Source organism: Vicugna pacos, chromosome 14 (assembly GCF_048564905.1).
Source record: "Vicugna pacos chromosome 14, VicPac4, whole genome shotgun sequence".
Lineage (NCBI taxonomy): Eukaryota > Metazoa > Chordata > Mammalia > Artiodactyla > Camelidae > Vicugna > Vicugna pacos.
The window spans coordinates 1,131,144-1,241,851 of record NC_133000.1 but is presented as its reverse complement, the minus strand read 5'-3'; the positions used below and the strand labels follow the sequence as shown (position 1 = coordinate 1,241,851).

The following is a 110,708-nucleotide window of genomic DNA, read 5'->3' as shown; positions in this document are numbered from 1 at the left end:
AACCTCACTAGTTTGTATTCTTAAAATCTAGTGTAATTAGGAGAACCTTGATCACAAGATAAGGGTCTCTTGAGATAGATGGGCTATGGGTAAATGTTTAAAATGGTACTAGAAATTAATTGGCATTAATTGTAAAATGGCATATTTTAAACATGGCAAAGAAAAATTATTTTTTAATATGCTTCTCAAATAAGACTACTGCAGATATTTAAACCATGGTCCACTCGGGATAAAGAGCTGATTCCAAGGTGGGGCAGGGGAGGTTCAAGATGAGCCTGGAACATCAGAGGTGAGGGGACGGCGATCTTGGAAGATGAGGGCCAGCCAGGAGTGGGGTGGGCGGGGCGTCCTGGCCAGGTCTGGGACAGCTCGAGCATCACAGTGACAGTGCAGGGAGGGATCGCAGCCTGCTGAATGAAGTGAGAGAGTTCATGAGCTTCCTCCGCAAATTGATTGATTGACTGACTATCTGACTGACTGATTGATGGATGGATGGAGTAAGAGGAACCTCTCCTTACCATTGTGAAGGGATAAGGCCTTGTAACATGTGAATGTGAATATGCTAACTTGGAAGGCTCTCTTGTAATTTAATGGTTGAGATTGACAAGTGGTGGTAAAAGCTTTTGTCCAGTTATTTTTTAAAAATCGCCAATTAGATAAAAAATTGTTCTAACTCATTATTTTATAAATAATTTTTATTTATCTTATTATAAAAACCAAACCAAGAGAAAAAATAGACAATGCTAAAAAAGTAAAAGTACAGGCCTGCCGCCCGCACCCTTTCTCTGTTAGCCACAGAAATGCCATCTGACTCTCTTTGCCTGTCTGCCTGGCTGATGTTGTGGGTGAAGATCAGGATATAAAAAGCAAGAAGTTAGGGGGTTTTCTGGTGTCTTCAGTCTCACCGTAACCGTTCCAGTCCCTCGCCTGGCACGGCTCTTGCTGCCCGCCGAGCCCTGTACCCCACCTCTGTGGGGCTGCTTCCCCTGTGCGCCACTCCCCCAGCCCGTGCACTCGCCGCCCCTCCTGACCATGGTGCTTTTTCCTTTCTTGTCCTGGTGAAATTCTGGGTGTCAGATCCCTGTCCACAGACCGGGTTTGTCTCTGCCAAACTTACATCAGAGCTGGAGCCATGCCTCAGTCATGTCTACATCCCAGCCTGGCAGGGTCAATCCCACATCCTGCAGATGCTTGTTGAATAAAAGGAGGAGGAGAAGGAGGTCAGATGGTTTGTGAGACCTGCCAGGTTGCAGGTGACGAAAAGCAAAGGGTCCTGCTGTCACAGGACCTAGAGTCTAAAGTGAAGATGACATTTTAAATATTCAATGCAAATTGAGACGAAAAAATGGAGCACTGCTGGGGAACGAAAGAGTAGCCTTTCTTAAGCCAGAGTGTTCAGGAGGGTGAGGGAGCAGCTTTCAGTTCTTCAGAGTCAAGAGATGTCCTACCGCAAAAAAAGTCTGAAAATGAATCATTCATTTTTTTGTCATTATCATGTAATGGCTGCAAAACAACCTGGTCCCATTTGAAAAGAATCTGGATCACCTTTGTATGAAATAAGCAATCTGGACTGGACGGTGTGTCTTCTCGGGAGGCGGGAACACCGACTCGGGAGCACTGCCCTTCCCAATGCCCAGGTCCTAAGGTGAGAACGCCACTTAACAAAGGGGCTCCACGTAACCAAGAGGAAGGGCACTAGTGCGGCCGGAGAGGTTTGTCTCAAGAGCTGACCCTGCACTTCCCTTAGAAACCATGCCAGCAAGAAGAGCATGGAGTGAAATAGTTAAAGGAGTTGAGAGAAAAAAGCCCACCAACCTAGAACTCTGTATCTGTCAATATTCCAACTCAAAAGCAAAGCAAACAAAAACTCAGGACTTTCTCAGAGGAATAAAAATTGAGGCAATTTGTCACTAGGATACCTGTTGCACAAAAAAAAATGTTACATTCTTCAGGAAGAAGGAAAATTATAAGCTCAGAAACTTGGCTCTACACGAACAAAAGGGGGGCTTCAGAGAAGGAATAAATGAAGGTAAAAGATAAAGTATTTTGTTTTTCCTGTTGGGGGGCAGGTAATTAGGCTTGCTTATTTATTTTTAGAGGCGGTGATGGGGATTGAACCCAGGACCCTGTGCATGTTAAGCATGTGCTCTACCGCTGGGCTACACCCTCCCCCCGTTTTTCCTTTTCTTAACTGATCTAACAGATAACAGTGTGTTCAGAATAAGCATAGCAACAACGTATTGGGCATCATAGCTTGTGGGCAAGTGAGGCGAAGGGCGGCCGCGCTGTGAGGAGAGGAGGGAGGGGTGCGGAATGCCCTGCTTTAACGGGCCTGCGCTGCTCCGCAGGTGCATCCCCCGTGTCGCTGGGAAGGACGAGAGTTGGCTGTAAACGTGCACTGCAAACTCCAGGGCGCCCACCAAAGAAATACGTGGCCGGCGAGGCTGCTTCCAAGGCTTCCCGCGGCAGGGTCCCGAGGCGCCGACTGCCCCGCCGCTGACTCCGCAGCCTCACCGTCTGTCCCCCTCCGTGCTTGGCCGTCCCAGCCATCCCGTTCTTCCCGCAGCCCCCAAGAGCTCACTCCGGCCTCAGGACGCTGGCGCCTGCTGCGTGCGCGCTGTGCTGTTGCGACCCGGGTCCTCCCTGGCCTCGCTCCTCCCGGCGGCTCCGCTCTCTGCTCGGTTACGCTGTCCGAGCGAGCGTCGGGGACCAGCCTCCATCCTTGCTCTGTTTTGTTTCTCTCCACGGGACCTGCTCTCCCGGAGTGCGTGTGTATGTATTTTTAATTTGGCTATTGTCTCCATCCTCCTAGAATTTCAGTCCTGCAAGAACAGAGAATTTCTCTATTCACCGCTGTGTTTTGGTACCTGATACAACACGTGACACGTGGTGGCTGCTCAGTAAATATTTTTGAATCATGAAGAGGTAAGAAGGAGCTATGGGCCAGTCGTGAGCGCATAGGAAGGACTTCCCAGACAGCGCGGCCCGCCCAGGAAGCGTCCTCCTTTCGAGACAGACGCACCCCTGCTGCAGGGCACCGGAGCCGGCTGCGATCGGCCCCTTGCTTTGGTTTTCTGTTCACCGAGCAGCCTTCAGACGATCTGGGTCCACACCGTCTGCTCACAGGAGAGGGGCTCTGGTCAGGCCAGACTCCCGGCCACGCGGCGACCCTGACGTGCCCCCCCCCCCCACGCAGCCGCCCTGAGACCGCTCTGCAGGAGGTCAGACAGGGGGGAGACGGTCAGCGGGCAGCTGGGACCGAGGAGGAACCACCAGCGCTCTCCCCACTGCCGTCTCTGCTTCTGCGTAGCGAGTCCGTCCTCCAAGGCGCGAGCGCCCGAGGAGGCCCGCGCCGCCCCCGGGAAGCCTGACTCGCCTGCGGACGTGCTCACCGCGCTCCAGCCCCCCTGACCCCCCGGGTGGGGTGGAGGGTGCGGGGTCCAGGCCCCCGCAGGCTGGAGGGCGGCCGGCGAGGCCGTTTACGGGGGGGTTCCGGGGGGGGAGGCTGCTACTCCCAGAAGAGTTTAAAGGGTAGAAGCTTCCTCCCCACAGGGAGAGGCTGGCGGCTCAGGCCAGCCCGGGGTCTCCGGGGCCAGCAGGGCGGACTGCCTCATCGCCAGAGGACCGGGGTCACAGCGACAGGTAGGTTTCAGGGGAACTTTCAAGAAGCTGGCCGCCGGGGGAAGAGGATGCTCCAGGGACTATGTCCTTAACGCTTTGTCAGCAACAGCTTTGACGGTGAGCAGTGAACTAGCAGCTCTGCGAAAGACTGCACTTTGATCTGCACGCTTTATTTTCTCCTCCTGTTACGAGAGCAGCTTAGCCTTCCATCGGGGGCGGAGGGGAGCCAGCAGGGGGGCGTGGGAAGCAGAGAGGAGCCAGCCAGGCCCTCTCTCTAGTCCGGGGCGGGCCTCTCTCGGCCCGCAGGCGTCCCACAGCCCGCCGTCCCTCTCCTCCGCCAGGTGAGCTGGGGACGACGAGCGCCCGGAACCCTCGTCTTAGCGACGCGGGCGGCGTTTCTCCAGCTGGCGTTTCTGCCGGCTTGGTACCAAAGAAAAGCAGGACCCGGACAGGCACGCGCACAGGGGGATCCGCGGAGCCGAGCTCGCGTCAATCTGCGACAGGGTTTCCACCCCAAAGCAGGGCTCCGGGCCTCGGAGAGCTGTGTCCTCTGTCCGCCACCGTGGCAGGTGTGTGCCGCTACCCTGTAACGGGTACGTGCATTTTAAGGAAATTTCCCTGATCTTCCCTGGGAAGTACCAGGCAAACAGCAGAATCAGTTTGATGCCAATAAGGACACACAGAAGCAGACGAGGCAGCTCGGGGCGAACGAGGAGTCAAGGTGTGCTTAGCGGAAACGGCACGTCCTCAAGAGCTGGGGGCAGACTGACACCAGTGTCCCCCCAGTGCCGCGGGACAGCTGCGACCGGAAGATGAGACGCAGGGAGAAAACCGCGCTGAGGAAAATAAGGAGACTTGCCTGTCACCTGCCGCAGCGCCGCGGCTCCTTGACGGCGCAAGAAGGCAACGCAGACGGTCCGCTAGATGGCGCTCCTGCCTTTCCAAACGGTTCTCTCCTGGGGCCCCCACTCCTGATCCTTAGCGGAGGCCGCGCGAACGCCCAGCAAAGTACGGAAGATTTCCAAAGTGACTTCCCGACTGACGGGCACGGGAGAGACGGTGGACTGACACGCCTGAGCTGCGTCCCGCCAGCTCTTAGAGGGGCGAGCACGGTGCTACCACAGCTCCCATCAGGTGCGGTTTGCGCTTGGCTACGTTCTGCGAGAACTCTGGACGCCGGTGACGGGCTGTAACGGGGTGGGGAGGCTGTAATGGGGGAGCTGTAACGGGGTTGGGGGGCTGTAACGGGGTGGGGGGCTGTAACGGGGGGGCTGTAACGGGGTGGGCTCCTCCTTCAGCACAAGCACCGTCAGATCCCTGTGCTCACCGGCTCCGCCCAGCACTGCTGGTGTGGTCTTCTGTGCGTGAGAGCTTTCCCTCCAAGAAGATGGAACGGGAGAAAACATTTTGCTTATAACATTTATATTACCTGGATTTACGTAAGACTTAGACATTCAATTCTGGGAGACAATGGTATTAATTAATAACTCCTTTATTTTGCAGAACGTCAGACATGCTCTCCCTAGTGATAGAATTTTACGACCCAGAGAGAATTAAAGGAATTTTCATTGCAGCATCATTTCAAATAAAAATTCTGAAGTGACTTGAGTGCCGAGCACAATGAAAGTGGATAAAGAAATGGTGCCAGAGGTTGTACAAGGGGCTCCAGGCGGCAGTTAACACGAGGATGCTCACATTAAGTCTCATGACCCCGCCGGTTGTGAGCCATTGTCTCCCTGCGCCAGCCCGTCCCTCCCTCACGCTCTGCTTGGTGACGCTGGGACGGGCGTGCCCTCCGCTGCTGTCCTGCCAACGTCCCAACAGCCACAGCCTGCACCCTGGCAGCACTTGGTACCACCGCCCGCTGGGCTCACAGTGGAAGCAAAACAGACCTAATCTTTCCTTTAAAAGTTCACAGTCTAGGGAAACGATCTTTGATTTAAAGATCGTACGTAGGAGAGGTACCTGAGCGTATGAGACAGGGACTTCACGTGGACAGGCCGACTACGAGACAGTTCCAAACGCTGAGCCCTCACGCACATACGCACACAGATAAACACACACCCAAACACGCGCACACGCAAGAGCTCGGCACGTGCGCCTCTCCCGTCTGGAACGGCACGTCCACTCCGCCGCCTCCGCCGGAAAAGTCGGTTCGCAATGCAAAGCGATCACAGAGAGATCACAGCAGTGGAGACGGCAGCGCTGTGTACCCGCTCTTTTCTGGCGGGGAGCCGGTCAGTGTTTCCAGGGGCAGCAGCCAAGCCCAGACTTCCCTGCAGCCTAAGTGCCGTCAGTAACACTCACCTGGGCTGATGAGTGAACTAGTGGTCAGGAAGCTTTCTGGGGACAGATCCCAGATGTGCACACACAGATCCCACCCAACCAGAAACTCGCAGTCGTCAGGGTCAGGGCTCTATCTGTGATCCCACTGTGACAGCTGCATCTCCGGACTCCCTTTTTGGCTGCATTTTATTAGTCAACAAACAGATCATCAGTCAACTACACAGCAAAGAAAAAGAAAGGCCGGCTCAGCCCAGTCCACTGATGGATGTTCAAATTAGTGGGAGAAACTTTACAGAGAAGCAGGCTCTCCGCATAGCCTCAGAGTACCTCCTCCAAATACTCACCCAGTACTGTGATGCTGGGAACAGATGTCCACAAATTCCTTGACATTCCTCCCTCCCGGAGGTAGAATTTAATTCACAGAGGAGAACTGAAGATGAGACAGAGCAACCGAGCTGCTCGTGGCGCTGAAGGAGCCTCCAGTCCTCGAACTTAGAGCAGAGGCTGGCTGAGGGCAGGGTGTGCTGGGAGTGAGTGAAGGAGGATGAAGACGCGGGAGGACTGCAGGCGGGGTGTCTGTGGGGCAGAGCAGGCCGGTGGCTGGCGGGGCACCGCAGGCCCAGGACTCACCGGAGACAGTGAGAAGGCAGCGGACGCAGGGATGGGGGGCCTCCAACCCACTCCTTCTCTCTTCTGATTCAGCACTGAAGGTCAAAGGCTGCCACTTTCCCCCACTCTCTTGATCCTAAAGCAAGATGCGGCCCTTCTGAAGTTCTCAGACGATATTTTTTCTTGTTCATAGAAATAGGGAAACACAATTTTATGTTTGTGTGTGTGTGTGTGTGTGTGTGTGTGTGTGTTTCAGCCTACCCCCCACAAGTTTAAAAGCCAGTGGTCAGATTCATTGCCACTGCTGAGAAAGCCAAGAGGAAGGCATGTCTTGCATTTTTTTTCATTGAAGTATATAGTTAGTTTACAATGTTGTGTTAATTTCTGGTGTACAGCATAGTATTTCAGTCACACATAAACATGCGTATCTTCCTTTTCATATTCTTTTCATTATAGTTACGACAAGATATTGAGTATAGTTCCCTGTGCTCTACAGTAGGACGTTGTTGTTTATCTATTTTGTATATAGTAGTTAGTATCTGCAAATCTCAAACTCCCAATTTATCCCTTCCCACCCCACTTTCCCCTTTGGTGACCGTAAGTTTGTTTTCTATGTCTGTGAGTCTTTTTCTGTTTTGTAAATAAGCTCATTTGTCTCTGTTTTAGATTCCACATATCAGTGATGTCTTGCATTTTTAATGATGACAATAATTACCACCTATCACTGGGCAGCAGGCATCATCCTCGTCTCAAAAATGGTCCTAAAAGTATGACATGTTTTTGTAGAACTGTGAGAAATAACCAAAGCTGCTAATATTTTGCTTCCAGTTTTCCCACATACACTTTTTGTTAAAAAAATAAAATGTAGTTTTACATAATACGGTAAATATTCTGTTTAAATGTATTGTGATTACTGCTCAAGATGGTTTTAACTTTCTCATCTCATATCTGTTCATCTGTTTCCAGTACTATTTTGTTCCTTTTTCCTTCTTCTTTTCTATCTTCTGTTAGACTAAAGTATTCTCTATTTTCTTCACTGCTACTTTGTTAAAAAGTTAGAGATGATATTTCTATTCTTTCAGTAAATACCCTTGTTCCAATGTATGTACCTAAATATCAATTTGTCTAACAATGTCTAAAGTTAATTCAGTATCTCCCTCCAGCTCGTGAGTAAAAGAACCTTAACATCTAGTTATCTCCAAGCACCCTCCACTCCCTCATCTGGTTATTTTGACCAGAATTTTTTCCTTTTACTCTTTTAAACACACGAGAAAGTTGTTCTAGGTTTTTCCATTAATTGCAATTACATTTACAAAGATATCTTACCAATTTCTGTGTTCACTACTGTTTATTCTTTGCAAACACCTTCCTTCTTTGTGATGGCTATTCTATGTGCTCAAATACAACTCCTAATAGTTCTTTCAGTGGGACTCTGTAGGTGGTAAACTTTCTTAGACTTCACGTCTGAAAATGTCTTTGCTTTGCCTTCACTCTTTTTAAAATTGTGGCAAAATAGATATAACATTTTCCCCTTTTAAGTGTACAGGTCAGTGGCGTTAAGTACATGCACATTGCTGTCCGGCTGTCACCACTATCACCTCCAGAACTTTTTCATCTTCTCCACCTGAAGCGCTGTATCTATTAAACAGTAATTCCCCTCCTGGCAGCCCCTGGGAACCACCATCTACTTTCTCTACAAATCTGACTGCTCTATGTACCTCATGTAAGTGGAATTATATGGTACAGTTGACCCTTGAATGACACGTTTGAACTGCACAGATCCACAAATATATGTACCTTTTTTGCTAGTAAATACTACAGCATTATACAGTCCATGGTTGGTTGAATCTTTGGATGCAGAGGACCCTCAGATACGGAGGGCTGCCTGTAACTTATATGTGGATTAACCCTTTCACTTCTCAAGGGTCAACTGTTTTTGTCTTTTTGTGACTGGCTTATTTTACTTAGCATAATAGCTTTAAGATTCATCCACGTTGTAGCATGTGACAGGATTGCCTTCCTTCTTAAGGCCGAATAATATTCCACTGTATGTATGGAGCACATTTTGCTTATCCATCATTTGACAATGGACACTTGGGTTCCTCCCACCTTTTGACAATTGTGAATAATACTGCAGTGAACATGGGTTTACAAATACCTGTGTGAGCTCCTGCTTTCCTTTCTTTTGGGAATATACAGGAAATAGAACTGCTGGATCACATGACAATTCTATGGTTAATTTTGGGAGGGGATTGCCATACGTTTCCTACAGCAGCTACACAGTTTTATATTCCTAACAGCAACACACAAGGGTTCCAAATGTCTCCATATCCTCAACGCTTGTTATTTTCTGCTTTTCTTTTTGTTGTTTTGTAGTAGCCATCCTAATGGGTGTGATGTACTTTCTCATTGTACTTTTGATTTGCAGTCCCCTGATGATTAGAGATGTTGAGCATCTTTTCATGTGCTTATTGGTTATTTGTATCTTTTTGGACAAATATCTATTTAAATCCTTCTCCCATTTTTAAATGGAGTTGTTTGGGTTCTGTTGTTTTTGAGTTGTAGAGGTTCTTTATATATATATTCTGCATAGCAATCCCCTATCAAATATATGATTTGCAAACATTTCTCCCGTTCCATTGGCTGCCTGTTCACTCTGCCTTTGCTCTTAAGTGATCACTTCTCTGGCTGTAAAACTTAGGGACACTAGGTATTTTCCCTCAGCACTGAGAACACTACTTCATCGTCCCCTGGAGTCTGTTATCACTGGTAGGAAGTCAGCTGTCAGTCTAATTAGCATTCCTTTGGTAATATGACTTCTAGCTCTGGAATCTTAAAAGAGTTTTATTTTAAATGTTGAATAGCTTCACTACTCTGTGCCTATGTTTTCCAGACATGTCTTTCTTCAACTCTGGAACATTCTCAGATTTAATCTCTTCAGAACTTGTTTCTTTGACACTGCTTTCATTCTCTACTTCTGGAACACTTATCATAGATGTGTGTTGAAGTCTGCCAATGTATCTTCCATGTTTTTCATATTGCAAAAAAATGTTCTTTGAGTAGTGTTCTGGATGAATTTCTCAGCAGTATCTCCCGGCTTGCTAAGTCCCTCTTCTCCAGTGTCCAGATTAGAATTTATCTTGTCTGTTGAGCTTTTAATCTGACAATATTTTAATATTCTGAAGATTTCTAAAATCTTATTTTTTAAATCCACCTATTCTTTCTCTATTTTTGTTTATTATTTTGTTTCAATTTTTTTTGTTGTTCCTTTTAGATGGAAGTTATTCTTTCACTCACCTCTTTGGGCATGCCATATACTGTTTGTAAGACTGCTTCATAAGGTTGTTTTATTTTGAGTGCATTGGAGTTCTTATAATTGATTTTTAAACTGTGTCTCTTCGGGGGGATAATTAGGTTTATTTATTTATATTCTTTAACTGTAAGTACTGGGGATCGAACCCAAGACCTTCCGCATGCTAAGCATGCAGTCTACCACTGAGCTACACCCTCCCTCTTATTGTTGATTTTTAACTGCGTCCTTTTTTCCTTGGTAGTAGATTTGTTTGGAAATTGTGGCTGTGCGCCTGCGCGCCCTCCGCTCATTTCCGCCGCCTGTCCCCGCCCCTTCCGGAGCCCGGCCCCCGCCCACTTGGAGGCCCCGCCCTGCAGGCCCGCCCCCATCGCGCGCAGGCCCCGTCCCCGACGGCGGCCAGTGCGGACACAATGCGGGGCGGGGGCGGGGCCAGGCGCGAGGCGGCGCGGGGAGGGGTCTCGGCGGGGGCGGGGCGCGGAGCCGGGCGGAGCCGGGCGGAGCTACCGGGAGCGCCGGAGTAGCCGCCGCCGCCCCCGCCGACGGGGGCCTGGCGCGCCCCGCCAGCCCGGGCCGCTGGGTGCCGCGGCCGCCGGCGGAACATGGCGCCCTGCACGTTGTGGCGCTGCTGCCAGCGCAGCGTGGGCTGGGTGCCTGTGCTGTTCATCACCTTCGTGGTCGTGTGGTCCTACTACGCGTACGTGGTGGAGCTGTGCGTGTGTGAGTACCGGCGGGCCTGGGCGCGGGCGGCCCTCGGTCGGCGGGGCCCGCGGGGCCGTGTCCCCGCTCCCCGGCCCGGCCGTGCGGACCCCTCCGGGACCCGTCCGTTTCCCGTCGGCGCCCGGCAGCTTGGACGGAATGTGCCTTCCGGTTGGACGCGGCCGGGCCGCCCGTCCTCCCGCCCCGGGTCCCGAGGCGGTTCCTCTCGGCGGACGGCCCTCCCGCCCGGCTCGGCCTCCCCGAGGACGCGGCCCCGGGTGCCCGGGTGCCCGGGTGTCCGAAGGGCCGGCGGCGCGCCTGAGGGAGGAGACCCTCAGGGCGCGACGGGCAAGCCGCGGCCCCCCACCCCCGCCGCACGCCGGGAGGTGTGGAATCGGGACCCCCACCCCGGCGTGGCCCGCGTTTGTCCGGCTCCCCGGCACGTACTTGGTTAAAACCGACTTCTGCCCGCGGAAGAGAAGGCTCTGACTCAGGCTTGGGGGAAGGTTTTAAATGAAAATGCTTACCTTTCAGAAAATTACTTTTTACCTGTAGGATGTTTAATTTTAAGGAGAACTATCCCTGCAGGTAGGCCCGGAATAAGTTAGTTGTGGAATATATTTCCAAATAATAACGGAGTTGCTCTGTTGAGTATTACTGTTCAGTTTCCTCCTTTTGGGTACCAAAATGTTTGCCACAAGTGATGTTTGAATCTATTAAAATTGACTAGATTTAGGTACTTCTTAAAGCTACTTCCGGAAAGTGATAATGATCGTAGGATTCTCATCAGCTCGTGATGGTACTTTTATTTTATTTACTCTTGAGTGAGCATTTATTCCGAAAGCTGTATGCGTCTTACTTAATACCGTCAGGAAGTTATTCTCTCTCAGTTCTAATTCCCTAGTGGTTTTGGAGTAAAGCTTTTCAGGGAACATTGAAAATATGCGTTAATGTTGAAATTGCACATTTAACCCATAGAGGGTTGTCAAAAATGTCCAAAGGTGTCGTCAGGAAGGGCAGTTGAACTCAGATTGAGCAGTGCTGTGTGCTCCTGGCAATGGAGAACGTTTCCTTCCTTAATCCTCAGTGTCTGAGCGCAGGTATCTCTAGGGATGGGGGTAATGAGGCTGAGCGACTCGCTCCACACAGTTGTTGAGTGACTACAAGAATGTGACCCTCAGCTTTCCACTCTGCACGTAATTTATAGTGAGCCAGGAGGCTCAGTAGAACTGAATTGTTTGGTCCATAATGGGGAGTTGGGCGGGGCAAAGTGGTTGAGGTTTTTGGAGATCAGTTAGGCTTTAGGCCCTTCCTTTGGAGGTCACACCCCAGGATTTCATTAAAGTAAAACATTCTGCAACAATTAAGGCCCAATGCTTGGCATAGTTTTAAAACACTCAGCGGTGAAAGGTCTTACATAGGGCCTGCATTTAATACTTAAGAGTTATCAGAGTTGAGGAAGAATTTGGGAGGACTGAGGTGTCGCTAGACTATATAGTTGAGCATGAAACTCGTTCAGTCTCGTATTGAAACTATCCTTTAAACTACTTATGTGTAGTTTATGTTTTCATAAGCACAGACCCTCCTGCTGAGATATATCAGTGTGTAACTTTATAGGAGTTTTAAGTTGAGTGAAGTGTGAGTTTTACTTAAAGTGCTGTTTCAATAATTTTTATAGAGTTTTCTTAGTTTCCGGTGTTTTTTTTTAAATCAAACTCAATGGGAGAGAATGATAATTGTATCTTTACATGTCTTAATTTATGTGTTAATCCTCATAATAATCTCCACAACGTTGAGTGATTTGTGCAGGGTCTCACAACTAGTAAATGATGTAACTAGAATTGGAACTGAAACGGCTTGGCTTCACAGCCCATGCTTTTCTTTTTAACTACCATGGAAGACTAGTCTGCTTGGTTACCCACAACTGGACACTCAGGGCAGATTCCAGTCTTGTCTGTAATTATTTATCTAAGGTAATTTTCTCCGGAAGGGTAGCAGCGGAAGGCTCCTAAGTATCTCAGACAACAGAAATGCATGACTCACTGTAGGACATTTGAAAAAAGTTTATGAGAAGCCTTTTGTTCCATCCCAGCCTCCATGACTTACTTTTGTAATTCCATACACATAAACACACATATATACACACATGCAGAAATGTATCAGTAACTCCCATTGCTGGTAGGAGTGATGCTGACAAAATTGAGTTGGTAAAAGAGGTAATGCATCTGAGACGGCCATCCCACAGGGGTGATAAGCAGAGAAGTAATGATGGAGTAATTAATAATATTGGTCCTTGATTTTAAATTAAAGTGAAAATTTTCGATTTTCCCTCAAGGCTGATGTTTAAACATATGAGTTTAGTTATGGATGGATTGACCCACTTTTCCGGTCAAGTTGGTTTTGAGGAAAGTGCTAATACAGGTTCCCAGGATTTTATCAGGTCATTTGAAGCTGTTAGTAGTAGACGTGTACCTCTTATTTGGCATGTAGAGGATCTTAGAGCTTAAAGAGATTTTAGAGATGATTAATTCAGTCCCTTTATTTTACTTCTGAGAAAATTACTGCTTGGAAGAGCTATATGGTTTTTTCAAGGATGGTTATACCTTCTATGTGCTTTTCAGAGAGAATATGTAGGGTAGAACTATAACATATCTAAGAATTCATTGTGTCTCCTTCATAATTTCTCCAGATTTAGAAAGAGACAAGATAAATAGCTTAAACATCAGTGTTGAGCGCACTGTCTTGACACAGTTGATTGCAGTGTCTTTTATTGATTTCAAAAGAATCAGCTTTTGATTTCACTTATTTTTTTCCATTATTTTTCTGTTTTCTATTTCATTGGTTTCTTGTCTGATATTATTTCCTCTCTTCTTTTACTTTGGGTTTGATTTGTTCTTTTTCTAGTTTCTTAATGTGGAAACAGAAATTGATTTGAGCCCTTTCTTAGGTGTTTACTCCTGTGTATTTACCCCTAAATATGTTTTATTCACATCTCATGAATTTTGATATGTTGTATTTTCATTTTCATTCAATTTAAATTATTTTTTAATTTCATTTTTCATTTCACCTTTGACCCATGGGCTATTTTAGAAGTATGCTGCTTAGTTTGCAGTTACTTGGGGATTTTTCAGATCTCTTTTTGTTCCTGATTTCACATGTAATTCCATGTGGTCAGAGAACATACCTTGTATGACTTGCCCTTTAAAATGTATTCAGGCTTGTTTTATGGCCCAGAATGTGGTCTGTCTTGGAAGTGTTCCATGTTCATTTGAAAAAAAAATGTATTCTGTATGCAGCAGTGTATTTTGCTGTTTGTTGTTGGGTATTCTGTTATGTCTTAATGCTCCATAAATGTCAGTTAAGGCAAGTTGGTTTATAGTGTTCAAGTCGTCTGTGTTCTTGCTGATTTTCTATTTGTTCTATCAAGTACTGAGAGTTATAGCAATAATTGTGGATTTGTCTGTTTCTCCTTGTGGTTCTGTCAGTTTTTGCTTCATGTATCTTGCAGCTCTGTAATTGGCACATAAAATCTCTAGGACTATTGTCCTTTCCGTGAATTGACCCTTTATCATTATGAAGTGACTTTCTTATCCCTGGTGATACTATTTGCTTTGAAATCTACTTTGGCATATGGTAGCATGTCCACTGATCTTTCTTTTGATTAGTAATAGCATGGTATTGCTTTAACCTGTTTAGTCTTTATATTTAAAATGTGTTCTTTGTAAGCAGCATATAGTTGGGCTTGCTTTTTTAATCCACTCTGAAAATGTCTGCCCCTTTTCCTTTCTTTTGTTTTTAATTGAGATGTAATTGACGTAGAACATACTTGTTTCAGGTGTACAGCATAATGATTCAATGTATGTTTATATTGCAAAATGATCACCACAAGAAGTCTAGTTAACATCCATCACCACACATAGTTACAAATTTTTTTCCTTGTTACGGGAACTTTTAAAATTTACTGTTAGTAAGTTTCAAATATGATAGTCATCATGCTGTACAATCTCTGCCTTTTAATTGGTATGTTTTGACCATTTGCATTTAATGTGATAATTGATGTGGGTAAGTTTAAGTCTTATCATTTGCTTTTTAAAAAAATCTGTCCTGTCTATTGTTTTTTCCCCTTTTCGTCCTCGCCTTCTTTGACTTCATCAATTTTTGAAAGATTTTACATTTTAAATTATTTTTTATGATTGTTTTCTCCTTTGTTAGCTTATTAGCTATAACTGTTATTTTAGTGATTGCTTTAAGGTTTATAACATAACATTTAATTTATCATAATCTACCTTCCGTTGATATACCAGTTCACATATAGTACCCTATTAAAGGATTCTTCCATTTCTTCTATGCAAGCCTTTATGCTATTGTTGTCATGCATTTTTTATGTTATAAAACTCACACTATGTTGCCATTATTTTGTTTAAACAGTTTGTCTATTTTAAATATTTAAATAATAAGAAAACGAATCTTATATATTTACCTATCTGCTTACCATTTCTGGTATGCTTCTTTCTTTTTTATAGATCTGTATTTCTTGCTGGTGTCATTTTCTTCTGCCTGAGGGTTTCCTTTAACATTTATTGTAATGCAGGTCAAGTGGTGATGAATTATTTCAGCTTTTGTATGTCTGTAAAAGTTTTTATTTTGCCTATTTTTTTTAAAGCAACTTTGTCGAGATAATTTACATATCACAAGATTTATTTGTTTGAGATGAACACTGCAGTGATTTTCAGTGAACTTACCAAGTTACACAATCATCATGACCATCCATTTTTAGAACATTTTTTGTCACCCTAGTCAGATCCCTAATGCCCATTTGTGGTTAGTTCCCGTTCGCATCCCCAGTCCAAGGCAGCGGCTAATGTACGTTCTGTCTCTGTGTGCCTCTTCTGGGCGTCTCACACAAAGGGAGACATACAGGAAGTGGTCTTTTGTGTCTGGTGCATGTATTTGAGGTTCATCTGTGTTGTAGTGTGTAGCACTGTTTCTCCCCTTATTATCTGCTTCACATTCTAATTTGTATTTTTCTGTTTCTAGAATATGTTTACAGTTTTATCTAAGAATATATTTCTAGTAATCCTCCGCAAATTGTGCATTGAATTAGAATATAAATAAAAATCTTGCACTTCATTATTTTAAGATTTATAGTATGATTGGGTCCTGTTCATCTTTGTATCCACTACAGAGTCTAGTTGCTGGTAGACTTTTAATAATATGTATTGAATTAAATACAATTATCTTCTTACAAACTCACTTGAATCATATTTTTGAGTACATTGAGCAAACATCCACAGTAACAATTAGATCATAGTTAACCAGCATATATTTCAACATTCTTTGGGTTCAAAGGCTACATGATATTGCTTATTGGTTATGCAGTGTTTGGGATTTTGAAATAGTAATTTTAGGAAATTATGCTGGTACTGTTTTTTAAAATCTGGCTCCCTAAATGTCATCCTCAGCAATTGATCTAATTATAGGAAAAGTTAAGATATGAATTAAAGTATTTCTAAAAACCTTTTTATTAATTTTGTAATTTCACATCTGTTTACAGAGCTAGAGCATAATAATTTTCTGTGTAACTTGCCTTTTGAAAGCTATAGTGCTCTGCAGTTTTCTTTACTTGCATTCTACAGTTATCGTGGTCTTTCTCTTTTCTTTTTTTGAAGAACAGGTTTTTATTCTAAAGACTGCTAGTGATTTAACCTGTCCTGATATCATTTTCTGTTGATACCAGGAAGCAGATTGGTCTGGGAGAACTCTGTAAATATATATCCAAAAAAAGCCAAACCCACATGAACAAAAAGAGCTTTTATATTTTCTTCCTTATAAACAGAACCTTTGGGCCTTCACTGCTTTCTTGTAAGACGAGAAATATGGAAGAGGTGCTGGACAACTTAGCAACCAGGTCAGGCTATTTGGGAGAACAGCATTATGCCCTAGTCATGCAGGTAAAACTTCTCCTCTGATCACTTCCACTTTGTGGCAGAGAAGACATTGCACACAAACTCCAGTCTCTAATGTCTGCTGGACAGCTCTGCTTCCTTTTTTTTTTTTTTTAACGTCTCTGCTTGGAAATCTTATAGGCATCTCACGTTCATTGTGTTCAAAACAAAACTGAGTTTTTTTTCTCTTTCTTCTCTGCACCTGTTCCTCTGTCCTAGCTCAGTAGATGAGTTTTATCCTTTCAGTTCCCTGGTTGAAAAGTCACCATACGTCCATTAATCATCATACCCTGTTAAGTGTAGCAGAACTCAGTTGCTTCTCACCACCACTGCCGCTGTTCATTCGAGCCACCAGGCGTCTTGTGTAGTAGACTGAAAAACATGGCCACAGTAGTTTGCACTTCCTCCCCAGAGGTGGAGTCTGTGCACCGACCCAGTGAATCTGGGTTGGCCTTGTGCTTGCTTTTACCAGTAGAACGTGGTGGGACTGACGTGTGTGATCTGGAGCCTAGACCTCAAGACAGCATGCATCTTCTGCTTTAGTCTTTTGGAATGTTGTGGTTGCCAGGTTAGGGCATTTAGACTGGCCCATATGGAGAGAGAGGTCCAGCTAAGAAGAGCTAAGCACCAAATCCCCCGATGTGCGAATGAGGCCATCTTAGACTCTCCTGCCCTAGGCGAGCTGCACATTGGCTGGAGCCAGTAGAAAAACAGCCCAGCTGATCATGGCCCAACTGCTGACCCGTCCTTGTGGGAAGTAATACATGGCGGTTGTTTCGAGTCCCTAAGTTCGGGGTGGTATCATCTGTGTCACTGCAGGGCCGTATGTCTCGTCTCTCCCGCCTCGTCTCCCACCCCATCCTCTCGCTCTGTATCCTGTCTGTCTGCTGCAAAGCAGCCAGAATGACCCCTTCACGATGAATACCAGATCTGTCACTCCTGAAGACTGTGGCTGGCTTCCTCCCTTGTTCAGGGGGCTCCTCGCATCCTTTCCATGGCCTCGCCCCTCGTTACTTCTCTGACATCATTTCCTTTGCACTCTTCCCTTTAGTTGTTCTGTGGTTGCCACACTGGCCCCCTTGCTATATACTTTTTTACCTGACGGATGATCTTGATAACTTCTCAGCCTGAGTTTGTTCCTCTGCTGGAAGATGGGGTGATGCCTGTCTTACAAAATCATGTGACGTTCTTAGCACGGCAGGCTTTCACATGTTGTTGGAGGTGGCGACTAGATGTAAATAGCTACCATATTTTGGCAAGAGGTTTTTTTTTTTTTAATTCTTAGGGTTCCCCCCACCCACCTGCGTGCGCACACTGTCTTTAATGAGTGAAGTAGCACATTCTCACACTTTTTTTAAATTGGCTGCATTTGAAGATCATATTGCAAAACTAGGTGCCTCTTTTGCTGTGCTGCTGACAGTGAAGAGTGTGTGTGTGGGAGAGTTGTCTAAGGGAGGGGGCCCTCCACTGCATCGTCATGTGGGACTTTAAGAAGATTAATACCTCATTCTATTCCTGTAAGCATATAAGCTACGCAGATTTAGATGTCGCTGAATATGCAGCACATCTTCTGGAGCAGATGGGCACCTACGCTCAAATCACTGAAGTAGTCGCACATAATGGTGATTGTGGTTTTATGGAGAATAGATTTCTCCATAAATCATAGGCAATCATAGGAGGAATAATTTTTATAAACATTCTAATTGAACAAACGTGAGCTTATTAAATGTGAGGTCTCCAGGGAAGCTTTTTAAACTAATTTCACGGAAAGGATATCACCAGCACCTGGAGGCGATAACGCTGACACACCACTGGTCACAGTGTGCGTCACTGGTGCACATATTACAGGAGGGGCTTGGGGGTCACGGCTGCGGCACATCCCACGTACACACGTGCACTGGCCTCCTGACAGCACACTCACCCTCCCCACCCTCCAGAAAGCCAGAGAGAATCTTTTAAAGCCCAAGTCAAGATCCTTCCTCCTCTGCCCAGCATGCCCCAGTGGCTTCCTCCTTTGCTCGCAATGAAATCCAGAGTTCCTTCTGTGGTCGCTCAGGCCCGAGGTGCCCCGGCCCACACCGGCTTCTGACTCATCTTCCTTTGCTCATTCTGCTTCAGCCAAGCAGGGCTCCTTGCTTGGCATCCGTCGGGCCTGCGTGGTCTCCCCCGAGAACCTTTGTACCCGCTTCTCCCCGGAATGCTTTCCCCCAGACTCCCACGTGCCGAGCTCGCACTGCACCTAGGTTTCTGTTTGGGTGTTCTCCCACCAAAGAGGCTTTGCTGACTACCCTCTTCAAAATAAGTGCTTCCTCTTTCACTTCGTCCTTACCCTGCGTCACTGCTTGGCATGTCGTCGTTTGTGCTTCTCTCCTGAGTAGTGTGTTCACTGCTTTATTTCCAGTCCTGCGTAGCGTGCACTCGGTGGGCAGGCGCTGAATGAGTGAGCTGACTGTGTCGCTGCCACTCCCCATCCCACTGCGAGAGGGAGAGGCGGAATGAGTTCCCATAGTAGAGGACTCATAATTTCAAATACGGACACTCTCCTGACCTTAGAAACGTCTCTGTGTTAATTTGGTGATTTAACACTGAACGTTTACGGTGCTCCAGGTGCTGGTTTTGACACTGGAAGTTCGAAGCTGTGTAACAGCACTTGGTCAGGTGCATGAGGACTTCACGTAGTAGCGCCCGTCTTCACAGTCACAGTCCTGATTTGCATATTACACATTGTAAGAAACCCTGCTGTAATTAGGTATGTAGCTTTGTTTAATCCAGTATTTTTCTAATTTTTTTTGTCGTAGAATTCTTTTTTCATAAAACATCTATTTAAATTCTTTTAGAATTAGACAATTGTTGACCTTTGGGAGCAAAGCTCCGTTAGTAGTGACAGGGGTGGTAAGAGATCAGGACTTGAAGGGACTGTGCCTCTGAAGGAGGTGGCGTTACCGGTAGATATGAAGGGTAATAGCTAGTTCCTTTTACTTAGTTATAAGTTCATCATATTAATACCTTTAGGAGGAAAACTCATTATTTCTGTAGATGCCAAAAAGGTGTTTGAAAGATCCACCGTCCATTCCTGATTTTAAAAAACACATAATAAAATAAGAGTAAGTAGATGCTTTTCAAACAAACTCACACACGGAATACTTAATCAGTTTCCACTGAAACTGGCAAGAAAGTAAAGTACTTACCACCATGGCCATTGCTATGTGACACTGGTCTGACAAAATCAGTTACCACACTGAATCAAGAGAAAATAATGAGAAGCGTGAGACGGTGGAAAGGGAGAGGAGAAGCTGTGTGTGTGCAGATAACGTGATCATGTATGTTGGAAAGCCAGGAGGGTCAGTAGCATCAGAACGCCTAAGCAGAGGGCGTGAGTGAAATGGCAGGATATAAAATTAGCAAACAAAACCCAGTACTTTCTATATACCCAATCATGAAACTGATGAATAATTATAAATATTGGAAGTTTCCGTTTCCAATAACATCAAAAAGATAAAATACTTAAGAATGAACTCAAAAAATATTCCAGGTCTGTAGGATGAAAACATTCCTGAAAAACATAAAATCAGGCTTGAACAAATGGAAAGACATTTCATATTTCACACTCATAAATAGAATAACTTGGCATTACAAAGACTTCAGTTCTCCCCAAGCTAGTGTATAAATTCCAGTCCCAATACAGGTGGTTTTTTTTCCTAGCACTAGACTAGTTTATCCGAAAGGTCACATGCAATAAAAAAAAACAAAAACAAAAACAAAAACTAGAAAACCCCCGAAAAAGAAGAGTGATAGGGAAAATCCCACTGGACCAAAAACCACAAACCTCTTTAATTTAAAACTGTGAGGGCAGTGGGTGTAAATGAGAACTTTCTACTTCTTATTCAGTTTTGCTGTGACTCTAAAACTGCTCTTGAAAAATAAAGACTACTGTAAAAGCAGTTGTATGGTATGATGTATGGACAGACATATCGGCCAATGGAAGAGAACAGCACGTCCAGAAATAGACAGTAATTATAGAAACTTAGAAAAAGGAGCACCTCAGATCACAGAGGGAAACTGGGACGTCTGCACAGCTATTTGGTAAGAGGTAAAACTGGGTTTGTATCTCACACTGTACTCCAAGATAAACTACAAATGGATAAAATCTTATTTTTCTCTTCTTATAGTTTACACTTTTTATTTTAAAGTAACTTGACAATTGTGAAAAACAGTACAAAGAATTTTCATATCTCCTTCACCCAGTTTCCCTAAAGGTTATCATTTGCTACATGCATTATCATTTAGTCATTTTGTCTCTGAAATATGTGAGAGTAAGTTGCAGACCTATTGTCCCTTTGCCTGTAAATACCTCAGTGTTATGTCCTAAGAACGAGACTGTCCTCGTCTGTTCAGACTCCTGTAACAGAACACCATAGACTGGGTGGCTTATAAACAGTAAAAATTTATTTCCCACGCTTCTGGAGGCTGAAGTCCCAAGATCAAGGTGCTGGCGGATGTCTGGTGAGGACCCACTTCAGTTCATAGGTGCCATCTTTTCACTGTATTGTCACATGGTGGAAAGGGTCAGGAATCTCCCTTCTTTCAGTGCACTAATTTCATCCATGTGAGCCTCACCCTCATGACGTAATCACTCCCCAAAAGCCACGCTTCAAATACTGTCACACTGGACGTGAGGCTTTAACAGATGAATTCACGGGGGACACAAGCATTCAGTCTGCAGCAAAGAACATTCTCTTATATAATCAGAACACAGTCACCAAGGTCGGGAAATCAGCACCGATAAAACGCTTCTCTGCGATCTGTAAGCCCTACTCAGACTTCCCCAGTTGTCCCGCTGATCCTGTGCTCTGTGCCGCAGGCCAGGCCCACACACTGCAGTTAGCTGTCAGGTCTCTGTGGTGTCCTTCGAGCTGGAAGAGTTCCTCAGTCCTGCTTTGCATTTCATGACCATGACATGTTTGAAGAGTACAGACTTCTTGTGTAGAATGTCCCTCAAATTAGGTTTGTCTGATGTTTCCTTATGTGTATGTGTTTAGCACAGATACCACAAAAGTAATGCTGTGTCATTGATTGTACCATGATAGGGACTGTTTACTTTGGTCACCACTTAAGGTGGTGTCTGCCAAGTTTCTCCATGCTGTAAAGGTGCTTTATAATTAGTAAGTATTCTGGTAGACCCAGACAACCCACAAGGTCCCCCTTTGAGCAAGGACTTGCTCAGTTGTGGCATTTGTGGTCAGCAGACAACTTCCAGCTGTCACCTCTCTCAGCATGACTCAGCTCACCCAGGTCACACCCTCGCTGGGCAGTGGCATCCAGTGCTAAGTGAGCGGGCGGACTGCTGCAGAGCGCGCCGCCGGTGGCCAGAGCTGGGGTAGGCCTGCGCCGCAGTGAGGCGTCTGCTTCTGCCCAGCTCTGCTCCCCACCTTCCTTTCTCATAGGTTGATCTCTAGTGAATGTCCTGCACCCCAAACGCTGTCTCAGCACCTGATTCCAGAGAACCCGACTCAGGACAGGTGTCGTTGGGGGAAAATACCTTGCGACTCTAAGTCTGCTTGTGAATGCCTGCACTTGCTCTTCATCAGCGTCTGCTGAGCGTTCTTGCTGGAACAGTTACTGTGCTGGTTGCCAGATGGTGGTTTCTCTAATTATGTGGTTGTTTTTTTACATTTAATAGTTAGAATTCTACTGAAAGGAAAAGCTTTCCCTCCCCGTTTATTTATTTATTTATTCGTTCATTCATTTACATCAGCATGTTCTCATGGGTTCTTATTTTATGAGTTATAATCTACCATTTATTTTGTTGCTGAAATTGTCCCAGATTTTGCCAGTAGGAGTCCTTTCAGTTTGGCTTCTGTGTCTTTTTTGACACATCTCCATCATTTGTCCTTCCTTCCTTTGTAGCACCATGATTTTTCAGGTTTATCTAATACTTTTCCTGCCCCCGGAATCTAACATTTCAAAATGGACCAACTCTGAATGTAAAAAATAAAAACATTCAAGTACTAGGAAAAAGCATGGGATGATGATCTTGTAACCAGGGAGTGAGGAAAGCCTGATAGAAAAAAATGGATGTGACATAAACAGTTCTCAGGAAGAAAAAAGTAAAAATAGTTTATAAACATATAAAAAGATGCTTACCATCGCTTATAAGATAAATACAAAGCAGAATTACCCTGTAATACCAGAAGGTTGAAAACAATGTTGTAGAGAAACAAACAGCCTCATGCATTGCTGGCAGGAATATAAAAATGGTACACCCTCTGTAACAGGGATTTGGGGAAAGCGGACAGAGTTGCTTTCAGTCCAATGGTCCCATTGTTAGAAATTTACACTGAAGATAAACTTCCACAAGTAAACAACACATGCATAGGGTTATTCTTTGCTGCACTGTTTCTAACAGCGCAAGACTGGAGACAATCCAGATGGCTATCAATAGAGGCCTGGTTGTGTAACTGGAACACCATACAATGGAATACCATGCAGTGCTTTAAAAAGCAGTGGTTATCTCTATGTACTGATGTGTAGTGACTTCTGGTGTCTAAGTGGAAAAAGCAAGGTGTAGACCAGGATACTAGAAATACTTACTTGCTTATTTTGCTCAAAGAGATAGTGGAAGGATGAAACAGACCCTATGAAAAATGATTACCTGTGGTGAAGGGGTAAAGGGGAAGAGAGCCAGGCCAGGCCTTTCTGAGTACTTTTTTATATAGTTCTGACTTTTAAATCATTTATATTTGTTACATATGCAAAAAAAAATTAAAACAAAGGAGGGGGGAGTAAAAAAGCAAACTGTAAAATTTGAAATCATGAAACAAGTGAACTTAATGTTATATGAAGTGGGTACTGTAACTAACCACACAGGAAAACATGATTTCAAGTGACTTTTGGACATAGCACTCCTTAGTTGGATGTAGTCTAAGCCAAAACAGTAAAACAAAACAAAACAAAAAAACTGCAGAGAAATCTTAAACTAGTATGCAGTTTGTTTCTTTCTTTTTTGTTTTTTTAGTGTGCTGTTTTCAAACTATGTATATTTTAGGATAAACTGAATAAGTAAATAATTAGAAACTAAACTTTTCACTGTAAAAGAAAAGAGAGGCAAATGTAGTGCCAAAGAAATTACGAAAAAAACTCTGTAATGCTCCATTTGAATTGGAAATACCAATATGAATATAAATATAAATGTCTAATACTACTTCTGTAACCCAAAGGGCCTAAAAGCAAGGAAACTCAGGTAGCTTTGCGCACGTCTAGTATTCAGACCTGGTTTCTAAATATCATTAAAAAGAACTAATGCCCCTTGGACAAATGGCTGATGTCAGGTTCGGGGAGGGAAAATATGAAGTGGGCCTGGGACATCTTGTGCTGCACAGCGTGGCAGCCCTCAGGGATGGCTCAGGAGGCGACAGGCGTCCGTCGGAACGGACGTTAGCCACGTTAAGACGATTTGATCATAAGACCTGAGTGTAATTGGTGATGACACATTGAATAAATAAAAGCCACAAGTTTCTGTATTGACATGCGAAAAGAGAAAAACTAAATTTATTTGCTAACAATGGAAGTGAATGTTACCTCATTCTGAAAATGGATAATTAAAAGACAGTAATTATATTTTTGTACTGCCTTCTTAGAGTGACTGTAGTTCATCTCCAGTGAAGGAAAGCTTTTTACATAAGAATGCCAGCTAAAAAGTATGGAAATAAATAATAGGTGGTTTTTAATGGTGATTTTCTAATTCTACAAAATAGTTGATTCAGGTAAGGCTTATCAGTGGATGCTAAACCCAGCGGGTGAACAGTTCGGGGGTAAGAAGATACTCACATACTCTTAAAAGGGGTAATAATTCCATACCAGTGTCAGGAGTGTAATGAAAAGGGAATTAAAAGTGCTGTGGGAAGATACGCTAAGGAAATTGACGTAACCCACTCCTGTGGTCAGGAAAGCCCTCTGTGAAGAAGTGGTTCTGGGCATTCTTAGTCGGTCTAACTTTGTTTTTGGCGTGGAACAGTTTTGTTTCCTGTAATTGCATGGTGTCTTAGTGGGAAGTTGGAAGAGACTGCCACCAGAAACTGTTGGTTGGATGCAATTTTAAATCTGAACTCTGCTCTGACAAGTGTCACACAGTTTGTTATCCACTTTTGATTTTTACCAGTATTATTATTAAAAATGGTGTTGTGTAGTTTTACTTTGGATTTATCTTATGAATGAGGTTGACCATCTTTTTTGAGATGTTTGTATTTCCTCTTCTGTGGAAAAGTGGGTTGTTTAAAAAAAAACTTGTATTGATTTGTAGGTACTCTTTAAATATTAGAGAAATTAGTTCTTAAGTCTACGGTAAGAATTGTGAATATTTTTTTCCTAGTTTCTTGTTATTCTTCATTGGCTTGTAGTGATTTTTTTCCAAGCATTTGTTTTTACTTTTACTTGTATGCTTCTATGTTTTGTGTCATACTCTGAGAGACTGATTGTGCTCCAAAGTTTTAAAATGTCTCTTGTTTCATCTAGTACATGTATGGTTTTGTTTTTCTTTTTGCATTAAAATCTTTGACACATTAGGAATTCACCCTGGCCTGTGTTGACTCTCAGTGGTGTCTTTCTTCCCACGTGGCTCCCCATCTGCTCCAGCCCTACTCGTGGGCTCTGTCCACAGTAATTCGAACCCCACGTTTGTCATAAACTGAATTCCGTATGGACTTGGGTCCGTTTTGGAGCTTTCTGTCCTGTTCCGTTGATCTGTTTATTCATGAGCCAGTACAGCTGTCTTAATAATTGGGGAATTAGTTTTTCCCTCTCCCCCGCTTTGGAGAATTTATAGTGTTTTTTAAATACTATGCCTTCATATTTGGCCTGACCCATGCACCTCGTTATTCTTCTCTTTCATAATTTTCCTGCCTCATCAAGCAAGTTTATCTTTCCACAAATGAACTTTGGCATCTGGTTAAAAAATAACAGTATTTTTATAGAGATGACACTAAATTTGTAAGACTAACCTAGGAAGAATTGCCATTTTAATGATGACTCTTCTATATGAAAGTAAAAGCATTTCCATTTGTTCATATTTTTATCGATGTCCCTCAGAAACATTAAAATGTTTCTTTTTGCATAGATCTTGCACAGTTCTTAACAGTTATTCCTAGGAACATTATCTTTTTAGGTGGCTTTGTGAATGAAACTTTCTTTTATTATAACTTCCACATAGTGATTACATGTATTTTCTTAAGCTGCTGATTTCTGTATATCAGTTTTTTACACTACCACCTCTCATTTAGAATAGTTTTCCAGTTGGTTTTCATTGACTGTGAAGGAATATAGTCATATAATCTACAAATAGTGATACATATGTCTTCTTTTCAATTTTTATACAATTAATTTTTTTCTCTTTTGTAATTGGGTGGCTGTTGTAGTGCTTCCCAATCATTTCATACCATGGTACATATTGAAAATTGTATTTTTAGTGTACACTAGCATAAAGGAGAAATGCTTTGCGAGTCCAGAGGGGACCAGCCCAGGATTTAATTACCCCAGATCCTGCCTGAACGACCTAAGATGGGTTGAAAAACAGCCCTACACTTCTCTAAAACAATTAAAAAAAAAAAAAAAGAATGATCATGAACCTGCTTATCTTGTTACTGACTTTAGTCAGAATGTCTGTAATGTTTTCTCATTAAATTATGTTGGTTTTGGTTTGACAATTGAGGTAGATATATTTTAATTTATTATGGAAGTATCCAGGTACTCCTACTTTATCAAGATATTTTAGTTAGAAATGGTTATTGAGTTAGTAAGCATTGCGGCTGTATGCCATACTTTGGAGCTAAAACACTGAATAAGATGAGAGACACTGCAGGAAAGAGTACAAGTCCAAGTAGACTTGAAATCAAATCTGGTCTACACTGCATGCACTAGCTCTGTGACCTCAGGCAAGTCATTTAGTTATTTTGGGTCTTAATTTATTTATCTGTAAAATGGAACTAATGGTAACTTGGAGGGTTGTTATTGTTCTAAGACGTGATTGCACACTTAGGCAGTCCAGCAGGTGAGACAACCCTATCAACAAGTAATTGCAGGGGGGAGAGGGTATAGCTTGGTGGTAGATCCTGTGATCAGCATGCGTGAGATCCTGAGTTCAATCCCCAGTACCTCCATTAAATAAATAAATAAATAAATAAACAAACCTAATCCCCCCGCAAAAAAAAAACAAAACAAAAAACCAAGTAATTGTAAAAGGTGAGGTGGTATGGTGGAGCTGGAAGAGTGAGCTGTGGTGATACAGAGGAGGGTGATAAAGAGGCAAGTAGGAAGGCTCTACTCAGGAGGTGGTGTGCAGCCTGGGCCTTGGAAGGTGCACAGGGGAGGCACACAACGTATGAGGAGCTGCCTGGTGTGTTCAGGGAACTGCAGTTTTCCAGGGTACGGAGACCGTGGGTAGGGACAAGTCACAGAAGAGGCTAGAGTGGCGGGCAGGTGGTGGATCGCAGAAGGCCTGTTGTGTTGGCCCCTCTGGAGGTTTTGGACTTCTTCCTGTAAGTGACTGGGAGGTGTTGAAGAGTATTCGGTACCCACATTTGCTGGTGGTGAGGGCGTTAAACTGATAGTAGAGTGGCTGTAAGCTGTCTCATTTGAGAAGGGCCTGATACGAGGCAGTGGGAGAAACTGAGAGGAAGTGACAGGTTTGAAGAGACTTAGGCAGTGGAATCAGCAGGACCCAGAGGCCATTGGGCTGTCCAGAGAGGAGTAAATAGCAATTCCCAGGGGTTCAGACCAGGAAGGAGAAGCGCTTTGGAAATCACAGGGATGACTTCCTCTGCTTTTTCCATAGGAAAATAATTCGTCTTGAGTGTGGCTTTCACAGAAAGTTTGGCGAGGGACCTCACAGACTGTTTGCGACTGACTTAGAAGAGAGTTCCATTCATTCTGCAGGTGGCATTAAAACAGCTGAAGAAGACATCACAACTAGAACCTCATTGCTACACTTAAAATTAACAAAGGCCTGAAAAAAAAACAGTAATGTGATTGCAGTGTTAATGATAAAGAAGAATTTGAGTTTTAGTGTTTCCAGGATTTTTTGAGTTTGCAGTTCTGAATTTGCGCTTGTGTTTACATTTTAAAACTAAGTTTTATTTTTATGAAGATGATATTAAGATGAAGAGTCAACCTTAAAGTTTATATACAGATCTTTAAAGTATATTTACTATTTTTTCTTCTGTTCTAGTTACACTCTCTGGGAATGGAGAAAACGGTAAGGCACTTTGAGTCTCAATTTAAGTAGACTAATTAAGATATTTTCATCGCAACCTGTATACTTTCTGTTTAGTAATGACTGCATGTGTTTTTTGATTTCAGAAAGAAAATACGTATTCTTGAAGTTTAAGTAATTAAAAGGAGATGCATTATTGGGTTTTATTTCTGTATATTCAGTATATTCTCATTTGTGTTATTTCTATAATTGAAGTTGCTGTTATTTTGTAAGGCATTTAGTACCCAAACTTCCTTGATATTTTTATATACATATTTCTGCCATGTAATCTGCTCTTTATAGTAGTAGTTGAAAGATTTTTTTAATATCAGCTCTAGCTTGGTTTTGAGGAGGAGGTCTGAATTTTATTGACGATTCTCTTGTTTATGCATTTATTAAAACAATACTTTACTACTCAGACATTTAATTAAATAACCAGACTCTGAACTTGTAAATTGTATTACTTGTTCATTTTGAAAAGGAATTAAAGTTTTTATAATGACTAATCAAAGAGACAGTGTCTAGAGTGAAGAATCATTGCTCAGAATTTTCCTGAGATAAAAGAAAACGTTAAGTTCTTTGAGATCAAATTTTAAAAATAAAATTTGATTTGGAATATGAAAATCTAGAGATTTCTAAAACAGTTGAACAGTTAGAAATTATGAATAAATATTCTGACTATTGGAAATAAATATAGACATTAAGCATGTAAATTTCAAGCTGACTTTGGATCTAATTTCTCATTAACACAATACATATAGACTCGTCTTGGTAGGCTTGTTTTTCTTCTTTAATGTCTAAACTGTCTCCTATATGTTGAAAGCAGAGATACAGAAAACAATTTCTGCAGTTCTTATAAGAGAATTTTAAACTTGGATTATTATTTCCTGTGACTGTTCTTCCCATGTTTTTTGAAGAGTCTTTTGGTGAAGTCTTTTGTTTGCTCATTTGTTTCTTTTTTAATTCAGTTACAGGCGATTTTTTTTCATTCTTTTTTTTTTAATTGAAGTATAGTTAGTTTACAATGTTATGTCATTTTTAAAAAGTATTTATTTATTTAAGCTGTTTTTGTTTTGGGGGGGTAATTAGGTTTATTTTAACTTTTTTTTTTTAATGGCGGTACTGGGGACTGAACCTAGGACGTCGTTGCATGCTACGCATACACCCTACCACTGAGCTACACCCTTCCCCCCGAGTGACAGGTGATTTTTGAATCAGCCTTTTTTATTTATAGGTCCAGATTTTTTTCAGCTTTGATTGAATTTGCTCAGTTATGGTTTTACTGTAAGTATTACTTCTAACCAACAGTTTATAGCATGTCATGTGTGATTATTAGCAATCACACTAATTTGGACTTACTGGAAAACAGTATTTCCTGTTACTCTTTACATTGTAAGTTGATAATTATCTGTCAAGTCCTCACTATATATTGCAGGCAATATACTAAGAGACTTTTCTTTCTTTAACTAAAGGTTAAAGTTTTTTAAGGCAAAAACCATTTTGTTTTTGTATGGTGAGCAGAAATATTCTAAAAATACATTAAATGTTAAAAAATATTTTAAGAGTTTATTGTTTTATATTCTAGCCTTAGTTATAAGTAACTAAATGATTAGGAAGTTTAAAGTAACCTCAAGGTTGCCATTTATCTCAAAACTGTACAGTGATATGTAGATGAGAATTGACGAACTTGATGGAATATGGGAGCCAGGCAGCGTAAGTGAAGTGAGCCAGGTAACACTGCAGGTAACACTGCAGGCTTGATAAGTGGCCTTCATGTTGGTATAAACACAGGAAACTGAGCTCTAGTGTGTTTTTCCGAAGGAAGGACAAATGAAGGAATGAATCTGAATCCATTGGTTAGACCATGGGTTCAACCTGGAGGGAGCTGAAATGATTCAGGGAAATCAGAATTTTCAGTGAGGATGGCAGTCGATTTTGGTGAAAGTGAAAATGGAAAGTAGGTGTGGTTAGCACTTTATCTTGGCATCAGATGTTATCTTTGAAGTAGGATGTGACCACCAAGATGATCATTAAAAGAGTGGAGGGAAATAATTTTAGGTATGACATAGTGAAAAGGACTTTGGATTTTTATCAAGCAGATACGGGTTTGAATTTTGGCTTTTTATCATTTAGTAATTCGGCCACACTGGGCAATATATTAAAGCTCTCTGAGCCTTCATTTTTACATTTGTAAACTGAAAGAATAGCTATGAGATGATTGTGAGGGTTAGAAATAAGGTATACATTTCAAGTCTTCTAGCAGGTCTTCAGTAGGTGGAAGTAGTGATTTGAGTTGCTGTTGTTAAGTGTGGTTACTAGGAAGTTCCAGAGTTTTAGAATGCATCCATTAGTCATGTAGATGGAGCTCTTTCCCAAGAATGTCACCGCCAGGGGGAGGAGGACACTGAGCAACACATTATACACGGGCCTTTGGGATGGATTGGAAGCAAGAAAGACTGGAGGCAAACACACTAGTTGGCTTTTGCAATAACCAAATAAGACAAGTAACAACTGTGAACCATTGCACTAGCAGCAAGAAGAATGAGGAGGCTTTACTTTGAAAGAGATTTTGGTAGCTCGAAGTTGAAGTCTGTACCTTCTGCTGATTAGCAGTGTGATGGAGGAGCCATTGAGCCCTGGCCTCCTGCGTCGGTCACCTGTGTGTGACTCAGGGTTCTGTTCTGTTAGACCAGGCGTGGACCAGTATAATTGCAAAAGAAAATGCTGGGGTCCAACAAGTTATCGATTTTTACTGTTATTTAAGAACTTTTTTTTAAAACCAGAAACATAAGGGAAAATAACCTCAGACCAAAGGAAGGTTAGTACATCAGACTGCATACATGTTTTATAAAAACTACATTGACTTAATGTTTCTTATTTCATTCAGACCAGTGAAAATTCTTATCCGTCCGTAAACTTAGGTTAACACTGAAACAGGGAGTCCACAAAAAGAACCAAATTTCAAGAAGAAGAAATTAATATGCTTGATGGCAGTAATAGCAGCCAGCATTTGTTGAGGGTTTTCTGTGTGCCAGACACTGTTCTAAGTGTTTGCATTTGTTAGCTTATCAACATTAAGTAGCTGACTTTAATGAAAGCACATTAAGTGCTTTCATTGAAGTCTGAGCAAATTATTTGGGGAGTACAGTATGAAGGGGTAATGAATTCTTTGTGGAAAAAAGAATATTTGATCTGAGCTTTAAAAATCAGTGGAATCTCAGAAGCTCCTGTACTTGTCTGTGCTTTGTTTCTTCAGTGCATTTGTGGTGCTGCATTCCAAGCTGAAGAAGACTTTAATCACTTGGTAGATAGTCCTTGCTTCTCAATGGAAACCAGTCCCAGTTCTTACAGACAGAAAAACCACAGAACATAGCAGGCTTTCAGTTATATAGTGAGTTAATATTTGGAGATACAGGTGTTGGAATGTTACACTAATCCACTTAGGAAACAGTTACAACAGAAATTCAAAGTAGCTAAAATTTTTTCATTACCCTGTATTGAAAAGGACAGTGAAATTTAGGATACCTTTTCTGAACAATCCAAGAATTGAGTTATTTATTTTCATGTTTAGTTCCTTGGATGTAATGTTCATAGTGATGGAATCTGTCTTAAATAATGTTTAAATCATTTAAAATCTAACTTTTGGGACGTGGTTTTGAAGGAGGTGTTTGAACCTAAATCTGCAGCAACTTAATAAAATCAAATCTCATCTCAGACTACAGTTGTTAATTATAAACCAGGAGGGTAACCCTTAAATGCAGGAGTAGTCTGTTTCTTCATATCTGTGATGTTATGTCATGGAGATAAAGGAGTGTATAGCTGAGTTTTTGAGTATGTTTTAATTAAATTTTTTATTGGATTAATAAGCCTCCTGACCCTGAATATTGTGTTTTAATATGTAATGCTTTTTCCTGTTTTCACCTGGATTCAATGAAATGTTGTTTGTTTTTATTTACCAGGAAAGGCCGTTGTTTACCTTGTGGCTTTCCATCTGTTCTTTGTTATGTTTGTGTGGTCCTATTGGATGACAATTTTCACATCTCCCGCTTCCCCCTCCAAAGAGGTAAATTTAATGTTGGTAAATTACCAAATGCTTTCACTAATTATGGAATTATTTTCCCTGTGTTATCTTTGTTAAAACTTTATTGCATAATGCATCTGTTTGTTTCTGTTCATAAATTTCTTGGCAGCTGCATTGTGAATGTGAGTCATCAGCCTGTTCTCAGGTACAGCCCCTGACCTAGTGCAGTAAAAGCTCCACGGTGGTGCTAAGGCTTGGCTGCACTGCTACTTTTCTGCCATGCTACATTTTCTTAAAGACGTACTTTATCACTGCAGTGAAAAATCTTAAGGGACAGAATTGAGTTAGGAAAGCAGAGTTTCTTTTTAGAAACCCTCTTAACGTTTATATTTCCTCAGGCCTGAACAGATACACTGCAACTAAAGTGTTTTGATTGTGGGAAACAAATTGGACTGTTGCTTGTGTCACCTAGTCTGGCTAGTGTTTTTTCTGACTGAGGGTCCCACTTGGAAGTATGTCGCTCTTGCCTTGTTGCAGCCGACCTGCAGTTTGCTGTGGCCAGATGGTTGAGGCCGTACTCCAGAGCCAGGGTCACCTGAGCATGCTGTTCTGCTCTGACACATATGAATCACAGCCTCCGTTTGCTGTTTGGAAACTGGAGCTGACAGGAGTGCCCTTCTCTGTAGGGTGTTGTGAGGATTAAGTGAGGTTCATGTAAAGCTTTTTTAATGTATGACCCGGCATGTGGTTGGCATTCAGATACTGGATGACAATAATAATATGATTATTCCCTTTCATATTAAATTCATCAAAATCCATTAAAAGTTATAGGCATATGTTTAAAAATTATCAACTTCCCTTCAACTTCTTATAGAAGAACACATATGCAGAAAAGTATACATACCATAAATATACACTTGATGAATTTTCACGAACAAAACACATATGAGTGACCAGCATCCCGTCCGAGAAGCAGAATATGGCTGGTGTCCCGTGAGCCTCCTCGTGCTCCCTGCAGCCCCTGCTCGTGCGACACCGCCCTGCCCGCTGACCGCGGCGCCCGGCCTGGCTCTGGGCTCCCTGCGGGAGGGGTCGCCCAGGACGTGTGCTTGCGTGTGCGGGCAGCCTCGGGGGCGCGATTCGCCCTTGCTGTGGGCCACTCGCTCTCATTCTGCATGGCACTCAGTTGCGGTGTGGAACACGGTTTATTTATGAGTCCGCTGTCGGTGGGCTCGGGCCTTTGGGCAGCTTCAGTTTCAGGTGCTGCTGATCGGCCTGCTGTGAACCTTCCCGCGCGTGGACACACACGCTGGTCTCCCGGGTGGCCTGCGGGGCGCTGCGTGCAGGCTTGGCGGCGTGGGCAGTGCCCGGCTGTCGTGTGCCCGTTGTTCCCACTGGGTGCTTTGTTTTAAGGGATGATCAAGCCATAATCACACTTAGTGCTTCTTCAAATATATTCTTCAAACATTTGGTAATAATTAGTCAACCCTTAAAGTTAGGTTACAAAGTGCCATCCGTATCTTAATCTCTAGGTAGAAAAGGACCAATTTTATTTAATCAATTCCTAGTACTGATGGCTTATGGAAACAGTGTGTGTAAAAGTAAATGGTTATTTTTACAGGAAATAAAAAAGAGAGAAAGAAAAACAATTGGCAATACTTTGAGAAGCCGCATCGCATAGAGGCTAACCCTCAGACCGGCCTCAGACTGCCTGGGTCCAGCTCGTCCCTGTGCTCACTGGCTGCGTGGCACTGGAGACTTGCCTTGGCTGTCTGTGCTCGTGCCCCCCGTGAGATGCGGGTGGTAGCAGCACGTCCCTCGTGGGCTCGCTGTAGGGGTTAAATAAACTGATAACACGTGTGTCTGATTAATAGTGTTTGTAGTGCTATGTGATTAGTGCTATAAGTGAAGTGCTTTAAAAGTGCCTAGCACATACTAAGTGCCCTATAAATGTTATTTTTTTTCTTTGGTTATTTTTGCAATACTGCACCCGTTTAGCATTTGGCCAGGGCTTAAGCCTTTCCATCCCCTCCGTCCTTCACGCCTCTGTCCCTGTCGGTGCAGCTGACTGCCCCGCTGTGGCGGTTCTGCTGCCCCATCCTGGGCCCCCTCGTCCAGTGTTGCAGCTGCCCGTTTCCTTGTTCATGTCACTGTGTGAAACTGTCGGGTGCTTGAGGGCACAGCTCCCTTCTGTCGTGTTCTCCACCGTGGCCCTCGCCCACTCAGCACGTAGTGGGTGTTGAGTGGGTCCTGGCCAGATCCGTGATTAAATCACGAAGGGCCAGCTGAGCTGGGCTATGGTGACCACCAAGCACAGGAACTGAAGATTCTTCGTCAGCTCCGGGGGCTGCCCGAGGTCGCTCTTTACAGGAAGCCTCACAGCTGGGAGGTGGCACTTGGAACTCAGGAGAGGGCCCCGTCAGCACAGAGGCTTGAGCAACACGCGGGGGTTGGCCCTGGGGAGTCAGCAGGATCTAAAAAGCAGAAACTGTACCTTTTTAGGGAAGCTAAGTTATAAATCCAGGCATTTCCCCGCTTAATTTATTTACTTACTTTATAGGGAGAGACATTGTAAAGGGAGAGACGTGATAAGTAAATACATAAAATAGTATAAATTGTGATAAATTTAGAAAAAGAACATGATAGGGTAGAGCGCAACAGTGAAAACTGTCAGGAAAAAGCTACTTAAGACACTCTGATCAGAGAAGTCTCCGAAGTGGTATTTAAGCTGAGACCTTTATAAATGTGTCTCCCACTAAAGTACAAGCTTTCTGAAGGAAGAATCTTTGTTGCTTATTGCTGTATCTTCCTTGCTGAGACTCAGACCTCGTACAGAGTAGACTGCTGAATACTTGAGTGAGTGAATGGGGAGGGGAAGCAATGCATGAAAAGTTGGTGGGCGCCTTCCATCACTGAGTGTCATGTCATCTCTCTGAAAGGAGACACGGGCCCATCGCTTCTCTGGCCACCCAGCAGAGGTTGCCAGGGGGCTGCAAGACACAAATCTTGTTCATTTGCATGATGTGGAGACCCTTTGCAAGCTGAAATCTTAGTGACTTCATCTCCATTGCTTCTTCGTGGAACTCTATGTTCAAGTAATGTGTTCCCCTGAATATCCTATTTTCATATCTTTGTGCTTTCCATATGCACAAAAGTTTCTTTTGCCAAAATTCTCCTTCCCACTTTGTCCTCCTGGAAGATTCCTGTTTATCTTTCCCAGCCCAGTTTAGGTACCACTTCTTTCAGGAAACTTCCATTGACAGTCCCCATCCTTCCCAGGGGAGCTTTAATCATACGGTGTAAAGAATTAGTGATTTGTAATTTGTAATTCTTTGTTTACATGATTAGTATTTGTAGTGGAATACACTATAGGAATGTATTTTTGAAGGCAAAGGCTGTATTTTTATTCTCTTTGGATCCCTGGTACCTGGGACAGTGTCAGGGTCTTAATTGGTGTTTAATATATATTTAAATTGAACCATCTAAACACTGAATGTAAGATAATGGCATTTCATAGTTTGAATTCTGTTCAGTAGTATTTAATGACAAATAGTCTTATAGGAATAATTTCAAAAGTTAATTCATTTTAAGTTTTGTTTTGTTTCATTTCTCATCTGAAATCCTGGTGTTGTTTGAGATTTTCATTTGGTTTAAGCTTTTCATAATTTATAACCTTAGTTCTTAAGGAAAAGTAATGATTTTGAGGCCTGGCTAGAAACAGATTTTACAGGGAAACTGTAAAATTTGATTAGCACATCTCTTATCCAAATATGTATTTAACAGCATAATATATGATTTTTATTCTCTGCCATGAATGTTTCAGAGATGCATTATGTCAAGGAAGAATTTTCTAGCAAGTTAGTGTTCTCTTAAAAGAGAATGGGCCACCTTGCAAAATAAGAAAGTACTCCTGTACCTGGAAGTGTTCCGGCTTGCCTGGGAGTTTAGATGAATGACCTCTAGTCTCAACTTGAAGATTTTGTGAATTTTTTCTGACTTCTTTCTGTCCTGTTCATCTGTCTGTGTTCCTTCTTGTCCCTGATAAGTAATCTGGGGATTTCTTGTCTCACCAGCCTTTGGCCGTGGGAGCCAGGCAAGGTAATCTAGTCTGAAAGCACTCATCTGCATCCTGGGCCATCGTGTTTTGGTCAGGTTAGAGAACGTGTATGTCACATCAGCAGTTTAGAGGGAAACATGCTAGCCTGGAACTCAGGAGGCTTGTGTTTTTCTATCAGCTCTGCCAATAATTATACATTCTTGGAAAATTCCCTGCACTGCTTGGAATCACAGTTTCCTCGCCCCAGCACTCTTAATACCGCAGCCTGCTCTCGCCCCACGTGCCCCAGCAAAGGCTGTGTTGAGAGGCTCTGCAGTTACTGGTGTGAGGCAGCGGAAGGATGGGAGGTTTGGTATTTGAATTAGCAGCTAGACCCAGATACTCAAAGTTTAAAAGATGAAATTCCAGCCATGACTCCTTAGGGCTTTTCAAGCAAAGCCCTACCAGTGAATAAAAATTGAGGAACTGTGGTATTACAATATGACCCATCAAGATCAAGCAGATAGTAGGCCCCCACGCCTGTGACTTAGCCTGTTACCCAAAGCCAGTGAGTCTTTGGACATCCTTCCAAAAATTAAAGATCTCTTAACACTAACTTTCAAACACTAGAATTTTTAACCAGCAGAAAATATATACTAAGCCCTTTTTGATGGAGAAAGTTAATTTTCTCTGGAAAAAACAAAGATGTAAAAATATTTAGTTCTTATATTTTGCCATCATTAGTATAGAGGGCATTTTTTTTTAATCTATCACAGGTATGTAGTTTTGTTAAAATGTGCTTGGATTTAGCCTCTTAAAGAAATTTGAAGAGAGGTTTTGCTTTCATCAAAGAAAATATTTTTGGGTTTTTTTTCTGTTCTGGATTAAACTTTGCTTTTCTGAGCATGATAGTTAATAATATGGGGTTAAAAATAATTAATAGTTATTTCTCCTTTTATAGTTCTACTTGTCCAATTCTGAAAAGGAACGTTATGAGAAGGAATTCAGCCAAGAAAGACAACAAGAAATTTTGAGAAGAGCAGCAAGGGACTTACCTATCTATACCACGTCGGCTTCAAGGGGTAAGAACAACAAACCTTAAGCTTTCCTTTCCAAAGAATTTTAAAAATATGGTTATTTCTGCCAAGATATATTTGCAGGATTTGACTATTAAGTGGATATTGTGATTACAAGTAACATTTGCAGGAACAAGATTTTCCTGTGTTCTGTGTCTTCTGTGGTATTTCAGAGATAGATGAATACATTTTTCAATATAGATTTTTTAAAGGGGCTGACTTTAGTATGAATCTCCTTTCTCTGCATGTTCTTTTTTTTCCCAACTCAACCTTCATGGCTAATATGTTTGTTATTTTTGGTAAACTCTTTGGAAATTCTGGTTTGAATTTGAGTATTGTGTGTCATCACTGAGTAATTTTTTTAAAATCAAGAGTGTGCTAGCTTAGAATGTGGAGAAATAAAAGACACAGAGGGGAAGAAACTTGTTCAGGGTTGTGAAGCTAATTCTGAGAGCCCGAGATTTGAACTCAGGTTTCCCATTCCCAAGCCGTGGTGTTTCTGCTGTCCTGCTGCCTCCATTGACGTGTGTGACTGAAAAGCAGCTTCCTTTTCCCAGAGGTGGAGCCTTAGGACAGGGCTGAGTGTGTGAGTGGCCAGACTGGATGTTCGAGTACAGGAAATTGCTTTAAGTTGTGTATCATATGCCTCGTTAATTCGTTCAGGTCCCAGTAGATGGGAATAGCTGGCAGTTTTCTAATCTGAGTTCTTCACACACATGAACTCATTCAAACTTCACAGCTGCCTGTGGAGGGAGAGACTGTTGTCTCCATCCTGCAGATGAGGAAACTGAGGCACAGACGTTAAGTACCTCGTTCCAGGCCATACAGATAGTATGTGAAAACACGGGGCTTTGAGTAGGTGCTCTGGCTCTGCACCCCACTGTGCCTCCCAGCTCCAAGGGGAAGTAAAGGAACTTTCCCTTTCTATAATTATGTACATATTCTGACTAAGGAAACTTAAAATTTGTGCAAGGTTTTAGGAGGGGATATTTGACCAACGTTTTAGTTTTTCATGCATTTAATATTGGCACACCTTGGAGATACTGTGTGTTCAGTTCCAGGTCACCGCAGTAAAGCGAATGTCCCAGTGAAGCGAGTCACATGAGCTGGTTGGTTTCCCAGCTCACATGGAACATGACTTCTCTTTTCTTACCCATTACCCGTAGGCAGGATGTAGCCATCACTTGTGCCTCATTTCCAGTGAATGCAGGTGTGACTCACTGTCCCTCAGTCCTCGTGCTCAGTTCACAGGAGTGGACTAGGGGGGAGGGTGGGCTCACACGCCAGGGGGTCTGAAGTCTCTTCCGCAGAGAGTGGTTAGAGGCCAGGCAGGCGCCCCGGTGGGAGTCCTCCACACTGCAGAGGTCAGGAGGGCTTCTGAGTTAAAGAAAGACCCATGGTAACACGTCTTGTTGCCAGGTTTACTTTGGAGGCCACCATGTGGAAGAAGGTTAGCACCTCACTGTAATTTTATCATTCTCTATTCATCCAAAATAGTAGTTTTAAAGAATTTATTGATTTGTGAAGTCTTGGGACATTTCCCTCAGGAATCTCAAAGATCTAGTTTTAAATTTCAAAAACCAAATAAATAAATAAATTTCAAAAGCCAAAACCTCAGGTTCTGAACTTTACAGATTGAGGTGGAGCTCTCGCTCCAGTGGACTTTGTACTCTCCGCTTTTTTTCTGTCAGTACTTGAGCTGAGTGGGGAAAGGAAGCCTTCTCTGAGCCGACTTCCTCTTATTCTCTGACCTCTCTCCTGCCTGTTTTTCAGTCTTCCTTGAACAAGCTAAGCACAGCCCCACCTCAAGGCCTGTTCTCTCTGCCGGATTCCTTTCTCCCCAGATATCTATGTGGTTCACTAACTTCTTCCTTCAATTTCGGTTTTATTAAACGTCTCTAAAATGACAGCACACCCGCTCCCTTTCCCTGCTGCAGTTTCCCATCAGCACCTCTCACTCACATACTGCTCTGGTTATCTTACTTATTACGCCCCCTTTCCCACTGGAATGTAGGTTTCATGAAGGCAGGGACCGATGCCTGAGCAGTGTCTGTACCCTAGTAGGTGCCCACTGTGTTTTGAATGAATGAACACATAAACTGTATATATTAGAATTCAGTGGGAAGAAGTTCGGAGTTTTTTTCAATGCTATGTTCTCAGTTTTGCTGTTCAGTCTGAGTTCTGCCGCTCAATTACGTGTTTGACCTCACACCAGTCACTGGTTTCCTTGGATCTGCTTTTTCATCTGAATGTTGCCGGACCAATTTCATTTCTGAGATTCCCTTCTGTCTCTTGATGTTATGATTTCAGAAACTCTCCAATGCATTTCGGTATTATTTTACAACTATTAGTTGTCAGTTTCCCAGAGTTGTTATAAGAAATGAAAGTAACTTTTACAGTCAAATTAATTAAACTCTAAATGTGCATCCTTCAACAACTTCCTTTTAATTCTTTAATGTAGCCATCAGATATTGTGAGAGATGTCAGTTGATCAAACCCGACCGCGCTCATCACTGCTCAGCATGTGACATGTAAGTGTTACTGATGCGTTTGCTTCCACTTAACGCAGCACTGGAAGTGGTGATGGGAGAACAGAAGGGGGAGGAAGCTCCCCAGCACTGCATCCTCTCCCGTTGTTTGCTCTGTGTACAGAGCTAACGTAATGATGTGTATAAGCTAGAACACACTTTGAAGGACTCTTCGATAGTAGTCCCTGTGCCAGTTAGAATTTTCTCTAAGTGTGTGTACTTCCTGTGCTTAACGCTCAGGACAATATTGATGAGCAAGTAACATCCCTTGAGAAAGGTAATTTTATTTCCTGGATCAAAAAGGTCATAATGACAGTTTTCTTGTTTTTTATTATTCATTTTAATATTAAAACCTAAAAAACCCACAAAAATATTGCTTTCAATCACCGCCTGTGACATTGTTTCCAGAAAAGTTGGAAAGATTTTATCCCTTATGCTCTTGTGAGAAGGTAGTCTGTTAAAGGAAGGGCCCCTGTGTGGAAATCCCAGTTAGTCCCGCACTGCAGTAGGACAAGCCTGACCTTACAGGTGTCAGTTTACTTATTTGTTACTGTCTGAGAAGATCTGTGGTCTAACTTTATACACATACAGGTTACATGTGCTGGTGGAGACGCACATTTGGGATTTTTTTTTCTGATTATAAAAGTACCGTAGTTCCTATCCACGGGATAGAATTTGATAAAATACGTGGGAAAAGTAACCACCTGCGAGCCTGATAACATTGTAGCAATATTTGCTTGTGAAGGTTTATTTTTATGACTCACACATGTTTAAAATAACTTTCTTTTGATCTTTCTTGGCTGATTTTGTGAGCTAGACCTATCTTGTGTACCAAGTGCTATATGCACCATATCTGTGTTAAAATGCTATTGGATGTGGTCCAAGGGAGCTGGCTATGCTCAGCTGAGTTCCCAGCATGAAAAGTCAGTACCTCCTACCTACAAAAGTGTTTGTGTAAATACCAGAAATTTTCTCTAACCTAATGTTTTCTAGGTTGGTTTTTCTAAGATGTATTGCTAAAGGGAAATTTTTAAGTCAAAAAAAAAGAAAATTATCAGAAATTAGAATTAGTCAAAAAAACAAAAAAATAAAATTATCAGAAATTAGGAATTTTTCAACATGGATTTTCTTATGCTTATTTGTTTCTTAGATGTGTTCTTAAGATGGATCATCACTGTCCTTGGTACGTATGAAAAATAGAGGAAGTGACATGGGGGTGGAGAGGTGGGAAGGAGAGAACTTAGAGGATGTACGTCAGCGTTCCTCAGTCTGGATGGCAGTTTAATTAGTCATAGGTATCAAGATTGGATCTACTTTCTTATTTCTGTTACATGTTTTTCCTTTAAAAATATATTCTGATGTTATTAACCCAAATAACTGTATATTAATAATTAACATTAAAATTCCGCATTTCTTACAGAATTTATTAAAAACTCACATCTATAATTAAGACACTGCTCCCTACTTCCTAAATGGCCCATTTCCAAGTCACAATGATTTTAAGTTTTTTGATCTGTCTTATTTGTTATTATTGTGGTTGAAAAAAGTAAAATTTACCATCTTTACCATTTCTAAGCACACAGTTCAGTTGTGTTAAGTAGGTTCACACTGTTGAGCAACCAGTCTCCAGAACTTTTTTTTATGTTGCAAAACTGAAACTCTGTATCCATTAAACCATCCCCTCAGTTCCTAGCAAACACCATTCTAGTTTTTGTTTCTGTGAATTTGTCTTATTTTTACAATGTGACTTTCTTTATTCTTCCAGGGTGAATAACTGTGTGGGATTTTCTAATTACAAATTCTTCCTGCTGTTTTTACTATACTCTCTATTATATTGCCTTTTCGTGGCTGCAACAGTTTTACAGTACTTTATAAAATTTTGGACGGTAAGTCTTGTTTCTATCTTAAAATATATATTTAAGACTTTTTAAGATGCCATATTCATAAAGGATTCTTTCATTCTTTGTTTAAGTGGATATACTTTATTTTAATTCTACTAGTTAGAATTCATAATGGCTCAGAGGACAGACGGGGTTGAAATTTACTTTCTTATATACATGTTTATTTGTAAGTAAATGAATGTTAAACAGGATATAGTGAGCTTTTTTTAGTAATTCAAAATGTTTTCAATCGCAGTCTAACAGTTGGCTATCGATTTAGAGAAGTAATTACTTTTATTTGAGTTGATGAGACTTACACGGTTTTACAGGAAAAGTGAAATCCCCAGCCCCATGGAACCACTAACCTGTTTCCTGTCTATAGATATTAATCCTTTTTCTGTTGTGAGTTACAAATGTTTTCCCACAATTTTGGTTTATGTCTGATAACTCTGTTTTCTTCTTATTGAATCAAAATTTTATCTTTTTGAAGCATTACTTTTTATTTATGATCTCTTGCTTTAGTCTGTTCACTGTAGGTTTATACACATATTCACTGAGGTTTTCTTCTAGCATTTTTATTGTGCTTTTTCCCCCACATTTAAATGTTTCATTTTGAAAGGGGGATTATTGTGCTGAAAACTACTTTTGTATTTATTCTTCCTAAAAACCCTATGAAGGTATTTTAAAATGCAAGTTTTATTATAATTCAGGTGTGGTGAAGCCAACAGATGAGGAGATGATCACCACTGAGAAGATAGTTTGTAACTAACAGTTTGCAAGGGAGGGGTCACGCCACATCAGGCAGGGCCACCCAGGGACGCCGCAGAGCCTTTACTGTGGCGTCTGTGTGGAAGGCGGGTGCGGCAGGGTGAGTGTGCCTAGTGCTATCTAGTTGAAATCATCTGGTGGTCTCTGGGGTGATTAGGGCAGGGCTGTATGACTCCCTGGAGCGTGAGAGCCACACGAAGGAGGTGACTTGAGTGCGGGCCCTGGGCTTTGGATCAGCCGTTTGTATGCCGAGAGGTGCATTCCTTGTTATCTCTGTAAGAATCCACAGCCCTGGGAGAGGCACTCTCCCCAGTCAGCAGGGCTCCAGATGCCCGAGCATCAAGAACACAGGAAAGAAGAAAATACAGGTAATGCAGAAGGAACTATTATTATTCCAGTTTTCAGAGTTCGAAGCTGAGGTGGGAGAAGTTAGGAAGCTACTCCAGGTCTCATTCTTAATAGCAGAGGAGGCCAGAATTTTACCTTCGATCTGTGTGTTTCAACTCAGGTACTTTCTGCCTTGACTTGCTACTCATAGTTGTAAGTGGGAAGAATGTAATTAAAGCCTTGAGTCATTGGGCACAGTCATGTTCCCAGGAAATGTAATACATTTCAGATGGGTTTTCATTAAATATCAGTAGGTTTTTAAGCTTGTGTGTTTCAGACCAGGCTGTGCGAGCACCTGCACTTCCGTGCGTGTTAGAAATGAGCAGTTGTGTGTGGTATCAGCCCAGGACATTCTGGCCTCTGTTGCCCCCTAGCTGGGCAGCTTGGTTCAGTCTGCAGCCTATACAACCATATTCAGTGGCCCTATTTAAATGAAGGTGATTCAGTGCCAGATGAGTGAAGTCCAAGTTACAGAATTTCACATTTCTTTATCAGAGCTTTTGCAGTGTTTGCATGTAATGATTTATTAATTAAATAATAAATATTTTTAAACTTTTTACGATTCACATGAGTAAAGAAAGACTAATAAACTTAAATCTACCTTTTTCTTCATTCATTCAACGATTACTATGTGCCAGGCAGTGTTCTAGGCACTTGGGACATAACAATGAACAGAACAGAGTCCTGTCTTCATAGAACTTACTGTTGAGAAGGGGGAAGCAAATAATAAACATAATGAATAAGTTAGTTGTATCACATATTAGAAAGTAAACGCTATGGGAAAACAGTAGAGCAGGTTAAGGAATTTTACACGTGTGTGTGGGGATGATAGGGACAGCTTACGGTACTAAGGAGAGTGGCATGGACCTCAGATGGTAAGATTTGAGCAAGACTTGAAGGTGGAAATCTGAGAGAGTACTTACGCACCTAACAAAGGAGCACCTAAATACATAAAGCAAATATTAACAGAAGTCAAGGAAGAAATAGACAGTAAGAGAGTGATGGTAAGGGTCTAATATCCCGCTTTCGTCAGAGGGTGGGTCATCCAGGCAGAAATTCCGTAAAGAAACAGACTTAAATGACACTTCAGTCCAGATGGACTTCACAGATATACAGAACACTCCATCCGAAAGCAGCAGAATGCACGTTCTTCTCAAGGGCACACGGAACATTCTCCAGGACAAGTCGCATATTTCGTAAGTTTAAGAATATTGAACTCATAGCAAGCATCTCTTCTAACCGCAGTGAGACTAGAAATCAGTTCCAAGAGGAAAACTGAAGGGTCCACAAATACATTCAGATTGAGCAACACACGACTAACCAACCAATGGATCAAAGAAGGAACCAAAAAAATATCTTGAGACAGATGAAAATGGAAATCCAACATCCCAAAACTTACAGGATGCAGCAAAAGCAGGTTGTAACAGGGAAGCTCATAGCAATGAACTCCTGTGTTAAGAAATAAAGCTCTCAAATAACCTAACGTTGCGCCTCAAGAAACTAGAGAAAGAATGAACGGCGCTCAGAGTTAGTAGAGGACTCAGATAAAAGCAGGAATGAAAGGGGAGACGTTGCAGCTGATAAGTGCAAAGGATCAAGGAGACTGCCATGAGCAGTCATACGCCGGAATACTGGACAGCCTAGAAGAAATGGATAAATTCCTAGAAACATACAACCTGCTAAGACTGCATCATGAAGAAATGGAAAATCTGAACAGACTGATTAATACTCAGGAGGTTGAATCAGCAATCAAAAGCCTCCCAAGAAACGAAAGTCCAGGACCAGGTGGCTTCACAGGTAGAGGGAACACCTGTCCTTCCCAGACTCTTCCAAAAAATAGAAGGAACACTTCCAGGCTTATTTTATAAGGCCAGCATTACCCTCATACCAAAACCAGACAGGGTCACTGCAAGAAAAGAAAATTACAGGTCAGTGTCCCTGATGAACATAGATTAAAAAATCCTCAACAAACTATTAGCAAACCAAATTCAGGACTACCTTAGAAGGATCCCATCCCACAGTTGAGTGGGATATGTTCCGGGGATGCAAGGTGGTCCGGCATCCAGACGTCAGTCAGTGACAGCCCCTGTTAACAGAGCGAAGGGCGAGATCACGTGAGCATCTCAATAGACGCAGAAGCAGCGTTTGAAAAAATTCAACATCCCTTTATGGTAAAAACTGTCAGCAAAGTGGGCACAGAGGGAATGTGCCTCATCTTTGAAGAGGCCATATTTAACAAGCCTACAACTAACGTACTCACTGGTTAAAAGCAGGAGACTTTGCCCTGATAGCAGGACGAGACAGGGATGCCCTCTCCTGCCACGTGTATTCAACAGAGAATTGAAAGTGTTGGCCAGAGCAGTTAGGCAAGAAAAAGAAATAGAATGCATTTGGATAGGAAAGGAAGAAATGAAACTGTCTCTATCTGCAGATGATGTATTATATATAGAAAATCCTGAAAACTTAAAAAAAAAACTGTTAGAACTAACAAATTCCGTAAAGTTGCAATATACAAAATCAGTATATAAAAATCAGTTGCATTTCTCTACACTAAAAACATTATCAGAAAGAGAAATTAAGAAAACAGTCACATTTACTATTGCATCAAAGAGAATAAAATACTTAGGAATAACTTTAATCAAAGAGATGAGTCTTTACACTGAAAACTAAGACACTGATGACAGCAATTGAGGAAGATACAAATAAATGGAAAAATAAACTGTGTTCATGGATTATCACACCTCGTCAAATTATGAAGCCATTTTTCACAGTAATAGAACAATTCTACAATTTGTGTGGCACCACAAAAGACCCCAAACAACCAAAGCAGTCTTGAAAAAGAACAAAGCTAGAGACATCACAATTCCTGATTTCAAGTTACATTACGCAGTAGTGGTAATCAAAACAGTGTATTTTATTGGCATAAGAACAGACATGGATCAATGGAACAGAAATCAAAGGAGCCCAGAAATCAACCCGTGCGTAAATGGCCTATTAATTTATGACCAAGAAGTCAAGAATATACGAGAGGATATGACAGTATCTTCAGTAGATGGCGTTGGGAAACCTGGACCTTTGTCCTACACCAGAGTCAAAAATCAACTCCAAGTGGATTAAAGACTTGAACATAAGATCTGAAATAAATTTTTTAGAAGAAAATAAAGGTGGTAAGCTCCTTGACTTCAGCCTTGGTGGTAATTTTTTGGATTTGACACCAAATGCAAAAGCAACAAAAGCAAAAATAAGCAGCTGAGACTACATCAAGTTGAGAAGCTTCTACACAGCAAAGGAAACTCTCAATATCATAATAAGGCAGCCTACTGAATGGGAGAAGGTATTTGCAAATCACGTATCTGGTAAGTAATATCCAAAATATATTAAAAATTCCTACAACTCAATAGCAAAAAAAAAATCAGATTAAAAAATGGTCAGAGGATGTGAATAGACATTATTCCAGTGAAGACATGCAGACAGCCGACAGGCACGTGGAAGATGCTCAGTATCGCTAGTCATCAGCGAGGTGTAGGTCAGAACCGCAGTGAGGTACCACATCACACCTGTTGGAATGGCTGTTATCAGAAGACAGCAAGTTTTGGGAAGGATGTGGAGAAAAGGGAGCCCACGTGTATAATTGATCTGAATGTAAATTAGCACAGCCACTTTGGAAAACAGAATGGGGAGTCCTCAAAACATTAAAATTAGAATTGTGTGATCCAGCAATCCATCCACTTCTGGGCATTTGTCCAAAGGAAATAAAAATACTAACTCAAAAGGCTATCTGCACCACTGTGTTCACCGCAGCATTCTTTACAACAGCCATGACATGAAAGCACTCTGGGTTTGACGGTGGGCAAAGAAAGAAACTGTGGTACAAGTATGCAGTGGAATATTATTCCACCATAAGATGAGGAAGTCTTGCCATCTGTGACAACACAGATGGACCATGAGGGCATTATGCTAAGTGAGTGAAGTCACAGAGACAAATACTGTATAATCTCACTTATATGTGGAATCTTAAAAAAAAAAATCATAGCTACTGAGAACGTTTTGGTGGTTGTCAGAGGTGTGGGTTGGGAGATGGTGAAGTGGGTGAAGGTGGTCAAAGTAAGTCCTGGGGTGTAATGTACAACACGATGCCTGCAGTTAAACAAGTATGTTTGAAAGACTCTTAAGATCTTAAATGGTCTCATCACAAGATAAAAAATGTGACTCTGTAGTGATGGATGTTATGCAGACTTACTGTAGTGATCACTTTGCAGTATGTACACATATGGAATACTTATGTTGAATTCCTGAAACTAATATATTATATGACGATTATATCTCAAGGTTTTTTTATAAGAGTAACCATGGTAGGCGTCAGCAGGAAGGTAATGGTTGAGCAGAGACCTGAAGTGACTTAGTGGGGATCTGAGAGAAGACTGTTTAAGAGGAAACACCTGAACTTCAGAGTAAAGACCCAAGAGGAGGAGCAGTGTGCAGGACGCCAGTGGGGCTGGGGCAGACCAGCAGGAGGGTGCCTGAGGGGAGGCTCCGGAGGCAGGCCGAGTGGAAGGGCTTGGAGGGTGTCGCAGGATGGCAGCTGCTCCTCTGAGGAGTGGGGAGCAGCGGGGTAACGGGGTCTGACTCTCTGGGGCAGTGGCAGCACCCGTCAGAAGACTCCTACAGAGCCAGAGGAAAGGCGAGACGGTTAGAGCTGGGTTTTAGAAACTACTCATCAGAAGTTTTTTTAAAAAGCTATTTGCTTAAAGTTTTTTAAATTCTGTTCTTTCCTAGATACAAATCTCTGTTACAAAAACTTTGTGGAAAGGTGTATAAAGTATACCTGAAGTGTGCTTACAGAGCAAAATGTCCTTTTGTGTTTTTGAGAAAGTGTCGTCGATGACCTTTAGAGAGGCTTAGTGTTCCTTCCAAACGTGAAAGGTTTATTGTAACACTAGTGGGCAGGGTAACCTTGCATAAAAAGTGGTTTCTTAATACGTTGTCTCTATTTGTACAAGCTTTGCCACAGGAAATCTACAGAGAGTTGTCCAAAGGTAAAATGCGTTATTGCCATGACATTCTTGCCATCTCTTTTGTGACATTTGTAGTGAATGTGTGTAATACTCATTTACTTCACAAGATGGGGAGATAGGTATGTTCAGAAGGTATTGTGGTTGCTCTGGAAGAGAACAGATAAATTACCCAGTGCTAAAAGCCTTCCTCTTAGCTTGTAAACGCCATTTCGAGTGAGCCGAGCAGCTCCTGTGCTGTGGAGGCCGTGGGCTGCCTGCCCAGCGTTATCGTGAGAGCAGGCTCTTCAGGCCGCCTCCTGCTCCTTTTGCTGGGTGCTGACTTCGTCTAGGTTCAGACTCTGCTTCTGTTGAAATGAATACAGTTGCAGCAGCGGGTAGCAGAGAAGCTCTCTTCACTCACTGATACCTTGTGGCAAACTTAAACACCAAAATTGGTTTATTACAAAAAGGCTCCGTAGGAGTGGAGCAGGGATTAACAAGGTAGGAATACCAGGTGCGGAGAGGTCGGCGCGTTCTCAGTGGTGTCCCAAAAATAGAGATTAGGGAGGCACAAGAGTCACGTTAGCACACTTACTTCCTGGTTGGCAGCATATGTAATTAAGCAAATGTTTTAGCATAGATGGGGAAAAGGCTCATATAGCCTGGATGTTGGAGAAAGCTTGAATATATGCATAAAGTTCAAAAGAAAGATGCTGTGTAAAAAACGTCATGTTTATATTTTATTACTGAGAGTACTGCTAAAATTTTAGAGCAGTTTTTAAATGACTCTCCCTGACGTGTTACATAAGCACGGCCCTTGATAATACCAGTTCTCTGCTTTGGGAATTGTTGCTTTGGGTATATTATCTAATTTATTTAACTACTCTTTTTTTCACTCATCAGTTTTTTGGTGAATTCAACTTTAGGAAGAACCAAATAATAAGAGTGTATTTTAGAGGTTGACTAGCCTCAAAAATAAATCTTTTTTCTTTCCTCAGAATGAACTCTCAGACACACGTGCAAAATTCCATGTCCTTTTCCTTTTCTTTGTGTCCACAATGTTCTTCATCAGCGTGCTGTCACTCCTCGGCTACCACTGCTGGCTCGTTGGAAAAAACAGGACAACAATAGGTAAGAAGGTTAAAATAAACCATAATTATTTAGGAAGATGGCCACAAACGAATTTGAAATCCAGAGAAGAACAGTAGATGATAAAAGTAAAGTAATTCTGTGTTAAAATGAACTGTGACCAGATAGAGACAGCAGCTGTTGAATAAATGTCCAGGTTTATTATTTGGAGAAGGTTGAGTGAGACTGATTTTTATGTATTTTTTTTCAGTAGTGGGTTGTATATAAAAAAAAGAACCGACTATATTTTATAAATTTCAGTGAAAGCTGTTTCCTGCATTTATAGTGTCTTTTCAAAATATCAGTCTAAAAGAGATATAGATGTACATGTTATAAGGAAATTTGTTCTCACATTGCAAAAAAAAAATTTAATCCTTAATTACAGCTTATCATTTAGCTTAATCATATTTTTTTCCTTTTTCCCCACATTCGATCACACAGTTTACTGGCATGTGTTTCATGCCTGAGGCTGAAGAATAGTGTTTTTGACATAGTTAATCACTTCCATGTTTGTAACATTTGACAGTGAAATTTACCTGTTTTATCACTCAGATTAGCACTTAGGTCCCTTTTTTGTTCATTTTGAAAGTGAAAATAAAGGGGAAGAATTCAGTAAGCTACTCAAATCATTGGACACACACTTTAGACAAAGGTGGTGTAATTGCTCAGACCAAACCTCCAGCATGTGTGCTGCAGCACCCGCCCTAACAGATGTCTGGGTGTTGGTACCCTACCGGACACAAAGCAGGGATTTGTTGCAGTGTTTAAGAAAGTTAAAGGCTCCCTGCTGTCTGAAGCCACGAATCTTCCAGAAGAACTGGAAGGGGACATGTTTTAATAAAGAAAGGTGTGGCATTTTAGGGAAACTTAGATACTTGTATGTTTGGATCATTTGCATCTTGTGTCTTACTGAGTCATATAGAATGTGATGGGCTCCTGGGGGAAGGACTGTGTGCCCCTCCTTTCCCAGCTTGCGCTGCTGTGGAGCTCCCCTCCCGTTCCCCGCCTTCACCCCTTTTCCACGTGAATAAGTTTCCACTTACCAATGTATCCTCTTCACGGAATCTCCTATCATCTCCTTACCTTTAATCAGAGGTGACAAGGCAGCCCTCATGCATCTTGCTCTGAAGACCTCCCACAACAGCTAAACGCTGAGAGATTTCACTTAGAAAAGGAGGTTTCTTCTTTCCGAAGTTGATGACTCTACTGGCGGTGGGCCTGTTTTCCCATCCGGCATCATTCTGTAGGAGCTCTGCAGTGGCCGACTGCTTCCCGTGGGCACGAACATCTAATCAGCCACACTCCCCACCAGCCTGCGTCCCTTGTTCCCCGCCCAGACCCTGGCGATGTCTGAGAGATGAGTGCTTCCTAGGAAACACGTTGTTCTCTTACAGACAAGCATTTTCAAACTTTTTTTGCCAGTGACTACAGTAGGAGATGCATCATTTTATATCACCTAGTGTATGCACACGTACTTATAAAATTGTATAAAATAAGCAAAATTTTCATAAGACATCATTAATGCCTACGGTGTCCAATGTACTCTTGTATTTTGGTCTAGTATTTTTTTGTAGACCACTGATTGATTTCACAGCCTATAAGGATACCTTAGCCCGCACTTTGAAAGCCAGTGCCCTGACGCACTCCTCCTTTCTCAGCCACGCCGTCCACACCGGCCTTGCTGGCCTCCACTGCTGCTCCCAGCTGTTTGTTCTTCTGTCCCTCCCTCGAAACTGTCCCCTCCCTGCCTTGAGCTCATGCCTCACGTTAGCGCTCGGTGTGCGGACCACCGCCGCGGGCCCAGGCGGGCCACCTGGTGATCCTGCCCGCCGGCCGTGCCCGCGCCCCGCCGCGCCGCCGCCCCGCCGCCGTTCCCCCGCGGCTGCTTCCCGCGTCACCCGGCACCCGCCTCCCAGCCGTTCCTTTCCCCTGCGGCCTCGGCTCTCACCCCTCCCATTCTAGCTCCTGCGCCAACGCCTGGCAGCCCCCGGCGGCCCCTCACGTGACGCGGGCCCCCGGGCGGCCCCGCTGTGCGTCCCCCGCGGGCGCGGGGCCCCGGCGCGCTGGCCCCGTAGCCGTTGTCGTCGCAGCTGCAGGTGTAGCGCCTCAGCCTCACCTCGGCCCTCGGCTCCACTTGGCAGCAATGTCATTGTTCCATCGTTCTCCCTAATTTCCTTACCTATGTTGTGAACCCTTCACAAGTAAATTCTTACCTTTAAAAAAAACATGTGTTGAACACACTTCAGTAGATTTTCAGTAGTATTACATAATGTTTTTGACCTTTTTATTTTGTAAGGGTGATGAAATATTCAGAGGTTATATTTTTACCTAAATGATTTTCAGAAATTTATTTTTAAGTGTTACATAGTATTTATTTTAAATTATATTTTTGGCTTTTGATATCAAAGATACAAAGCAAGAAAATTGATACTATCCTCCCCTCCTATAATTTCCAAATAGATTAACCCTTTCCTTTTATGATACATGTAACAGAATCGTTCCGTGCGCCCACATTTTCGTACGGATCTGATGGAAGTGGTTTCTCTCTTGGATGCAGTAAAAATTGGAGAGAAGTCTTTGGTGATGAAAAGAAATATTGGCTACTTCCAATATTTTCAAGGTAATTCATAAAATGCAGGCCTCAGAAATTAGGGAATCTGTGATAGTTTCTGTCTCTCTTGTTAAAATGTCTTAGATTCAGAGAATACGGTATATTACGGCAGCCTTAAGAGCCTTGGGAATGAAAACTCGAAATAATTATGCAAAATACTTTATTTTTCATGGCTTCCTTTTTATTAAAGGAGAGTTTGGGCATATATTTGAATGGGAATTAGGAGAAAAAGATGATTCATAGAAAATAAGACTCACTCTTTTTCCTTCAAAATGAGAATAAGTTGTTTGAAGTAAAGAATCTATTTATTAGCCCATATCTTCAAGGATTTCCAATACAGGTTATGTATTCTGTTGTGTCTTAAAATCAAAAAAGACCCAATACTTAGTGCAGCTTTTACCTCAAATCCAAATGAGAACATGTGCTCAAGTTGAGTCATAGTTTCCTTTTCTCCCGAATTGTGGGCTGTCCTAGGCCGTCTTATATACCAGAATTATTACAGAAAAGGAGAGAGTGCTTGAAGTTCAAGTACCGTATTTGTGTTGTAGGGTTTTTTCCTGAACTAACTGTATTGCCTACTATTTTGTCTGAAAGTGATCTATTTTGTCTTCATTTTTGGAAAACATTTTTCCGTAGCACAGAACTCTAGATGTTGCTTACATTTTTTCTGATGAGAAGTTTGTGGTCATCTTTTTATAACATCTTTTTCCTCTGGCTGCTGTGAAGACTTTCTGTTCATCATTGGTTCCATGAAACTTGATTATGCTGTGCCTCCGTGCGGTTTTCTTTGCTTCCTGTGCTTAGGATTCTTGAGCTTCTGGGATCTGTGATTTTTTAACTTGCATCAGATTTGGAAGATACTTTAACCACTGTTTCTTCACGTGTTCTTCTGCCATCCCCTGCCTCTCATTACTGCAGGAGCCCCACCTGCACATCTGTGACTCTGCCGGAGGGTCTGCCTGGCTCACCAGGGGCCTGTCCATCATTCTGTTCACTCTTCCGCGTTTCCTTTGGGTGGGTCTTCAAATGCGTCTGTCTCTCAGTGCGCTTTATCTGCATGAAGCTTTCCTCTCTGGTTGGAACACAGACTGTTTTTTTGTTTTAAGGTTATTTTCTCTAAATGGAAATTTCAGTATTGGCAGGTGTTTGTGTGTGTGTGTGTGTGTGTTTTATTCCCTTCTTTAAAGATGTTGCTGCATTATCTTCTGTCTTGTGTTGTTTGTGACAAGGAATCAGTTTTGTTCCTCTGTTTGTACAGGCATGCCTCGGTGACATTGCAGGGTTGGTTCCAGGCCACCACTATGAAGCAAGTATTGCAATAAAGGGGATCACACGATTTTTTTGATTTCCCAGTTACATATAAAAGTTATGTTTACACTAACTGTAGACTGTTAGGTGTTCAATAGCATTATGTCTAAAAAAACAATATACATACCTTAATTTAAAAATGCTTTATTGCTAAAAAATGCCATTCATCGTCTGAACCTTCAGCAAGTCATAATCTTTTTGCTGGTGGAGGGCTTGAAATATTGTGAGAATTACCAAAATGCAACCCAGACAGGAAGTGAGCAAATGCTGTAGGAAAAATGGCGCCAATAGACTTGCTCAATGTAGGGTTGCCACAGGTCTTTAACTTGTAGAAACCACAGTATCTGCGAAGCGCAGCAAAATGAAACATGGTACATCGAGGTCTGCCTGTCAGTTCTGTGACTTTTTCCCCTGTAACTACTTTTGAGATTCTGTCTTGATCACTGGTTTTGAGCAGTTTGATAGTAATTTTCCATGGTGTGGGTTTCCTTGTGTTTATCCTCTCTGGAGCTCGTTAGGCTTCTGGGATCTATGAATTTATAGTTTTCATCAAATTTAATAATTTTGAAATAATTTTCCGTCTTTTTCTGCCTGCTCCCCTCTTCCTGTGCCCTCCGGTCCTTGTAAATACTCATTGTGACCCAGAGGTCACTGCTGCTGCCCCTCCCTTCCCCCACCCCGACTGTTTTCTCTCTTTGCTTCAAGTTGGATAGTCTCCCTTGTTATGTCTGTAAGTTCACTAATCTTTTTTTCTGTACCATCTAGTCTACTGTTAGGCTCATCCAATGAAATTTTATTTCAGATACTATATTTTTCAGCTCTAGAAGTTCAATTTGGTTCTTTTTTTACATGTTACTTTTCTCTTTTCATTATATCCACTTTTTCCTGTTAATTCATGGACATATTTATAATCACTATTTTAAAGTCTTTGTTTCAGGTTTTCACGGTCATTTCTAAATCGTTTCTATTGACCTTTTTCTCTTAGTTGTGAGCACATTTTCCTGCTACTTTTTCTGCTGGTAGTAATTTTTGATTGGATGGATGGTGGACGTTTTGAATTCTAAGTATTTAAATTTTATTGTCTCCCTTTAGGGAATGTTGAGTTTTGTTTTGGCAGACAGTTAAGTTGCTCGTGTTCCAGCTTGGTCCTCTTGAGGCTTGAAGATTCGTTAGGTTGGGTATAAAGAAGCATTTTCTCTGGGGCAAGTTTAACTCCACAACAGAGGGGAGAGCCTACTGGGGTCTCTACCAAACGCTAGTGTCCCATGTCTCTACTTGAATGGCCTTCAGTGCTCTGTGAGCTGGGAATCCTTCCCGTCCACTTTCCCAGATTCACGTGTTTGGCCAAGTGTTCATCTGGTGACTCCGGGAAAGCCCTGTGCAGGTGTCTGCACTTCCCTCTTTTCCCAGCTCTGTCCGACAGAGTCAGGCATCTTCAGTTTCTCAAGACCCCCATCTGTGCCCCTCAGCTCAGTGGGACTGCCTTACTCTGCGCCTTTCCCCTCCTGGCGCTCAGGTTCTGCAGAAGCTGGGGCTCCTTGTCGGTGCCTCGTCTTTCAGACGCCACAGTTCTGTGCTGCCTGTTTTGAAGACGGTTGTGCAACAGGAGGCCAGTCCATCTTGGCTGGAAGTGGAAGTCCCTGTTGCACACGATTTTGATGCGTTTAGAATGTGGCAGTAAGGCATAGCTGTACTTATTTTAGGTTGTAAACTCTTTTGAGGGCAGAGATTTTCTCTTCTTTTGTTCACTTGCTGTGTCCCTAGCACTTAAAATGGTGCCCGAGTGGGGAGAGTACAGCTCAAGTGCTAGAGCACACGCTCAGCCTACACACGACCCTGCGTCTGGCCCCCGGTCCCTCCTCTGAATAACTAACCTGACACCTCCCCCCTCAAAAAAGTGGTACCTGAAACCTCATATGCATTCAGTAAATATTTGTTTAATAAATTTTGTTGAATGAATAAACAGGTGAAACTTATATCATGAATTTCAGTTCAAACCTTGATGATGTCTTAAATGATTGTGATAAGCAAGTCAGCTACCCAAATATTTGAACATGTATGTTTGAGGTATCATAGCTTTAATAGGCACCATAACCTCAACAGTCATGTAAAGTATGTTTTTAAATATTTGTAAATTATTGAAGAAAAAGGCTCATTTCTTCAGTGGAGGCTGATAACCTTCTAAATTAGAAATCTTTGGACTTATACTCTGAAATGACTAGTTATGATAATTTCTTTATACTATGCCTCTGAAAAACAAGTGTTAAATTTGACCATTTTGCTCTAACTTAATATAATTTAAACTATCACCAGTATTTTTCATTGTACAGTCCGGGTGATGGCTGCAGTTTCCCGACTCGCCTGGTGGGGACGGACCCAGAACAATCTTCTGTTTCAAACCAAAATGAATACGCCAGAAGGTGTGCTTCTTGTCGTTTCATTTTTCAGAGTTCACGATAAAGCAAACCATGTGTGTCATACAAAGATGAACACGGTGTGATGAAGCAAGCCAGTGTAGACAGGGAAAGAAATTACAGAGAGTTTTTTAACTGAGGATTATTCTGTGCATACACCTGATGTGCTTCAGATAATCATATTTTTATCATCCAAACCAAAACAGTTTTGCGAGTTAGAAAGTGAGTGCTGCGTGTAGTCGAGCCAGGGCAGTCACGTGACACTGCCCGCGTCCAAGCAGGAAGCACAGCTTCCCTCCTTGTGCTGCGTCTCCCCAGAAACTGAGACCCTCTTGCAAGGTTGGAGTATGTTGGTTTGTCAGTTAGTTTTCAAAGAAGTTAGTCGCTGTACTGTTTATTTGATAAACAGATTTTAACTGTAGTGTGAAAATAATATTAGTGAGGATTCAAATGTACAAATGCAGAGTTTTTCTTATTCATCTTAGAGGATATTTTCTCAGGGTCTGTATGGTAAGCAGACAGGTTTACAAGTTCAGAGAAATAGTTTCTTTTAAATGAGATTGTAAAAAAGATAGATACACTTCTGTCAAAGTGAAACCCTTGAAACTTAATTACTCCAGAAATAAGTTGTGGGGGAGGAGGGATTAAAACTTTCAAGGTAGCAGATGAGTTTCAGGAGCACGGAGGCCTTCGAGCCTAGAGCCTAAGGCCTTCTGGGACCTCCGAGCTCTGACGTCTGCTGTAGGTCTGAGCAGTTAGCGTCCAGCTCTGTAAGGGGAGAGCGGTCATGCTGCCTCCGGGGTGGCTGTGCAGGTTGCAGTAACGTGTAGAAAGCACCCAGCTCCGTGTCCAGCCCGGAGCAGGCACCCAACGAATAGTAGTTCCCCTTCCTCCTTCTTTTGTCCCTCTGTTCCCTCCCTCCCTGGACCTCTTAGCTAGAAAAATAAGTCTACACTGAATCACTGAATCATTTTTTCCCCTTAGATCTATACTGCAGAGGTAGAAAGCAGAAAACTTGGGAAATGACAGGTAACTTTTGTCCCGGCCACAGACACAGACCCTCACCTGTCCTTGTGCTGCTTTATGGCTCGTGGTTAACATGGTAAAACTGTCTCAGACTGGCCCTGCAGCCTTTTCCTTTTGTCTGATTGTTTTCACTGGCAGTGCTGAGTACAGATTCTTGGGTCTAGAGAGCCATTCAGTGGGGGGGTTGGGGGCATTTTTTTCTTTTGAAGACGGAGTTTTTTTGGAGTGCTGAGATCTCATGAGTTGCCCTCATATATTAGGAGAAGGAATACTAATTTGCTGCTTATTAATTAAGTACCCTTAATTGAGCATTAAACTGTTTACTAAATTATTTGCTCCTCTTTTCAGTATTGGCTCAAATCAGCCCTTTCCTACTAAACCGCTTAGTGAATCAAAAAACCGCTTGTTGGACAGTGAATCTCAGTGGATAGAGAATGGACCTGAAGCAGGTGCTGCTGGATCAGGTGAGACTTACCATCTGAAAACATGGCTTCATCTTGTTAAAATGAAAGTTAATAAATGTGGAAAAATCAAAACATGTAATGTGGTATTTTGAAATACTAAAATATGTGAAACTTTTAAATAAAATATCTTGAACACAGGGTGCTAGTGTCCACGGTGGCCTCTGTGGAGGCGGGGGTTGAGCAGGCTGTGGTGGCTGCCCCATGCGCGCTGTGCACGGCGGGGCTGCTGTTGCTGTTCCCCAGCCATGGATTTTGTCACCTCAGATGTCGAGGGTTCTTTGGCATAATACTCTTAAAGGTCATAGCTTTTGCCTATTTGAAAATAATTTTGAAATGCATTGTACTCTTTGGCTGTCTTGTCATAGTATAAAAAAGAGTGCACTGAATATATTTTAACCTTTTCTTGATGACTTAATCATGTGATGAATTATGGATACATTATAGAACAATTGATAAGATAGCAGTGGGCTTTTCAATCAGACCTGGGTTTATAATCTAGCGTGGTCATTTACCAGCATTATAGCCTAAAATATATCCGTGGTTCTTAATAACAGTAGTAGTAATGTTCTTCTTGCACTGTAGGAAAATGGTTTGGACATTCAGATCAATTTGTACTAACTGAAGGAAATACCCTAAAACTTGCAAACTTGCTGTCAGACTTTCTGACGTGTCGCTGTGGTTGGTTTGGCTTCCAGCAGCATTTCCGTTCTGTTAGCATCGTGAGGACCTTCGTTAGGCTTGGCAGACCTTCTGTGTGAGGTCACGGGAAACGTTTGTTTTGTGGACTTTCAGTCAGTGCTGCTGAGCATCCTCAGAGTCAGCGGACGTGTTTACAAGGATAAGATAAAAGCAGACCTTCAGATCTTAGCACTTCTGTTCTTCCAGGAGACAGACGGTTGGCACCAGAAACCTATTTAGTGCTTACATAAGACTTGCTTTTACTGTAATCATCAATTTTACCATTTGGCCAGAAACTGAATACTTCTTTTTGTCATGTCATATATAATTATGTGCTTACAGGGACAAATAACCATGTTACAGTGGCAATAGAAAATTGAGTTCCACTTGTTCATAACTAACCAATTGAATAAGAGCAAGGTAAGACAGTATAAAGGTAATTTCCTTGAACAAATGCAGTTTATTTGCGTGTTATAATCTCAAAACGATTTGCAGTTCGCTCTTTGTTTTTAAACTCTTTCCATTGTGTCTGCAGTCAGGTAGGTCAGGAAAGACTGGAAGGTGACGTCTGCCTAAATCCCGTTTCTCTTAAGTTCCTGCGCGGTCTCAGTGAGTGTCTGTTGATAGACTAATGAAGAAACTAACGCAAGTTGTTTAGGATTGGTAGGTGGACAGCTAACCTTCTCAGTAAATGGCACCTTATGAATTAGTTTAAGGGGGAAAAAAAGGGGGAAAGAGCTGACCTTTGCCCACTACTGAAGAAATCTGACCCAGAGAAGTGACTAAGAGTGCAGGCCAAAAAAGGGACTTAGAGGTTCGTTGATGTTACTTACTGGGCACGAGATAAGCAGAAGAGCACCTCCCTGCAGTGGAGTCGCGGGCCAGCGATGCGGGCCGTGCGGCGGGAGCCAGAGCGAGGGGATCTGAGCGGGACGGGGTGGGGGGGTGGGGGCCTGGGCGGCGGGCCCCGCTTGGCGCTGCAGGGAGGCGCCGCGCAGCAGAGAAGCCAGTGCCGCGCCCGGGTCAGGAGCGGGGCGCGGTGGCTTGTGCGCGGCTGTGAGGCTTTTGGAAACCTACGTGTCATGTTTATTGGTCACCTGCTGCTACATAACAAATTACCTCAAACCTAACAGCTTAAAGACAACACGCCACTAGGGCCTCGGTTTCCTGTTCTCATCTGTCACCTCGGCTGGGGCCGTCTGCTCCCTTGCTTGGTGTGAGTCGTTAGTGCTCAGTTCCTAGCAGAGGACTTGGAACCGGTGTCCAAGTTACAGCTGTTGGGTGGAGGGCAGCGGGGACTGCAGGTGCGGGGTCACATGTCACTGGCAGGCCCCTGGGACCTGGTCCTCAGCCCTCAGACCAGGCTCCTTCTCCTCATGGTGGGGTAACGGCTGGCGCTCGTGGTTGTCGAGAATGCTCGCTGAGGTTCCACAGACCCCCGAGACAGTCCCCTCAGTTTGTGTCCAGGAGAACAGAAGGGACGGGGGAGAGACTCTGCCTCTGGTGGGTGCTCTGTTCATCACGTCAGGAAAGGACAGTCAGCATCGAGACCTCACTGGCTGCTTCTAAAGACGATCACAGTTACTGTAATATTAGCAGCGTTCCAGTATTTCTTTCCTTGCCTGTGATAACAGCTTTACACCTTAGCCCAAAGAATCATTTAATAGATCTCATTTTCAGAAATACAGAATCAAATTTTAATCAATAATTCAATTGTTTCTGGTTTTATAGGTTTATGAAAGCATAGTATGGACTGATATTTTCATTTCTATTTGCAAGAAAATGATCAATGGAATGAAATAGTTGAAGTATAACAGAAGACATATTTTTTAAAAAGGAAACCTTTGTGAGACCGCTGGACCCACGGGAGCACCTCTCAGAGCGGGAAGACGCCTTAGCCTTAAATGAGCCCATTCGGTCGACGCTGACTTACAGCCACGAAAGTGACTCGGACTTGCTTTGGAAGTAACACTTACGGTTCCGACATGCTGCGACAGGAGCTATCGGGTCACATGTTAACATGGCATACATAGTTTTTGATCCCTGAGTTACATTAGTAGAGTTATTTCTTAGTTATTTCACTCTAGAAACCAAGCTAAAAATTTGTCTCCAGTGATGTAGGTCAGCGTGGTGGCTGAAAGCGAGTAACAATATGCAAATTACTGCTGCTTGTGCTGTGTGAGGGAAAGAAAGTAACTGCTTTTTTAAAAAAAATTTGGTGTTTGCTAATTTACAGTTACTGTTTTATACCTTTCAACATTTTTAATAAAGATTTTTTTATTGTTGGCTATTAAATAACACTCAGAAGGATTTAGATAACTAAATATAATTGCTTAAAACATGGAGTACTTTTGTATAGTTCACTGAAGGCTTCGTTCTAAGCATTAGTTAAACCATGTGTGCTGCTGTGCCCAAGGGTTAAAAGAAATGTGGCCGTGTGAGACATTTTTGTTTCTCTCTGCTTTTTGAAGTACTTTTTTGTTGAGCTTTCATGGGTATTTATACAGGCAGGGAAACAAAGGTTACACGTGTTGCAGAAACGCAGTCACAGTAGGAGTAGGTGGAGGTGGCCAGAAGAAAAGTGAAGAGAAAGATTGACCTCAGGTCAGCTGTTAGAAGACACTGAGTGCTGCCTGCTCTTGAGTTGGCTCCCAAATTTCAGCTTAGGGAAGCACTGAGATCTGCTTTGAAACCTGTTAAAGGAATACTGTAAACTGAAGTAGGGTGAAACTGTTTAGCATAACACTGTTCTCAAGGAGGAAATTCTCACCTGAGCCATCGTTCGGAATCTCTGTTTTCTGAGAGGTGGATTCCACTCTTAAGTGCAGGATGCACAGTCTGCCCTACCAGCAACCTCTTTCTGCTTAGACCCAGCTCCCCTTTTTCCTTTTGAAGTTCAGTCTAAGCAGCAGGACTTGTCGCATTAATTCTGAAGAAAAACAGCGTCCTGTAAAGGAGAGACTGCACAGATGTTGCCGCCGTCCCTCCTCATCCACTCTGCTTAGCCGGGCACGCGCACACGCCTGATCACTTCTGTAATGAGGCCGCTTTTAGCGCCATCTGTGTGTGTCACGATTACAGTTTCCTGTCTGTAGAGTGGGGCTAGGGCCGGGCTGTTGGCATGACTTGGGCTGGGTGCCCTCTAACAGTCTTCAGTTTGTAATTCTCACAATACCGTATGACATCCATCCAACAAGTATTTGTGTAGTTCCTTCTGGATGCCAAGCAATATACTAGAGATAGCTCTGTGATTTCCTAATGCAGCGTAAGTTTTACAGCCACATGCTCCAGGTTTACAGTTACAGGATTTGTCTAATTCTGTGGGCTATGCTAATATTAGATTTTAAAGGGAAGTAACTTTTTTTTCTCTTTGAACCAGAGGAATGGGCTGGCTTTGAAAATGCAGTTTGAAATGCTGTATAATATGGCTTCTTCCACCTTTATTTCAACTCTGCGGTCTTAACAGTCTTGATTCTAGAAAACTTTTGTATGAGAGTTAGGGGGCATCAGTTACCAACCAGAAATGACACTTAAGTTTGGCAGTTTGCATGTTACAAGGAAATGACAATGTCTGAACGCATGTGATGCTTTCAGACACGTCCTCCTGGTGCTTGTGGGTATCTCTGCGTTGAGGTCGCAGGACTGGCCGGCACCTGCTTAACCTTTCCCCTCAGCCTGCTTGGGTGCGTTAGTGTGTTTTCTTTTAATTTCTGTTACTTAACATCATTTTTAGTAGTAAACACCTTTTCAGAAATTTTCAGCGAAAGCCTTTTACTTTAGTTATCTTTGGTTTAATTAATTCATGGCCAACATTTGCCACATTCTAAATAATTTTTGGCTGAGTTCGCTCACACATACTCGTGACTGTTGAGCAAGGGCCTGCAGGCGTGTGGGGATCCGGGAGGGGCTGCCTCTTGGGTAGTTCAGCTTGTGTTGAGTCGTGCTGTCAGCTCCTTGGGGGAGAAATGGCCGAAATGAGCCTCGTCAGAATGTGTTAGTACCACCTTTGGTCTTTCAAACACTTGAACAGTTGTGATGACATTTAAGGAGAATAAGGTTGAATTCCAGGTCTTGCTTTTCACATTAAAAACAAACTAGACAGGAAACTTGGTTTTACCTGGGCGTGTACTTGAACATTCTGTCCCTGAGGCGTCTGACCACCGTCACTGTGCCAAACCCAGGAGCAGCTGCAGCACGTGGTTACTCGGCATAGTTCAGTTTCATCTCTGCAGATGCATGGTTTTCTTAAAACCCTTTTACATATTTAGTGGTTATGATCTCATGTCATAAGTTAACTGTAAAGTTAGTTTAAATCAAATATGCAATGTTTACTTGAATTCTGCTTCTATTAGAAAGCAAATTTTGACTGTTTACAGGATTGTTTAAATCACAGTTTTCCAGACATGTGAGCTTTCCCTTCGGTCATCTTGCAGATGCATATTAAGGGCTCAGTGTTAGGATCTGCATACTTGGGGCAATGAAAAGACATAAGACTTACAAATACATTTCACTTATATTTTGTTCTAGGACTGGCACTGCTGTCAATGGAAAGTATTTTTAACTAATCTGTTATTGAGAAATTAATCATATTTTTGCATTTCAGCCAACATAAAGATCATAGCTACTATTCTGTAAGATATAGCTAATCTGTAATCCTGAAATTCATGTGTTTCATATGATCTGAACTGTATTTTACAACTTAAATTAAAAATGCAATATAGATTCAGAAAGGTCCATATTTTTCTAACAACTTCATTTTGTATTATCTTGTTGGGTTGCATAAAGGAGGAATTGTATTTGTATTAAAAGCTTAAGAAAGCTGTTGGGTTTATTGTATTTGTACATGATTGCAGATGAGTCTATGCCCATTTAAAAGAAAAGATGGACACTATTTTAAAGTGATCTTTAATATGTTTTTATATAAACACATCTGAAATACAGTTTACTTTGATGGTCTTTACTTACTAAGTCCCATAAGTCTTGTATTTGTTTCTCATAAGTGTAACCTTGGACCATGACTTAATGTTAACTCTTTGCTTTGTCTTTTGGGTGGCCTAACCTACATTAACATGAAGGCGGAACATTTTTAAAACATTTCTTCCCAGAAATCATCATCATGATTTACTTTATTAATAAACAAAATCCTGTATTTGAAGTTTTTGTTTTTGTTGTTGTTGTTATAAGTGGCATTTACCAAATGAGAGAATAACCATTATTTTAGTCATTATGGAAATCTAGTAACACACAGTGTTTAGTTAGAGAAAGAGGTCTGGCTGGCAGTTTGGCGTAACCACATCTAAGGTAGGAATTATTTGAGTGCAGCAACATTGTAGTTTCTTAGGCCAGGAGTACAGATTGCTTTATTCACAGTGGTTTTAACTTAGCTTTAACTAAACATAATTTTTTTCTTTCTTTCTTTTTTTTTTTTTTTGAGTAAAGGTTGATTTATTCAGAGAGATACAAACCCCATAGATATAGACATAGTGCTGGCCATCTCGGAGGACGAGGGAGCGAGAGAAAACATAATTTAAGTTTCGATTCAGAAGTCACTTTAGGATTGTAAGTACCCTCGACACTATAGAAGTTACCGACTTGTGATTGTTGAAATGCCGAGTAATAGATTTTATCTTTTGTAGAATTCTTTTCTACACAAGAATTTGTGCTCCAGCTCCCTTCCAAAGGAACAAAGTTTTGACATTTAAGGCAGCTGAATAAAACAAGAAAGCTGTGAGACAGAGCTATGATTCCCAGCAGTAACGTTTCAGAATACCTGCAGGAACCAGTATAGGTCAGTAAAGATAAAGCAAACTTTTGGGGGCTTGGACACCCAAAGAGCAGAACCGATGACGCCACGGGGGCCTTACTTCCCTCGTTTCCCCTAAGCTGGCCCTTGGGAGCCGCTCTGGGAACGTCTGGTGATGTTGGCCTCGGTCGCCGGCTCTGCCCACTCCTGTGCCCCAGGAGCTAAAGGGGTGAGAGCTCTCTTGGTTTCTTCTGTGTAGCAGGTTTCCACGGTGTGTGAGCAATCCTGTGAAGTTAACTTCATTGACTTTAACTGCTCTGTGTCATTTCCTTGTGTGTGATAAAGGGGATTGGAATGCTGTTTCTACTCTGACTTATCACGTGCTGTTCCACCAAGAACGCCTCCTCCCTGCGTGTTCTCCGTGAGGCGATCCATTCATCCCGGCTTTCACCTCCGTCGCACTTCCTCAGGGCCTCCAAGCCACACTGACGTCTGTGCTGCCTGGAATACTTCTGTCAGCCATAGACACATTTTCAGGTCAACCCACTCGATTATGAATTGTTGAGGACTTCCTCCTGTTGTGGACTCGTCGTCCACACTGAACGCTGACGCTGCTTGATCGCCCCAGCTTTATAGTAACTCCTGAAACCAGGCAGCGTAAGTCCTCCTCTTTGGTTTTCCTGTTCACAGTTTTTCTGGCAATTCTAGGTCTTCTGACTTTCCATGTGGATTTTAGAATCAGCTAGTCAGTTTCTACCCACAAACAAAGTGTTTTAATTTTAAAATTTTAATTGGGATTCCATTGAAACTACAGATTAGTTTTGGCAGAACTGGCAATAGTTATCATATTGAGTCTTCTGACCAGTGTACACAGGGTCTCCCTCCATTTCCTTCGGATTTCTTTCTCTCACTTTGTAGTTTTCAGTGTGTTGGTATTGCACATCTTTTTTCAGACATACCCCTAAGTAATTTGGGGGGGTGACCCACGGCCAGGTGGCCTTCCACCCCCATCCCACACCCCCTAAGTAATATTTTTAAAACTACTGAAAGTGGCACTTTTAGTTTCAATTTGCTTGTTCATTGGTGGTATATAAAATACAATTTGTGACTATTGGTCTCTTCTTTTGAAGTACAGTCATTTACAATGTGTCAGTCGCTGGTGTAATGCGTAATGTCCCAGTTTGACTACTGATCTTTTATCCTGCAGCCTTACTAAAATTACGTGGTCCTGCCAACATGTAACTCAAACACCTCATTTCTGCCGTTTCCTAGAGAACCTCCCTTCCTGAGTCCTCCATCCTCCTGCTTGTCTGGACCTGCCGACTTTTCAGCTTCAGGACCGTGGTGCTGGTAATGCTGTCCCCGGCTCCTCCACGTCCATTCCACGTTTCCCCTTGTTTTACGCTAGCTCTGCTGGGGCCCATTATCCAGGGGCCTCCCACATGAGCTTCCTTGTTGGGGGGCTCGCTGCCTCTGTTCTACAGGCGTTTATTTAGGTCACAGCTTTCTTCCCTTAATTGTCAGACATCTCTATCCATCTTTTTTCTTCCAAAATATCCCTTGAAATCTACTTTCGTTCCCTTCCTTCTCAAGGGTTAAGTATTTCTAAACTCTCGTTACTGTCATCTCACCAAAGTTTTGGGAGAGAGAAGAGAGAAGCTGTTCCGTTCATCATTGTAAAGGAGGCCTTGCCGCAGCGTTCGAACACAGGCGAAAAGAGGACGTACGCAGCAGGTCCGGTGCCGTGGAGGGGGATGCATTCGCGCGGACGGCTTCGGTTCCGTCAGTGACTGAGGCTGGGTCCCTGGCTGAGAGTGGGATGGAGGAGGGCCTGCAGATGGAAGGCTCCTGGACAGAAAAGGTGAGAGTTACCTCACTGAGTAGGGAGGAAGTTGCACCAATCAGAAGAACACTCACGGGCCAAATTGTGTTCCCCCAAATTCTTATGTTGCAGTCCTAACTTCCAGCTAACCTTCTTTGGAAATAAGGTCTTTAAAGAGGTAATTAAAATGAGGCTGTGAGGGTGGGCCCTAATCTAGTACAGCTGGTGTCCTTACAAGAGGAGGACATTTAGACACACATTGATACAAACGTGTCAACACGGTGGGACAAGCACATGAAGACAGAAGGTAGCCACATGCAAGCAGAGGGGAGGCTGGAACAGAGCCTCCCTGCAGCCCCCTGACAACACTGACCTGCCCTGACCTGGCCTTCTGGCTTCTAGAACTGGGAGGAAGGAGGACATGTCCGCTGTCTAAGCCACCCAGACTGCGGGGTTCCGTCACAGCAGGCCTAGCAGGCCGACACATGGGAAGGCGACTGCGCAGCTGGGTTCTGGTCCGTGGCTCGTGGTCATGAATTTAGACAGAAACAAATAACCCTAATTATGTGACTTCCCACAGCAACATTCAGCAACCAAGTAGGTTTCAAACAAGGAAAGGCAGATGGTAGAGTTAGTTCATCAAGGGAGTTTTCCAGTGACTACGCTAGGAAATAAGGAGCCGTACAGTAGGCCACAAACTTCTGTTGATTCTGCCTCTTAAACTCTGTACCCACCATACAAATTCAGTACATAGCTGATTACTGTAACAGCCACCAGGTCTCTGTTCCCAGAGTCTTCCTCCAACAAGCCCCCTCGACAGTGTTTTCCACTAATTAGACGTTTTCCATGAGTCCCCATTACTTCCACGGTCAAAGCCAAACTTCAGGTGCCACACAACACCTTCCATGCTCTAGTCCCTGGCCACGTCTTCAGCCTCACTGTCTACCGTTGCTCTTCCTCACTACACTGCATCAGTACTAAACTGTGACAAGCCCACGAATAATCACCTCTGCCTGTGATTCCTGCCACCCATTTGCTTGCCAGGCAAGCTAAAAATTTGCTCAGCGGTCACCTCCTCCTGACTGCTTAGGCACGGTTGATAAATGGCCTATTCCCTGGACTCTTCATCCTTGCAGTCAGTCATCACACTGCATTTTATCAAGTGAGACAGTAAACTTGAGGTTCAAAACTAACAGCACCGGGTCTGACTTGTGACCAACCCTCTACAAATATGAGACATGAGCAACTGGATGGAAACCCCAGGAGCTGCAATAGGGAAAGAAGCTAGGGAATGTTCATAGTGCACAGGCTGACACAGATGGTTTACTGTATGTGTGACTGTGAACAGCTCGAGTGGCAGTGAGCTTTGTATTAAAAAAAAAATTTACGATGGCTGTGGCATCAAGTTGCGGAGTTTTCAAAAGTCAAACGTTTTACAGCATTGCCTTGGCTGAGAAGTGACTGAAACAAAGCTACAATCTTTTATTCATAGCAGCTGGTGTGCTATATTAAATGAATGTGGTCTTGACATAAACCTAGTCCTGAGCTCTACCTTTACTGTTTAACTGTGTTAACGGGAATACTGCTGACATTTCTGAGCCTGTTTCTAACCTGTGCGGTGGGGATATCTATTTCACAAGATTATCTAAAATTAAATAAGATTAACTGTACATTAAAATGCCTCTCTTCTCATGAATCACCTTCTCTTCCTTCAGACCCAGTGTTTTATTTTAGCATCCTTTTGCTTCTCTGAGATTCAAGTTAACCATTAATTTTTCAAACTCCAAAGTGTAAGGAAGTTTCTGACTTATGTAGAGATTGGAGCAATAGAAGTGGCTGTGGTATGAAGCAGGTTCCCCGCATCCTCTTCCCATCACCTAAACAGCATCTCCAGATATAAAAGATATACTAGGTTGCCCATATTCACCACAGACACTCCTGTGGGCTCTAAGTATATGCCACCAAGAATTTGACATACTAGTAACAGTTCAGCGTGGTTATACATTCAGCTATCACGTTTCAGTTACCTCAAGTGAAATGAATTAAAAAAAATTAAGGTCTGCACTATACCCTACACATACTGATGGAAGATATTAAAAATGTGAACCATGTAGTTAACAAAATACGGCATTTTTGTTAATGAAAAGAACATTCAAGGCTGGCACTCTTATCCATTAGTCTTGCTGTTTTACTTTCTGGGAAGCCATTTGTCAATATGCATCAGAATCTTGAAATCTTTTCTGGCTCCCAATTCCTTTTATCTCAATCAATGTATGTTCAAAAAGTTAATGTGTATAAAAAGACTAAAAGAAAAGTTATATATGAAGATTCTTTCATTTCTGGGTAATGGGATTGTATTTTCTTCTGTGTTTTGAAAACTTCCTATTAAACAATGCACAGCAGCTGAGATTTCTGGATTATACAGTAATTCAAATCCAAGTTGCTCTCATTCCTAGAAGAGTGATTTTGCACAAGTTTCTTAAACGTTTCCGTGTATGTAAAACAGTTCCAAGTGACAGGATTACTGTATTTGGTAACACATGCAAACCACTTGACGTTTTTTATCATATTTATAAAAAGATTTGAAAAAAAGTCTTCAACTGGTGAACTGTATGATGTCAATATATCCCAATAAAGATTTTTAAATACACCTAAGTGGACAGTTCTGCTAAATACGTCTTTACTTCATTTAAATGTCCACTTTTAGTAGCAAATCCCAGAAGAAAACGCAGTTTTCAAGAGTATGTTTAATTGAAAAAGCACACTTCTTCATTTACGTTCAGGCAACTATTTCTGACAGAAGGTAAACGAACTAACGTTGCACCACAAAGCCCCAGCGAGCACCTCCCACGGAAGCACAGGAGCCGGAACACAGCCTGTGGCTTTACTGCAGACCCGTGCACCCTCCGTGACCAGGGCCCTCCTGCTTTCCTCGTATCGGGGAGAGAAGTGAAACCGACACGACCGAGACGAGCCTCGGGGCGGCGGGGAGCGCGGAGTCCCGGACCCCCGTCCGCAGACAGTCCGCTCGCGGCGCCGGCGGCTCCACAGGCCGCCCGCGGGCTCCCAGGCGTCCCTCGGCCGGCTGCGGTGGCTCGCGATCAGGACCACTTCTTGGTGACGTCGAGGTGGGCGAGCTGGGCCTCCACGGATCTGTGCGCCGGGAACCGGGCCGCCTGCGCCGCCTTGATGGCCTCGAAAGCGGCCGCCCTGCGGGCCGCGGCGTGGCCGTACTCCTGCTCTGCCGTGAGGTAGGGCCGGCTCAGCCAGTAGTGGTTCTCCGCCTCGGTCTCCAGGCGGCGGACCATGTTTCGCTTCGCCTGGTCGGACACGGGCCGCGGCCGCCGGTGCTTCCCGGTCCACTGCCTGCCGGGGATGCGGCTGCGCCGGAGCAGCGCGGTCAGGAACATGGCGCCTGCCGGGACACAAGGCGGGGACCTAGCGGCGCGCCGGTCGCCGGGAACGCGCGCTGCCGCCCCCGCGGGGAGAGGGGAGCCCGCCGCCGTCCGCAGGCCAAGCCGCGAAACGCGAAGCAACTCACCTGCGTGCGCCTGCCCCGCCGCCTCTTCGCACGCCGCCCGACACGACACCGGAAGTGCGACTACACGACGCCGGAAGTGCGCCGCTCCGCCGCGCCTCCCGTCTCCTAGCGAAACCTCAGCTCTCGCGAGAAGAGATTTGAGCGGCTGGCGGAGCCAATGGTGCTACTGGCGCCGGCATTCAAAAGAGTGCGGGCGCCGAGGCCGAGCTCCGGGCTTCCCCGCGCCCCCGCGCGCTGGGCTGCGGTCTCCCATGGACCTGATCCGGAGCCTCTGCGGGCGGCTGCGGACTCTGGCTGTCACCCTGGACAGCGAGACGGCGCGGCTGCAGCGGGCGCTGGACGGAGAGGACAGCGGTGAGCGAGGCGGGGCCCGCCCTCCGCCGGGCGCGCGGTGTCGGACCGCGTCTGCGGGCCGGGTCCGCGAGTTACAGCCGCGGCGCTCCCCGGCGCGTGCGAGGGGCTCGCGGGTCAAAGCTCTCCTGTCGCCGCGTGCCTCCCGCCGCCGGGGCCCGTCCCCCCCGGGGCCCGGGGCCGGCACAGACGCCGCTCCTCCGTGCTGCTTTTCAGACAACGAGTGCAGCACGATTCTCCACCACCAACGTGTGCGTTAGAGGATTTTGGAAGTTGTTGCCAGAGCAGTTCAGATTTTGAGATTATTTTCTAAGTGTCGTAATTGTAATGTGCCTTAAAACACTGCACCCGGTGGACGCAGACTCCTTTTACTTTCTATCGTGAATAGTTTTCCAGCCATTTTAAACTGTTTTTACTGTGACTGAAAACAATATATGTTCACAGCAAAAGTCTGAGATAATGGAAAAGTGAAAGAAGAAAAAATATTTTTCCTGTAAATGCAGCATAAGAAGACACTACTATTAATATTTTAGAAATTTTTCTACCATTCTTTAGCATTGCTCTGTTTTTGATTTTGTTTACATAGTTGAGATTACGCTGGAAGACACAAAATTGTATTAACATTTTTGAATTTTTGATATATAACTGAATTGCTTCCCATAAAGCTTGCGCTAATTTACCTTCTTACCGCCATATTACCTGTGTACACAAATTCTTTATTTACTTTTGCTTTTACAAGGAAAAAATTGGAATAATTTTTCAGTTCCTGGCCCATATGTATTACGGAAATTATGGAATTGTGATAATTAGAGAAAATGAACACCCATAATTGCCCTTTTATGTGCACAGTGATGAATCTTATTTAAAGGATACAATTCAGTGGATTTTAGTTTATTCACAGAGTTGTACAACCATCATCACGTGAGGTTCATATTTTCATCACCCCTAAAAGAGCCCCCTTGGCTGTTAACAGCCACTCGCCATAGTCCTGCCCCCACTCACCACACTGCCTTATGCACCTGTTCATCTACTTTCTCTCCTCATAGATTTCCTATTCTGGACATTTCACATAAATGGAATTGTACAGTACATAGTCTTTTGTGACTGGCTTGTTTCACTTAGCGTAACATCACAAGGTTTATCCATGTTGTGGTAGCACGTATCAGTATTTCATTAGTTTTATTGCTGAATAATATTTCTTTGTATGGATTTACCACATTTTGTTTATCTGTTCAGCAGCTGATGAACACGGGTTGTTTCTGCTTTTTGGCTATTAAGAATAATGCTGCTATAAACATGTGCAAGTTTTTGTGTGAACATAATGTTTTCAGTTTTCATGGTATACATTTAGAATGGAATTACTGGGTCACATAGTAAAGCTATATCTAACTTTTTGAGGACTACCAAATTATTCACCAAAGTGGATGCACCCTTGTACATTTCCACCAGCAATGAATGAGGGTTGCAGTTTCTCCACATCCTCAGCAACATTTGTTGTCATCTGTCTTTTTGATTATTAGTTATTCTAGTGGGTATGAAGTACAATATCATTGATTTACATTTCCCTAATGAAAACTGGTCAACTTTAACAGGTGGTATAAGAGAAGATCTTGAAAGGAGGCATGTTTTAGAAAAGAGAAATCTTTTCATAAATGGCTTTTACATTATATATGTGGCCAGCTGATTAGTAAGAAGGGTGCGTAAGGGATGCCAGGTCTGCTGGACACTCGTGGAAAAGGAGAGTGGATCTTGACCCTTACCTCATGCCACTCACAAAAATCAATTCTAGATGGACTGTAGCTCTAAGTACAAATGGCAAAACAGTAAAACTCTTAGAAGAAAACAAAAGTATTTGTCATGGCAGAGATTTTAAAAATAGAAGCCAAAAAATGCTCACCATAAAGGAAAAAGTTGCTGAGTGAGACTATTTCCTCCTCCCTCCCGCCCTGAGCTGAGTGCTGATTATATACGTATATTCACTTTAAAACGTCATCAAACTATATGCTTATGACTTCTGTACTTTCTGCATGTTATAGTGTAATAAAAATTTTAAAGAGGGCCTTAACACTTCTCTTTGCAAATGACAGGATATAAATTATAGTATCTACAAAGACTTTATAATTCTAAGAAACTATCCTATATTATACTTTTTGTTCTTTTTCCTCCTTCCCTTTATTATACTTTTTCCTTTCAATATTCATATTGAAGACTTTGAAGATTATCCAATGAGAGTTTTACATGACCTTCATTCGGAAGTCCGGACTCTAAAGGTATCACTCCTACAGTATTAATTTATCATTTTTATGTGATAATTTAAAAAATCTAAATAGACTTAGTCAGAAGTTAAATTAAAATGCACTTTCTTTCCTCATGAAAGGATGATGTCAGTACTCTTCTTGATAAAGCAACTTTGGAAAGTCAAGACAGCATTGGTTTCATAAAGGCAACAAAAGTATTGATGAAGAAAAGTTCAATGGATATCATGAAAATAAGAGAGTTTTTCCAGAAGTATGGATATAACCCACGTGCCAAGACAAATTCAGGTGTGAATAACTTGCATTTTATAGCATTTGGTTTGGTATTAAAGAAGGCAGCATGAGGAAGACTGCTGTGGGCTTGGCCCTGGTTTGTGGTCCTGGCTCTGCCGTTCTGTGACATCACTGATCATCCCTTATACAGCAGTCACTGTGTGCTGGACACAGGGCTGACCAGCGGGCAGGTCAAGGCCGTCCTCGCTGTCCTCTGCGAGATGCTGGCTGAGGACCAGCGGTGCTGGACGAAGGAGGGGGCAGGATAAACCCACACGACTAGAGGCTACTTGGTTCCGTTCTGCCAGTGGACAGCTGAGAGAGCAGCCTTAAGGCAGGCTGTCTCACTTTTCTTGTTCTCAGTTTCTTCCACAGAATGAGAGGTTTGGGGCTATCTAAATTGGTAAAGTCCTTTTTAGTTCTAAAACCCTAATGAAGGGTAGTATAGCATGGGTGCTTAGAGTCCAGCTGCCTGGGTTCACGTCTCTACCACTTACTGGTTGTATTACTTTGGCCTGTTACTTGACTTTGTGCCTCAGCTTCTTGTCTGTAAAGTACCAACGTTTAATAGTATCTACCTCTCAGGTTGTATAAGGATTAAATGAGATAACATTTGCTTAGAACAGAACCCGCTATGCTCGTCGCCCGGTGTTCGCTCTCGTTACGGTTACCCCGTACCTGTGAGAAACTAGCTTCAGCATGCTTCAGGATGATCTTTGTACATAAATAAAACATTAATTAAATTCACTAAATATGTATATACTGAGGATATGTATCAGAGGTATATTAAACAGTCCACATAGTATAATGAAAAGAATTCGGTTAAGTCTGGTGTGAACAAGTGGGCTTTGGTTATTCAGATACTGGTTCTGCCGGTTACTCCATGTGTGACCTTGGATAATTTCTCTCAATCGCTTTTCCTCACTAGTGAAATAGAGATGATAATAGCCCCCCTGAGGGGTAGTAATGATGGTGACCACTTTATTTTATTAAGCTCATCAGTGACAGCCTTGTAATAAATATAATAGGTTTTCTGTAGTTCTTGCAACATTTCTCAGCATTAACAGAAAGCACAATGCCAAAACAGAGCTCAGTGAATCAGTAGCTCTCCCAAGGGCCCAAAGCCAGGAAATCAAGTTATAGCCCCCCACCCCCCCCTTTCTTCTTTAAATGGTGCAGCCTTCAGATTTAACGTGCCCTGGCTTCTGCACACAAAACGGTACCCTGTCCCAGTCATTTCAAATCAAACAGAGAAACAAAGAAAGTTTTATCTTCAAGGAAAGTGTGTACCTCTTCACTTCCTTCAATCTGTTGGATCGCTTAGCTGGTCAAGTAAATGTACAGCCTAAATTTATCCCTTTCCTCTGCCTTTGGGCTCAAAAGATTCTGACAAGGATCTATACCAATGTCTGATAGACCCCATTTCAACTATAAACCTTCCTTTAAAACATGGAATAAACAAACAAAAAAGGTTATTATCAGGCTTACAAAAGTACATTCCAGTTTATAACAGGAAAAGTACAAATATTTTTTTCTTAAAACGAATGCAGTCCCAGTCTATCCCTTCCCACCCCCCGTCCCCCTGGCAACCACAAGTTTGTATTCTATGTCTATGAGTCTGTTTATTTTGTATTTATGGGTTTTTTTGTTTTTAGATTCCGCATATTAGCGATCTCATATGGTATTTTTCTTTCTCTTTCTGGCTTGCTTCACTTAGAATGACATTTTCCAGGGACGTCCATGTTGCTGCAAATGGCGTCATGTTGTCGGTTTTTATGGCTGAATAGAATTCCATTGTATAAATATACCACATCTTCTTTATCCAGTCACCTGTTGATGGACATTTAGGCTGTTTCCTTAGTGCTGCTGTGAACATTGGGGTGCAGGTGTCTCTTTGAAGTAGGGTTCCTTCTGGACATATGCCCAGGAGCGGGATTCCTGGGTCATATGGTAAGTCTGTTCCTAGTCTTTGAGGCATCTTCGTGCTGTTTTCCACAGCGGCTGCCCCAGACTGCACTCCCACCTGCAGTGCGGGAGGGCCCGTTTCCCCACAGACCCCCAGCACTTGTCATTTGTTTCATGCGCTCTTTCTCACACCAAAACTAGCCTTTCTCCTCCTTGAACTCTTTGTTGGCATTCTAAGTGTCATCTAGATCACTTAGCTCCAACTAAAGTTCCACACCAAGTTCATTAACTGGTGGTGCACCCAGGAAGTGGCAAAGGACTGTGTGAGACAGTACAGTTGTTGGTAAGATTGTCCAGTCCAAAGTGCACAGTGTGGTGGTGAAGCACGTGGGGCCTGGAGTCAGACATAACCTGTTACAGGCTGACAAACTGTTTGTCTCACCAATTTCTCCTATTATTTCTTTCAGCTAGACTTGATACAAGTGTTCCAGACTGAGCATACACATTTAGATTTATATCACAGCCTTTCCTTTTACCTTAGGCATCTGTAAGTTAGAAATCTAAAGTTATATTAGTATACTTTGTGTTAAATCTATAGTCAATTCCACACTAATTAATGCCATTAAGTGGTAAGATAGCTTCATAATATAAGAAAGACGGGTAAATCACATTAACTGAGGAAGTAAGGAAATTGGACTTTGATTTGTGGGCACTGATTTTTCATCTTCTAACATTGTAGTTTACTTCCTTTCTCTAATGCATCATCAAAATGGGAAATGGGTGGACAAGTGGCACGTGTCAGAAATTTATTAAAGGGACAATTGAAAATAAGGAGAGGATCAGGACTTTTGCTGACTTGGGACATTTCAAGTGGAGCTATTTTATGTGGCTTTAGTATATGGCATTTTCTGGTTTGATGTTTGACCAAAATGTGACCGTGATTTTTCCTCCCAGCAGATGAGCAAGCAGCCATTGACTCTAAAGCAGAGTCCACTAAACAGGAAAAAGCTCAGAAGCCTGACGTGGAGGATGACTTGTCTGGCTCTGCCGTTCCGAGCACTTCCGTTTCTGGGGCGCCCCCACGCAGCCCCCAGCTTTCGGACTTTGGGCTTGAGCGGTACATGACAGCCCGAGTGCTGCCTGGCCCTCCCCTGGCAGTGGCCGGCCGTCAGGAAGGGCCAGAGCTTGTAACTCCCTTTTCCAAACAGTCACTAGCAAAAACTCCAGGATGTGCACTGAAGATGGATGATTTTGAGTGTGTCACTCCTAAATTAGAACACTTCGGTGTCTCTGAATATACTGTGTGTTTAAATGAAGATTATACGATGGGGCTTGAAAGTGTGAGGAATAAAAGGTGAGGAACTTTCTTAAGAGGAACATTTCATCTGACTTTCTATGTCTTATTTATTGATTTTTCCTAGAAGAAATATGTTTCAGACAATATTTTTCTTAAGAGGTTTTCAGATGCTTCTATTTCACACTTGCCTGAATCACCAATTCCATCAGTAAAGTGCGAGCTGTTAGTTTCCTTGTTATATGATGTAGAAGGAGTGATGAGAGCCCGAAAACAGATGGTACTTGGTAGGATAGAGAAGAGGGGAGAAGAGGGGATAAAGTGACAGGTAAACTACTAAAAATGTGTGATCGATTCGTCTGGAGACCTGGGAGGAGAAGAGGATCTGGGGTGAGTCACAGGTTTCTGTTCTGTTGCTCAGGATGATGCTGGGGAGGAAACGCGCGGGTAAAGGTGACGTGTGTACCGACGGGCTGCCGTTGAGGTGCTCTTAAGCTTAGGCGCTTTAATGTGATTTAAAGCTCAGTGGTGAACTTTACTCTAGACTAAAGAGACTGGGAGTGATTGGTGTGGAAATGTTAATTAATGAGTTACAAGGGAAATGAAAGTACCGTGTATCAAAGCAGCCAAGCAGCCAGGCAGCATCTGAAGATCGATCCGTACCTTTAAGAGCCATGATTATTAAAGAAGGAAGATAAACGATCAACTCAGAGACAGGGAAAAACACCTACAATTCTGGGGAAAAGAGGAGGGAGCAAACACTAAAGATCAAATAAAATGTCATTACGAAAGACTTGGAAGGGTAGAACTGATGTGTTTAGGAACTGGTTCTTATTTAAACATAAGTGTAAATGACAAAATTAGGAACTACAGGCTCTTTTTTTCTTTGTTAAACTATTAGAAACACTATATGGTGTAGTATCGGGAGATTGAGAAAGTTCAGAGAGATGAAAGTGGTTTGAAAATAATACAGAATTATCAAAACAGAGTCGAAGTAGAGAACCTGGACAGACCAAAAATCAGAGGAGAAACCTGGGAAAGTTGTCAAAGAACTAGCTCCAGAAGGTTCTGGGCACAGATGGCCTTCTGGATGAGTCCTTTCATAACTTCAAAAAGAGGACATCAAGGTTCCATCTTACATAAAAGTTCTTTTCCTGAGAAGGAAGCACCTGTTCCGGCCCAGGTGCCAACACCCAGCCTGGGGACCATGAGACTCAAAGCCCCCTGAGTTGTGCTGCGTCGCTGGTGAAGTGGGTGCAGCCGTGCCCACCCGGCCTGCACAGCGTCAGCGGGGTAAATGGATAAAAAGTTGTAAACTGCCTTAAGAGTGGGACACTGTGAAAATAATGATCCTTAAAAAGCAGTGTCAAAAATTTTGAAGTAATAATTAAGAACTGTCACTCTCAGGGGTTTACAAACTACCCCTGCAGCTCAAATCCAGCTTGCTGCCTCTTGTGAATAAGGTTTTATTGGAATACAGACCCAAAAATGTTATTTTTCCTCAAACTAGAATAAAAGAGAAAACTGCGTTTAGTTTGAGATTGATCCACCCTTGATACTGACACAAAGCACAGAGAAGGAAACTATGGCCCAATCTACTTGTGAATATAGATGTAAAAATCCCAGATAAAATACTCACAAATTGAATTCACCAGAATGTTAAACCTTTAATGGACAACTTCCCTGTTAAGCTTATCCCAGGAACGCAAAGGTAGTTTAGTATTTGGGAACTCATAAAATACATCATTTCTGTGATTCAATAAGAAAAAAAGTAGAAAATCTCCATAGATGTCGGTAAGGAATTTGATAAAATTTGACACTTGCTCTTCATTTAAACGCTTGGTCAAACTCTAAATAAAAGGATACTTTGCTAATAAGATAAACAATACGCGCGGCTAACTCAGTAGCGAGCTGTCACCATTACTGAGCATCGCTCTTGGTGCTCTGGCCGATGTAATGAGACTGGAAATAGAAATAAGTCTTACTCTGATATACTTCCAGGCTGTTTTGTACTTGGGCAACTCGAGGAAATCGCCTCTAAACTTTGTAGAAACAGGGAAGGAGTAGCTCAGAGGTCGAGCACATGCTCAGCACACATGAGGTCCTGGGTTCAATCCCCAGCACCTCCATTAAATAAATAAATAAACCTGATCATGTGCCCCACCACCAAACATAAAAACAAAAACAAAAAATTAAAATTTCTAGAAATAAAAATTCAAGAAGGAGGCTGATCTAACATGTATTTTATATAGCTTTAAGATAAGCATTTAAAATAGTATACTTTCCTGTATTGATAACTAATTGGTAAATATAGTGGAAAAAATCATTCAGATATGCAACAAAAAAGTAAAATACCCATGCCAGTTGTATGTGAAAGTCCGTATGATTAAAACCATTAAATATTTCTGAATTGTATTAAGGGGAAATTAGGATGGAAAAAGATACCATATTCCTGAATAGAATGACTGGATATTATTAAGATATTACATCAAGTTAATTTATTGATATCATACAATTACAACAAAACTTCTTGGGATTTTTTTTAAGGTGGAGGGTAAGGGATATTTGACAAGATTATTCTAAAATTATTCAGAAGAATAAAAAGTGAAGGTAGCTAAGACAATAATGAAAGCCAGCAGTAATGAGGGACTTGACCTACCAGTTACGAAAATGCACAGAGCTACAGTGAGTGGAACAGCGTCAGTCGTGACAGAATGGGCCGGAGCAGGAGCAGAACAGCCCGGAAGCAGCCTCTAACTCCCAGAAGAATTTTACACTGAAGGTGTTTTTGAAGTACGGATGATTCAGTAGGTTACGCTTGGACCCCTGGTTAATTGGACCGTCTTACGGTTTTCAGGGGCACTCTTCTTTTAACTGTTTCAGACGTCTGGGTCATTGGCTGGAACAACCTTAGTAAGATGACAAGATCAGTCAGTTCAGTCTGAAAAATGACAGGTTCTTAATCTACTGGTATAAAATTCCACTTTACGATTTTGAAGCTGTGAGCTATCCAATTTCTATATTTGAACTATGAGTCAAACTCATGGCTTTCTATAAGTGAGGGATTGTAAACCCACTTGTAAGTCAAAACCATCAGTACAACATGGTTCTTAACCTTTTCTGAGCCATGGATCTACATTTGCAAACAAAAAAGGTTTGTTCCGTGGGACTCCTGCTCTGTGAGATATAAAGGACTATTCGTCCAGACTTGATGGTATACAGTAAGATTAAACTTTTTCAGGGGTTTAATATTAACTTCTTTTTTAAACTTCCCATTTCCCTGTGAATTGCACCAGGGAGGAGGCCACAGAAACAGAGCCAGTGACCAGCGATAACTTCTTTGCCACTCCCAGCCTTGTCACGCGGCCTCTGGAAGAAAGCGGTAAGTGTACAAATCAAGTTATTTCTCAGCTGTGCTCCTTCCAGACTGCCTTTGTACAAAAGCGGGCCCCAGCACCTTAGCCGTGCACAGAGCCTTCTGTGTCTTCTTGGTCCACAATACTGAGTGAGTCACAAGAAGCACCCTTCTGTTCATGTTGAGCACGATTTCATACAAGAGGAATATAAATTTCTGGTATGTTTTTCATACTCTTCTTGATTATATTTTGTATTTGTCAGCTTGTTTGTTTTCAGCATTTTACCTTAAAACATATAAATGTATATTCATTCACCAGTCTTGCTATAGAGCCAGTAAATAGCTTTTAGAGTTTTAATTTAGCTTCAGCCCATTGACTAGAGTTCTACATTATCTTCCTTACATAAGCCACACCCAGAATACATCTGCTCTCTTTTCAAATTTGGGGTTTTTTTAATAGTACAAGAAATTAAAATTATTTTCATGTTGTGTTTTCATATTTGTCCCAGCAAACATGAAAACTGGTTTTCATGCAAATATAAAAAAATCCTAGAGTTTTATTAGTTTCTTCGAATAATGTTTTTTATTAATGAAAGTAGATTTATTTAGGGAGACACACATTCCATAGGCAGAATATGGTTAGTCTCCGAAGGGAGAGCCGCCCCAGGGCATGGGGTTGTCTTGCAAAGTGAGAGCAGTCTAAATAATTATTTTTAATCGTCTGATTATACCAAATTTAGTGGAAGATTTTTTAAGATAACTTGTCAGATTTTTCCAAAGCTTTGGGCATATTTTCAGGAAAACTCTTTTTGTGTTAATTTCACTGACTTGTTATTAAATTAACAAGTACTGTTGGCAGAAACCAGAAACAGAGTTGAAAAAATACAACTGATTCATAGGAAACTTAGAGCTCAACTTGCAGAAAAGAGCACAACTCTATTAAATAGAGGCCTTTTTTTTTTAAAGAGAAAGATTGAACCGCTACCTCATACCTTACTCAGAAATCAATTCCCAGCGGACTATAAACTTTTCTCAAAATGATAAAGAATATCTGTATGCCTTCTGAAGTGGGTGGAGTTTTAAAGAAGCGTACTGACCGAAGTCCTTCAGCGCACTTGAGCAGTGTATTTTATGGCAGGAACGGAATGCTTTGGTTTATCCATTAGTAATTGATTAAATGGAGGCTTGTTAAGAGATTTTTCTGTTGTTTTAGTTTGACGCTATGATGATACTAAGGATCATCATTACCATTTTTATGGTCTAAACTTACTAAAACGTAGTGCTCACCATTGCTTCCTATGTCCCATCGTTCCTCCTGCGTTTGGTTTTCTTCTTGTTAAAGTACGTCCTTCGGCAGTTCTTTCCGAGACGTCGCCTCCAGCCTGTGTGAAGCGGCCTCTAGTTTTGTATGTCAGGTCACTCATTCTTGAGTGATGACTGATCTAGAGAGAGACCACCCGGCTGGCAGCTTGTTTTCCTTGAATGTTTGAAAGAAGGTGTCCCGCTGCGACTTGGTGTCCGTTGCTCCTGTGAGCAGGGTGCTGCTGCTGGTCTGCTCAGCTCTCCTCCGTAGGAAATCTGTCCTCTCTCCCTGCAGCCTCTAAGGTTTTTGTCTTTATCTTTGATGGTCTGCATTTCTCTGCAATATATGTGTATGTTTGTTTTTATATATTATGTGTAGAATTTGGTGTGTTTTTTTAAGCTAAGGACTCATGTGCTTAATTCTGAAAATTCTCCAACATTCTCTCTTTAATAATATTACCTCCCTCGTGATTCCTCAGGTTTTTTCCCTGAATCTCCTGTGAGACATATTTCAGCACGTTACCCCTTGGCCTTTCTGGTTTGTTAGCTTCTCTTAGGTGTTTTCTTTCCCTTTCTCTGCACTGCTTTGTGCTTTAGTTAGCGCCTTCTTCCGATTTGCTATTTCTCAGAGTCTGAATTATTATTATAATCCATTGATTGAATTTTTTACTCCAGTGACTACATTTTGTTTCATACTTTTTCCTTTCAGATGTAACTGTTCCTTTTTTTCTCTATATATTTTCTGTTAGGATTTCTGTGCCTTCATTTACCTCTTTGAACACTTTAAAACACGTATCTGAAAGACCATGGTATTGGTTCTCCTGTTTACTGCCCTGATTCTCCTGACTGTGACGTCGTCCTCAGATTAAGCCACCGTCTTCAGTGGGAGCCCCGTGCGCCGGGGGTGTCGGGCCCCAGCCAGGGCCCTACGGGCGCTCCAACTGCAGGCGAGTTTTCAGGTTAGCTGCTGGCTCAGGATGCCTGCGCCGGACATGGGGGGCTCAGAACCCACAGCTCCACATGGTGTGGACCTGATATTCCGACTTCTCGGTATTCTTCCAGAGACGCTCCCGTTTGCTAGCCTGCTTTCATCCTGTCCCCTGGAGCCAGTGCCAGTGGGCTGACACTTTCCAGTCCCTGGTTGACAGCCTCACCGCTCTTCCGGGCGCCCAGGCTCACGTGTGGTGTCCGTCTCCGGTTCTCACGCAGCAGAGCCTGTGCCCTCGGCCCCTGCTCTGCTTGTCTTAAAACCCCAAGTGTGGAGGTGTCTGCTTGGAAGTGTCAGATTAAATAGATGTTAACATCTTGCTACATTGGCTTCAAATCTTTTTTTTTAAATTAATATTATACATAAAGCTAAACTCCCAGCCCCACGCCAGTATCCCCCACCCCCCAAAAATAACAATTACCCTAAAATATAGTTGTGTTGTTGTAAGATTTCACGTAAGTGGCAACATCCAATTCATTTTCTTTTGTCTCATGCTTTTTTCACTCAACAGTGTGTTTTCTGCAGTAATCTGTGTAAATCCAGTTCATCCATTTTCGTTGTTAAGCAGTATTCCGTTGTATGAAAAAGCCGTATTGTATTTATTCATTTGCTTATTAAGGGCTAGTTAAATTGCTTGTATTTATTTTGTACCGTTACAGGCAGTGCTCTAGCTAAACTGTCCCTTGTACATCTGTATTTCTCACATCTTGGAGTAGAATTTCTAAATCAAAGGGGAAGCACATCTTCGCTTATTCTGGAGAATGCTAAGTGGCCGCCATACAGTAGCTGTTCTTGTGACGCTGCTTTCAGTCACAGAGCTTTAGAGTGAAGTCCTAGGGTCTTGAGGGGCAAGCAACCTTCTCACCATCTTTCTCCTCCTTTTTCTTCAGAAATTTGATTTTCTCATAAAGGTCTTCTGTAGATTTTAAAAGATGTTTATGTGTTGATCTTGTCTTCCTTGTTGCTGTTACGAAGAATACCCTTTTTCAAATATGCTTCTGTTTGTTGATTTTATAGAATAACTGTTCATGGTTGCATATTGTGCTTGGACCTTGCAACCTTGCCGACTTCCACTAGTGCTAATGATAATTAGATGTGTGGTATGACACCTTTGTTCTCCTGTCCAGTCAAGCACACTGTAGTTATAATTTAGTAAGTCATTAATAATAAAGTTTACAAACTATATGGGCAGAGACTATAACATAAAAGTTAAAATCTTTATTTCAACTTCATTTTCACGCCCCTGCATGTGTCTTCTAGATGCCGAGTGTACCCAGTCTCCCTTGGCACCTACGTTCTGCACTCCCGGTTTGAAAGTCCCTTCTACAAAGGACAGCACAGCTTTGGTAAATTTCCGTGAACTTGAAACACTGATCTTTTTCCTAGTGAGTCACATACACTGTTTCCAGGCTCAAACAGTCTAAACCATGTAGACTGATGCAGCCTTTGGGAGTGTATTTACAGTGTTTCTGGAGGGTTCTTTAACAGCATATATCAAGAACTTTAAATTTTTTTCATAACTTTTACCTGCGTCAATTTATTAAGGCACATTGGGACCGAGATTTATAACAAGGAAGTTACAGAGGAAGAAACTGCACTATTGATAAGGGCACAACATGGGGACAAACTGTCAAATGAAAAAGGGGAGTGAAATATATTAAGGTGAATCCGTTAAGGTCTAGTGCCATGTGACAGGCATATGTTTTGAAAAACAGATAAGAACATACAGAAAGAACGTTTTCAAGAAACATTTAATGATAAAATGATACATCTGTATGTATAGACATACACATGTGCCCATATACACATGTATTTTATTTTATGGAAAAGGAAACACACCACAATGTGGTTATCTACGGGTGATAGATTTATGGGTGATTTTTATTCTTTTTTCCCCCAATTTTTCCCAGTAAACAAATTTGCTATCTAATAAAAACCTCATCCCTTTTTAAAGTCAATATGAACACAAAACAGCCAGCCCGGCAGGCTGGACCGTCCAGAGCAGCGATAGAAATGTCCAGTGTGGTAGCTAGCTCCTGAGGACATAAAATGTGACTAGTGCACCTGAGGAGCCAGTTCTCAGTTTTTTTAAGTGTTGTTACGTTAAAATTCGATGTCAACAGCACCACGTGACTCGCGGTAATCCACTGCTAATACTCCTGCTCGCGCAGAAGTCACGCCCCCCTTGTCCCCTCGGACCTCAGGGAGCCGCACCAGGGCAGCGTTGAGGGAGCCGCTTTCTCCCCGCTGGGAGTGAGGGCAGCGCCCATCCGTGCTGTGCCTCTTGTCTGGCCCAGGTCGGTGTGGCCTGAGTCTGGGTGGTGAATCGCCTGGATCTGGGGTTCAGTCAACGAGTCTGCTCTAAAAAGGGATGAGGTTTTTATTAGATAGTAAATTTCCCATGAAGCTCAGCCTGGGAAAAGAAGACGGTACCTGGTCCTCCGTACGCCATCTTTGTGTTCCTGATTGTTTTTAGTCCTCGGTCAGGGAAGCGGGGGTCATTCTGGGGCCTCCTTAGAGACCCCAACAGAACTAACAGTTGACCAGCAAGTTTTATTTACTCTGTCACTTTGTACCATCATAATTTAATGATTTCTTTTTACTCAATAGGTGTCCACAAGTGACCCGCCGTCAGAAACAATCAGCTCAGCAGGTGGTTCGGAAATGAAAGATCGCGCGCCCCTGGTTTTGACCTCAGACGCGCGCTTTGAGGGCTTCGCGGACCCCCCTTCTCCCACGATTTCCTCCTACGAGAACCTGCTCCGGACGCCCACCCCGCCGGAAGTAACTGCGATCCCGGACGACATTCGCCAGGTTGTCTGTCGAGACGTCTTTTTCTGTTGGGCTACTGTGCTGGTTTGCCTAAATCTAAGTTCTGGGCTGTCAGGCCCGTCTGAGGCCACCTGCGAAGGCTCTTCAGAGCTGGGCGCCACCTAGTGGCGGTGTCGTTCTCTGTGCCCTCATGAGGCATCTTCTCTTCACGTCTTGTTCTGAAACACGTGATACTTTCTAGTCATTGTTCAGCGGCGATCACCACGTTGGCCCGCCTCCCTCGGTGCTTCCCGTAGAGTCAGAAATGTCACCCTTACAGCGACCGAGGGTCCGAGTACGGGAGTAACTGTATCAGTGTCTCTTGGACTTGACACGTCCTGGACCTCAGCTGGAGAAACGCTGGTTTAAATATGTTAGATGTCTGATTCTTTGTACAGCATAATTTGCCAGCTGTCTGCTGCTGATTTATAACAACTGCCAACTCTACTGAATAACCACCAGCCAGATGGTCTGAGCACCAGCTCCCACCCCGCAAATACGGCCGTAGGGTGGGCGGGTGTAACTTAAGCGGGTGCAGCTCTTAATAACCATCCGAGAAACCCTCCTAGCTTACAGAGAGCTAAGAGGAGGGTCAGCTGTGTGGGAAAACACCCACGTGCCATTGGCACGGACTCGTCCTAAGGTCAGTCCAGTGTTTGTTACCCTCTCTCTGTCTCCGCTTCCCTGGTGTCGTCAAAAACAGGGGGAAGGAGCTCGCTCTGCCTGTGGCATCCTGTGGAGTTTCCAGTTTGCCGTGGTGGTCCTGCTCTCTGATTTCTACGTGAAGGAGGGGAACCTTGTACTTCACTGTCACCTCTTTGGGAAAAGCTCACGGCTGACATTTCAGATCCTTGTCTTTCTAAGCTTTAGAGCTGATGCGCTTTCTTTTGAGCGATTATCTCGCCGCTTCCTGTCTGTGTTTTCTGAACGTCGTTATCAAGCCTCGCTTTGCTCTCGGGAGGCTCCCGTTAACCTCGGGGTGCCTTCAGCAGGCTTCAGAAACCAAGCCTCAGCACCCAAGGTAAACTTCCGAAATCACCATCTTCTCTGTGCTGCTGAAATCACAGACTGCTTCAAATGAGCCACAGCTTCAGATTTTCCTTGGCTTTTCTTGAATGTTTTATAACACCTTCCAAGGTGACATTATGTTGTTCACAGGACTAGATAAAAAGGAATTTGCTTTGTTTTAGATTCTATCAAAGTACAACTCAAACCTCGCTACTCCAGTGGCAGTTAAAGCGGTGCCGCCCAGCAGAGGGCTCCTTCCTCGACACGAAGGGCAGAACGTCCGGGATGCTGGCAACAAAGAGAACTGGTGAACGTGAGTGTGCCCGCCCCAGAGGAGCGCGTTCTTTGAGGACAGCGTTTGAAAATTCACATCTGAACGGCAGTGAACATTCCTCCTTGACATGTGCCGGCTTCAGGCAACATCCCCTTGGTACCACGCCCATGATCCCTGTGTCTCCGACTCCCACACCGGCACGTTCAGTGATGCCATGGGGAACCTGTTCCCAGCTATTCTATAAGCATAAAATAGATGGCTACGTGTTGTGTCATTTGTTTTGTTGGTGGCTATTAAGTATACTTAATTGATATTTTTTATTTGTATCTTTCCACAGAAGCTGCAGTGGGGCCCTCCTTCTGTTACGGAAGCTGGGTGGAATGTGATGAAGCGAAGCTGCACCCCACCCCCCACACCTTCCCCTTTTTAAAAACCAGTTCATATTAAAGATGAGAATGGACACTGGTGGCCTAGTTTGCTTTGATTCTGTTCGGTTCAGTGTGGTTGAGTTTAACCCCAGTTGTCAGTGTGTAGCTCAGTTACTCAGTTCTGAAAGGTCATTACTGTTTCACTGATCTCACATTTCCCTTGTCTAATGGACCAGAATGATATAAGTGATATTAGGAAGCAGGACAAACAGTCTTTGAAATCTCACCGTTACTGTCTGCTGCTCAGATGCAGCCGCCATCAGTGCTCAGGCTGGATGCCTGTCGCGTGGCTGGAGCTGGCCCCTTCCCCTGCCCTTGTCTCCTCTCGTGACTGTCTCCAGGTCTCTTCCTCCCACTTCAGCAGTGCTCTTTCAAGACAGTGCTGTTCACAGGTGACAGCTTAGATTACTCTAGGGAAAGAGGGACTCACAGGCCTAGGAAACCGCACTGTAACGGGCCTCAGACACTCGGAGTCGGGCCCACGCTGTGTCCTGTCCTCTCAAACCCCTCTCCCCAGCACGTGGCTGTGACCCCTCTGGTCCAGAGGCCCAACAAGGTCCCGCAGGACCCTCTCTGCTCTGTGGCCTCCAGAGCCGGCCCCTCGCTTCTGGCAGCCCTGCCCATCGAGACTGGCGGACTCCCGATCTCCGCACAGCTGCAGAGTGGTTTTCCCTGGTGACACTCGTGACAGCACTGTTGGCAGACCACATTACGGCCAGTGGGGAAGGGCGACCTGGCGTGTCAAGGAGACAGAGACATGAGAAGAAACAGGTGATGAGGGGCTCCCGTGGCTCAGCTTCGGGGAAGCTGACGCACGAGATCGCCCTTTGACGTTGTGCCCCGAGAGTCATGTGCTCTCTTCACTTTGTCAGAAAATCGGCACTAAAACAGAACAACTTCCTCTTTGTTCTAGGAATTACTATGCAGTTATAATTATTTTTTGCTAAATTTAATGTAAAATTTGAGATACTTAATTTTTCAAGGTAAGCCCTGGTCCACCTTGTGTTTGTGGCAGCCTTGTCCACTGTTTACCGTCATTCTGTGTCCGCAGGTCCACAGGGCGGGCGAGGTTGGTGGAGGTAGGGAGTCCATTCAGGGTGTGCCGAGGACTGAACCCTGGAGTTCTCGTTTCAGCAGGTGGAAAGAGGCAGACGAATCTGGCAGAGACTGAGAAGACGCCAGTGAAGTCGGCAGAGGATGCTTCAAGGAGAGCGACCGATCCTATCAGCGCTGCTGAGAGCCCAAGCAGAAGGAAGACGCCGTCTCCTCTGGGCTTGGCGGAGCTGACGTTGCGGACAGCACTGAGGTGTTCTGCCGGCGCGCTGGGCACGGAGGTCCGGGCAGGGGACGGAGGTGAGGCCGCAAAGACGATGACTGTACCTTGGCAAAAATGTACAACGCAGAGGACAACTTTACGGGGCAAGGACCAGTGTAGCTGGGTGGGAGCCAGCTTGCAGTGAGCTGAGGACAAAAGGCACTATTTTTGGAAACAGCTGTTTGAACTCATCTATTGTTGGCTGTGCACCTAGGTTCACAGCTGCTGTGGGCGGTTACTCACAGCGGGTCTCAGTTTCACCTTGAGGGGAGACCGCAGTCACTGAACCTCAGTGGTGAAGGTTAGATGCCATCAGCCCAGGCGGGGCTCCGCACAGCTCAGCACTCTGTAATTAGCAGCTTAGTTTGTGTGCTGCCTTCTCAGTTTCACAAAAACCAAGTTTGGAATTTGTGTTTGAATAGAAAAAGGTGGGCTGAGTTCAGCTCTATTTAAGAAGAACAGAGTTGAAATCTTAAGAGAACTTTAAGCCTAGCCTAGCCAGTTTACCTGCTTTCTCTCCCCTTCGCACCTGCCCCTTAAACGCGCACACACACACAAAGCTAATGCCTGAAACATCACCTGCGCTGACGGCTACTCTGGGTGTAAAAATTAACTGATCTTAACTGACCCCCTGTCGAGGACCTGGTGAGTAACTGAAAATGCCAAGTCCCCGCACGGCGAGAACGGGCGGTGCACATGCCCCGGCTCCCACTCCAGGTGGGAGGTGCTGCATGATGAGCCGAGCCGGTGCTGCCGCGGGGACTGGTCTCTGCCTGAGCACATTCAGTTACTCACCCAAAGCCACGCTGGCCACAGCCAGAGGTACGTGAGGACCAAGAACAAGTGTTTTGCTTTGTAGCTCTGTATGCAGTGATAAACTGCTTTTGGTGAAGTTTGCGATCTTTAAAGGAAAAATTCCATGTTGAGACATAGAGATGCCAGCAGATACATGAAAAGGCGCTCAACATCACTCATCAGGGAAATTCACGTCAAAACCACAGAGATACCACCACCCACATGTCAGGTGGGCTGCCATCAAAAAGACCACAGGTAGGTGTTGGTGAGGATGTGGAGAAGAGCTGTCTGCGACCCCACATTCACTATGATATTGTTTACAACAGCCATGATGTAAACAGCCTTAAGTGTCCATGGTGGGGTGAATGGATAAACACGCTGTGAGACACACACGATGGAATATTCAGCCATTCAAAAAGAAAGAAATCTTGCCATTAGCAACAGTATGGATGGACCTTGAGTGCATTATGTTACATGAAATTAGGCAAATACCACATTTTCTCCCTTATATGTAGAATCTGAAAAAACAAAGCCAAACCAAACTCACAGATACAGAGGACAGACTGGTGGTTATCAAAGGGGAGGGGAGTCTGGGGGGACAAGAAGGGTGAAGGGGTTCAACTGTCCGGTGGCAGGTGGTAACTGGACTGACTGTGGTAGTCAATTTGTAGTCGGTTTATTCTGTGCACCTGAAACTAATACTTTGTTATGTACCCGTTTTATCTTAAAAAAAACAGAATTCCTTGTTGGAACGAAGCAAATAAACCACTTTATATTCAACTAGTGGGAGAATAACCTGGCATTATAGGAGAGCCCCCAGCGTAGGAGTTCACACCATCATGAAAAGTTGGCCGAGAAAGTCCTTTACTGAGTTCCTGCCTTCCTGATCTGCACTGTACATCTTCTCCACAAATAGGAAGGTAATCACAGCTCCTCTTCTCCAAAAAAAATACGTTTAAGTGAATTTTATGAACTAAGGTTTGAGGCAAACTGCAGGGGCGACAAGGTGCCAGAGCTGGGAGCCAGGCTCCTCTCTGCCATCTGCTGACTGCACAGGGACCCCCAATTCCATAATCACTAGATTTTAAAACAGCATCAAATTACTTTGATTTTCCTTTGCTAGGATATTTGCTAGTACCTATTTTTCATTTTGGAATACACGTTTTCAAAATGTCCTACTGTACTGAACTAAAGGTGACTGAGGCCGTCGCACTGCACTGTTACACACTACACGCTGTTACACACTGCACTGTTACACACTGCACAGCGAGGCTGCACCTGCCGCGGGAGCCAGGCCGCCCTGACTGAAGTCCAGCTTGGGGCTAACATTTGTTCCCTACGTGACAGGCACTATTCTACGCCCTTAGCAAACATTTGTCACAATCCTACGGGCTGTTCCCTCCATTTTACAAACTAAAAAAAAAACAAAGACTCAAGTAACTTGTCCGAGGTGGCTACTGCTGCAACCAGATATAAATGTCCAGCCCAACTGGTTTGAACCAGCCCGCACTCTGCCTCCCGGGTCAGACCTCAGGTACACCCCACCCCTCAAGGCTCCTGACAGGATATGGGCACCCCACTCTCACCGCGACCTGCTCCCTGGCCCTAAGAGTCCCCTTTTGTGCCCACCCTTCGTCTCCAGGCAACCCTCCTCCCTCACGTCCCTCCGTGCTAACCCTTGTTCCTCTACATGCGTCCTGCCCTCAAAATGCCCTTTGCTCCCCATTCTTAGAACATGAAAAGGCGTCACTGTGGCACCGGTTCTCCTTGCCTCTAACTGGCGGACACTGTCCCATGGTTCAGGTGGGCCCATCTCTCCCCACGGCTCCCCTTCCCGACTCCAGGCTCCCGCGGTGCCGGACCCCCATGGCGTCCTTGTTCTGCCCACCTGGGCTTAAACACACCCAACTCCATTACTCAGGAAAGCCCCAACAGAGTTCAGCCCTGCCCCGGGCCCTAGAATTTTCACACTCAAGTTGACTGCAACATATATTTAACAATACAGTTTTACATAGAATGCTAAGAGCACTTTTCTTCATATTTTACAGGACTTGAAACATAAGGACTTTCTATTAACATTCATACCATAGCAAAGCCAAGTCTAATTGCTAAATAGATGCATTACAATTTGTTTAGTTTAAAGGCTTAATGGCAATAAGGGGGGAGGAGAAAGCAGTTTATTTTACATAACTGAATGAAAAATAAATTCAAGAAATAGCAAATAAAATTTAATATGGTCGCATGCGCCCCGAAGGAGGTGGTGCCCGATTTGGAGGGGTGATCGCTATGTCCAAGTAGTCTCCTATTTGGAACTTCTGTGACTGCAGGGTCATGGAGTCGTCCGTCCCCTTCCTCCCAGACATGGTGCTGCCGATCTCCTTGACTCTGCGGGGAAGAGGCCAGCGGTTAGAGGAGGACAGTCACTGAAACCTAAGCGCTGCCGAGTGCACATGGGCCGGGCTGCTCCGGAGCTGTGCTGTCAGGACCGCACTAACCCCAAGCAGGCATCAAGACAGTCCAGGGTCTTCCCACCCGTTGAGGAGGTTCATTAAAGGGGTTATCTTACCGGTAAAACATGCCCAAACCAAAGAGGTCACTGCAGGAATTAGAAATGAAGCCACCTACCTATACCCGGGCCTTTTAAGATCCGTGAAAACAATTGCAAAATTGAAGTGTGTGCCCTTCTTCCTAGCCTCTGGGTAGACTTCTTTCACTAAACTAGTCAGTTCTTTCAAGGTTGCGTCCATCCTGAATATTTTTTAAAAAAAAGACATTGTATTATTAACATAAGGTTAATCAGCAATAATATGACAAGGATACTGACACACAACGAGTTAATTACATGTGTCTCAATTACAACTTACGTTAGAAAGGTCTACAGTTGAGTAAATTCTGAGGCACCTAGTAACACTGCCTGCCCCCAGATATTCCCCTGACCATCCTCAGTGTCCACAACTTGATGAATTAAGGTCAGACTGTTAGTATGCTGAAGGGACTTCAGAATTAGGCATGCTGTCTTTTGCTGCTATGTAACATCTTACTGGCCTACAAGTCCAAATTAATCCAAGTTCTTAAAATAGTTGTTCTTCATTATTTCTAAGACACATACTTTCCCCACATTTTAGCATCTCTGAAATTCGAATGCATCTCAGAATCAGTGTGATAGAAAAGCATTTTCATAAAGATGTGCAGTGTTTTCCTTTCTAAGATTGACTGATGATGAGTTTTACAATAGACGGAGTCAAAGTCAATGAAACACATAGAACTCTACACTAAGCTTGGCCTCCTCTCAACATATATTCCTGTGCTGACAGTGTCCATCTGAACTCAGAACTCAGTATAGTCCCTTGAGCTAATACGGCACAATCTGGAAAAATCTTCCAAAATATAAGCGTCCTGGAAACACAGCAAACTAGTCTTAAGTTCCTGTACTGTTTTTCTTTCATGACAACTGGGAATATGAAAGGGGGGACTTGGAACTTGAAGCACCGCCGCCTGACGTGCTGTGTGGTGACACACGGAGGCAGGGCACCTGCAAAGATGGAGAGCTCTACTGTGTAGCACAGAGCAGGGAATCCAGCATCCGAGACACCGCTCAGCTTCACCTCTACACCCACTCACACCTCTCCACCTCGTCACATTCAAGCAGAACCTCGGCTCCAACTGCATGAGTGAAACCACCCATGATGACCACGGTGTCTTCGCTCTCCACCACCGCCGCCTCCGTGCCTGCGACAGAGCTCAGCAGTGCCCCCCAGTGTGCCCTGTTTCACCACCAAAGCCACCACCACCCGCCCAGTCGCCCGTCTCCAGCCCGTTGTCTCTACCCACTAAAGGCAGATCAGATCTGTACTTTATCCATCCCACCATCACAGCTTCAGTCCAACCTCTCATTATTCAAATCTTTGTATGTTGCCTTCAGTTCACCTCAGTGTTTTATCTGCCTGATACGCTGACGTTTATTCTGTATCAGTTACTCCCTGGTACACAGTATGCACTTACGACGTGTGCCAGAAAGGATTCTTCCTTCCTAGCAACATTCTCCAGAGTGTCTCCTTGAGGAGTGTGGTCACACCCTGTATCAGTTCTGACATGGCTGAGGACTGTCTTCCCAGACCAATGGTTGGGAACGTTGCTCTCCAACCACGAGCCTCAAGCGTGACGAACGTTAAGACTCCCCCGGGTTGAAGTCTTTGCTGGGTGACCGTGAGGGTTAACTTTATGTGCCAATTTTGAGAAGCACAGCCCAGTTCATAGGTGTTGTGTCAGGTAGATAGTATTAAAGTCTACAGGAGATTTTTAAAGGATACTAGATACCAGATAATCTGCGTAAATCTCAATCTGAGTGGGCCTCATTCAATCAGTGGAAAAGATGCACTTTCGAGACTTCCCTGAAGAAATTTCAGCAGCTTATGCTGGAGAGTTCTGGACTGCCCTTCCTGGTGGCCTGCCCCACTGCTGAGGACTTAGGTGCCTAGGCCGTCCCGACAATTTTGTAAATCAATTTTCTGTAATAAATCTCTTCATATATATCTCCTACTGGTCTGTTTTTCTGGTTGAACCCTGTTACAGTCACCTAGATAATTCTCTTCCAATAAACAACCTGCTTAGCGCCCACCCAAGCACAGGATATACTGCTCCTGCGGCGTGCCTGTGGGTGCTCCCCCAGCTCCGCACAGCGCTCTGGACTCCGGCAAACTCAGCAAGCTTCTGCTGGGCTCCTCTGGACGCCACTCCTTTCCCTCGACTTGTCTTCGGGCTGCCCCTCAGTCTCCTTCTGCAAACAGTGAGTTCCCAAGGCTGTTAACCAGTCTCCCCTCGTTAGAGCTTCGGGAGCGGCGGCAGGCTCTGAGCTACTCCTCCATGACCACGATGTCTCTCTGTCTTCTCTGCCACCATTTTGAGGTATAATATAATGCTGTCTTTCCTTGTTTGGTCACAGTTTGTGGACAGGACTTTTTGTAATTTCTTTCCTGATTGAGAGAGTACAGGTCCGTGGAACAATCCCACCCTGCCATCTCCACCCAAAGTCTTAGTATTTATTCATCTGCCTTCTCTCCCAGGTAGGGAGGGGCAGTACCTTCTTTATACCCTCAGGGTCTAAGCAAAGCACCTGGCAAATAGGAAGTGTTAATTTGATGGAGAAAATAAAGACATAATCTCTGAACAGAGGTTCAAGTTAATCACCAATCTATTAATAACAGCTCTTCCCTACAAGCTAAATCAAGCTTCCTGAGCTGTTATCCTGGAATAATACTGAACTAGACTCAGACTACTACACACAGAAATTTAATAAGTACCTCCAAAGAGAAAAATGAGGTTCCAATATTTAAAGAACTGAATTCTAGTACACTGGGTTTACAATTAAAATTACACCCCTTCTTAGGAATGTAAAAGGCTGTATGTAGAACAGTTTAGCAGTTCCTCAAAAACTTAAAACCCAGAGTGACCATGTACGATCGAGCTATCTCATTTCTGGGTACATACTCAAAAGATACTTATGCACCCACGTTCACAGCAGCACGATTCACAATAGCTGAAAGGTGGAAACAGCCTCCAATGTCCATCAACAGACAAGTGGACAAACAAAACTGCATAACCAGACAATGAAATATTACTCAGCCATAAGGAAGAATGAAGTCCTGTTACATACCACAACGTGGATGAACTTAAAAAACGTAAGTGAAATAAGCCAGACACAAAAGGATGAATCTGATGAGTCCACTTACATGAAATGCCTAAAACAGGCAAATTCAGAGACCAAAAGCAGAGTAGTGTCTAGCAGGGACTGGGGGGAGGGAGGAATCCTCACCGTTACTGCTTACTGGTACAGAATTTCTTCTAGGGATAACTTAGAACTTTTGGAAACAGATAATGGTAGTGGTTGCACAATGTGAATATACTTAATGCCACCAAGTGGTGCACTTAAACAGTTAAAATGGCACATGTCACATATACTTTACATAACAGATAAGAAATTTTTTAATATACACCTTTTAAGGCTACTAAAAAGCCATTATGTCAAACCAAGGACTTACATGCAGCTTGCTGTATGTAACAGTCCTAATGAGACGTGGGGTAAGGAAGGTCCACTTAACAGGTAAACACCCAACCGCAGGTCTTCAGGCAACACATCAAAAGCTTATCCACTAAGCACCACATCAGAACACCGGGGTTTGCTTTCGTGATGCTGTGGCACCTAAGGCTTGGTACTACGTGGACACGCTCTCCGGATGGCAAACCTCACTCAATAGCACCACATACTCGACCTCGAGCCCCTCAGGGGCGGCCACCGCGTCTTAACGACACAGCAGCCAGAACAGCGAGGAACCTCGGGTCACTTCCTTACTACCCCAGTTTTCGCACTAAACGTAGAAGCGCCCCAAGAGGAGCGAACACCCGCTCCCCCGCCAGCTGAGACCGCTGACTTCCCGCGAGCTGCGCCCAAAGGCCCCGGCGGAAAGGGGGCTGCAAACGCGCGGACGGGCCCTCAGCGGCCCAGGGACTCCCGCCCGCCCCGGCCCCGCCTCACCAGGTGTAGATCTGCAGCTCGCTGGACGGCACGTTCCCGCGGGAGAACTCGTCCATGCGGTGGTGGCGGCCGTTGTTGGTGGTGAACACGCGCAGCAGCAGCGGGCAGGTCTGCGGGGCGGGAGGCGGCGGGAGTCAGGCGGCGGCGAGCGCGGCCGCCCTCCCTTCCCTTCCCCGCGAAGCGCCGCCGCCCCCGCCCCGGGCCCCCTCCGCCTCTCCTAGCCCGCACCTTCTCCCGATCGATGGGCTTCTCCGGCTCCTTCTTGATTTCCTCCTGGGTAACGCGCGACTCCACCGCCATCTTCCTTCTGCGGCCCGCGAGACGCTCGCTCTGACCTCCGACCCCCGCCGCGAGCATGAGAACCACAGTTCTCGCGAGGAGAGGCTCGAGATTTTATACAAGACCGGCGTGGGGGCGGGGCGTCCCCGGCGCATGCGCACTAGGCGGCACGGAGCCCGCGGGGCGTGCCTGCGCGCTGCGTGCGGAGAAAAAGGCGCGCGCCGGCAAGCGGGTCGCTGCGAGGCGGTGGCGTCGGTAGCCAACCTGAGAGCTCGCGCGCTGAGGGAGGGACCCGAGGACCGCGGACGGCGGGGTGCGGAAGGTAAGCGAGCGCGCGAGCGTTCTGGAGTGGAGTGGGCTGCCTTCATGGCCGGTGGCCAGGGCTGCGTGACCCGACGGGCGCCAAGCAGAAAAGGCTGGAAAGTCTGACGAGATTAGAGTGGAACAGGCAGCGTCGCGGGGAGGGGAGAACGTCCGCCCCGGGCTGGGAGGGGCGTCGGCGAGGCGCACGGCGGGCCCGGGGCCGGGGAGGCGGCGGGCGGCGGGCGGTGGGCAGGTGCGGGCGCGGGACGCTGGCGGCGGTCTTGCGGGCCGCCTTCGCGCCGCCAGTCCCCCTCCCCGGGGACGCACGCCCGACACCCTGTGAGGATGTACTTGGCCGCACGGCTCTTGGGGACGGAGAGCTGGAAGCGGCCCCGTGTCCAGGGGCCCGACCAGCGGGGTCCTGCCTCGCGGCAGCCGACACGAGCCGCCTTGGGGGGTAGCTCGCGGCAGAGCGCGTGCTGAGCGCGCACGGGCACCTGGGTCCCCCCCCCGCAAGGAAAACAAAAGAACTAACTAAGGAGTGAGCGAACTACACTACGTGCTTGAATTTCCCAGATTGGACATGTGTATTCCACTCCTATTAGTATACCCTGTCCCTGTTAGTATACTGTTAACGCCTGAGCACCAGGCAACACACTGAACACTGTTCTGACATCTTTATTAATAATAACTGGAAACAATCTGAATATCTACCCAAAGAATATTAATAAAGTAGGATACTATAAAGACTTGAAAGTAAATGAATGAGTCAACATGCTTTTTTAAAGGTAGAATTTTTTTAAAAAGCAAGTCACAGAACAATACATACAATAGGATTCAGTTTATGAAGAGCTCAAAAATAGAAACCACTTCCCCCTCCCCCTCCAAAAAAATGCTTTTTAGGGAAACAGACACACATGTTCAAACTACAAAGAAAAGCAAGGAGATGAAACACTAAATTCAGGGGAGTGTCCCCTCTGAGAGTCGGGGTGATGCAGTGTGTGAAGGGCATCCAGGTTGCTTCTGAGGTGCTAGGAATGCACTCTTTCTCACTAAGAGGGGTGTGGTTTTTTATTCTTTACATTGTAGCTAAACATTTTAGATCTGCTTATGTGTATATGATTTGTATCACGTGCTTAGGGATGGGCCCTTGCATGCAGTTAGTATTCAGTATCCAGTTTTTTTAAAGATATTTAAATTTCCTCCTCAATTCTGTGATTCCAACATTAAATATTTTTCAAAACCTCTGGAGTATAAAAATACAGACACATGAGGGCACTCTCGTCAATCAGTTAAAGGGAAAAGATAGAACCTGTGAAAATGAAGAACCTCACCACCTTTTATTGGTGGTATTGGGGCCTTTAGTTTCTTTCTCAGCTCTCATTTTGGACCTTTCCAAATAACAGTCTCACCAAAACAGAATTTCCCAATACCTTGAGGCCATGGAACTGAAGCTACATTTTAGAACAGTTAAGGTAGCTTTTCAGCATCCCTCAGTCCACCTAACTTGGCCTTCCAGGTCCAGCTCTGAGCACAGACTATACTATGTAAGTATAGGCATCATTTCTCTTTCTCTTTAGCATTTACACAAATGAGTATTACACTTCTAGGTATATACCCAAGAGAACTGAAAGCAGGAATTGGAACAGGTAACACTAATGTTCATAGCAGCATTGTTCACAGTAGTCAAAAAGTGGAAACAACCAAGTGTCTGTCGGTAGATGAATGGCTATAAATACCATGGAATATGATTTAGCCTTAAAAAGGAGTGAAGAACTGATACTTGCCACCACAAGGATGAGCCTTGAAAACATTGTGCCAAGTGACATTATCCAGACAGAAAAGAGCAAGTATTACATGGTTCCAGTTCTATGAGGCATGTCTAATATGTAACTTCATAGGGACAAAACACAGAATAGAGGTTAGCTGGGCCTGGCAGGAGGTGGGAATGGGGAGCTATTATTTAATGAGTACAGAGTTTCTATTTGGGACAATGAATAAGTTCTGGAAGTGGATAGTAATAATGGTTGCACAACAATGTGAACATACTTAATGTCACTGAATTATACACCTAAAAATAGTTAAAATCATAAATGTAATGTTATATATATTTTGCCACAGTAAATTTTTTTAAAAGAGTGAACATTTGAGGTATGTGAAAAATAGGTCATCGAGCTTTCTTTACTTCACCTTTTCTTTCTCTCTCTCTTTTTTAAAACATGTTCTGGCATTTTGAATTGAGGGAAAGGTAAATTATCCTAATTAAAATCAGAAAAAAGTAATAAGAAGTCTTACAGAATACTCCTTAGTGACTGCAGCTCCATGGCTGCTTCTGCTGTTGAAATTAGGAAGGACAGCTTCTCATGGCAGGAAAACAGATACTCTTGAATATGTATGAAATGTGTTTCTGGAAAAGACTTAATGGAGTGTGTGTGTTATAGAATTTTCTGACTCTTTTTATAAAAGTTGTGGATTATAAATTTGAACCTCTCTAAGGAGTTATTAAAGCTTTTCAAATTACTTTTTCCTTCAGATGCATCTGTGGGAGACCAGGTGTATGGCATTTATAAGCCCCATATTGATTTATGGGGTTCTGTTTCACAAAGTGTATGTAAGCACTCAGTAAAGCATCTGTTTGTTACCAAGAGTGGGAAAAATATATGCATTTCCATAACCATTTCTAGAAGAATTAAACCTACAGGCAGTATAATTATTACTGTATTACTTAAAAGATAGGCAGTTTTATATTACCCTAAAAACTGTATTTTCACAAATGAGCATGCGTGCCTGCTTGGCATTGGCACTACAAGCAGTGCTGCGCTGAACCAGTCCTGACGCTCCTAACCGGTCTTGCAGTGTCACCTCCAGCCATTCTTCACGTTACAGCTGGGCATGGGGAGGTAGTGTGTTTAAAGGCTGCTCCCACTAAAACACGCTCTGAGGTATGGGGTTTAGGAGTCCACTTTTTAATCCCTTTCTCGGGTTGTTCTCAGAACCATCTCACTTGTAGATTTTAAGCCAGTGGAACAGAATGCCAGGTCACATTTGCTTTTCAAAGAGTGGAAATATCTCTGTCTTTTTAAAGTGACCCCTTATTTTAAGCATTTAAATGATTAGATTGTAGATAACTTTTAAACTGTATGCTTTAAACAGTTTAGTCAGTTTAGTAGCATTAAGTATATTAACATTGTTTCACAGCAGCTCTCCAGAGATTTTTCACCTTGCCAGGCAGAAACTTGGTACTCATTTATCAAGGACTCCCCATCTCTCCTCCCTGACCCCTAGCCCCTGGCAACCACCGTTCTACTTTCTGTCTAAAAAGTGAATTTAACTACGCTGGGTACCTCATATAAGGGAAGTTGCACTGTATTTGTCTGTTTGTGTCTGGCTTATTTCACTGAGCATGTTGTTCTCAGGATTCATCCATACTGTAGCATGTGACAGGATTTCCTTCCTTTATAAGGCTGATCAGTGTTTTCTTTCAGGGGGTGGGTTAGTTTGTTTGTTTGTTTGTTTGTTTGTTTGTTTGTTTGTTTAATGGAGGTACTGAGGATGGAACCCAGGACCTTGTACATGCTAACTCCTAAGCACGCACTCTACCAGCAAGCTATACCCTCCCCCTGATTAATGTTCTGTTGTGTGTATGTGTCACGTTTTCTTTACCTGTTCACGTCTCAGTGGACACTTGGGCTGCTTCCACCTCTTGCCTGTTGTGAAACATGCTGCTCTGAACATGTGTGTTCAAAACCCTGCTTTCAGTTATTTTGGATGTATACCAGAAGTGGGATTGCCGGATCATATAGTAATACTATTTTTAATTTTTTGAGAGACCACCACACGTTTCCCTATTGGCTGCACCGTTTTACATTTCCACCAATAAGGGTTTTGTGTGTCTGTGTGTGTCTGTGTATTTATATATGCCATATAAGAATATTGAACATTACTATTTTATCAAGTGATTTATGGGTATTACTTTTTGTTTGTTTTTTAAGTTTTTTTTAGCCTTTTGACCCTCTTCACCCATTTCTCCCACTCCTTAACCCCTCCACCCTTGCCTCTGGTAACTATCAGTCTATTCTCTGTATCTATGAGCTTAGTTTTGTTTGTTTTACGATTCCACGTATAACAGAGATCATATGGTACTTGTCTTTCTCTGTCTTATTTCACTTAACGTAATGCCCCCGCGGTCCATCCATGTTGTCACAAATGGCAAGATTTCATTCTTTTTTATGGCTAAGTAGTAGTTTCTTATGTACAGTTGATCTTTGTACGTTTGTCCAGTGGTGGACACTTAGGTTATTTCCATATTTTGTCTATTGTAAATAATGCTGCAGTGAACATGGGGTACAGATAGCATTTTGAGTTAGTGTTTTCACTTTCTTTTGGGTAAATACTCAGAAATGGAATTGGTGGATCATATGGTAGCTCTGTTTTTAATTTTTTGAAGAACTTCCATGCTGTTTTCCATAGTGGCTGCACCAAGTTACATTCCCACCAAAAGTGCACAAGGGTTCCATTTTCTCCATATCCTCACCAACACTTGTTATTTGTGGTCTTTTTGATAAAAGACATTCTAACAGGTGTGAGGTGATACGTCGTTGTGGTTTTCATTTGCATTTCCCTGATGATTAATGATGTTGAACATCTTCTCATGCACCTGTTGGTCTGTCTTCTTTAGAAAAACGTCCATTCAGCTCCTCGTCCATTTTTTAATTGGACTGTTTTGTTGTTACTGAGTTGTGTGGGTTCTTTGTATATTTTGGTTATTTACCCCTTCTCATATATACAATTTGCAAATATTTTCCCCCATTCGGTAGGCTGCCTTTTCATTTTATTGCTGATTTCATTTGCTGTACAGAAGCTTTTAAGTCTGATGTAGTCCCACTTGTTTATTTTTGGTTCTGTTTTGGTTTTTGGGGTTTTTTTGGTTTTGGTGTCAGATTAAAAAAAAATCATTGCTAAGAACATCAACAGATGACTGGATAAAGAAGATGTGATACATATAAACAATAGAATATTAGTCAGCCATGATAAAAGAATAAAATAATGCCATTTGCAGCAGCATGGATGGACCTAGAGATTATATATTAAGTGAGGTAAGTCAGACAAAGATGAATGTCGTATAATACCATTTATATGTGGAATCTTCAAAAAAATACAAATTTTATTTACAAACCAAAATTAGACCTATGGACATGGAAAACAAACTATGGTTACCAAAGGGAAAGGGTAGGGGAGGGATAAATTAGGAGTTTAGTATTAACAGATACACACTACTACATATAAAATAAACAACAAGGTCCTACTGTATAGCACAGGGAACTATATTCAATTTCTTGTAACAACATATAATGGAAAAGAATCTGAAAATATATATGTGTGTATGTATATATATAACTGAATTGCTTTGCTGTACACCTAAAACTAACCTTGTAAATCAACCACACTTCAATAAAAAGTTAAAAAATACACAAGAGAGAGGATTTGAGTGTCAGTGGAGATGGGAGAGGGGGAGTTAACGCCTCCATATTGAGTTTCTTTTTGCACTGAACATACTTCTAGAATATTTTAATTAAGTTAAAATTGCCTTTATAAGCTGCTTTTACCATTTACAACATATAAACATCTCCATTAGTAATGGGAGTACAGTATTCCATTCCAGGGATGTACCAAAAATATTAAATTACCTGCATTATGTTGTTTTTAAATTTTTTAACATTTTTAAAAAACTTGGACAAGTATTCTTTTACATACTTGCATACTTAAATACTAATTTTTAAAAAGTTTTCAACATGGAGATTTTCAAATATATGCAGAAGTAGAGAGCGCTACTGTGACACTGCAGGTGTCTGTCTCACCCACCTTCCACAGTTATCAACGGGGAACATGCCTGGTTCCAGTGATACCTCACTCACTTTCCCCTTCCCAGATTATTTTGAAGCAAATCCCAGAAACAATATTATTTCATCTGTAAATATTTCAGTATATATCACTAAAAGATAAGATTCTTCTTTTAACACATAACCACGATACCATTATTACTCCTAAAATTTTTGAACATCAGTTACTTAGTATTATCAAACAGGCAGTCAGCATTCAAACTTCCAGTTGTCTTTTTTTGTGTGTGTGCAGTTTTTTTTATCAGGATCCAAATAAGATCTGTGTCTCCTGGTTGATATGCCTCTTAATTAGCTTTTTAAAGCAGCTTGGTTGAGGTATTATTTATGTAACATAAAATTCACAAACTTAATTCTCCTTTAAACCATAAGCTCACCTTCCATCTCTTTTTTCCTTGCAGTTTTTTTTTGATGAAGAAAGTGGGTTGTCTGTCTTGTAGTTTTCCCAGCTTCTGGCCTTTACCAAGTGCAGCTCCGTTTGAGTGTCCTTTAGCTGGTGTCCTGTCCTCTGTGTTCCCGTAAATCAGGAGTTAGATTTAGATGCTAGATCAGGTTTAGATTGGAAGCTTTTGGCAAGAGCAGTTCACAAGTGGCAGTGGTGTGTGCTTTCACACTTGCTGTGGATACTTCTTGCCAAGAGCCCAGACAAGGGTGACACAATGGTAATGTTCTAATTCCATCTTTTTTCCTCATTTATTAGCCGAACAACTTTGTAAACAGAAGCCTCCCCTCGTCTACTATCTGGTTACCCAGGACCACAGTTCATGTTGGAAAGGCAGAATATAAATACTTAATTCCTTACTTTTATTTACCAATTTTCAAAATAAAAAGTTGGTCCCTCACGTTCTCCCAAGGTGACCAAAGAGGGTGTTGCCGTCGGTTTTAGTGTCCTTGTGAATTCCTAGATTTCGACATTTTTAAAGTATTTCAATCCAGTGTAATCACTTTATTTTTGTTCAAATTGTCCTTTCTTTGGCCAGTGGAAGCTTCCAGCTCCATCCCAGGTCTTTTTGACTTGACCCTAGAACTCTCTGCTTCCCTGCTACTTGGCTCCAGAAGATATTCAGGCTCATTTCCACCCACTCACCCTAGACTCTAATATGTCATAGACAGAGGAAAGCCCAAGGAAACAGACAAATGAAAAACAAGCCAAAAAAGCGGCACTCAGAACATCTAGGTTTTAAGTCCTGACTCTAACCCGCTGAGATTTCATTTTATTTAGACAGTTGTTAACTCTGATTCTCTCTCTTTTTAATTGTTTCCCTTTGGTGCTGTGAAGATAATTAGAGCAGGAGCAGCAGTGGTGGTAATGACAGTGATGCCAGAGTTTGGGTTTTTGAGAAAATAGGGAATCTGTAGAGGCACTTTGCAGTGGGCTAGGCCTCCTTCAGGCTCCTTGATGCTGTGCTGTGTCCTTTCTTTAAAGTTTCTTTTTGTGTCCTGTTAAATAAAATGAAGCTTCCTGCTGTGCAGAACAGAAGGAGTAGTTCCTCTGCTTTTTCATCAGAAAACTTAAAATTTTTCTGGCAATTTTGCAGTGATTGACATGGCTTGGCCACTTTCACATAGTCCTTCCCCATTATTTTTACGCTAGCTTTGTCCTGAGTACTGAGCTTTCTGTGGCCCCGTGAGCCGTGCCCTCGGCCTGTCCCCTGGCTAGGAGGACCGGGGGCCTCTGCTCTCCCTGACCCCACCTGCTGCGCCTCCTGGGACCATCGAAGCCCCTTCCCACCGTCGTGGGAAGCCTGCCCAGGAGGGGAGGGTGACACCAAGAAGAGGGAGAAAAGCTGAACCCGGACTGGATGCTCGGACCTGCCAGTTAGCCTCAAGGATGAGCCTCGTGGTGGGAGTGGCCTGGGAGTATTCGCTGCTCATGAGTGTCCGTGTTTCTGCAGCAGCAACGTTAACACAACTGACCAGCGTCCCCGAGCCAGGTCTACCTTCAGCACTTCACATCCGCCCCTCCAGGGAGGGGCACAAAATCCTCTCAAAGTAAATGCTGCTCTCCTTCCCTTCTCTTTCAGGTGCGGAGACCCCAAGGCGCGGCCTCGCCCTCGTGGGGCTGCAGGGATGCAGTGGGGTCCTGGCAGGGGGCGGCTCACAGCGGCTTCTCTTGGAGTCCTTGTCAGCACAGCTCAGGGCCAGAGCTCACAAGCGGATCCAGACCCGGCCCCAGTGCTGGGCCTCACCCAGGAGAGTTTGCTGGCTAAAGGGTGCGCTGCCCCAACCAGAGAGGCTGCCTGGAAACACTCGATTTTGTATTTTTTGACATTTAGAAAACACTTATTCTTTCTAGAATATATACTTTATATATACATATGTGTGTGTGTGTGTGTGTGTGTGTGTGTAAATATAAATACACACGCATATTCAGGTGTCCCCCTTGAAACTGCGACCCACGCACAGCAACATTATCCGCCTTGAACAGTTTGGGCACACAGCCACCTGTTTACTAAATCAACAAGCGCAGTTTGTCTCACCCCTTAGGCTTCAGACCTGCTCGGCCCTGTGATGCCCTGGGCCCTCCAGGATTTCAGATCAGCTCGGGGTGCCCTCCCTCCGGGCCCACAGCCTGGCACACGCTACTCAGCGCCTCAGCACCGACCTCGCTAGTTCCCCAGCACAAAATGCGAAATGCTGGGTGTTGGGTCAGCGCCCACAGGCAGAAATGCCTTTAAGGAGCTCCCAGCCTAGAAGAGGACCTGACAGCCAGCTTTCCCATTGTCCACTGAGTATGAATGCTGTTCATTTATAACCCAACTGAGAAAACGTGGATTTAAAAAAAAACAGAATTACCAAATGTAATGTTTTTCTAAGATGTCATCTATCGAATGAAGTGATTCTGGTTGGATTGGTCTTTCAAGACCTTCCTTTGTGATTAGTTATTTCCTTAAATTTTTTATTTTTTATTAAAATAATGTGTTAATTGCATAAAATTCAGAAGAAGATATCAAGGTGTAAGAAGAGTTTGTAGTTATCCATAAACCTGTCAGGTAGTGATAATCACTGACTATTTTGGTATTTTTCATTCATTTTGTCTGGATACATACATAAATGTATATAAATAAATATGTGCAGATATGGAATGACAGGAATATTTATTTGATAATCTTTTTTTAAACACTCCATCAGTAATTTCCATTACTATAGAAAAATGTAGAACCTCCTTTTTTACATGATACATGACAAACGTCAGATCACTAAATCTTCTATAGCGGAATGTTTCCTAACTGCAGTATTCCTCTCTATGAACATGCCGCCTCTCTGGGATTCTGGAATTGCCTGAGGTTGAAACCTTTCTGATACGGATTTCAGATCTTAAGTGGGACTGTTATTTCAAGGTCCTACACTGTCTTCCAGATCATCTGTGGAAGCTCGTGGGCCATTAAACTACCTGTGTCAGGACCCTCGGGCGCTTGGTGAAATGGCAGATTCTCGAGTTCCCACCTCAGCCTTGCCAAAGATCCTAACGGACATCTCATCAAAGAAGACATGCAGATGGCAAATACGCACGTGAAGACATGCTCACGTCATCTGTCCTCAGGGAGATGCAGATTAAATCAGCAGTGAGGTACAACTACACTCCTAGAATCACCAAAATCTAGAACACTGACATCTCCAAGTGCTGGGGAGGACGTGGAGCGACAGGGACCCTCGCTCTGCTGGTGGGAACGCAAAATGGTGCAGCCACTTGGGAAGACAGTTCGGCAGTTTCTTACCAAATCTAACCCACTCTTACCATACAACCCAGCAGTCAAGCTCCTTGGTATTCACCCAAAGGAGCTGAAAACATATGTCCACACAAAAACCTGCACACAGAAGATGACAGCAGTTTTACTCATAAAATCTCCAAAAATTGGAAGCAACCAAGACGTCCTTCAGTAAGAAACTATGCTACATCCAGAAAATGGAATATAATTCAGTGCTCAAAGGGAAAGGGCTGTCAAGCCATGAAAAAACATGGAGGAAACTTAAATGTAATTATGAAGTGAAGGAAGCCAGTCTGAGAATCATAGTGTATGATGCCAACTATATTACATTCTGGAAAAGACAAAGCTATGAAGACAATAAAAAGATCGAGGTGGGGGGAGGGGGTGGTGAACAGGAAGAGCACAGGATTTGCAGGGCAGTGAAAATACCCTGTGTGAGACTATAAGGATGGATACGTGTCCGTACACATTTGCCCAAACCCACAGAATGTGCAGCCCCGGGAGTGAACCCTGATACAAACCACAGGCTGGGTGATGATCACGTGTCCATGTGGGCCCGTCAGCTGTGACAGGGGTACCTCTGGTGACGGGCAAGGCTGTGCCTGTGCAGGGAAGGGTAAGGGGCACATGAGGAATCTCTGTACCTTTCTCTCAGTTTTCCTGTGAACCCCAGCCTGGTAAGATAGCACCATGTTTGGGGGCCCCTTCTCAGAGGGCCAGCCCCAGCCAGGCCCCCAGGTGGTGGTCAGAGCACTGCATTTGGAAACCACCAAGCGACAGACCTGACTGGCTGACAGTTGGACTGACCTTGGGCACCTTCGTTTTCTTGTGGCTCGATCTCAGACAACATAATGAAGAGGTTTTAGAGTAAAAAAGAAGAAATGTGTTGGAATAACATTTCAAATACTAATACAGCATGTTCCATATAACGATTAAAACAGCCCCTCTGGGTTCACCCATCTGTTGAGTTGTAAACATGAGAGGAAGACTTACAGGTGAGTATATACCAAGTCAGATTGTGTTCTACATAATTAAATGGGAAAAAAATAATCAAAAAAAAATCTTCAGAAAGGAAGAAGAATGTATTGCCTGAAGGAGGAATTAGCCTAAGCGTGGGGTAACAGTGTAATTATGGAGGGAGTTTATCCAATTTCTCACACCCAGCACTGCCGGCCACCCCTAGAACGGGGGAAGACGCTAAGAGTTCTGGGAGGCGGCCTGGGGAGGGGAGAGGGCACCAGAGTTTAAATACTTCAGTGCAGCCTGTGTGATATGGCCTGTGTGCCCATTGGCAAAAATTTAATTCTGAGAACGTCCAGCCAACAGCCTGCTCCCAGCACTGACATACAGCTCAGTGACCAAAGGAACAAAAGAGCACCCAGGTCAGGTCAGCCACGTGTGCTGGGGGAGCTGGGCCACAACGTGTGGTCCATCTCTATGATGTTCCGGGAGCAGTGAGCTGTCAGGGTAGGAAACAGATCGGTGGTTGCCCAGGGCTGGAAGTGACTGCGAAGGGCCTTGGTGGACGTTGTGTATTGAGGGGAAAGTTCTATATCTTGATTGTGGTGCCCAGCTGCAGATGTTTTTCTAAACTAGAACTACATGCCAAGAGGAGGAGATTTCACCATAGACAAAGTGCTCTTCAGTAAACTTCAAAAGATGGCCCAGTCCACATTGTGCTGTGAATTTCACTTCAATAAATCCATGTTGGAATATCGATCTAGTTGACAGTGTGCCTTTGGGAGGGTTTAGGGGTGACTATGGGCTGAGGCCTCTGAAATGCATCCAAGAGGAGCTGGAGGGAGGGAGGTGGGACTAAGTACATGCAGAGCATTTAGCAGTGGGGCCAAGGTCTGTGGTTCTCAAAGTGATGTCCAGGAGCCAGCAGCATCAGCCTTGCCTGGAAACACGTTGGAAATGCACATTCTCAGGCCAGAAGCGTGTGTTTTAGTAAGCCTTGGAGGTGTTCTACTGCAGGCAAGAACCTGAGAATGGCTGATAAGATGCTGGGTTTTGGTGTTCGTTTTATGGTTCTTTCAAGTTCTCTGTGTGCTTGAGAATCTTCGTGATAAAATGTGGGGGCAGAGAATGTGGAAGTCTGGGAGGGGGCACCCAGTGCTGCCTTGAGGGAACCCCCCTTCTCTCGTAAGCATACTGGCTATCAAAAGTGGGGTCTTATGGGTGAGAGTAGTGTCCTGTTATTTAGCGTGCTGACTAACAATAAAGGCCATAACCAGGCTCCTGCTGGGGAAGTGAAGGGTATTTAAGTGGGGACGGGTCAAATTGCAAGAGCAGGTGTCAGATCTGGAGGCCTGTGGCCTGTGTCCACAGGTTGGGCCTGGGTGTGCAGGCCTCTGGGGGCTCAGCCTTCAAGTCTCAGGAATGTTGCATCTGCCGGGTAGACGGGTGGACTTACGCGCAGAGCAGCTGAAGGGTCGAGGTCTGGAACTTCCTTGAGCTTCCACCAGAACAGGTTGTATGAGCTGTTCTGTGCTCGCCTTGCCAGTAGATGTCTGATAGTCACCTGTTTGTATCTGCATCCGGCCTGAGACTGGCTCTCACCTTAACCCCGTAGTGAGGTTGTTAACTCAGACCCCTTCAGAGTCTGCAGCAGCTTCTGTCTCCTCCCAAAAGGAACAGAGGAACTGTGCGTGGTCAGATTAACTCCAGGCAGTTACAACAGCGGGGACAGAGAACCTGGTATCCAGATGGTCTGGGAAAATTCATGTGGTTGCCTTCCTGTCTGCCGTCACGTACTTGAAAAATTCCTCCTTAAGTGTTCATTGCAGAAGTACCTGGCTTCTAGACTTTCTTCGATTCCTGGTTGGGCTTCGTTACAGCCCTCTTTTGTTAGCTGGCCTTCTCCTTTGTCCCAAAAGTTTGAAAAATATTTACTAATTACCCCAGAAAATTCATTCCACGTGGAAGGAACTCTAATGACGTGACGTGTGTTGCGATCACCCCTAACGTTTAATGCACATTAAGCCTTTGACTAGGCTGGCCCTTCAGGTAGGGGATACTAGTCCAGGGCTCTTAGTCGAGGGTCACAGATCCCAAATGTCTGTCTAGAACGCGAGAGACTTGTGAACTTGGATGGGGAGAAGTTACATCTGTATTTTCTCCAACTTCAAACTGAAACTTCGCATTTCCTTCCGTTACGGATACAGGAGCAGTGTACAGGCAGGTGAGCAGTTTTACATGATGGTTGTAGATGTCCTTGAAAGACCATTGTGGTCATCACCGCCTCAGATCTATGGAAGCTGTTAGATCTGCCGACAGATCTTAATGCATGAATAAAACACTGCTATATCACCAGATTTTTTAAATATTGGATCATTGTATTTCAGTAAAACTGGTTTCCTTTGGAATGGTGTGTAATTTTATGCATTAGAAAATATTCTGAGAAGGCGTCCACTGGCTCCCCCAGACTGTTAAAGAGGGTCCTGGCTCAAAAAAGATGGAAAAGGCCCTGCTTAGCCAGATTGAGATATTCCACTGAAATTTATTTCTGAAACATGTAAGGGTTGGAACCCCCCACCTTCCCCACCCTTGGGGCTCTGCTAACTGGACTTCAACAATTATTCTGGACTCAGAGGAGCTGGATGGATGGGGGTGCCAAAGTTGAGGGTGGTGGAAGCAATATCCGCATAAGAACCAGCCCTGGAGGAAGAGGAGGCACCTGCCTCCAACATTCTCCATCCTCCCATCCGGGCCTGCAGTGTGGCTGGTGTATCATCATTATGGTGACAGCTTTGCTATTAAAAATAATCTTCAAATTCCTCACTGTTGGTGTGGGCCTCAGTATTGTCAGTGACACCGAAATAAAAGGAGATTTAATGCAGATGTACTGCATAGTTTTCAGTGGAGCTCAACCTTGGTCCATTGTACAGAAATGCATGAAACGGCCCCCACTTCGCCCGCGGTGAAGCCCACGAGAAGCTGTTCCAAGCTCAAGATGGTGGTTCCAGGAGGAGGAGGGGGGGTCCCTGTTGACTCCCTGGAGACGTGGAGATGGGCAGCGCTCACTGGCAGACACGCTCGGCCTTGTGTCGCTGGATCCCAGTCCACGTGGCGGCTTGTACCCGGGGTGCTAGGTCTGGACTGGGAACCAGCTTTAGCCATTTACTAACCGTGAGACGAGACTTTGGGCAAATAGGTCAGAGTCTCATTTTCCTCTCTGTGAAATGATCAGTGTCCATTTTGGTCACTTGAGAATGTTAATCTCACTAATTTACCGCTCGACTCGACCACTGCCACCAAAAAAAGGCTGTGAAGCCAGGCAGAAACGGCTGAGCCTGTTTGTAAACCAGCTTTCCCCCTGTTAACGCCTTTCCTATCCAGTGCCACGTGGGTGAGAATTAATTCATTAAACCAAATGTCAGATAACTGCAGAGTCGCACGAACCCATTTTTTGTTTTTTACATAAAAGTAACTTCGGTAGAAACAGATAGTGTTTTTTAGAATAAAATAAGACCAGATGTTTCATTCTGCCTTCTAGATTTGACGGGTGAAATCAGCTCTCTGAGCCTAATTTTGGGGTACTACCTTAAAATCATAGCCCCGGGCCTGTGTTCCCACCAGAGCGGCCCCCTCGGCCCCTCACTGTGTTTCCTGAAGCTGCCCTAGGTGGAACCTCAGGCTCCAGCTGAGCCCTGAGCTGCTGTCTGATACCCTCTGACCACTGATGCCCCCCCACCCCGTCTGTAGCGTGTTACTTTGAGCTCCTGCTATTACACTGCTCTGCAGAAAGCACCTGTCATGGTTCCTACGTGTGGACCTCCCTGTCAGTCTCTTCCCTTCACTCTCTCGGCCGCTGGCACTGAGTGCACGGTGGATGCTACTGGCCGACATCCAGTCCTGTCCAACCTGAGCCAGTCACAAACCTACGGAAACTGAGTGTCACACTCTTGTGGGATCCTGGGCATTTTAAACAATATGGTTACAGGCGTCTAACGGTGGAATAATGAGCACAAGCTCAAACATGAAATCTGTTTTCGGCTGAGCAGACAAGGACTTGTTTTTCACGCAAATGAAACGCATCTGTCAGTGTCTTGCCAGTCGTGCTGTTTTGCAGAGCTCCCGTATGATGACCTCATGGCCCAGCCCCGTCCAGCGCTGCCCGGGAGTTTTCAGGGCTGAGCCGCTGTCCTGTCCTGGTGTCTGTCCTCCGTCGGCCCATTTGGCATTTGAGATGATGCCCGTCAGACAGGAGAAGTGCTTCCTGGAAGTGACAGAGCACCTTCCTCCAAGCTTCCCTTGTCGGGGTGGGGCGGAATCGCTTCTCCCAAGGAAGGAGCTGAAATCACTTGACCATCTCTTCACCCAGAGTCTCAGGTTCCTGATGTTCCGAGAGTTTTCAGTGACACATTCTGATGGGCATGTGAACAGACCAAACAGGGCGCTGCCTCACAGACCAGGCCTGGGAGCTGCCGTCTGAGCGACTCTCACCTCCCTCTCCAGCTGAGAGCGAGGCCATCTTGTGTCTATGTCTGTGTCTGTGTGTCTGTGTGTCTGTGTATGTGTGTCTGTGTGTGTGTGACAAACAACAGGGCTCAACTTTGATCAATTCAGCTAACTATGCAATGAGGGTGAAAACAAACAAAAAAAGGTGAAGTGGTGACACAGTGCTCTCCGATGCCAGCAAGTTCAAAGTCACCTTCTGTGTATTTCCAGTCTAACCTGTAAGTCTTACGTCTCTTCTCTCTGTGTAATAGCGTTCCAGGGAAGCTAGGATTATCCCTGAACCGGAACCCCGGATTTCACAGGTCTTCTGGAACACACGCTGGCTCTTCTCTCGCCAAACAACAAGCTCGTCAGGACTTAAAATGGCTTGGAATTAATTCCACAGCTGGCAGTTATGACGTCCAACTGGTGCTGCTCCTTCCTAATGTTAGGGAAATTCCATTCAAAGTCCCCAGATTCTTTTAGTTTTTTCAGTATGTACAGCATGCAGAACCTAATACAGCTAAATAGTTCTACCAAAAAAAAGAATTCACCATCTACAGGATGTTGGTCACAACGCTGCTTTCCTTAAAAATCACCATAAATGCCTTTTTTAGATGTTTTGTTCATGATTCCTAAGAATGCACAGCTCTGCGCTGTAATCGGTAGCAGATGGTGCTACTACCTTCCGTAGAGATCCACGTTCCTCCCCAAGTGTGACGTTAATAATCTGATCACTAGACAGAAAACAGACTGACTGAACCGTCCCTTCCAGGATGTTCTTTTCACTCTTGATATTTGGGGATCTCCAGCTCTTCAAAATTTTCCTTGGACGAAAGTTTCAACAAACACCTACCGCATGCCAGGAACTTCACACACATGGTCTCATTTGCTCCTCGTGACGCTGGGACAAGTATGAATCCCTGCTCTGTGAACGAGGAAACCAGAGCTCTAAAAAGTTGGAAGACCCTTGGTCGAGATCTCGCAACTAACCAGCTACACTGGCTCCAAAGGCTGCCTAGTGGACCAGAGGTCATGTGCTTACAATCCTGGATCGGGGAGGCTTCCTGGAGGGGGTGGCAGGATGAGCTGTTTTAAGATCAGAGTGATGGAGCCTTCAGAGCAACGAGTGGGAAAAGGAATTAAGGATCAAAACCATATGGAAAGTAAACAGAAATAACACAGCATTCCTGGGCACCTGAAGTCACAGCGTTGGAAAGCAATTCATTTCAAACACTCTCACGTTTATTGATCACTTTCCATGTGCCAGTCCCAGCTCTGGGTGCTGAGGATGGAACTGAGGCTAAATGGTCCTGTCCCGGCGCGTTGGCAGCAGAGGGGTACGGCCGCTCCTCCTTCACCTTCACTTACTGTTCACCCGCCCCTGCCTCTTCCAGGGGCCTCAGGAGCATCCAGAAGCCAGGCCTGGAGAGAAGCCTGTCAGTGGGCAGAGTGAGGAGGGTCTGTCTGTCCTGAGTGGGTCACGTCAGAGGGAGAGAGGCGCTGGCCACAGGCAGAGGTCGAGGGAGGTCCCTGATCACTCCTGCCCCGCCTGTCTTCCCCACACACCTGCCCCCGCACCTGCCCCGGCCCGTCCTCCCTGCACACCTGTCACCCAAACCTGCCCCAGCGCATCCTCCCTGCACACCTGCCCCTGCCCCTGCCCCAGCCCGTCCTCCCTGCACACCTGCACCTGCCCCAGCCCGTCATCCCTGCACACCTGCCCCGGCCCGTCCTCCCTGCACACCTGTCACCCAAACCTGCCCCAGCGCATCCTCCCTGCACATCTACACCTACCCCTGCCCCAGCCCATCCTCCCTGCACACCTGCCCCTGCCCCAGCCCATCCTCCCTGCACACCTGCCCCAGCCCGTCCTCCCTGCACACCTGCACCTGCCCCAGCCCGTCATCCCTGCACACCTGCCCCTGCCCCGGCCCGTCCTCCCTGCACACCTACACCTGCCCCTGCCCCAGCCCGTCCTCCCTGCACACCTGCACCTGCCCCAGTCCGTCATCCCTGCACACCTGCCCCTGCCCCAGTCCGTCATCCCTGCA

At 43.9% G+C, this 110,708-nt stretch overlaps 4 protein-coding genes and 4 long non-coding RNA genes across 20 annotated transcripts; 5 read left to right on the top strand and 3 right to left on the bottom strand.

Annotated features, from left to right (window-relative positions):
- The first annotated feature begins 3,019 nt into the window (after positions 1-3,019).
- On the top strand, positions 3,020-6,678 carry LOC116283369 (uncharacterized). Its single transcript, XR_004192979.2, has 2 exons — positions 3,020-4,755; positions 5,125-6,678. It is a non-coding gene; the product is annotated as an uncharacterized lncRNA (long non-coding RNA).
- A 3,622-nt stretch (positions 6,679-10,300) lies between these two features.
- ZDHHC20 (zDHHC palmitoyltransferase 20) lies at positions 10,301-64,458 on the top strand. Of its 12 annotated transcripts, XR_012079809.1 has the most exons (17): positions 10,301-10,546; positions 27,689-27,715; positions 31,672-31,775; positions 36,731-36,851; positions 39,307-39,376; positions 40,524-40,556; positions 41,139-41,259; positions 48,401-48,533; positions 51,024-51,150; positions 54,763-54,869; positions 55,848-55,892; positions 56,238-56,353; positions 62,471-62,590; positions 62,668-62,819; positions 63,120-63,431; positions 64,047-64,124; positions 64,368-64,458. XR_012079809.1 is itself a non-coding variant. In XM_072975985.1 (13 exons), exons 1-12 carry the CDS (start codon positions 10,429-10,431, stop codon positions 56,318-56,320), a joined length of 1,089 nt encoding a protein of 362 aa, XP_072832086.1. In that variant the 5' UTR covers positions 10,301-10,428; the 3' UTR covers positions 56,321-56,353; positions 58,763-62,186. The 12 variants fall into 12 exon arrangements, 8 of the variants coding, with proteins under 8 accessions (XP_072832086.1, XP_072832089.1, XP_072832085.1 ...); XR_012079808.1 differs by lacking the exon at positions 64,368-64,458 and having other exon boundaries at positions 64,047-64,171; XR_012079807.1 differs by lacking the exons at positions 62,471-62,590; positions 62,668-62,819; positions 63,120-63,431; positions 64,047-64,124; positions 64,368-64,458 and adding exons at positions 57,374-57,451; positions 58,763-62,186.
- LOC140701053 (uncharacterized) lies at positions 61,920-65,280 on the bottom strand. The gene is made up of 2 exons (XR_012079813.1): positions 64,970-65,280; positions 61,920-64,622 (listed from the first exon to the last, which is right to left on the bottom strand). It is a non-coding gene; the product is annotated as an uncharacterized lncRNA (long non-coding RNA).
- A 2,045-nt stretch (positions 65,281-67,325) lies between these two features.
- Positions 67,326-68,247, bottom strand: MRPL57 (mitochondrial ribosomal protein L57). The gene is made up of 2 exons (XM_031684490.2): positions 68,138-68,247; positions 67,326-68,011 (listed from the first exon to the last, which is right to left on the bottom strand). The coding sequence occupies exon 2, from the start codon at positions 68,004-68,006 to the stop codon at positions 67,698-67,700; it is 309 nt and encodes a 102-aa protein (XP_031540350.2). The 5' UTR covers positions 68,007-68,011; positions 68,138-68,247; the 3' UTR covers positions 67,326-67,697.
- SKA3 (spindle and kinetochore associated complex subunit 3) lies at positions 68,192-84,418 on the top strand. Of its 2 annotated transcripts, none has more exons than XM_031684679.2 (9): positions 68,192-68,491; positions 70,697-70,758; positions 70,866-71,031; positions 73,876-74,275; positions 77,512-77,597; positions 81,121-81,206; positions 82,471-82,674; positions 83,862-83,992; positions 84,291-84,418. In XM_031684679.2, the coding sequence occupies exons 1-8, from the start codon at positions 68,389-68,391 to the stop codon at positions 83,988-83,990; spliced, it is 1,236 nt and encodes a 411-aa protein (XP_031540539.2). In that variant the 5' UTR covers positions 68,192-68,388; the 3' UTR covers positions 83,991-83,992; positions 84,291-84,418. The 2 variants fall into 2 exon arrangements, with proteins under 2 accessions (XP_031540539.2, XP_072832084.1); XM_072975983.1 differs by having other exon boundaries at positions 68,199-68,491; positions 73,879-74,275.
- A 963-nt stretch (positions 84,419-85,381) lies between these two features.
- LOC140701052 (uncharacterized) lies at positions 85,382-87,392 on the top strand. Its single transcript, XR_012079812.1, has 3 exons — positions 85,382-85,734; positions 86,556-86,746; positions 87,229-87,392. It is a non-coding gene; the product is annotated as an uncharacterized lncRNA (long non-coding RNA).
- A 1,075-nt stretch (positions 87,393-88,467) lies between these two features.
- On the bottom strand, positions 88,468-93,411 carry SAP18 (Sin3A associated protein 18). Its single transcript, XM_072975993.1, has 4 exons — positions 93,252-93,411; positions 93,024-93,133; positions 89,117-89,239; positions 88,468-88,876 (listed from the first exon to the last, which is right to left on the bottom strand). Exons 1-4 carry the CDS (start codon positions 93,378-93,380, stop codon positions 88,720-88,722), a joined length of 519 nt encoding a protein of 172 aa, XP_072832094.1. The 5' UTR covers positions 93,381-93,411; the 3' UTR covers positions 88,468-88,719.
- A 61-nt stretch (positions 93,412-93,472) lies between these two features.
- Positions 93,473-104,929, top strand: LOC140701051 (uncharacterized). Its single transcript, XR_012079811.1, has 2 exons — positions 93,473-93,624; positions 101,527-104,929. It is a non-coding gene; the product is annotated as an uncharacterized lncRNA (long non-coding RNA).
- The last annotated feature ends 5,779 nt before the right edge of the window (positions 104,930-110,708 follow it).

Excerpts from the sequence above, each read along its gene's own strand:
- ZDHHC20 (XM_072975984.1), top strand. The coding sequence starts at position 10,429 with ATGGCGCCCTGCACGTTGTGGCGCTGCTGCCAGCGCAGCGTGGGCTGG. Across the intron at positions 51,151-54,779 it reads CTACTTCCAATATTTTCAAG|TCCGGGTGATGGCTGCAGTT; the intron begins GTAATTCATAAA and ends TTCATTGTACAG. Across the intron at positions 56,354-57,373 it reads AGCAGGTGCTGCTGGATCAG|GGACAAATAACCATGTTACA; the intron begins GTGAGACTTACC and ends ATGTGCTTACAG.
- SKA3 (XM_031684679.2), top strand. The coding sequence starts at position 68,389 with ATGGACCTGATCCGGAGCCTCTGCGGGCGGCTGCGGACTCTGGCTGTC. Across the intron at positions 71,032-73,875 it reads ACGTGCCAAGACAAATTCAG|CAGATGAGCAAGCAGCCATT; the intron begins GTGTGAATAACT and ends TTTTCCTCCCAG. Across the intron at positions 82,675-83,861 it reads TCCCGGACGACATTCGCCAG|ATTCTATCAAAGTACAACTC; the intron begins GTTGTCTGTCGA and ends GCTTTGTTTTAG.
- MRPL57 (XM_031684490.2), bottom strand. The coding sequence starts at position 68,006 with ATGTTCCTGACCGCGCTGCTCCGGCGCAGCCGCATCCCCGGCAGGCAG.
- SAP18 (XM_072975993.1), bottom strand. The coding sequence starts at position 93,380 with ATGCTCGCGGCGGGGGTCGGAGGTCAGAGCGAGCGTCTCGCGGGCCGC. Across the intron at positions 93,134-93,251 it reads AGCCCATCGATCGGGAGAAG|ACCTGCCCGCTGCTGCTGCG; the intron begins GTGCGGGCTAGG and ends CCCGCCCCGCAG. Across the intron at positions 88,877-89,116 it reads CTTAAAAGGCCCGGGTATAG|AGTCAAGGAGATCGGCAGCA; the intron begins GTAGGTGGCTTC and ends TCTTCCCCGCAG.